At 44.6% G+C, this 143,446-nt stretch overlaps 1 protein-coding gene across 3 annotated transcripts; it reads left to right on the forward strand.

Annotated features, from left to right (window-relative positions):
- Window positions 1-33,640: 33,640 nt before the first annotated feature.
- CCDC85A (coiled-coil domain containing 85A) lies at window positions 33,641-105,596 on the forward strand. Of its 3 annotated transcripts, XM_054630550.2 has the most exons (5): window positions 33,641-34,007; window positions 36,475-37,390; window positions 87,782-87,858; window positions 97,062-97,181; window positions 103,605-105,596. In XM_054630550.2, exons 1-5 carry the CDS (start codon window positions 33,789-33,791, stop codon window positions 103,692-103,694), a joined length of 1,422 nt encoding a protein of 473 aa, XP_054486525.2. In that variant the 5' UTR covers window positions 33,641-33,788; the 3' UTR covers window positions 103,695-105,596. The 3 variants fall into 3 exon arrangements, with proteins under 3 accessions (XP_054486525.2, XP_054486523.1, XP_054486524.1); XM_054630548.2 differs by lacking the exon at window positions 97,062-97,181; XM_054630549.2 differs by lacking the exons at window positions 87,782-87,858; window positions 97,062-97,181.
- Window positions 105,597-143,446: the final 37,850 nt, after the last annotated feature.

Raw genomic sequence — 143,446 nt, forward strand, 5'->3', positions numbered from 1 at the left:
AGGATTTTAGATGCTATCTTTTTATCTTGATTTATGATTTTTCTTCTCAAATTCACCCATCCTAGTCCCTGAGTAACAGCATTGGTTCTGGAAGGGGCACACTCTTTCCAAAAGAAATTTAAAAGTGCTTTAATATATGTTGGGTGAAAGTGCAGTGCAGGAAAAGGCACTGTCTTTTAACAAAGTTTGGTTTTAAGCATGAAATAATCAGGATTTGGATGTTATTAAAATAACATTTTTTGTGAAAAGGAACTGAACTTATAAAAATGAACCAACTCTTCAGCCAGACCTGTTATGAATTGCAAAAGCAGCTGGGAGATTTGGCCGAAAAATCAAGGTTGGGGTTTTTTTCTCCATCAGAGTTTGTAAGATATTTGGAGGGATGTAGCATTTATTTCTTATTTTCTCTGAGACCCAGGCCAGGTCCTGGAAAAACCCATCTGACAGTGAGTTTGTTTGTATATTTTACATTTTTTCCCTAAGTATGCTAGGCTCATTAGCAAACCTTGGAGAAGGCATGCTTTGTTAAAGTGAGTATGGAAAACAAGATACTAAGGGCTCAAATGTGTCTCCAGAATATAAATAAGCACAGCTTCCCTTGGAGCAGACTCTGACCACAGCTATACTGGGAGCCTTGTTCCAGGGAGAGCCATGAATGTGCGTTTGCTTGGAAATGCTGCACCTTCAACAAATTTCCTCACTGTGCTGCCTGAGTTCCTGGCTCTGGGAGGTGCCATCCCTGCAGAGGGGCTGCAGGGCATGCACAGCATCCTGGCTCTGGCTCTGGGATGTGCTAGAGGGGCTGCAGGGCATGCACAGCATCCTGGCTCTGGCCCTGGGATGTGCCAGAGGGGCTGCAGGGCATGCACAGCATCCTGGCTCTGGCTCTGGGAAGTGCTAGAGGGGCTGCAGGGCATGCACAGCATCCTGGCTCTGGCTCTGGGAGGTGCCAGAGGGGCTGCAGGGCATGCACAGCATCCTGGCTCTGGCCCTGGGAGGTGCCAGAGGGGCTGCAGGGCATGCACAGCATCCTGGCTCTGGGATGTGCCAGAGGGGCTGCAGGGCATGCACAGCATCCTGGCTCTGGCTCTGGGATGTGCTAGAGGGGCTGCAGGGCATGCACAGCATCCTGGCTCTGGCTCTGGGAGGTGCCAGAGGGGCTGCAGGGCATGCACAGCATCCTGGCTCTGGCCCTGGGAGGTGCCAGAGGGGCTGCAGGGCATGCACAGCATCCTGGAGGGTAGGGATGGGTCATGGGGTGTTGCACAGGGGCTGTCAGGGCTATGCCAAATCCTGCGGCTCCCTGGCTGCCCCAGGGCACTGGCCAGCAGTGAGCAGGCACTGAATAGTTTGTCACTGCCTGTGGGCTCTCTTCCTGCATCTTTTCTCTTCCTGTGAATCAAGGGAAAACAAAGAATTTGTTTGGTTGTGGTTTTACCTCCAGCCCCCCTGCACCCACCAAGGACGTGGCAGTCACAGCTCAACACCCGGTGCCTTAACTCTGGTTTGCTCCATCCAACACTCATTGTGTAAATATTACAGGATCAGCTCCAGTGTGCTCACCCAAGAGGGCACAGCCCCAAACCATGCTTCAAAAGCTTAAATGAAATAAGAAAAAAATGTCTGTTGCACTGGGTGAAGCAGTCATCTTCAGCTGAGCATCTGAATTTTTATGGTCATTTTTAAATGAAAAGATGGGATTTGAGAAGTTTGTATGTATGAAACATCTGTGGGAGCACTGCTTAACCAGTTGGCACAAGGTGGATGTATCCTCTTTACACATAATTTATACTTCCCTGTTAAGCCAAAGTCATTCTATTCACTGTCATTATCCTAAGCTGGGTCCTTTGATGATCTCATAATTCCAAAATTACAATAGCCAAATAAGCCTTGATTAAAGCAGTCCCTGTTTTCAAGCCAAGCATATGTTAACACTGGAGAATAAAACAGTGGGGCTGCAGTGGTACTAGAGAACTCAGAATATCCTGAATTACTGCTTGAGTTTCCTGAGGCAGGGTGTAAAATTTTACATTTGAAACATGCTCTGGAGCTCAAGTCTCCTCAAAGGACAATATTTATCTGGTTCTTGAGTTTTATACCAGCAGAGTATTTATATAAGCCCAGGCATGAGACCAAGTGACACTTTTTAGATCCCTGAAATGTCTGAGGCTGCTGTGGTACTATGTGGCAAACCCTGTAAAATAATTGTGATGAATCTCTGTTCTGGCTGTAAGTGGTTTTTGCTGTAACCCATCTGTGCTAGCAGAAACATCTTCATCTTCAGAGAATGTTTATTTTTGTCAGGTTCCTCAGCTTTCCCTGCTTCTCTTTATCTGAGATCACCTTTTGGAGCATTGCTCTGGAGATAACAATATTCCATTTATGCTGTTAAAAGGCCACTTAGATGAATGCTAAAAACTCTGCTTTTGGGCAGCAATTTGACATGGTGGGAAATGATGCCTTTTTTGATATTCTCCATACCCTCTGTTTTGTGTGGCAAAACTCCATTTATCTCAGTAGAGCTCCACAGCAGCCTGTTAACCTTGCCCAGCTCGTGCAGTTTCCCCCACAAGGTGCAGTGTCACCTCCCCCGTGCTGCAGCAGTGCATGGTTCTGTCACTTGGTGGGATTTACTAGAGGAGCAATCCTCTTCCAGCTGGAGGAGATGGCAAGGAGGAAAATATTTTCCCATTTGGGCAGGCTTGAGAGCAGCTCTGGAGCAGGGCTGTTAAAGCAGGGCTGTTAACAGTGTCATTTAACAAACTGCAGCAGGAGGACTCTCTGGAGCTCTGGGACCAGCAGAATTTACCTTCCACTTCCCTTTCACATCCTCTCTGGCTGGAGGCAGAGCAGAGGGAAGTGTTTTCAGAGCACAGGGAGCAAATGCTGCTAAGTGAGCAGATAGGAGGAGGAGCAGTGGGCTGGAATATCTGCTCAAGCATTTGGGGAACCCTTGGAGTACTTGATTAAAGCTTCCTGTCGTCAGCAAAGCTCCTGGTGAAGGCACGTGCAGCAAGTCATTCATTACTTCTGGGCTTTGCTGCATCTTTCCCTGGATAACTCCAAACCAGTATTGCTGGGATAAGCAAATTTCCCACTTAGCTGTCAGCTCTGTGTTCAGCTCTGTGACTTACACCACTCCTACCCTTCACCGAGGCACTGGTGGTTTTATTTTCCTACCCAGACAATAAATTAAAAATTCTTACTATCTTTTAATTTGGGTACTGAATTCAGGGAAATTGCCCAAATCTCCAGAGAGGAAGGAGCCTGGATCCCATAGCACTGACTCAGTGCTGAGCAGGACCAGCTCAAGTGACCACAGTGTGTATGATCCATCCTGTGGCCTCAGGGCCACTCTGGAGGGTGGCACAGGGACCCCTGGTCATTCCTCATGTCACTGTGCCCTGCTGAAGAGGCTTCTCATGGAAACCTGCAGGTGAATTCCCTGGCTCTGTTCATTAATGATAGCCCAGGTTTATTTTCTCCTTTGTCTTGTGTCACTAATCAAGCAGTAATTGAATTAGCTGGAAAGAAGGATAAGATAAATTATGAGGATGAATTAACTGTGTGCACCTGAGGTCAGAAGGCTTCTAGAAAATTCAAGGTGAGAATTGGCTGGACTATAAATGAGATTTAGCAGGAGAATACCAAGTTCTCTGGAGAATCAAGATGCAGAAGTGCATATTACAAATCAGCTGTGAAAATCCAGAGGTGTCTCAAACTCTTTGGGCAATCCCTTTCTGTTTTATGATGGGGAAGCAAAGGATTGCACTTACATTCTTTCCAACTGCTGTATTTGATGAAGGGAATTTCCCTGAAATTTATCTTCTCATTCTTGTGTGAATAGACTCTGCCAGAAAGATATTTTCCCTTCTCTATTAATATTAAGGTAGTAAATTGTCTGTCCCTGTGTTAACTCACTGGCCTTCCCTTTTTTCCCCCCTCTGCTTCATCTGTAGTTAAAGTTCATCTTTCATGAAAACCATATGTTGGATTAAAGACAGGTTATTATTTTCATGCATTGTAATAGACTCTATTACCTTCTCCATCACAGCCCATGTAAAAATAATTATTATTCCATGTGTCACTGTGAATAAATTTAGGATTCTTTAGGTCTTCTCTAGCAAGAGCTGATTTCTGACTCACTGGGCTCATTCTATTTTTATGTCAGAATCAGCCAAATGTAAACATCTTAATTTTATAAAAGGCTTTTAAAAATATGAAAAATGCATGTTAAAAATAAATAGAAAATTAGGTAATTCAGGAAAATATTAAGGTAATGGCAGCAAATTATTTAATACATTGAAACCCCTTAAATAAATGTAATTAAGTCGCAATATAAAGAAAAATTCCAGTCTTAAACACTAAAGTAGACAAAGGCAGCAGTTTATACACTTGTATTTGCTCTTTTGAACAAAGGTTGCAATTAGGTGACTTTTATGGGTTTATGAACTTAGCTTTTTGCAGCAAGTTTAATCTGATTATCCTGACTCCATAGCAAGAGCTGCATTCGATCAGTTCACTTGATTGTTAATGTTCTCTTCCCCTCAAACCTCAGCTGTGGCTGTATTAAATAAAAATACAGAAACTGGTATGGTAACCTCACCATCTGCTCTGCAGCTTTGGTTTTTGTTCTGGAGTTGGAGTAGAAATACATCACTGGAAATCGTGGGTTAAGTCGCTGAAATTAGATGGGACCCCTGCAGTCTAATCCATAGGAACCGGCCAATTCTTTAGAGTTTTCTGTGTTTGATTAGTTGTACTGTAATTAAAGAAATTGCCAATAGTCTTCTGTCTGGAAGTGATTAACCCACCAAGTGCTCATACCTATATTCTCTAAGCATCCTCAAATAGTATAAGGCTTCATTCATGTTCCTTAATAAGGAAACAAATGAAAATTGTCTCCAGCCTTAATTCTGTGGCTTGTGTGTGCCAAGCTGTTCTGCCTTGTGCTCATTGATGGCTGTTCAATTGTTTGTGATTATGCTGCATTTTAATTACAGAGCTGAAATGCTATTTGTAGAAATGGAACGTGATTCTCAGCACAGCCATGACCCACGGAGGGAAAGAAATCAGATAAGGATGGGAGCCACCTGAGCAAACAAAACCTGGCACACTGACCCTGCACACTCGAGGGGATGTGGGTGTGATTGCTTGAATTATACCTAAATTTCTCCTGGCCTCTGCAGCATCAGAGTTTTCATTCATTGAGGGACAGAAAGGAACAAAACCTGGGGGGTTTTGTTTATCCCAGCGGGGATAAAGCCCAGCAACCTTTACACATTCTGGGGGAACTCATCTCCTTTTCCCCAGAACAGGGGCAAAAGAAGAAGGGCCAATAAGGCACTTTTGCCTTATCTGTTCTGAGAATATTCCTGGGTGTGTTTCCACACTAAATGAATTTTTGTATCGGCCTGGAGCATGGGCTCTGCCCTGCACAGAGGGAGGGATAGATACCTCCTGTGACATTCCTACATAGATACCTCCTGTGACATTCCTACAGTCTGTCATTTAACTCTTCCTATGCATAAAATGTAGATAAAGCCAAGACAGCCTCTCAAAAACATGCAAATTAATACAACTTCCTTAAAATAGGTAGCATAGTATGTCACAGATTGATAAATAACTAACAGATGACACATAGAAAATTTCAAGAGTTTCTATGAGACCACAAAATAAAAATCACCGTACAAAATTCCTGAATTATAAATTCTGTAGATGAAATTTCTTCTTTTGATTCACTATAAATTGTGTGGTTCTCACAGCAGTTTTCCAGTGCTTCCTTAAAAGGGATTGTTCTCATGGAATATTTTTTTACCTTAAAAATCACTCCAGTTTTCAGTCTGAACTTGTATCCATGTTGTCATTGATGTCTCAGCTGGATCTTGCAGGAGAGAGACCCTGCACTGGGAAAGCTTTGAAGAGAAGCATTTCCTGAGCCAAGGTTTTTTATCTGCAGCATTGCACAGCACAAAAACTTCTGCATAGACCAGTTTAATTTGACAAATAGGGATATAAATGCTATGGGAAGTTTGGATGGACTTTTAATATTAAGGAAGAAACCAGACATGAATCAGGTTCTGGTTTTCACCTGTGCTGAATGCCAAATATTTTTGAACCAAGTGATGCATCTCCTTAATTTTCATGGATTTCAAACAGCTCAGCTCCTCCACAACCCTTTGCTGAGATGCATTTTGGTTGAGTTCATCAGAGTTTGTGTTAGTCTGTAATATGATGTATGTAATGGGATTTTACAGGAAATAGAATTTATGGCTTCATTTCCTGTGCCATGCAAATGGAAGTTCTGTGTAATTCATACAGAAAAATCTGCTTAGGCAGCATTTGGCATTGGCTGCTGCTTGCCCTCAGGCTGGAGAAAGAAGTGAGAGATTGGCAAATTGGACAGGTACATTTGTGTGGGAAATGTCACATTCTGTCCCTCCCCTCAGCACTGCGCTCGCTGAGGGGTCAGTGGGAGCCAGGATCTTGTGGGATCCTGCCAGGTGGACACGAGCATTTTGCATTTGCTGGGCTTTTGAGCAACATGTATTCACTGAGAAATGAGGGGAGCAGGGATGCTGTGGAAATACCCTGACTTTCTGTGGGCTGTGAAGCCGTGGGGGTGTCAAAGCTGGAAATGGGATGGTCTGGTTTGCACCACTGAGCTTCTTCTGTGACCACCCAGTGGCACCTAGTGCCCCCCTTGGGGAGTGGAGAGCAGAAATCAGGGAAGGAGGGAAGTTTCCTGTTGGGTCTGAGGTGGAAAAGGGCAGTTGAGAGATTTTGCCAAAACCTCTCAATTCATGGCAAGGTGGTGGAGGCATTTCTGCCTGGAAATATAAAGTGTAGAAAGGTTGTTAGCTTGTCCCATCTCACACAAAACTGCAGCAAAACGGGAGCCAGGGAAGATCCCCAGCCTCCAAAACAAACTCCTCATCTTTGGTTTGCTCTGTTTTGCCTGCTTTGGTTGAAAATCCTCGGGAGGGAGAAGCTCTCACCATGAATTACACCGTGCTTAGAACAGCCTGTCTTCATCATGGCTGGTACTTCTAGGAATTGCTGCTTTTCCAAGGGAATCCACATCATGGAGAAATAATAATACTCATCCTTACTGAATGTCCTTTCCAACATTGCAGGGACTAAATGGAAATAGAGAATAAAGCTACTTTTCTGGGTCTAAAAATAATTCTTCTGGGTCATGTGGAAAATCATCGTGGAGGTTATTTGTGGGAGTTCAAATGTTCAGTTGTTCTGCTTTCCTTTTTCTAGGAATTGCTGCATGGCTGAGTGTCAGCCTCTAAAATTCTCAAAAAGCTCATGAAAAGAGCTGCTCTGTTTCCTTTGGAAAAACTGGATGGCAGTGGAAGGAGAGAAAAAAAAGTGTTAGAATGTTTCAGCTTTACTGGGATTTGGAAATAGAGTTTAGGATTTACCTGTTTGTGTCACAACTCAAACGGGACAAGAAATTAATTTGGGGATAGAATTAATTATTTTTAATGTATTCCACCTGTAGGACTGCGCAGGGGTGGAATGTCAGTGCAAAATCATGAGGTTTTCCTTGAGAAACAATGCCATTCCTCAAAGGTTGGTAGTGTGCAAGAAAGGAAGCTAATGGAGCACCTTCAAAGTGAACAAACACTTGTTTCTCATTCTAGAGTTGAGAGTTTACTGCTTTTAAGTTATCCTGATGTCACTTTTGAAATTACTGTTAAAACTAAGCCATGAGTTCATTGCATTTATTTTATATTCTTGGTTGTAATGAAATGGAATTGACTTTGCTTCAGTGTGAATTTTTTAAAATAAAATAATATTAAATTAAGGAAGGGTTGTTTGAGATGCTGAACCATGGAGGGGCACAGCCACCAGGGAGAGTCTGGGTGGGCCCTGGGGACAGGGTGAAGTTTGCCTGAAAAAGAGATGGGTTTCCTGAAAGCTGCTGGCAAGGGCAGGATGCTGAGGCAGCAGGACTGCTGACCAGCAATTCCTGCACTCTTAACTGGTTGCCAAAATGTAATAAATTTTTTTTATAGTCAAAGGTTGAAATAGGGAAAAAAAAAAAAAGGAAAGTGAATCAGCGCCTGTCCAGTGTAGAGCAAGTGGTTGCTAAAGCAGTTGTCAAACCACAGGTCATCAGCTCCACAGTTTGCAGTTCTTTCTCTGGGATAAAAGGAAGTCAGAGCTAAAGCAGCAGCAGAGAGGTTCCTTCTGGGTACACCTACACTTTAAAAGGCTACCTTGCTCTTTTTAGCTCATATACCAGCATGTATTTTTAAAAGATAAATGAAATCAATCAAGACAGGAGCTCCTAGCCCTTTGCCCTCTGTAATCTTTTTCCAGCACAAAATGTCTTTTTAAGTCAGGTAGTTATCTCATGCATGGGAATTCCTGTGTCCTGGTAAGAAAGGGAGATGGGACAAAGTTAGCAGGACTCTGAATGGTAGGAAGATATATAGGCCAGTTTTAATTTTCTCCAGCTCTGTCCTGTTTCTTGTGAGTGTCACATGTTAACAGAAGTAGAAAAAAATTGGTTCTGTAGCCTGTATGTTGCATTTTTTGTAATCTGTTTTCATGGAAGAGAAAACTCTGATGTTCCTGTAAAACTTTTTACATCAAATAATGGAAGAAATCAGCTCACCTGTCAACCTGTCAGTGCTTATCTTGTTTCCAGCACAAACTTTTCATCTCATACTCTGCTGTGTGCTGTGCAAGGATGAGGGAGGGGGACACCACAGCACTGCTTGTTTGGAGAAGAACCTGTTGTACAAAAATTGGAGGGATCTTAGCCTCAAACTTTCAAATCTACTTCTTGATATCTGTCAGCTTCAGGAGCACAGCATTAGCTTTTCTGCCTCTTCTGTGTCATGTCAGCAGGCTGAGAAGAGGCTGAAATGAGCTGATTGTCTCACTCTTGAGAAAAATAGAGGCACAGCCAACAAATAACAAGCACAGAAATATGAACAACTGACAAGCTTTGTCTTCTGCCTTAATAAACTTCCTTGGTTCTAAGTTCTAGTCTGCCTAGGTACACATATAGCAACGAGGTTCACAGAGCTGAAAAATGTTTGCACTATGAGATATAACTGCTTATCATGTTATCCAAGCCTGATAACAGATGTGCCACCCTGGGAGCCAGAGGTAAGATCACTTAGTTCTAAGTAAGACTAAATGCTGAAGGGATTTTGGCTTAGTGAAACAGCCATAGGCAGGAAAAAAGTAGGATTTTACCAAAGAAATATGTGGGAGGGGAAAGTTTTACTACTGTCTTTTTTCTTGGCTTCTCAAATATATAGAGGGACTGGAGAATAATTAGTGAGTAATTTGTAGTGAGAATTGGCCGTGTTCTGCTGTGTTAGATGTGTGTGCAGCACTTCTTCCATGTCTTCAGCCAAAGCTTTCTGTGGTGCTGCTGCTGGTGAGGATGCTGAGTCCCAGGTGATGAATATTCACCATTCCAGGCATGGCCTTTGTGAAGCTGCTCCCTGAATTAGGCCCAGTCCTGCTAGAGGAGCCCTGGAAACTCAGGAGACCTCACTTAGGATCTCATCGGGGCCTTGGGCTGACTGCTGGAAATTCTCCTTTCCATGAGCAGTTTAAATCCTGTGGAAAACTCCCACTGACTTTGCAGGGATTATCCATTTGTGGAAAGTTATTTGGAGGGAGGTGCATTCCTTTGTAGGACAGCTGGCAATGGGTCTGGGCACTGCTGAGGTCTCAGTCCTGGCTGTGGATTTTTGTTGGTCCGACTCTGTCCTGTGCCACGTGCAATGGGAATGCACTCTGTGATTACAGCTTGCACTTTCTATTTTAGTCCCATAAAAATAATCATAAAAAAGAAAGCAAGGCTTGAGTGCATAGCTGTTTTCAGATATTAGACCCCTTGGGCTACATCATGTTTGTGTCTTTGTGCAATTCTGCTTGAGAAGCACAAATCCAGCATGACCTGTCCTGTCAGGACCTTTGGGCTCCCAGGTGAGGGAAGTTGCATTATAAATGGAGCAGTGTTTTCATTAATTTTATGAGCATTGTTATTAATTGTGTTCTTTTTCTATTTTAATACCTTATATTTCTATTTCTATTTGTTTTATATTTGATCTCATTCATTGGTGTATTTGCAATAATATTCCAATATTTAATTTGAAGTTAAAGTGAAAAAGTCCTCATGCTAATTCATTTAAAGAACATATTATCTGCTGTCTGCTCAACACATTTCCTGTGATGCTTCAGACAGAGAACCTTGTGCTGCTTTTACGTTTAAGAGTTTGCTAGTGAAAATACACCTCTCCTGAGGTTATTTAAAATCAGGACCTACATTTCTCACCTCCCCCTGTTGTCTCACATACAGAATCCCATCTGATACTGCTGTGCCAGAAAATGTTAGCAGATAAAGTGCAGAGCAGGTCAGGGTATTCCTAATTCAGATTAATGACCCCATTCCGCTGCCTCCTTAGCAGGAAATTAGAAAGTGCTGGGAAGGAGAAAATAGCGATTCATAACGCGGGGCTCTCTGTATTGGCACTTGCACTCATTAAAGCCAAGATATTGTTTTGATATAAAATAATTGAGCCTGACTTATTTATGGGATGTGGCTCATGGAGATTCCTCCAGAAGACTGCTGGCTTAGTGTCTGGATCCTTCTTCCTAAGGGCAAGCTGGCCTTCCCCTGAATTCCTGCTCATATCCTATGAGTTTCTATGCAGAAATCAAATCTTTGCATGGCTGAATGGTCCCAGTTCAGGTGCATTTAACTCCAGTCCAGCATGGAAGTATGGAATGCTCCTTCAGCTAGTAATATCCACACATGTCACACAGACATGGAGTAGGAAGGAGCTCTGTGACATGTCAGGTGAGGCTGGGCAGAGGCCAAGGTGTGTATGAGCTTGGATTTTCAGCTGTCAGCACTGGCACTGGTAATCTGCAGCCTGCTGAAATCCTGTGGCAGGTCTGTTAGGTGTCTCTTTTGACTCTGGTTTGGCTTGTAAGCTTTAGGGACTCTACTCACCAGATACTCCAAGGTGGCCCCGTGCACAGCTCAGTGTTGCCTTGATTGAACACTGAGGTCAGAGGCCAGCAGGAGCCAGAGGTCCCGGCAAACCCACCCCATGCACGGGCCCGCTGAGCTCTCTGCCTCTGTGTCATGAAGACAAATGGCATTTTTTAAAATTCTCCCAATGAACTAACATTCATTTTCTGGTGTCTCTTCCTTCTTTATTGCTTCCTAATGAGCTTCATTCCCATCACCTCTAGCCTCCTGCTTCCCACCCTGCATTTACACCCTTGCGTGGAAGAGAAGCAAATTGAACAAATTAATTAAGTTGGCCTGTCTAATGACATGGTTTTGGTGACTTCTGGGTTTTTGCCTCTTGCTTTTTACAGGAATCTCCTATAAATCTTTAATGGCCACAATTGCTGGGCTTTTTATCTTCATAGTTGGCAAGAACATCACATTTTCTTTGTATGGTGTCTCAGACTTAACTGAGAACACTTCATTCTCTGTCTATATTTATATTTAAATATAGATATATATGTTACATACACATGTATTTTTACTCTTTATTTTTATATTTATAGTAGCCATTCTGCCTCCTTGTTTATTTTTTTAGCAATGGAATTTTCATAAAAGTGCTTTTCAGGAGCTATTTGGAATAACAGCTGTTTCTTAGGAGAGGGGATCTGTGCTCTTACAGTCCACAAAACCTCCTCTTGACCCTGGACTGGTCAGGGTGTATTTTTATTCCTGTTCTTCTCATGCTGCTTTGTTTGCTCTTGGACAAGTCAAGAATGGTTCAGAGTCAAGTGTTAGCTTGATCATTATTTTCTTGCTCTTGCAGATGACACAACTTCTAACACAGCACCACTCTTACCAGATGAAAGTGCCATGGATTCTTTCCAAGGAATATGTGAACAATTTTAAATTCCTCTGCTGACACTGCTTTTACTGAACCTTTCCCCCTTCCAGTCTGCACTGTGTTTTCACTTTGAAGTAATAAATACATACAGGCCTTTGGTATCTGGTTACCTTTCTTCCTTTTTGTTCCACAGCTCATCACTTCATCATACCTGAAAAAAGTGATGCGCCTGTGAAGTGAAGCTTGTACAAAACACTGTTCTGGTGTGAAACAGAGCCTGAAACTTTTGTGGTGGTTCATGTAAGGTCTTACATGTCACTTGTTCAAATCCCAGTGGGACCCTGATTCAGCTGCCAGTGGTGTTACCCTGTAAACTTTACAGGTGTTATGGCACAATGAGAAATATCAATTTTAAACTCATCCTTCTGTGCCATTTAATTCACTGCACATAAGCATGTCCGGGAGGAACAGCACAGAGATTTTGTTCTTGCTTCTTCCATCGCAGAGATTATTGTGCAGTGTTTTGCCATTCTGCAACCAGAATGTGTAGAGATGGATGATAAACAGAGGGAAATGATTATTTTACACACTTGATACATTGTAGTGAGTACAATGGGTTCATTTCAGTCCCTGGGTGTACAGTTGCTAATACAGTCTCAGAAGGAACAAAGGAGATACAGAATGAAACAAAAGCCATCAACTGGGAGTTGTTATGGAAAGAAAGAAATTCTCAAAAATTCTTTCAGCTGCATCCTCTTTCTATCCTTGTGTGTTTTTTATGTGCTCTTGGTGTCTTTATGTGTTCCTACTGCCCCAGTGATAGAAAGGCCATAACAGCTCCCTGTGGGGAACTTAGAATGCCAGAAAGTGCTGCAGAAGACACGAGCTAGGTCAGTGCTGGCACAGTGTTCACCTCTGGAGTCAGACTTGCTACTTGGAAAGCTGCATGTCACTGGTAGGTGTATTTGAGGTTGTTTTCTTTTAGTTTGAGATTCCAGAAAAAAGATTATCTGTTCTGAGAAGAGTGGCAAGGGTGCCCTCATCTCCAGCGAGATTCTGGACAATTTCATTAGTCCTTCTGCACTCAGATTCACTGGCTCCAGCTTTCTTAGTTGAAGGACCCTCTTCCTGTCCGGAATTTCCTACACTCAAGGCAGTAACAATTCAGCTCTTTTGGGAATTTTGTGAGCAGTTTGCACTCAAAAACTGGCACTAGGACTTAATAGAGGGAGCACCCGGCAGTGCTTGCTGAGATGGAGGTTACCTCACAGAATGAAGGTGACATAATTCATTAAAAGCTGCTGTGCAGGAGTAGTGGCCTGGGAATGATTCAGCCTCCTGGTGCCAGCTCTTCCCAGTGCCTCCCAGTCTACAAACAAGGGTGTTTGACCTCACAGAGGTGTAAATTCAGCAAAACCTAGATTTTGTCACCACATACTCACTGACATACCTGTCATGGATCAGGAGGAGCAGTTCCCTCGCTTGTGCCTCAGAATGCTTTGGAAAGGGGCTCTCTAGGTAATGTTATAGTTTTGTAAGGAATAATCCAATCTCTTTAGGTATTTAGGAAGAAGCCAAATAAGGAGGGAGACAAACCAAGATGTGCAAAGGACCAAAAATAGCATGGGGGGTTTTGTCAGTTTCCTTCAGGAAAAGAGGCCCTGACAGCTCTGTGCTCAACATGTCTGACGTTCATTCACTTCATGGGAGCTGGGCCTGCAGAGAATATGTATTTATAGGGATGTGTTCACACGACTTTGCTTTGCACACACTACTGATTTAGATGTCTAATTTAGGAGCACAGGCACTCTCTGTTGTCAGCAGAGCCTAAATGATGGTCTCTGAGTTACCCCCTGAAAGGAGGCACCTTTCTCCAGCGAGTTCAGAGCAACCTGAGGTTCCTAATTTAGGCCCATAAATAAGCCACGTGTGCAGTGTGTGAACCTTGAGTAAACAGCACTCAGGGATGTAGGGCTGGCCCTGGCACTGCTTCCCCCCAGAGGCAGTGAACTCTGGAGATCAGTGTGTGGCTGAAGAGAAAGATCACCTTCCTTCCCTGCTGGATGTAGCCAGGTCCACCAGCCTCAGTGACTCGAGGGCAGACACACACTTGCCTAGGACCATGCCTAAAATACCATTTATTCAGTGAGAGAAAAGGGAACTCCCTGCCCTGGATCCAGCTATGCATTCTCAGCCTCAGGTGGCAGGGGAGGTAGAGGCACAGCCCCTGCAAGCTGCTACGTGCACAACTGGCTAAATGGCTGTTATCCTGAGATGAACAGAGCTGCAAAAATATAAAAAGGGAAGAAAACTCCACCCCAAAGCAACCCCCACCTCTGCAGAAGTGGAGGTTAATAAAGTGAGGACCAGGAGGGGCCTGTGAGCCCCTGGCTCCTCCATCTGCCTCAGCCAAGGGCTTTTCCTGTGACCCCACACAGCTTGTGGAGCTCTTGCTGCTTCTCCACCTCTTTGCAATGAGAATGATTTTATTCACAGAAGGTGATGTCACGAGATTGTTGGGAGGGGATGTGACTCAATGTTTGTATAATGCTTTGAAGATGAAGAGTGCTAAGTATTGTTATTTGAGATGGCAACAAAATAAAACAAAATATGTTCGGTGCAGCTGTTCGAGCCAAATCCATTTTCAGTTAATCTTCCAAGCAGGAATTCAAAATCAAAGTAAAAATCCTTGCCAACTGGAACTTTACAGCTTGATGGGAAAGTTAGAAAGAAATTAGTTGGGTTTTAAATAGTTGTAACTGTATTGTGATGGAGCGTGGAGTGCTCATCTACTCCTAATTGCCAGTCAGTTTGGAACTGGGAATTAAGGCTTGCTCAGGGGAATCTTTTTTTCAGAAAAGGAAAATAGTTGGGCTGTCTTGCATGGCACACTGTATAAACTGTCAGAACTCTGAAAACATGTGCTTTTTTCCACTTTATGCTGCTTTTTTGCAGTAATGCAAACCAGCAGAAGATGTGGAAAGCAATGAAACTGCCAAATGCCACCACAGAGCTCCTTGGGGGGATCGCTGTCCCCTCCCAGACAGCTCAGCCTCTGATCCTGCCCCAAAGGGCTGCTCCAGTAGGGCAGTGGCTCTCCTGGCCCTGGGCAGCCTCTGTCTGGAATAATCTGGGATCAGGTGCTGTGCTGGCCCCTCCACATCTGCTCCTGGTTGCTCATACAGGGGTCCATGACCAGAGGATTTTCCCTTTGGATCAGGGGTGTCAGTATCCACACAGCACTCACAGCGTGAAAGAGCAAATTTGCTCCCCTTTAGCCCCTCTCCCCTCAATTTTGGGAACAGAGAATTTCCTGTGCTGAATCTGACTAATGCTTTAGCGTTCCAGCAGCAGCAGCTGACCTAAGACTCCATTAAGGACAGATGTGCTTCAAAATTGTTTCTACCTCGTGGTTGATGTTTCAAAATATGAGAGCAAAAATCTGCTTCCTGCAGTGTGTCTATAAAAAGGACACAATAACACCTTCACTTCCCAGGAGCAGTGCTGAGCCTGGACTGTTTGCAAAACACGTTCAAGTCCTGGACTTAAATTAGCAAAGCTCAACTATTTTTACCTCCCAAAGACCTGCCCCTTTTAAGGAAATGTACATTTGATTTAGAGGTTTTTCCTGATGTTCAAAGGGGACTTGGACGTGTCTCTCAGCCTCTTGTGTTTGATGGGATTTGTGCATGTGAAGCACCTTCATAAGAGGGTTATTCATTACTTACTTTGAGTGAACTCACTGTTTTCCAGCTAAACCATCCTGTCTGAGTTTTGCTGTCCTGTGCAGAGGTATGCCTTCAGATCCCAGTTTTTGTTTTCTTAATACTTTTGAAGTTACTTGTTCCTAAAATATGACTCTCAGTAAACATTTCAGCGCTTTAATTTGGCTTAAATTTACGCTTGGGTATTAAAGTTCCAAAATAGTTTTATGAGCAAATAAAAATACGATGGCTCTGAGAGCCTTTCTTTTCAATATCTTTTAGTTATGTTAAACTCTGTACTCAAGTAACTGCCTTATAAACAGCTTTATATTGCACTCCATTGCAAGTCATTGGAACAACATTCTGTAATGGGTTGCAAATGGCATAATATTATGTGCCCCAGTTTCTGCAGCCAGAATGAACAAGATCATCGGAAAGGTTGGTGATAAAAGTGGATATAAAAAAGATAACCTTAAATCTAAACCCTCTATATCACAAGTAATAGAACAAAGTTAAAAAAAAAAGCATATATTTTTCTTCTCAAAGTGACATGAGCCAGCTCAATCCTGCTTGCTGAAATGCTTTTTTCTTATCATATTCCAAGTAAAATTTTTATTTCCTTTAAAGCTGTGCTTGCTGTGAGAAAAAATGATTGCATAAATAATTTTTCCTCACCTTTGGAAAGCTGATTCTCTCTGAGAATCAATTAGTTAGCTGATAGAAAAAGCCTGGATCGTATATTCTGGAACACTTAGTGGGCAGAGCAGTGTTGAAACACCCATGGCAAATGTTCCTTACTTGAGGTCTGGCAAAATTAAAAAGTGCAGCAGAGGACTGACATTTTTTCCCCATTCTGCAAATAAACCTGTATAATTAGATGCTTATATTTCTTTTTGAGGTGTAAATCTTTTAGATTTGTATGAACGTTGCCATCAGCTACAAAATGGGAAACAGCAGAAAAGAAGGTCAGTGCTTGTATGGTATTTTGCAAAATCTTGATTGTAAAAAATGTCATCAAGTCACTTAAAGATATGCATATTTTCCAATTATTATCTTGAAAACCTTGATATTTCAAGTGCTTTCTGAAACACATCCAGAAACTTATGTGACCCAGTTCCACATGGTGCAGCCTCTTATGCCCCTCCCAAAAAAAACCCCTCAAACCCACCAACAAAATCCCTTGCCTGAGAAGTTTTGACAGAAAATAAAGCACTGTTAACTGAGGGACGTGTGTGCCTGCTTTGTGCAGGCAGTGTTTTGGGTGTCAGCTGTTTGGTGATCATGCATTTTAATTAAGGAAGGGCACAGTGATGTGTGCACTTTACTTGAGCTTGTTCTCCCTTGTAAGCCTAATGAGTTTATCCAGCCCCACAAGCAAGAACAAGCCTGTCAGGTCCCTTTGCCAGCAAACTCTGGCACAGATCATTGAGCAGAGTGTGAGATGGCATCACTCAAGAGAGGGAATTGTCCTTCCCATAGAAATCCAGCTACTGGTTTTAGTCAAATACAGTACTCTAAGGTGGGGCATGGTTTCCTCCTACCTTTCTGTGAGGAAGGCGATGCACTGGGGGAGAAAGATATTTCCCAGACACATTTCTAGGAACAAATGCTTTTGGAGGTGGCTACATCACTCAAATTCTGGCTTTCTTAGTGCTTATTTTATCAGCTGTTCTCAAGCTTATGGGCTGCAGCTGGATGGACTGTGGTCCTTTTGGGAAATGTGCCTTGGTTTTATTTCCTCACAGTTTGAGAGCTGTAACCATGAGTTACTGCACAGTCACCTTTACGTGCACTACACCGCAGTAAAAGCAAATTGCTCAGGTTTTGGTTTTTATTTTGATTTGATTTGACTTGCACAGACTTTCCTGACTTGTGTGCAAGAGAAGAGAGTGAGGCAGGAAGATCAGGTGGCAGTTTTCACAGGGATGGTCCCAATGGTTAGAGCAGCAGTCGAGGATCAGGATTTCTGTCCTTTCCCTGCCTCAGCCATGGCTCCTGTCACTGAGAGCATTCACCTCCTTTGCTGAGCTCACGTTCAGAAGGATTTCTGTCTGACACAGTGTGACAACATTGACTCGTGATCTGGTGCTGAGGGAATGATGCTAAAGCACGGACTCGGACAGGAATCCTGTTCTGCTCTGATTTACATCTGTCTGTAAGCCATGCCTGAGCTTCCTTCCTCTACCAAACAATACTGTACCCCTGGATTTTTTTAAGGAATTCCTTCAGTGGGTAACCTCAAAGTGGCCAGCGGTACAAAATGTCGTGTGCAAATGTCCATTCACAAGAACGGGGTCTGTGAGGGGAAACCCTGTAAAATGGCAGGAGATTCTGGGGAATCACCCGTGGAAGTGGCTCTTTGTGTGAGTCACAAAAGGCGTGGGCCTTTCTCTGGGGAGGCAAAAGGAAATTTCTCTGCAATCGCTTTCTGTGGTGCCATTGCCTCTTGGCCAGTGCCGGGAGAGGAGGCCGGGGGCTGCAGGCCCAGAGGAATGGGATGCTCCAAAGGCCGTTAAGGAGCACGGCCTGAAGTGAAGCCCCTTTTTTCTGTGGAGATCAATCAGGAGGGAGTCTCGGGCTGCCGGAAGAGTGCTGATGTACATATTTATGTAAGTGTAAAATTTGTGTGTATTTTATACGTGCCGATAACATTGGGGCCGGCGCGCTCAGGCACCACCTGTGTGCGGGCGCCACCTGCCGGCCGCAGGGCCCTTCCGCCTTTTTCCCGCCCTTTTCCCCGCCGCTCTCTGTGGGACACGGGTGAGCCGTGAGGGGATTTGGTTGAGGAGGGAGCCGCCCGGGCAGGCTGCAGGTATTTTGAGCTGTGGGCGATGTCCACATGCCGTGTTACATGTCACTCACATTTATCCCTCCTTATTTTTAAGTTTTTCCAAGGGAGAGCCAAGCTCTGAGCCCCAGAGGAAACATCCTCTGCGCTCTGGTGAGATTCCCCCTCAGTGGAGATGCCCGGTCATCTCTCAGTGTCTCCGGCTGAGTTAATGCCGGCAGGGATTTCTTTCAGGGCACCCTGTTCTCCATTAGCAGTTATTCCCACCCAGGGTTGCCCTCCCAGTGCTCCCAGCCTTGGTCTCTGGTTTGTGGTGCTGAAGTCACACATTTTTCCAGCTCTCTCTGATGGGAGCACACGGCCAGAAAGGGCTGGATGTGCCCTGTGTACCCTGTGGGCACAGCGGGTTGAAGCAGGTATCCCTCAGTCCAGAGGTCTGTGTGCTGGGGATGCATCCAGAGGCTCCTGGAGAGCTGAGCCATCCTCTCAGACCCACACTCACCCCACGGGGTCACTGGCTCCATGTGGCCACATCTATCCAGGTGGCAAAGGCTGAGGAAGAAAAGTCTGGGTCAGCATTTCTTATCACAGGCAGGTACAGAGCAATTTATTTAAGCTGTATTTGACTTACCTGTATAAAACCAGAGAGGAATGTAGCTCTTGGCTCCTCAGTACTATTATGTTTTATTTGATGCTTTATGTCTAATTTCTGCAATTCTAGTGCTCATATTAATTATTTTTGAAAATTTCAGTGAGTAGGTCCAGGGGTTGGATTGTTTGTCTGTTTATCCCCAGGTGATGCTCATGTTCACTAAATAACAAACCCATGCAGTTCACTGAGCTGACTGAAGACACTCCACTGCTGTTTCCCTACTTTCCATGCAGTACTTCTCACGGACAGATGAGGCTGCTATGGAATTGGTTATTTCAGCTGGGGGAGTGATGTTTAGGGGACTGTCCCCTCCCTGCTCGATCCTTGCTGAGGGCTCTGACAAGCCTTGACACAAGCAGTTACTCCTGCCTGGCTTCTCCTAGTTTAGGTCACTGTCAAGTGGAATAACAGAGGGCTTGGAGGCTTTAGGTGCTGCTGAAGGTGACCAGGAGTTTCACAGTGTGACACCTGTGCCAGTGCTCCCCTGTTCTGTGCCAGTGTCACCTCGCAGCCAGGGGCACATCCAAACTTTGGTTTGCATTTAGAGGGCACTGGGCTGCCTTGAGAGCTGCTTCTCCCTTCTGCCAAAACATTCCTGCCTGGACTGCTCCTGCTGTTTTATACCATAACATTAAGCTTGTAGATGTTAAAGCACTGTCAGCTGAAATCCCTGGCTCCACCACTGACTTTCAAATTTGCAGCCTGGCCTTAACCTTAGCACAAGCAAATGCTTATTTAGGTTGTTTTGCAAGTGTATGATTTAATGGCATCACCAAATTTGTGGCTAATCAAGAACTTTCCAGAAGCAAACAATAAATGGCAACAAAGCATATCCTTGAAGTAGATTTTATGTACAAAAACTGAGCATGAGCAATCTCATTTTCAGTAATGAGATTAAAAAAACACAGAATCAGCTTTTAGGATCAAAGATACATCTTGTTCCACACATAACAACACATAGTATGGGTTGATGATGTATAACAAGCAGCACACCTGACACCCCCTCAGTGAAAAGCAGTGTCTCCAGGCAGATTTGGATTTATTAGAGTACCAAAGAGTTCAGTACCAAACTCTTACAAATCCAAAAGAAAATCAGGTTGTATTGTCCCAGGAAAGAGCATCTAGTTAGAGCAGACCCAAACGTTGTTTTTCCCCAAGGGAGCATATTGAATGAACCACATTATTCTCTAGAAAATGGACAAAAACCTTCTTTATTATGAAAACTTTATGCCCTTTCATAAGCATTAATAATGCTGGGGGTGTGTGGGTGGGAGAGCAGGTGGGTAGGAGTGCTGAATGGAAAAGCAAAAAGCAGAGTTATGAGGCTGTAATTTCTTATGAAATATTGCTCCATATGATACCTCTTGGCTTCAGAATATTTTTATAGAAGAGAAATACTTTGCATTTCCTTCAGTCTTCAAGTTTTTGCTGGATTTTGTGACTGCAGTACTTCTGAAAGGCAATGGGGAAGGGATAGCTTAGGAAAGCCTTTATTTATCCAATGATGTACAGTACCAACAGCAGTGGAAATTTCCTTGTGCTCTGGGCCAGTGCCTGAATCTTGTCTAAAATAATCTCCTAGGCTCAGAGCAATATCCCTGTCCAGCTCTCCCAAGCCTCCCAAGATGGGACTCGTTGCTGTTCTTCCCAAAACATTTCCCTGTGCTGTAGAAATTGGGTTTTCCCTCCTTATCCTCCTCAGAGGTCTCAGGGTGATGGTGGCACCCAGGGATGGATTCAGGGGCATTCCTGGGGTGGGCTCCAAGTCAGAGTACCTGGAACCCTTCCATCTTCTCTTTGCTTGGAAAATTCTGTCATTGAATCTGATTCCTACGTTGTGCCTACCAAATGTTTCAGCTTCACAGCTCTGGCTTGTGTGGCAGTAATGGCACTGGAGGTTTTTTCCAGTTCCAACCTGTTTGCCTCACTACTGCTGTTGTAAAATGGTGAAATATTCCCCACAGTTACTAGTAAGGGTTTAGGACTGTCCTGTTCCTGAGAATTCCAATGAGAATTTCCATTCAGGGTTCAGAGAACTTTATTAGCACAGTTCTTCCATTCCACAGGGTCCAGAAACTTTTATGGAGTGTTCAGATTGAAACTTGTCTTCATAGTTGCACAGTTTTTTCATGGCTGAAAGTAAAATCCAATGAGCTGGAAAATTCAGTATATAGACCTCACCAGCCAGCTTCTGTGTAAATTAAAGAAAGACTCCATTTTAAAGAATAATAACATTATAAAAAAATAATTAACACGAGAATGAATATTTGCAGCCCTATTAGTCAGAAGCAGGAGAGGTAATGAGCAAGATTAAAATCAGTGCTGGCCTTTCCTGTTAGAAGTTTATGGGCATTTAATGAATTTAAATGGGAAAAGGAAGCTGATAATTGAATTATTCCTAAGAACTTTATTCAGCAGGGTTTGAGTGATTGCTGTTGGCTTTCACTGCTGTGCTCCCCTTTGTCACCTCAACCTGTGCTCTGGAAGCACTGGATCTATATTCCTTTATGTAATCAGGCAAACATGAGAGGTGTGCTATTGATTGCATTGACTGGGAACATGGGAACAGCACCAAGGGAGGGGAATTGGAGCAGGAACCAGCTGCTCAGAGGTGCTCCAGCCACCTGAGGAGTTGGACAGGAGCAGAGAAGTCATTTGAAAAAGGTAACTTTTTAAAGAGGGGTCAGGCTGGAGAAATGCTTTTGGCCATCCACGTGTGCAACTCAACAGTTGTGTGGGGATGTGTGGGAAAAAGAGATTACTGCAGGAAACTCTGGCTGGGCAGTTTGCACTGGTCCATAAAGGAAGGCAGAGAACAGCAGAGCAAGGCAGGCTCAGCCCACACAACTAGCAGGGAAAATGCTGCAACATGAATTAATTTTCATTAAAAAGGTGCCTGGAACAGCAGGAGGACAAACTGCAAGTCTCTGCAGATGGAAAGGGCAGTGGGAGGAAGGCACCAGCAGGGAAGATGCTGCAAATTGGTGTTTTGGAGAAGAGGCAAATGCATTCACCCTGTCAGCTGTGGGAGGTTTCTGCTCATTGCAGGCTGTGTGTGGTAGCTGATGTGTGTGGGTCCTCGTGGCTTTGGGGGTTGTTAGTTTGGGTTGGTTTAGTACCTGAAAACCCTCAAAAACTGTTGGAAAAAATCTAACAACTGTGAGTTATCCAGACACTGACATCCCTGCAGGCCAGTGGTCTGCAAAGAAACCCAGAAGGAACTTTTCCCTCTCACAAAGGTCAATCCATTTGCCACAAAAACAACAGATGTTGAAAGGAAGTAATTCTAAGCTGTAAGGTTTAAATTGGCAGCAGGGGAAGACAAGTTGCCAAAATGTGTCTTTGTTTTGTGTTTCTGAAAGCCTCAATTCCTCCTAGTGGGAGACTTCCACGTTTGGCCCCTGCACAGATACACTTGCATTTAATTTAATCTGCTGAAGGCTCTGGCTAAAGGAAATGTCCTGTGAGGCAGATCCAGAGCAGTTGGCCCATGGAGAGCTCTGCCCTGCTCTGCTTTTAGCACTTGAGGTGATTTTTGAGGTGCATCAGTGAGAGCTGCACTCACCAGGTGTCTGCTGGGGGTATTTGCCATGTGGGAAGATGCAATGGGATTTGGGATTTGGTCTCTGCAAGTTCCCAAATGAGTGAGCACTCCAGTAGCTGCAGGAACTTCACAGTACCCCTTGTGCATGAGCAAAGCTTAAGGAAAAAGGGATTACAATAACAGGGATCTGTTACTGCTAAATAGCTAAGAAGGCAGAATTTCAGGGACAATAGGAGAGCAGATGTGAGTTCTCAGTGGACAGGACAGCTCTGAAAGTCTAAAATTGCTTTGTAGTAAGTTGTAGAGGATCCTTTCTAATGATTACACACATGTGCAAAGAAGTGAGAAGTGTTTTGTAAATGTAGTGGTCAGATAAGGAGAGTAATTGAAATGTTAATTCTAATCATATGCTATGCTCATGCATTGATTTTTTAATTCATGTTATCCATTAATTAGTTAATGCCTGTAAAGTGCATTGAAGATAGAAAGTGCTAGAAATGACTATGGACTATTGTTACTATCATTCTCCACTAAGTTTAATTAGTTCTTGTACGTTTTCAGTGGATTATTGAGATGTAAACTTGGTGAGGATGATTTCATACTAGAGGCTGTCGCTGGAATCCTGGAGAAGTGAGCAGCTGCAGTGCCCATCCACCCACATCAGGCTGCTGCCTTGTTTATGCACATTGATCCACAAATCCTCCCAGGTCTGTCCTACATTGCATGGATCTCATGGCTCCCATGGCTTCCCTCTGCCCCAAAATGCTCCTTGTGTGGGGCCAGCCTGGCACACGCTCAGCCCAGCCTGCTGATGCTGTTGCTACAGAGGGATGTGTCACAGGGCTGAGCAGTGATTTATGTCCCTGCAAGAGGAGAAACAAGAAGATTATAGCACAAAGATGAGAAGATTTTTAATTTCCCTGTGGGACCAGCACATTTCTGTCACCCTTTGAAGAAGGGGAGTTGTCTTTAAAGCCATAGTATCTTTAAAAGGATCTGGTTGTAGTTTGTTCTCTTTTCTTTTTATGTCTGTAATCATGATGAAACCCTCTGACTTTGTCCTTCATTTTGTCTGAGCTTTGGAAGGTTGTATGGAAAATAACAATTTCTATTCAGCCTTATTTATTTATTTATTTATAAATAGCTGCTTTTGAGGGAAGCATCAACATCTGATCCTCTGGGAAGAAAACCTCTGGGAAGTTTTCCTTTCAATTTGGTCCAGACTGCTTCCCCCACTCCTGTGATAGATCAGGGATATTCTGGGTTTATGTAAAGTTGGAGATGGTTTAGTTCCAGAACCTGTTTTATTTCCAAAAGTAATTTCTCAGCTGCACATCTTCCCGTGTCTGTTTGCAACAGGGCTCTGTGCTCTGCATTTTTTCCAAATGTTTTGATTTTAATGGTTATAAGAACCTCTGTTAAAAAATCTCTGAGCAAAATAAAAAAGGCATCGTAGTGGAAAAAGTAATGCAAACGCATTTGCTCTTTTTTAAAAGGCATTTATCAAAGTTCAATCAGCTGGGATTTTCTGACACATGGCTGACTTGCAAAATTCTCTTTAACATCTTTGCATTTTTGGCAACATAAGGAAGTACCACTTGGATTACTGCAACTATGTGAGGGTTTTAGTTGACAAGAGAAAAAAGCAGGCAATGTGATTTTTTTTTTCCCTAATTATTTTTTTGTTAGCTATTTCCCTCTTCTAATTTTCTTTCTCTCATTTTCTTTATATAAAAGTCATTCTGCTTTTAAAAGGAGATGAGGACCAAGGCTGGTAAGAAGTCATTGAGCAGGTTATGAATCCAGGACTCCTTGCAAATAATGGAAAGCCATGTTTGGAGCCAGTGACTTTTGGGACAAATTCTAAAATATCTAACTGGTCTCTGCTCCATAGCACTGAATTCCCATTAAAAATCAGTGAAGTTTGTTTCTTTTCATGATCATAACTTTCTGTTAGTCAGTTCTGGGGGCTCAGATAGTGGCATCATATCCCCAGTGCTCCAGGGCTGAGCCCAACTGTGCCTGTCCCCAGAGATTAGAAAGTTACAATTTGTTCTGTAGCCTTGAAGAGCATGGGCTGAGTCAGCCCAGGGAATCTCAGTTCTGGGTTAGATCCTCCTTGGTTTCATGTGGTGTGGGGCTGCAGGAGCTTGCTGTGCAAAGATCTTTGTGCACATTGTTTATCTACTGTTACAAACAGAGAAAAGGCTCATCCTCTGAAGGTTGGGGGTTGGGGTTTTTGGCATCTAATATTTCCTTGTTGGAAACTATTGGTTCAACTGCAACATATCCATTTCTTTTCAGAACCACTTGCCCTTGGCATTTTTCATACCTCAGCTGGGACAAAATGTGCAGCAATGAGATTCTCTTTCCTCTCCCTGTGTATTCCAAACATTATGGAGTGTGTCATCCCAAATTGCTGGGAGGTGACTGAGATCAGCAGGATTTTGCTGGCCATTCTCAAGGAATAGTTTGTGCTTTACTTAGATTAAATCTTATTTCTTGGAATTGCTAAGTTGCCCTCTCTCTGTTTTAGCTCTATTTCATTCAGTTTGGAATGTCCACTCTGGTCTGTCATGCCTGTGGCTCTGCAGGCCATACACAAGGGTTTTCCCTACTGATGAATTCAGAAGAGAAAATCCTTAAAAACTCAAACAAGCCCAAGACCCCCTCACTCCAATGCCCAGTTCATGCATCTCCTCTGGAATTGATTAAGTAATAATAGCTCAAAGGAGGATGCTTAGAATAGAAATCCTGATTTGGGTGTTCCTTTTGGTTCTGCTGTTCCTGTTCAGACCAAAGTCTCCAATAATGTGCATATCATTGCAGCACGGTTTTGTAATGATACAGCATCTGATGTGAAGTTAGCACTAGATAGAGTGGTTCACTTACCTAATATATTGAACACAGCCTAATTAAATATTTAATGGATTTTTCCTGCTGAGAGGAATCAGCAGAAAAATTAAGGAGTTTGTTCCTGGAAATGTAAGTTGCAGAGGAAGGTGATCTGTGGGGATTGTTGTTCATTCAATAACCTCATGAGCTGCCTTTGCAGGTACTGGGTACCTTCCTTCTGAGAGGGGCACTCATACATTGATATGGAGATGCATCTCTCAGTGGCCTGAAACCAGAAGAAGAGCTTCAAAGTCTTACTGCATGACATGATGGTAAATGTTCTGTTGATTACTGTTTGATGAACTGACAATAAAGCTGTGCTTTGTTCTTTCTTTAGTTTAACGTCAGTGCAGCTCTGCAGTGAGAAATGCCCACATGTTAAATAGGACACTCAGATTTGACTAATTCTGACTCTTTGCAGGAACCTGAGGTCTAAAGGTGTATCTTGTAAATTCTAGGGGAGCTGTCTTTTTATGGACTAGATTGAGGACAGTCCTCTCCTTTAGGGGTTCCACAGCCCCATCTCCAAGGCATCCCACTGCCTGCCTGGGGGTCTCATTTATTGCAGTGCAAATAAATAAGTGAGGCTCAGCATGGATAATACACTGCAGTTGTTATTCCATTGTCAGAGCTGATAATTAATGAATTCATTAATTTCTGCAGCCACTGGTGTCTGCACAAGGCTGGGGCAAGTGAGCAGTTCATCTATTAGCAGGCAGCTTCCTTCTGCAGTCCTGTGGTTTCCAGCTGATGTGAAGGCATTGACTTTAGATGCAGCTGAGCTTTAATTCCAGCTAAAACTCAGAACTCCTCTAGGCATTGTGATCGTTTTACTGCCATACCCTTAACTCTCCTTTTCTGGGCAGCTTTTCTTGTTTTTCTCATGAAAACCTAATCTGTAGGCAGCAATTACAAAATGGCAAAAGGTGTGTGCTGTGCTGGTCAGGATCTGTGTTCACTGACATTGTGCATGAGCCCACAGGGCTCTGAGCCAGCTCCTTCACCCCTCTTATTGCCCAGCTCCAGCAGAGCCTGTGAGGAGCTGCCAGTGAGCTGGGGACCCAGGGCCTGCTCAGATGTGGGATATAAACCCCAGGAAATATTGCAGTGGCTTCTAAACTGCTGGAGCAGCACAGGGAATGCACTCAATAGGAAGTGCCACGTTCTGTTAGATAAGCTCTGAATGCTTAACTTCACAGCAGCCCAAACATTGGAAGATTTTGTTGTTATTCTGTTGGGTTTTTGTTCTGTTATTTTCCTTTTGTTTGTTTGTTTTTAATTAAAAAGGAACAGGGGAAAAAACCAGCCCAGTTTTAAAGAATAGGGATAAGGATATGGGAATTAGCAGAGCTGCAACTGGTATAAAGGAAATGAATGTTATCACAGCCACATCTGCTGGAGAAGTTGTGTTACTCCTGCTGCCTTTTATTATCTAAAAGTTAAAGCTCTTTTGTCTTGGAGTTCTTTCCTGCAGCAGGAGCTGTGCAGAGCTGTGCAGCCCTCAGATGAAGCCTGGGTTAGGCTGGCAGGGCAGCATTGCAGGTGGAATGAGCTGTTCCTGAGCTGCTGGCCTGGCTCTGGAGCCCAGACAAGGAGGGACATGGTGGGAAGCAGCACTCCAGATGCTGGGGCCTGGCCACTGCCTTTGGGAAGTGCTCAGATGGACTTGGGCTTGCAGTGAGGACATGAGACTGATATGGACTGATGTGCAAATGTCTCCTGTGGGTGTTCCTTGGTCTCCAGTTTTGTACTCAGGGACCAGTGCTTGGCTGGATGAATGGCTTTGGTTGTGTTTTTAAACCAGTCTAGTATTTAAAGTGACTCCAGGGAAATCTTCAAAAGAATCTAATTTTGCTTTCTGTAAATAGGTAATCCTAGTAAAGATGTGAAAACCTTAGGATGGGGAGCTTGGATAATTGGGAAGTCCCTGGAATTGTTTCCCACTGAGCTGCACTGTGGAAGCTGTCAGTGAAGCAGCAAGAGACAGGGAGAAATTGGCTTCTGCAACACACCACTGATGTCTCTGTGACAGAGTAAGTGGTGAATAAGTGAGCAATGATTTCACAACAGAGCCCACCATACTGCAGGCAGAACCTGACATTTTGGGAGATCTGCTGTAAATTACAAAATCCTGCCCTACCAAGGAAGGAGCTGGGTACAAAAGGCCATCACGTAACCATGAGTCAGCCAGAGTGAGAGGACAGGTGGCTGATTTAAATGTTTTTTGCTAAATTAAGATGATTCTAAATGAAAAACAGTGTTACAAACCATTGGAGGTCTGTCCTGTTGCAAATTAGTTTTCCTTAAGCACACATAGCTTTATAAACAATGCAGTGAGTAATCACTTTTTGTAAAAAGGTTTTATTTACAAGTATCAGTAAAGCCTTAATCTCATTCCAGTGCTTACTAAGCATGGCATAAATGCTTAAATCTCTATTGATGCCTTAGAGGAGGACAGAAGGTCTCCATCTTCATGTCTGTAGATACTGTGCCAGTATTTGCCATTCTTTTGGGGCTGGGGAAGCAAAGAATGATGCTGTAGGACATGTACCTTGTCTCACTCCCCACGATATGGGCATGTGCTTTATTCCCATCAACAATAGTGGAAAGAAGCACCTGGCCCCTTATTAACTCACTAATCAAGCATGAACAGGAAGCCAAGTCCAGTGTTTCCCAAATGAAGAATGGGAGCACAATTAAACAACCCCCCAGATGCTCTGGTTATGTGTCTCTGTTGGATCCCAGCCAGAACAAACTGTCAGCTCTGCAGAAAAGTTGCCAAGCCCTCCACGATAAAATCAACGCCATAAAAATGTTATAATTAATCATTTCCCTCGAACATCTATGGATGCCTTTAAGTTATTGTCTCAGGGATGTTTTGTGCTGAGTTGGAAAGGTGCCTGTTGCCATATTTGATGTTTCTCTGAGGATCAGCCATCAGCCCACTTGTTTAACCTTGGGCAGTTCTGAAGCATGTTCATTTCCATGAACCTCACTGAGATGAACAGGCAGCTTCAGGAGCATGGGCCAACACCTGCAGAAGCAATTCCCTGTCAGTTTGAGTGGCAGTACCTTTTCCTCACTCAGGAAAAGGTTTTTTCCTTGCTCACCTCCTGTGAGTAATCCCTGACTTGGGGATCCTGGGTTTGTCCTGGAGGAGGCACACACAAGTCTGCAATTGAAATAAAAGGCAAAGTGCCTACGTGAGACCTTCCAGGAGTTTTCATTCTATTACACATTCCAAGTGGGAGCTGCAAGTCTGGCTGGGCCACAGGCACTGCCTAAGCTTGAGCAGGACATTCTCATTCTCATTCTCATTCTCCTCTCCTCTGGGACATTTTGGTGGCTGCCTGACTCAGGGTGTGTTTAGTCTGCTCCAAATGCAGGCTTCTGGCAGCAGGGATGGACCTGCTCCATCTCCATCCTTGGCCTTGTGTGTTCCTTCCACCTCCCTTGCATCCCACACAGCTTCTGTGAGCCAGGTCAGCGCAGTCATCCATGGGAAACCAGTTATTATTCAGAAGTGGTAGATTTTAACATTATTCTTTCATTGACTCATAAAGCTGATCCATCTTACCTCACACTTGCATGGTTGCTGGACTATAAGGAAGGTGTAGGTGGCAGCAGGAAGAAGTTCACAGAAAACTTTGCTTTGTGAGAATTTCTGAATTTTGAAATATGGAGGTAAACTTCTCAACAACTTCAAGAAGAAAAAGCTTTTTATGCAGTTAGTTTTCTTACAGAATAGATAGAAACTATTTACTACAAGTAATTAAGGGGTTTAAGTTGCAACTTCTGAAGTTTTAAAAACCTCAATGATTAATTCAAGCTGAGCTTCCCCTCTCTCTTCAGACTATTATTTTGAAAACATTTTTTTTTCTAGATTTCTTTTACATTTTCTCCTAGTTGGAAATACATGAACTTTTTTCTCTCTCAAAAGTATTTCTGGGATGAGAAAAGTGCATTTTGCCTGGTTTGATTTGCTCAGAGTTGGCCATTTACTTTCACCTGGGGTCAGCTCAGGAGCAAAGGACAAGGATTCCATCTGTAAAGGCTTTGAATACAAAGGTGCCTGTAGTGAAGGATTTTGTTTGGGACCAGCTTTAGCTAGATGGCATTATCCATAATATCCTTTGTGCAGTGGCAGTGGGCATGCAGTGAGGTAGGAAACACAGTGTGGATGGCCTGGTGTCAGACTATTAACTTTCATATGCACCAACACTCTGAACACTGCTGGAGACTCCATTAGGAGCAGTTGATCTGTATTGCACTGTAAAATGCATTATCTAGTTTATGCTGCACAGAGCCTACAGGAGTGGCAGACAGGGCTGGGAAGTGAATCCTGTGATGGTGGAGGAGCTGGAGGAGGAGTGAACGGATCCTGTGGCCAGGAAGCGCTGGCACAGCTGGCACTGACAGCAGGGATCTGGTTTTTGTGACCAAGGGACCCTCTTTGGGTGTCAAGGACTGTTAGGAAGCGTTGAGGTGGGGTCCACCTGGCCAAATGAGGCAAAGGCATTTTGGCAAAGCTGCTGAGGAGATCTTTAACCTAGGGATGGACAGAGGGGGCTGGTGACAGTGACACCGATGAGGGAATAATGGCCAGACTGGCAGGCAGGAGATGCATGGCTGGGGTGTGCCATGGTGCAGAGACACTCTGTAGGGCCAGGATGGGAAGGTGGGGAAGGGGAACTCTCTCCTTGCTTAGGGATGGGAAGGTGTGGAGCTCTGCCCAGGGAGCAGGGAAGGGACAGGCTGTGCTGGAGAGCAGCTGATGTTGGGGATGCTGTGCTGGGTGTCAGCTACAGACACATGACTGATGGGAACAGCATCTAGAAGCAACTATAACTAAAATTACTTGAACTTTTCATTTTTAAAGCTCTCTCCACTTCCTTCCAATTTGGGAATGACATTTTTCAAGTCTGAACTCCTCTCAAAACTATTTTTGGAAGGTCTGAACAAAAACAGTTTAGCCATCTTTGTGTAAAATGACTGCTAGGCAAGTACTTGGCTATGACATATTTTTGGCAGAGAGCTATTGAACAGCTTTAGGGCCTCACTGGAAATGTCCAAGAGTTTAAAATCATCAGATAATTATTATTGGTTATTATAATCCTTAGAGACTCCACCCAGCAGTCAGGAATTTAAAGCACTGGAGGGTCTGCAGACAGCAATGAAAAGCAAATCCTTGAGGATTTGCCAGAGAAATTTTCCAGCAACAATTCCTTGGTATCTGCATGTCCAGGCATGAGCAGGACACAGCAGTGAAAATGTTACTGAGCTGGCAAAGCATGGGCAGCTCTGGAGCTTTAATTGGCTGTGGATCCACACTGCTGCTGGCATTGGCACCTGGTGTGAAGGAACTGGGGGATGGACAGGGGCTGCAGCAATCCCAGCACTGCAGTCTCCAAACTCATTTGCCCAGACTCTCCATTTCTGGCTGTGTATGAGAATTATTCAGGGGAGTATTGCAAAAATGCAGCTTTGATGTGAAAAGCAGAGTGTTTGTTTTGGGGCAGTTGTTGTTCTCACCACTGAGGTAAAGCCTGGGAGTAGGGAAGTTCTTGGCATTTGGGCTGTCTGAAAGGAAAGTTTTAAACCTAAAGGAGATGGGAGTAATTATGTTGCACTTCCCACTCTGGTTTTGATCCTGTTACACCAGCAAGAGTGAATGTGAAATTAGATGCTCTCCTTATAGAAACGTTCCAGATTAGTTTCACTTGATACACTTTTGCTTTCATTATTAGAGCTACATTTGTCCCAGACCTTTGAAGTTTGAACCACTTCCAGTGTCCATGCTCCATGAATTCCCCCATCTCACTGGGGCTTGTAAAATAACACTGTGCCTCCTGAAGACACAAATGTGGAGGTGCTTTGTGTTTGTGGGGAACACGGTGTCCCCTGGAGCTGTTCCTCTCAGATCTGTGCTTTCCACGGCTCCTCCTGATCAAAGCTGGGAAATGCTGCTTCAGAGAAATATTGGTAACGTTGAGGCAGGTGGATACTCTTCCCTGAAGCTTTTGGATTAAAAAGTTCTTGGACATTTTTCAGTTAACTGTTTATTTCATGGATGGAAATTAATTTGAACTTTTAAAAATCTGACATCATGTGACCTTTCAACTCATACACTGCTGAATTAGAAGAAGAAAAGTCTTTATTTACTGCTGCCAAGCTGTTCTTTTTCAGCTGCATTAAAATGAAATATATTTGGGCATAAAAGATGACAACTCCTTTTCATGGCCTCTTACTGTATTTTTGCTGTGGCTGGTCAGATGCTTTTATCTCAAGCTTTATTCTTTTCAGTGGAAAAAAAAAAAATCAGAGGATTTAAGAGAGTGATAGAGTTTGCAGAGAAAATAAAATTTTCACACAAGACTTGGTGCTGCTCAAGAAATGGGATTTCATGCTGGCAAAACTCTGTGCTTGGTTGGAGCTCTTGTTGACAGTGATGGGCTTTGGGGTTCCTCCTGCAGCCCCCCTCCTGTGGCACAGGTATTCCTTGGAATAGGGGCAGAGGATCCTGAGCAGCAGGCTGAACCTGTGGGGGCAGCTCAAGTGGGATTCCCACTCGATGGAACCAGAGTGTCTGGCATGTGCTTGGGAGGCTGGAGGCACCTGGAAAATGGATCAGCTGAAAGAACATCTCTTCATGGCAGTTGGGAAGGGAAAACATGGAGGACTTGAGTGGGGAAAAGTCCAAGTGTAGCCCACGGTGGATAGGAGCAGGAGAATTTTATTGTGGTCAAGTACAGCTGGCAGTTCAGGGAGAGGATTAGCAGTAAGAACAAAGGAACAGTGTTTGATTTAACCATTTGAGCAGCAACTTTTATACAGGACTAAGAGCAGAAAATAATCCTTGGGCTGGGCCTCTGGCATTGGCAGGGAAATGCCAAGGGAGCTGGCTGGGACAGTGACGTGGGACAGGTTCTGCAGCTGCCTGTGCAGAGCCAGCTACAGCCCTGTGATCTGCCAGTGCTGGCATTAACTACTTCAATTTTCCTCTCAAGAACTAGAAATCTTCTTTAATACTACATAATTCTAAAATTGCAGAACTGGAGGGAGGAAGGGCCCATTAAGTGAGGCAGCCTCCTCTGCCCGCAGGGGGGTTGTTCAGGAGGAACTTTGTGATTGAAAACTAGGGATTCAACCAATTACTCATCTAATAGTTTCAGTTCATCCACCTCTGCCTCTGAGATCTGCCGTCTCATCTTTCTTTGTAAGCAGCATGAATGGATTATCAAGTTTCATTCTCAAATCATCTGCAAGGCAGATTTTATGCAGAGTCTTTGTATCTCTAAGCGAATTGGGGAATGTGAGTCTCTTGCTACACTGCGGTTGAATATTCTTAGGGAAGTTGTATAAGCAGCCCAAGCCTAATTCCTGTGAGGGGTTTAGCTCACGACCTCCAGCCGGAGTAAGGAGCTGCCCCCAGGCTCGGTGCGAGCTGCGCTGAGCCGGGGCGGCGCTGCCCGCCGGTGATGTAATGTGTGTGACCTCCCGCCAGCCGCGCTGCTGGAGGCACCGGCGCCTGCGTTTGTGCCTCCATTCGCGGCGGTCACCGGCCGGGAGGGCCGGGACGCTGCCGCAGGTGTGTCCGTCCCTCGGGTGTGTCCGTCCGTCCGTCCCTCGGGTGTGTCCATCCGTCCCGGCGGCCGCCCCGGGATGGTCCCGGCAGCGCTGGCGGGCATCGGCCGGCAGGGGGCGCCCGCCAGCCGCGCGGGGCCCGCGCCGCCCCCGCCCGCACGTGGCGCGCGCCCCGCTGAAAAGCCGCGAGCGGCCCCGCGCCCGCCACTGGCGCCGGCAGCGCCCGCTCCGCTCCGTCCCTCCCGCTCATCCCCGCTGCTCATCCCCGCTGCTCGTTCCCGCTCCGCCGCTGCCGCCCGGCCCGCTCTGCCCACCGCCATGGTGCGCGGCATCGGCACTTCGCATCCTCCCCTGCATCCCGCAGCCCGGGGGCGGCGGGTACCGTGAGAGCCACCGCGCATCCCTGGCGCTGCGGCGAGGAGCGGGCGCACGCAGCTGGCGCTGACCTGTTGCAAGAGCCGGGCTTGACTCGGGGATCTTTTTGTCTAGGTCTTTTTTCTATTTTTTTTTTTTTTATCTTCTCGACGGGGGAAGTTTGCTCCCCAGCCTGTGGCCCGGCTTCCTCCACACCCTTTCCTCCTCCTTTTCCTCCTTTTTTCCAGAATCCGCTGCCTGGGGCCAGAAGAGGTCTCCCTCGTTCCCCCCGGCCCAGCGCTGGAGCTGGGGGCACCCCGCGGGCTCCGGGCTCGCCCTTTCCCCCGGCGGCGGCGGCGGCGGGGCGGCCCCGGGAGCGCGGGGAGGCTCCGCGAGTGCCCCGGGCTGCCGGGCCGCCACCATGTCCAAAGTGGCGGCGGAAAGTTGCGGAGCAGCCCCGGCCGAGGACTTGTCCAAGGTGTCGGACGAGGAGCTGCTGAAGTGGAGCAAGGAGGAGCTGATCCGCAGCCTCCGCCGCGCCGAGGCCGAGAAGATGAGCGCGATGTTGGACCACAGCAACCTCATCCGCGAGGTGAACCGCCGCCTCCAGCTCCACCTCGGCGAGATCCGCGGCTTGAAGGTAGCGGGGTGGGCAGGGTGGGAGCCCTGAAGTTTGTGCGGTGTCTCCCGCCGGGGATGGTCTGGGAGGAGCCGCTTCCGAGAAAAGTGGATGAGGACAGGGCTGAAAAGCGTTTGATTCCGCTTAATAATCAAAGCGCCCGGCTAAGGGATAGGCAGCTATTCATTCGGCAGGCTGTGGGGCACGGCTGGTTTATGCTCTGCCCCGGTATTCTTTTGGGTAGATAAAAACGCTGAAGTCTTGTCAGCTTTGTGTTAGAGTTCCTTCGTTGTGAGTGAGGTTAAATGATCCTGCCTGAAGTGCACAGAAAGAAGGGTTTCTGTAGCTCACGCTGTTTTCTATCACTATTTTCAGACAGACTTGGTCTGTCAGGCAGGCTGGTAGGCTGCTGGAGAGAGCTGGTCGTTTCCAGGATGCAGAGCAGCCTGTGGCAGGTGATGGCAAACCCTTGGGCTCGGGTTTGGGATGGTCAGAACCAATCCCTAATGTCTGAAAAGACATCTGGTAACGCATCTCTGATCAGACCACTCTTAGTCGTGTGCTCCTGCAGGCTGCAGTCAGAGGCAGACCAAGTCTGTAGTGGCTTATCCACTCTTAATTTCGCTCTCTTGGTGGATGAGAAGCTTAGTCCCTAATGCCTCCTTTCTGCTTCTGAGGACTGGGAAGAAAGTGTTGCTATTTACAGAGCAATACCTTGCTTGTGGATTATAGACCTAGAAAGTTGCCTTTGAGTAGGCAGGACTACAGAGCATTTTCTGGCTTACAGCTTTGAGAATTTTCAGGAAATTCCTTCAGTGAGGTGAGGTTGGAGGGAAGCAGAGAAGAGACAGAGATGCAGTGTGGGCTTTTGAATTATTACAGGAAAGTGCATTAGGAGAGAGTTCTTCACTTGTAGAATGGCTTGAAATGACAGAATTATTGAGAAAATGTCTTTGATAATAGCATGGCATGAAATAAATAGCTCGTGGGGAAGATAGATCCTGCCTCCCAAGTTTTTGTGTTCTGCAAAGGATGTGTGTCCCTTTGGTGGTGTCTGAGGGTAAAAACGACCCACCCATGGTAGCATTGAGTAAAACTGAAGTTCATATTTTAAGTGTAACTTCAGTCACAGCAATAGTAACTTTCTCCCAGTTACGTGCAAAAGTATTTCTGCAGCTTCCAGATAAATGACCAAACACACTTCAGGTGGGTAGGACAGAGTCACAAATTCCTCTCTCAATTCCAAACTCCTTAAGTCTTGTTTGACTTCCTCCTTTTGTTCAGATGCCTCAGCTGGAACTTTCAGAAAGAATCTGGGAGAAGGAGGTTTTTTGAGCCCTGTGTTGGTGTCTGGGAATCTCCCTCCTTTGCTCCAGGAGTAAGAATGCCCAGCTGGATGGGTGTCTGCTGCTTCCTCACTGAGGAATTGTGCACTTCCACAACTTTTTTTATTCCACTGTGGGATCATTACAAGCATCTCTTGCTAGCAGAGGTTTTTAAGGATGCCTTAAAGCCTCATTGAGATTCTTTTCCACTGTCAAGTACAGGTTGAAATTGTTAAAATTCCAAGTTATTTGAGGCAAAAATCAGACAAACACAGGCATTCATGCACCTAAATCCAGTGAAGTTACAAAAGCTTCCTTTCCTTAGGAAACTGTGCTGAAATGGTGTTTCCATACGACTGACTTTTTAACAATTTTGGCTAATCTCTGGCTGTAGTGTTGTACATAAGGAATGGATATGTAGATAATGGGAGAAAGATAAATATGGTCACAAGACCAAAATAGAAGAATAAAATACTGAAAATGCTTTTATTCTGCTGTAGTAATGCCCTGAACATTTTTACTTCAGAGCATTTGCTTCAGACTGTTCTTCACTTAGGGAAGGGCATAGAATCATGTACTTCATTTTGTTAAGGGTGAAAGAAAAATCTGTTTAAGCAGATTATTTCATTTCAGAGGGGTTGAAGTGATAACTGACAAGGCTTTTTATGCCAATCAGAAACAAAATCCAACAAACCCCTCTCTTTAAAAAAATCTCTAAAATATCTTTATATGTGACTATGCTTTAGGGGGTATAAATGTTAATAATTAATAATTTAAGAGAGATTACAATTTGTGATGTACCTTGCACTTTTATTTAGCAATAACTCGCAGGTGAATATTTCTCAGGGGAGCGAGATCATCATGAGAGCACTTACAATCTTTGCTCAATTTGGGAGCTAAATTACTCTGATATTTAGCATGAAAATTAATTAAGCACCTGAAACTTCTCTGCTGTATCAGGGATTAGAAATTAGCTCCAAGCTAAGGGAAGTTTTTGCTGGACAGCAGCTTTGCTTGCTCAAAGCATGGGGCTGTTCCAACGTGCCAAATCTACACATGCAATTATTTATGCCTCACTGGAGTGCTTAAACACGAGTCTGCAGTAACAGTTTAACATCAATTCCTTTAGACAGCCCTCTGCCATGATGATCTTTCTTTTAAAGGACATCAACCAGAAGCTGCAGGAAGATAACCAGGAGCTGAGGGACCTCTGCTGCTTCCTGGATGACGACCGGCAGAAGGGCAAGAGGGTGTCCCGCGAGTGGCAGCGGCTGGGCAGGTACAGCGCCAGCGTCATGCACAAGGAGGTGGCCCTGTACCTGCAGAAGCTGAAAGAGCTGGAAGTGAGGCAGGAAGAAGTGGTTAAGGAGAACCTGGAGCTGAAGGAGTTGTGTGTGTTGCTGGATGAGGAGAAGAGTGGAGGAGCAGGCAGCCGGAGCTCCATCGACAGCCAGATCAGCCTGTGCCAGCTGACTGCCACCAGTGCCTACATCAGAGACGTCGGGGACGGCAGCAGCACCTCCAGCACGGGCAGCACAGACAGCCCAGACCATCACAAACACCACCCAAGCACCAGTCCAGAACACCTGCAGAAACCTCGGGGGGAAGGGAGCCCTGAGCACCAGAAACACAGGAGTATCAGCCCGGAGCACCTGCAGAAGCCCAGGAGTTCTGGCAGTCCTGATCACCACCTGAAAGGGCCGAGCCCTGAGCATCACAAAACCATTGTCAAAGTACCTGAACCACAAAAGCACAGCAGCAGCAGCCCAGAAACTATCCCAAAGCACGTTTTGAGTAGTAGTCCTGAACACTTTCAAAAGCAGAGGCCTGGTGGTAGCCCTGAGCACCAAAAGCACAGCGGTGGCAGCCCAGATCACCTGCAGAAGCACACGCCCAGTGGAAGTACAGAGCACCTGCACAAGGTGAGGGGTACGAGCCCAGAGCATCTCAAACAACACTTTGGAGGGAGCCCAGAGCACCTCAAACACCTCAGCGGAGGCAGCAGAGAAGGGACCCTCAGGAGACAAGTGACAGATGAGCTGTCCCCTCACCACAGGAGTTTGTACAACGGAATGAATGGTGGGTCAATGCTTGCAAAAGCTCCCTTTGAAAATTGCTAAGGTAGTTTTGGTGTTATTCCAGCTATTTCTGCAGCAGGAATGATGTTTGGTGTGAAATGAAAGGCAATGAGTCTGGTGTTACCATTATCCCTGTAGCAGGTGATTTCATTGGAGTACATGTTTGTCCATCCAGCAGGTGTGGGGTGGATTAAAGAAGTAGGGGGAAAATGCATTTTGAATGTTGGTGTAGGGTATCAAGGAGAAGATCTCAGCCCTGACCCTGCTCTGTGGTTGGTAGATGTGAACTGTTTGTCCCTAGGTGCATTTGTGTTTGCGTAAGAGAGGAATTGCATTATGTTTCTTGTCCTGCTTATATCTGAGTCAGCAGAGTGGAGGTGAGTGTCTCCAATTTCTTTCCACCTTCCTAATCTGCTTTGTCTGTAGCTTTAAAGATTTTAAAATTTCCTGTTTATTGATTGAAGGCTTCTTTTATCCTTATCCATAAACTTTGGAAAAGACCCCAGATGAGGAGTAGGCTCAATAGAAATGAATCTGATAGCTCCGTTCAAAGCCTTGAGTTTGCATATTTTTAATCATAACAAATTAAAAATTTAGGAAGATCAAGAAGGGGTTTCTTTGCTGTTCTTATTGCTGCCTTTTAGAGAGGTTTCCAATGAACATGCCTAGTTTTTAAGTGCAGTGTGTCCTGACTGATGGAAATAAATGATTTGTCTTAGGAGAGTCACAATGTAAGTATCTTGTTATTTTGAGAGCTACAAAATTCAACTGCTGTGGAAATCACTCCTTTTAGACTTAGCAGAATTCCTATAGCCTGCTACTTTTTATTTCTTCCATGTGCTTTGGGGTGTTCTCATGAAGGCAATTAGTGTCCTAGTTGAAAACCCTTTTCTCAGACCTTTACACTTAGCTTTGAAATCGAGCTCTGCAGAAAGTGATGATTTTGCCTTAGCAAATTGTCTTGGATGGAGCTCCTGTGTTTCCATGTCACCAGCAGCTGTGAGAAGCTGTGTTGGCATCAGTGGAAGTTGCCCCTTGTTGGATCTGCTTGTGAGATGGGTGCTGTCCCTTCAACCTTTCTCACACTGGGCCAGTGACCTGTTGGGATTAACTTGCACAATGCCTTCAGTTAGCCCCTCTCTGCAGGGCCAGATCCACGTTGTTTTCAGTGAAATGTGTATTTTTGACAGGGCTGACCAGCCCCAACATGGTAAGTGTAGAGACTCCTGTTTCTAAAGACCTGGAAATGATTAAGAAGGTGAGTGTGTGACAAATATGTGAAGATGTGCAGCACAGAAGTTATTCAAGGTGGTCTTACACAACTCCCATTAAATGCTGTATTTTTCTCCATTCAGATTTTTGTGTTTACTATTGACCTTCTGTAAGCAGCACAAAGTATGGAACCAGACTTCCTAAAAATGACTTGTTTCTTGCACCCATGATGTTCATCAGTCCACCACAGTTAATGCAGGAAGGTGATCCAAGGTTTTAAGTATTTATTTTTAAAATTCACTTACAGGGGAAGGAAGATATGGGCTTTCTGCTACCAGCACTGTAGGCTCTCTGTTTGTTTTGGGGATTTTTTCCCCCAAGTCGCCTTGTTAAGAACCGTTTCCCTAACAGTGCAGTGAAAGCAGTTGTTACTTTACTCCTGAGTTGACTGGCATCCATTGTGCAGCATATTTCAGCTGTCAAAAGATTGGACTCAGGCCACAAGGTGCTGGAGAGGGCAGCTGGTGCTCTGGGAGGCTCTTTATTGACTTTAATCAGAGCTTTGCCTGCCCTGTGCTTTATAGAAGCACTTCTACAGAAAAGTCCTCTTTGGTTTGACAACTTCTCTCACCAGAAAGTTGTCAAACTTCTCTTCTTTCATATTTATATAATTTGCTGCAAGTTTGAGGTTTAATTCTGACATCTGTCTGACCTTGATCAAACTTGGTAAGACTCTTGACAGCTCTGCTATGAAGAAAAAGCTTTAAACTTCAGGGAAATACTTGGTCTTCACAGCAAGGCTGGATCCTTCTGGGTATTTTGTGTTCTGATTTTGTCAGCTACTGTAAAGTTGTGGGAAACAGTTAATAAGGAAGTGCTAGAAGAGTTGGTCATTATAAATTGTTATTGTTGTGAAAATAATGTGTAGATCTGAATTTGGATGTTCTGTGTGTACCTGACCCTGCCAGCTGAGTGTAGGCAATAAAAATCCTGATCTTCATGTAAGGAAGGCTGAAATTGTGACAATGGGAGTTAGGAAATGGCCTGGAAAGCTGGCCCTAAATTCTGCTGAGCAATACAAAAGGACAATATTGGGTTGTGATCCCAAAGCCATGCAGTACATACAGTATTATATCTCATTGGTGCAATCCAGTTTGTTTTCAAATTTGGAATATCTCTAGCTGGCAGACGTTTGCACATCTGGGTCATGAGTTCTAAACTTTGTGTAGTTCTTGTGGGCTGTCATGTGAGCAGCAAGAGTGAAGTGCTGCTTGCCCTAAATGATAAACAGCAGAGACAAACATGTTTTGATATTGAAAGGAGTAAAAGAAAATATTTTGACTACGTATCCAGAATTTACCAGAGTCAGTACAAGCCTGTCCCATCTTCCTTGCTCTGAGCTGGGCTCTGGATCATGTCTGAGAGGAGAAGTTATTCCTTTGCATGTCAAACCTCATTCCAAAGGTGCTGTACTCTCTACCTGGAACTGCTGTTCCTGATTGGAAGCGTGTTTAGGAGCAGCCTGGCTATTCCTGGAGAAGCAGGAGCTTCTGGCAGCTCCCATTTGGGTGGATCTGCAGTGCTGTCAGCAGCTGGTGAGCACAGGGAAGGGGTGGATTGCACAGGGGCTGTGGCCTCTCCCAGAGCTGGGGCTGGAGGTGAAGAGGGCTGGGGTGGATCAGAGGCTCTGCAGGTTCCTTACAGAGTGGGGCTGCAGTGTGACATGGCAGTGCCATCAGAAATGTGATGTGTGCAGCTGGAGCTGCTTTGCAGCATGTGGTTATGCATTAATCATTGGCCTTCAGGCATGTTTTCAGCTATGGGGGAACTTACCTCAGCCTCTCGCTCACAGGCACAGCTGGAGGAATAAAGGATGAGGTGATAACATTTCCTTTCATAATTCTTCTCATCTTCTATGCTCAAAGGTTTGATCTTGGTATTTTTTCTTGTATGACATGTCAGCTTTCATTTATAAGATTTATAAGGCTTTAAAAATAACCTCTGCTTCATGGTTCTCCTACATATTTTCCTGAAATGAGTGTCCTTAGACTTTGGAGTGACAGAAAATGGGATGGGAGAGCTAAATTTGGCCTGGTGCCTGTTAATTGAAAACACATGTATTTAATTCTAGAGGTTTTAACCAAATAAAACATGATAACAATCTTTTGCTGTAATCACACCTAAATGTTCTGGTAATGAGAACAGAAGTATTTGGGATAGAAAGACTGCTGAAATTAGATGAGAAAATACCAGCAGTAAAAACATTTTGAGAAGAGAAGAGAGCATTAATAGACCCTAGAAGAACACTTGACAGTTTAGCTCTGACACAGATATCTGGGGTGTAAGTGCCTCTATAAATTGATCTGCTTTCAGCATTTGCAGTCTGAGTGTTGGTTTTTTAATCTAAGTGATTTATTTTCAACTTTCTATTTTAAGAAGTCCTTTGTTTTACTCTGAGCTTTGACTTTTGTGTGAAAGGAAGGTATCCAAAGGCTTTCATGTGTGCTTCTTGCTTCCTGCTGAGGTTATTAATGAAGAGAAGTCAAAGTGCTGACTAACACCTCCTGTACTGCTGGAGGTGTGAGGGCTCTTACAGAACAAATGCAGCATCACCTCTCCTTGAGCAAAGGTGTTTGGAGGCTAAACAGAGACTCAGCATAAATTTTGGACTCTTTCTCTTATAAACTCACCTGTGAGAAGGAATATTAAATTAGAAAACACTGCACTGAGTAAAAAGGGTAAACTGCAGTGTGACTCCAGAGGGGAAAAAACTCCTAACAACGTTGGTGAGTTAACTGATACCCTCTCTGTGCAAACAGCTCCCCTTTGCTGGCTGAAGAGTGGCATGATGTCATGTTTCCATCACTGTTTTCTTACACTTCATGCTTCCTAAAGTTGAAATGCAAATAATCTGCCTGTCATCAATGGCACTGCACACACTCTGTGTGTGATTTGACCTGTCCTGGTGGCACCCAGCACTGCACAGCTGGGAGCCTGGGGCAGCACTCCTTACTTTTCAGAGTGAAACCAGAGGCTACAAGGGTCAGTAGAATTTTTTTTCCTTGTGTCATGTTTATTTCAGGTATTTAATTTAGAAGTGTAGAGCTCTGAAGCTTTGTCAATCAGAGTCTTTCAATTGAGCTCTGTAGGTTTGATGTCAAACTTGTAAATTGGTTCTGGCTGTTACACACTGTAAGAGAACTGGGGCATGAGTTGTGAATATGGATGTGACTACAGCACGCTGCATTTATTACCCAACTCCTTTTTTTGGGAGTGATTTATCATGTTGAAAATGTGTTTTGTAGTATCAAAACAATGAACCTACTAGAGAGCCACGTTGTAGGACTTTTGGGAGAGGTTTACAATTCCATGCCCTTAACTTCCCTGACATAACTGCATTTGATGTGAATGTTTTAGTGTGCAGTGGATCATCCTTCCAGCAAAACTCTGGCTGTGTTACTGGCAGAGTGATGCCTCTCCTTATGGAGAGTGGCCTGGTGTGACCGTGTTCACAGGGGTCCCAGGATGAGGGAAGAGATGAGGATCTGACTCCATGTTTCAGAAGGCTGATTTATTATTTTATGATATATATTTATTAAAAGAAAATTATATACTAAAACTATACTAAAAGAATAGAAGAAAGGATTTAATCGGAAGGCTGGCTAAGAATAGAAAGAGAAAAGAATGATAACAAAGGTTTGTGTCTTGGACAGAGTGTCCGAGCCAGCTGACTGTGATTGGCCATTAATTATAAACAAGCACATGAGACCAATCCCAGATGCACCTGTTGCATTCCACAGCAGCAGATAACCATTGCTTACAGTTTGTTCCTGAGGCCTCTCAGCTTCTCAGGAGGACAAATCCTAAGGAAAGGATTCTTCAGAAAATATCATGGCTACAGCCTGGTTCCACAGGTTGTCTGCATGTTCAGCACTGATTCCTGCCCAGCTCAGAGGCTGATCCCAGGTGCTGGGGGCAGGCCTTGCTCTTGGGTGCTGTGGCACTGCTGGCTGCAGTGGGATGTGCAGGGAGACTGAGAACACCCCAGCACCTTCTGGGAAATCACTGCTCCCAAGTTTTATTGGCTTTTCCTTTCTCCCAGGAGGCTCTGTTTTGCACTGAGGACTTAATGCTGATTCAGCTGTTCTTGGATGGAACAGAACAGAGCCATTCCCTTTAAGCCATGTCCAGTGTACCTGGTCTCTCTGGGAGCAGGGTCCCTGTCAGCCCATGAAGTGGGAGGGGGTCGGTGCTGGCAGGGATTTGGGAGCCAAGCCCCGTGCGGTGACTCCCTGCAGCCCCGGGAGCAGTGCCCGTCTCTCCCGAGCGGGACGGAGGGGAGGAGCGGCGCTGGCTCCGTGACTGGGGACGTGTGGCCATGTCTCGTGTCTGGAGTGTCCCCTGGCACGTCCCTGGCCCCGGGGCTCCGGGAGGGAAGGGCGGCTGATCCATCCCAGCGTGTCCCCACAAACACCCTGCGAGCCAGCCCTGCTCCCACCCCCTGACTGTGGTAGTCGTACACCTGGCGTGGAGCTGGCAATTAATCTTTCTTCTGTTTTCTTTATTTCGCTGGGCATTTCTGAGAAACAATGTCTTTTCTGAGTGGTGAGTGGGAGTTTGTTTTGGTGCATACAGGAAACAGCAGAGCAGATTATTTCTTTTTCATGGTGATTGGGTCAAGGTCTGAGCCACTTGCCTTTACCTCAGAGAGCTTGGCAGGAGTTTGCACGGCTGTTGGTGTTGTCTGCCTGAAATAAGTGGGCACGTCTGTGTGTTATTCTATTCTTTTAGTGCCAGAATGGCAAATTCTCACATTAAAGCCTTGTCTGAGTCCTTGCATAGAGAGAGTACCCTTAACCTGAGCTCAGGACCTCGTGTATCAGTTCTTCACACAGCTTTTGGAGTTAGTGTTGTGAGTTTAGAACAGTCAAATATGGGTTTAGAAATATTAGCGATTAAATTGTAAAATTCTCTGAACTATGGCACTTCAAATACAGTCAGTATATTACAGTAATTTTTGGTGAGTGCTGCTTGTTTAAAACATTCAGCCTTGTAGTGTATATTATGCTTTCCAGTCAGAATGTCCTGTCCCTTCTGTTCACCTATTTAATGTTTTTTATTTATTTATTTTTAAGCTTTCTTATGAAGTGAACAGTGGAGAGTTGTGCAGGGCTTGGAGCTGAATGGGTTAAGAGTTAGGGAGGAGCGTGGCAGGCAGGGTAGTGTGGGGTTCACATTTTGTACTGCCACACGCACAAAGGGCAGGGATGTTGACAGGAGTAAGGGACAGCAAGGCATTCCAAATTACAGGGTATTTAATGAGCTATAATAAAGCCTTGTGTACATAAGAAAATGACTGGCAATGAAAATTCATTGGCTTCTGAGCTAGTAAGTTATGTCTTAATTAGTAAACTGAAGCACAGCTTATCTTGGGTCATATTGTCATGGGCAGAGATATATAGTTACTGAGGGAGCACTGAGAATTATCTTCAAGTCATGATCTTGATGTAAATCTTGTCTGCCTGGGCTTCTTCACTGGTTCAAGGGTGGTCTCTGTGAGGAGAATCAGCAAGGACTGAAACACAGCTTTGAATTTTCTCATTGCAGAAAGCAGTACAATAATTGTTTGAGAGGGAATGAGTTATACTAGTGTAACATGGGGGGTGAAGGGCATCAACTAAAATTGCCTTTAGAAAAACAAGCAGTAATGATATTACTCTGTGCTTATTTTGTGGACTTGGACATTTATTTTTTAAGTGTTTTTAATTCTGCAAGGCACACAGAGGAGGGCCAGGATTGTAATCTGTGTCCATGAGCATTTGGTATGCAGCATAGAAGTGTGTGCAAATTTATTGATTGTGAATGGGAAAGCTGCTATCTTGAGCTAGGCTGTCTTAAAAGATGAACAGTTCTGTGAAGGCTGTGAATAACAAATAGTCTTAGTGCTACTCCTCATTTCTGCTATAAAATTTTGGGCATATTTGCATTGTTTCTGTAACATTCATGGGGAGTGAAGAAGGCAGCAGCTCTGGACCTGTGTAGCTCAGCAAGGACATGCTTCTTCTACCCTTTATTTTTTATTTGCATGATTCTGTGGAGTTTACTGGTTTGTAAAAGTCCATATAATAAATGGAGTGGGTATTTGGACCAGTGAAACAGCAGTTCAAGCATTGTCAAGAGTAAAAGATGTGTCAGAGCTGAAAAAGCACAGTGAGCCATGTGGCAGCCACGATATGGAATGTCTCCTAAAGGTCTCCAATTTGGTACTTCCTCAAGGTTGCATAAATTATTCCAGGGCCTTTATGCCTGTAATATTAAACACCTCTAATCTGATCAGTAGTGAGATAGCTCCTCCAAATGTGTCACCTCAAAACTCACTGGATTTCTTTCAGTGCATCTCTCTAAGCTCCTGTGAGCTGTGAAAATTTGCCTTGATCAACAGTGGAGCCTGTACCTGTGACTTGGATTCAAAGGAAAATATCAGTGCTTTCTACCAAGGGTGCAAGGCTGATTCATCACTCTGTGATAAGCTCCCATTTAGGCCAAGTGCAGCTAAGCCTGGAGAAAAGCATTGATTCCTGGCCCACATCCCCTCCTGGCTCCTGAGCCTGTCTTTGGTTTACAATGAACAAACTTTAATGATGTTCAAAATCCATCTGATGACTTTTGTGGTCAGCAAACATTGCTGAGGACATTAAGATGAGCCTCTAAAAATCGTGTTGGATTATGAGAAACAAAAAGAACATTCCACTGGAGGCAGATGAATATATCAAGCACAACCACATGACTGCTGTGAGGCAGAACCTGCAAATTGACTCAGATCCTTCCAAGGATTTGAGCACTTCACTCCTTGCACTGAAATGGGATGCCCAGACAGGACATGCTGTTTAAATATCCCTGCTCATGCAGTGCCCTGAATGAAGTCACTTGTCTGTCACTGTCATCCACCTTGTTTGTTCGGGTCCATTTTAGAAATTTATATAACCTGAAGTTAAATTTTGAATTTTAGGTTTTTGCAGTGTCACTAAGTCGAAAAAGAAAACATGAAAAGAAATCATTCCAGCAACGATTTTTTCCTAATCAGATCTCCAACCACTGAGACCAAAGGCTCTTCAGTGTAGATAGCAAATCTGTCTCCTCCAGGTACAGCTGCTGAGAACTCTTTGATTCATTCCTGTTGTTGGAACTTGATGCCTGGCCTGTCCTCCAGCCCATACTGCTGAAGGCTACATTGTGACCACTTCTAACCACAGCATGTGCACAGATTTTGGAGAAAAGATCCTGAGTTTTTATTAAAACAAATCCTATTTTCAGTGTGAAGACATTGGGATTTTATGTGTTTTAGTTTCTCCATGAACCATAATCAAATGCTAAAGTTTTTTTCACTTTTGGGTGGACTAGAATGTTCTGTTCAGCCTGGATTGCTGCATTGGCCAAGAGCATGGAAGTGACTGATCAGACTGTCTTGGAAGCACACATCCCAGAGTTTTGTGCTGTCAAGCCACTCCATCATCCTGGATTTGTCAAGAATGAGTTGAGCAGTGTTGATGCCTTGTATTGATTGCAGTATTGCAAGTACAGTCAGTTGTATCCATGGAATCCTGAAAAGGTGGCTGGGGACCTCCAAAAGGAGATATAGCACAAAAGGACTTGCATGAGCCACTTTCTACAGCAATGCAAATTCCAGTGTATTTACTTATCAGCTGCCACCTGAAATGTGTCCTTCAGGCACTGGAGTCAGTTTCCTGAGCAACATATTCTATGCCAGCTTTCCTGTTTCGTGGTGTTTTTTATTTTATTCATTTTTCTTAACTAAGAAAACCTGACAGTTGATTCCAGTGTCACTTTGGAAAATGGATATTTGAAGGATTGCTGAAGAATGTTTGAATGAGAAACAATTTCTATTGGTGTTGAGAGCAAAATACTGCTGAATTTATCACTGTAAAGATCTATAGTTTGAATGTAGCAAACCTTGGCTGTATCTGCTTTGTGCTCAGTAGAGCTGCACTTGGCACATGTATTTTTAAGTCAGTTGATGTTAGATATTAATCCTGCATGTCACTTAAGGATTTTTGAGTATTCCTTGTCCTTGTTGCAGGGAAAACATGATCTTGACTGCAAAGATGCAGTCAGGTGCTGCTTGTTCTCAAATTTAACACTTTAGGTACTTTTAATACCTTCCCAGTTTTGTTAGATTTTGATTTATTTGTTTATGCAGTGCTGCTCAGAAACCCATAATGATGCACAGGAAGCAAAGAGGCTCTGGAAAATCTTGGGCAACAATCTGTTGTGAAAGATACAAGCTACTAGAAGGTTTTTACTCTCTGGAATGAGAAAAATCCAGATAGAATTTGCATTTTGTTTATTAGGAAATGCTGCTCCCCAGGGAAGCAGGAGCACTTTCACACCAGACACTGAGGCACTCTGGTCTGTGGCTTTGCTCATCAGGTGTCAGGAGAGTTGGCTGCTGCCTGAGCCAGCTGCTTGATTTGCATCTCAGCTCATGGAACTGCTGCTATGGGGCCCAAGTGCCAAATTTGTGTCCCATCGTGTCTGTACAAGCACAGTGGGAAGGGTTCCTCAGGAGAGTTTCTTCACTGCTCCACAAGTCCCATCAGCAGAGCACAGTCTCAGGTCAGCCACACCCAGAGACATCTGTTGTAAACATAGAGATAAAAACCACAGATTTCTCTGTTTAATGGTGTAGATCAGAAGTGGCTCTTTGCCTTGCAGATGGCAGGTACAGTTCTGTTTCTGAGCACCAACCCTTCAGGATTCAACTTCTAACTGCTCAGCTCAGGCCTGTGGAGAACCAGGGGTGGATGAGATTGTAGACCTTGGCTTGGCATGGTGCTGGTTTGTCACCTGTGCATCTGTCCATGCCCAGCTCCATCTGTGTTTATTCTCCATGCCTGGAGAATGGCTCTGAATTGCTCTGATAGCCTCTAGCCCAGCTGATTGCTTTGCTGACTGTGGGGAGTTGTGTGATTCTGGGGAGAGCTCATCAGACATGGGGGTAATCAGACCTTGCACCCCTTTTTGCTCTGGTTTTGTGAACTTGTGTTTTTATGTATGTGTTGTGCAGAAAACTTCTCCCTCTGAACACAAAGCCAAATGCTGAAAAACCCAAACCCAAGTGTATGTCAGATCTGAAAGGTAGCAAAAGAAATATTCAGTGACATCTCTTTTCATGGATTCACAGCTTATTCTGAGTTGGAAGAGACCCACAAAGATCATTGAGTCCAACTCTTTAGCAAATGGCCTGTGTGGAGATTGGACCCACAGCCCTGGTGTTAGGTGCTGAATTCACCATCAGAGGGAAAGACTGAAAATAACATAGTAACGTACAGGCCAACAGATTAACAACATTGATGCCTCTTCTGGAAATGGCCTTTGCAGTATGTCTGTCCTTTTCAGGCCCAAAATTCTGCTCTGGTTCATGCTGCAGAAGCTTTCTGAATTCCATGGAGTCCTGTGAGCATCTGAAAGGTCCAGAGCAAGTCTGTGGCTCCAGAGGTGGGCTGGAGTACCCAGGGCAGAGGAGGACATTGCTGTTTTCCTTTGCTCCCTTGCTTGCTGAGCAAAGCCAGTGGCAATTCCTGTCCTTGCTCCAACTTTGAAACTGGAGTTTGAGCCTGCAGAGGGTCTGGGAGCAGTGTTGTGTGAGTGAGGAGAGACAGCAGCTCTGCCCAGAGAGCTTGGCAGGATGAACTCACAGAGTGGGGCCCTGCAGAGCTCCTGTGTGTGGGCTGGGACAGCAGTGATGTGTGGAACATTGATTTACCTGTGAGAACGCTCCCCTGGTGGCAGCCCAGTCAGAAAAAATGTCTTTATGGAGGTGAGACCTTGATGTGTATAAAGAGCTGTGGGTTATCCTGAGGAAATGCTTACACCTGTCAGTAGGGCCTGGTTCTGCTTGCAGCTCTTATCCATACTTCTGGAAACAATTTACCAACCACAGAAATATTGTCATCATCACCTGTGTGTTAAGAACCATGAGCTAAACAAAAGACAAGACAGGATTAATCAGCCACCAATTAGTGCAGGTTTCCTGAGGTTTTGCTGCTGATTATGCCATTGCATCATGTCAGTTTTCTAACAGCTTTATTCTTAGATTAGTCTGTTCTCAGCATGGTGTAAAAACTGGGGCTGAAGTTACTCACATGCCTAGAAAACACCTTTATGAGCAATCAGCTCGAGACAAACATTTTCAATGTGTTTCCTTTCAAAATCAACTTTTAAGGCAATGCTTCCTTCCTGAATTTCCTGAACTGGGCTAGTGGGAAGCAAAGCTATTTTTAATTCTCTTTTGTGTGTGCAGCATTCCTGTTAGAAGCCATTAATCTACCTTTTGCATTTACAGGGCTGCTTAAAGATGTCCTGGCACACGAAGTGATTTACAATGGATCCCCACCTGAAGGGCTGTGATAGCTTTAGTGGAGGAAGCTCTGTTTTCTGTCCTGTTCCTCATGGCCTGTTTTTACTGGCACAGAGTAGTTGTGTAGCTGTAGTTGTCTTGATTTGGGAAATGAAGGCATGGGCAGCTCTCTGCTGTGGATTTCAGGCTGCTAACTGGTAAAATCCAGAGGAGCATTTGTCTTCCATCAGAATAAAATTTGAGAATGAATATTCTTGAGCTTAAAAAAAGAGAGAACACAGTATTTTGGCAAGATGGTCATCTGGCCCTCAGCATCCATCCACAGTGTGGCATATTGTGAGTGTGCCAGGGAGGGGGAAGTAGTGCTTAGCAGAAATAAATCTGCACGGCGAGGCTCAGGCTGAACATCTGTGCCTTTGGCAGATGTGGAAGGGAGGAGCTCAGGGTTTGGAGCTGTTCTGGCTGCCTGCCGGCAGACTCTGCTCTGGCAGGTAGGTGGCTGCTGCTCTCTGTCAAACTCTGCGGGCTGAAATGTTTGCCTAAAGTCCTGCGGAGCCGGGGCTGCCTTCAAGGGAGCGCTGGGGAAAGGTTCTCCCTGCTGCCAAAAGCTGGAGCTCTCTGTGCGAGGTCACTGCGGCAGGGGCACTTCAGGAAGGGTTTGGCCCTGCTCAGGGGTCGGGGCCGCCTCCGGAGCTCCCCGGTGCTGGGGAGCCGGGGTTTGCCATGCCGGAGTGACAGCCCGGACATTCCCGGTCTGGTAGCTGGGGTGTGACATCCCGGGGTGACAGCCCGGACATTCCCGGTGCTGGGGAGCCGGGGTTTGCCATCCCGGGGTGACAGCCCGGACATTCCCGGTGCTGGGGAGCCGGGGTTTGTCATCCCGGGGTGACAGCCCGGACATTCCCGGTGCTGGGGAGCCGGGGTTTGCCATCCCGGGGTGACAGCCCGGACATTCCCGACCCGGGAGCCGGGGTTTGCCATGCCGGGGTGACAGCCCGGACATTCCCGACCCGGGAGCCGGGGTTTGCCATCCCGGGATGACAGCCCGGACATTCCCGGCCAGGGGGATGTGCTGACAGGACACAGCACCGATCCTGCTCGGGAGCACAAAGCTCCTGCAGTTCCAGCAGCCTCCTGCTGTGCAGACAGCCAGTCCTTCCTAAATGGCCCCTCTCAGCCAAAATGTGCTCTGAGTGTAGGCCAAGGTTTCAGACCTGGGCAGAGATTAAAGAGACATTAATACTGCTACTATTCTCCTCTGCAATTGAATTTGAATTGCAATTCAATTAGAAACACCAGGTTGTGTGTCCTGAGCATGATTTAGCAACCTGTTAGTCTTTTAATTGCTCTGATTGTTTGGTACTTGAAATAAGTGTGTATTTTTAAAATCTCGTGGCAGTAACTTTTGGAAAAAAGTCATTGCTTTTCATTTTGCAGGCGTTTTGTCTTTCATGCTGAAGTACAGGAACATATGGTGCTACTTCTGAGGTAGCACTTGTTTAAATATCTTTCCTTGTAAAATTTTCTGCAGAGCCGTATAATTTTCTCCTGTAAAAATATTCCTACTGTGTTTAACTGGTTTTATAGCTACTTAATGGGATTATCATGTTTTTATAATTGCAAGCGTTTCATGGATGTGGGTCAAGAAATTAAACTCTGAACCCTGAATAAGACAAATGAGCAGTAAGCAGTTAGAAATTCAAAGAGAGTAGTAAGAAATAATGATAATAGTATAAAGTAAATAAAATAGTTTATCAAAACACATCCCAGGTACTTTGAAAGGGTCAAAGCAGTCATTTTATTTTTAAGCTGAGCTCTTGGCAGTGAGTAGACATGGAATGCTCTGATAGAGTGTCCAGAATCCCCACATGGAAACCAGTTACATCTCTGTTTGTGTTCAGTCTGGTGAACAGGCTTCCCAAGTCATGGTGTTCCTTCTGCCTGAGCCATGGGAAGCTTGAGTCAGGAGCATGTATTAAAAAATGTAAACCAGCAGCACATTCATCTATACACAATGAAGGGAGACTGGAAATGTTCCTGAGTGTGACACAGCCAGGAGAGTCAGAGGAGTGGAATAACTGGAATATTCTGTATATTTTTTGTCTACATTGCTAGACACTTACCCAGCATGAGAGATGATTAGTGAGAGGCTAATTGGCCTGTTAAACAAACATATTTAGAAATGTATAAGGATCCATATCTCAGGAATGATGCAAATCTGCAACCCTTCTCACACAGCAGTGGGAAATGCACTCCAGGGGCAGTGTGCCAGGCTCCCTCTGCTGCCTTGGGCATGCTGGGCTGAGGTTGGAGCTCTTCACTAACCAGGCACCTTAGAGAAAGCTGCAGGGATGAAACATCTCCAGGAGAGGAGCAGCTGGCCCACTCTTGCCTGGGGGGCAGAGCTCTCTCCCCCTACGGGATCCCGGATGGAGCAGCAAACACACAATTGCTGGAAGTGGAAAGGCAGGAGTAGGAAGGACTGCACAGGATCTCCCTTCTCCTGCAGCTGGGCTCAGGGCTGATTGCCATCTCCGGGGAAACATCACTCCCATGTGGAGGTGGCTTTTGGAGCTGCAATGAGAGCAGACTGTGTTTGGTGCTGGAGGTTTGGAGTCGCACCCTGCTGAGTGCAGACAATAGAGTTGCTCAGAAAATGGATTCTGAGGAGTATTTTGAGAAGAAGAAAGTGGATGAGGTCAGACAGATTCAGACTTATGTCTAACAGTGCATAGGTTGTAAAGTGAAGGACTGAAAAAACCAAAAATGTCAGAAGGACTCTGGGCAAGGGGAAATGTCATAATCCAGTTACTTAGAGTTGGATTAAGTTGAATTTGCCCTGTTTTTGAACAGTGTTCCTGCTTCCTGAAAATGGAGCTGTGGGAGAGCAGAATTAGGGTACAGCATAACCAAAGCTCCAACATTTCCAAGTTTGAAATGGTAGGAAAAGCTGTAGGTAATGACCACTTATATGTCACTTGTTTGTGTGTGCTGAATGCAACGACTGAAGGGTTTTGCCAATGGCTGTAGTTTTTCAGTCAGTCACAGGTATCAGCTTGGTCTCCTGCCCACCTCATTCTGCTGGCAGGTGGAAACCAGGACATTTGTCACAGTGCCAGCCATGGCCAGTGACCATCGTGGTGCTGCTGGTCCTCACCAGCTCCCAGGGGCTGCTCAGGGTTTCTGTCTCCGTTGCACCTCTGAGCCCCCCTTGGCTTTTGGTGTTTGAGCACCTGGAGGAGCTCCTGCCAGTCTTTCCTCATGACTGTGAACGGGGTTTTGGCAATCCTGGCAGCTGACAGTCTACAAAAGTGAATTTCTTTTTGTCTGGCCTCTCCTCGTCTCCCAGAGTTCTCTGTGAAGCAGGATTCTTCCCCTGTGTGCTGGAAGGCAGAAATCTCTCATTATGGAGTATTTAATTTTTCAAATGACTGCTGCCACTGGATCAGTCAATAGTCTGTGTTAGTTGAACTCTGCTGCTGAATCTGAGCTTTCCTATTAAAAAAGGAGAAAGCAAAATATTTTTTTCCTATCCGCTTTTGCTAAATGAATCTTAATGATTTGTGCAAGTCGTTACTACGAGTCCTTTGATTATTATTGCTGGTGGAAAAGCAATTACATTGGAAAATCAACTAGAAGTCAATTGTGAGATTAAAACCTACAGTTCTAGATCTTTTCCTTGATTTATTTTTGATAGTGGGTGATTTATTATTGAGAGTGAGGAATCTAGGAATTCTTCCTTGTTAATCCCTGCCTAGCAGCTGTTTGAAGCTTATGGCACTAAAAAGTTCCTGTAGGTGCTTTGGGGCTTGGAAAAAAATCCCAGGTGAAGTGAATGTGTAAGAATCTGATGGTTCATTTGATATGTGGCCATACAGGGTAGCAGCTCATTTAGGGGACCACTTCTCTCATTTTAATTCAACTAGAAAATGCTCACTCAGCTGCACAAATAGGACTATCCATCTGTACACCTATTATGGGATCAGATTAATTAAGGTAAAAGCAGTGAATTAACTTCAGTTTCAAAGGCTGCCATGAATTGCTCAGTAATAATTTAATCCTATCTTCCACAAGTAGAAGGCACCTTATAGCTAACATGTTAAACTACAAATTTCTGATCCAACATGAGTTTTGAGGGTTTTTTATTTTGTTTTCAGAATTGTCAAGGAACTTAGCTAAATAGCCTTACAAAGGTAGAAAGTTTGAAAGCTTTATTTAATAATTTTTAATGCTTAGTTTTAGCCTTAGGACTATATCTAACTATAAGCTGAGCTACCTTCAATCTTTCCATTTGTCTAAATGGTAATTCTGATAAATAGAACATGAATCAAAGGTACTGTGGGATGGAAAGCTTTTCTGGAAGGTTACTCAGAAAATAGGTTTTAATTGCACAGGTTAATATGAAACTGCCTTTTGGTTTGCAGACAGAAAATGATCACATGCATTTGCCTGGGAACACCCATCCATCCATCCATCCATCCATCCATCCATCCATCCATCCATCCATCCATCCATCCATCCATCCATCCATCCATCCATCCCTCCCTCCCTCCCTCCCTCCCTCCCTCCCTCCCTCCCTCCCTCTGCCAGGGTGTTTGTGAACAGTCAAAACGTTGACCAGGGAGGGGTTTTGTATTTCCAATTTCACTGTAAGGTAATAAGTGCTTTTCAGGGAAATCCAGAGCTGTGGGCTGCATTTGTTCACAGCCAGCACACCCCATTCCCTCCATGCTCCTGGACAGGTTCCAGCTTGGATGTGAAGCTCTTGGTGGGAAATTCCAAGTCTGTACCCAAGGGACAGGCAGTGCAGGAAGGTGCAGTGGGAGTGACACAGAGCTTGTTCTGGAGCTGTACAAATAAGCTCAATATTCAGATGCACAATCTCTCTGAGATGCCACAATAAGGGAGAAAATAGAATTAATACAAGTGTTGCCAATCCATTACTGTGCTGAGGGCAGGAAATCAGCCCTGCTCTATGCCACAAAGGGATTTTTATGGAAGTCTGGGAGCCTTCCTTGCTGGGCACCAGGCTCTGTCTGGTGCTTCAAAGAATTGTGTGTGACTTGCACTCAGGCTGTGTGACAATCTGGGATTGCATTTCTGGAGATTGGAATTGGGTTTTGCCTGCTTCTTTTTGACATCTCTCTGGTGACAGCTGAGGGCCAGCAGTGTTTGCTGAAGAGATAATGGTAGGCTGATGGCTCTTCTCCTTGAGGAAATGCAGATTTTACTCACTGATAATTTAAAATTACAATTACTGTGTGATCTTGGGTGTGGTTTGGAGCTTTTTCCTCTTAAGCCAAGGAATTTCTTAAAGCATTTCACTGGAAAATGGAACTAGATGGAGAAACATGGTGGTGGTTAAATTGTGGAGAGGGTGAAGCACAGGATTGTGGAACCTTTGGATGAAGCTGTGCTGTGTTGCAATTACTCCTGTGGGCATCACAGGAACAAACATGGTGCAGTGGTAAGCCCAGAATCTTGAGGGTAAATAATTTATTGAATGGATCCTAACATGAGAAGTTCTGGTGTTTAAATATTTTGAATGAAAAGAGCATCATTTGCTTTTTCAGTCACTCCCTTCACTAAAGTTGTAAAACAGAAAAATCCACGTACACTTACAGCCAAGGTTATTTCTTACACATGCAGGAGAGAGATTTGAAGTGGAATCAAGGAAATACTGAACTAGGATTGTTGAGCCTGTTCTCCTGCCAGGAGTGCAGTCCTTGAAGCAGGAATAAGAATTAGGATTGCCAGGAGCAACAACTGACCTTTCAACACTTGGGGTGCTGGAAGCTGGCAGATCACAGGGGCAGTTCCAAAGCAGAGTTCCCAGCCTGTTCAACCCCATTTGGATGAAAAATGGGATGTCAGAAGGAGAGAGGACATTTATCTTGCTGCAAAGAACCATTCACACAATGGTTATCTTGATTTTATTTTCACAGGAACATATGTTTCATGTTTAATTGTCAACACCTTCCTGAAGTCTCTACTTCCCACCATAACTGAAGTATGAAAAATCAGTGGGAATGCAGTGAAGGAAACAAGTGGGGTTGGAATAAAACCTTGGCACAGTTGGCCACATGTAGAACATCTTTTAGAGCATTAACAGGGGTGAAAAAGTGTGGCCAGTAAACCACAGGGGGAAGGGACAGAGAGATTTGGCTTTAATTTCATTTTTAGTGGGAAGAAGAAATGAATTTGAATGAGAAATTGATCATCCACAGTTGGATCCTCTTGCAGAAATATTGCCATTGATTTCTGGAGGAATGGGATGTGCCACCTTGTTTGCCTGTGACTGTGCTTTCCTCTTGGTACAGAGTAATTCACTGACACTCCAAAAAGCCCCAACCCAAACAAAAACCACCACAAATAAACAAAATCTACTTCACTGCATGGAGACTAAATTAGCTTTTAGCTCTCTAATATGATTGTTATGGAGCCATGGAGGCTGAGGAAAGATTCTGAAATTTTGCTGCTTGGACTAACTCTACACTGTTCAGTAGTGGCAATGGTTAATTCATTTTCTAAAGATCATGTAGATACATGAGGCTGAAACTTTGTGATTTATTTTGAGCTCTGAGGAATATAATGTGAAAGCCTATTCAGGTTTTACTGGCTGGCCAGAGACTGCAGTCAGTTTAATGAGACACAGCTAAATTTACCATGATAAAGTGCTGCTTCGTGCACAAAATAGATGTTGTGGTCCTGTGCTGGTGATTGATGATTTATTACCTTCAAAACTGTTGAACCAATGTGCAGAATTAATTTTGAGTGGATTATTCATTGTTTTATCCCTTGGAATCTTGTATGATTGATAAACAATTTAAAAGGAAAAAAAACCCAAACTCAAAAATTAACTATGAGAGATTTTTAGGTTGTGCATTTCAGAACACCCCCCTTTTCCCCTGAGATGTTTTACAAACCTAATGTAGCACCAGTTTTGTGCTGCAGAAGATGTTTATAGCTCACTTTATTTGGCTCCTTATCAAATTCCAGGTTTTCCTCTGTAAAGCTCTCAAGGGATTGAGTGAAGCTGCAGTGTATGGATGATCCCTCTGTGCATGGTCCTTCATCCCTGGGCTGATCCCAGCTGACAGCCCTCAGTTTGGAGCCCCAGGCACTGGGAGATGCCCACAGCAGGGGAATTTTCAGCTCCCAGTCTGGCAGCTGCTTTAACCCTTTAACTTCTGGGGAGAAAAACCTGCTCAGGCAGAGGATTCAGAAAACTGAGAGGAGAATCCGGCCAGCAGGAGATGGAGAGGGGAGAGGTGTGTTAGAGGCAAGGAAAAGGATTAAATGTGCTGTGGTTGTCTCCCTGTGACAGGCACAACATGACACAGAGTTTTGGGGTTTCTTGTGATTTATCTTTCTAAAGAGAAATCTATCTGACTCATCAAGCAAGCCTTGGCTCTGCCTCTTGCACTGTGGGGATTTGAAAAAACCCGTGCTGCTCCCCCAGTGGGTTCCTTACACTCAGGACTCTGTAAAAATAGACATTCCTGTTCTGGTCTGTCCTGGAGGTCTCATTTTGGCCATGTTGGGTCTATAAGCTGAGCTCTGCTGAGTCCTGCTGGAGCAGAGAGCAGCTCAGCTCAGCAGTGTCAGCCTCCAGGGCTGCTCTGTCTGCTGCTGCAACCATCAGCTGTGCTTCCCAAATCCAGGGACTTAGGCAACACAGGATATGTGCTCTGACAGGCTCCAGAGCAGCTAAAGGTTGGACTCAGGTGGAATTTTGTGGGTCCTTAAGCAGTTTTGGTCCTTGCCCTGCAGAACTGAGGTGAGCCCATGACTTTGCTTTGGGAGAAGTTGTTTCATAATCCTCCTTTAGGCTCAGGCTCCTGTGCAGGTTTAGGGGTGACACAAGGGCTCGGCAGTGTCTTAGCTGACAAAAGCAAAGGCTCTGTGTTTCATTTAATCCTTTATTTATTTAAAAGGAAAGAAGCTGTAGTTTTGCTAGCAAGGCTCTTCTCAGCACCTGAAAGCTGAGCAGGGTCAGTCTGGATCATTACCTGGATTTTTAACCTCTGGAAAGCACACAGGTGAGCTTGTGGTAGAAAAACCATTATCTTTGAGTCAGTCATAAATGCTGAGAGGGTAAAGGTTGAAATATTAAACTGAGATTCTTTCTACTTGCTCTTTGAAATACCAAGAGCTTGAAAGTTTTTCCAAGGCTCTCTGCAAACATTGGTGGTGGAATGATCATTCACTTTTTGTCAGGAGCTGCTGTGCAGTGCTGCCCTGTGCTCCAAGCAAACACAGCCCTGTATCCCCCTCTCCTTCAAGTCCTGAGGCTGATTTGTGTTCTCTTCTCTCATCACATCACCTATTTATTCTCTTTATCACAACCTCTTTACATCCTCTCTTTGGCCCCTTGTGCCTGCCACTCTGCTGGTGGTTTGGTAGATAAAATAGATTTACTATCATCAACAATGCCTGCTGAGGGTGGGCATGGTGCAGGACTATGTCAAGAAGAATCATTCCATGCTGGAGAAAAACCTCTGTTCTCTGACCTGTTTTCTCTCTTGGAAATTCTGTTTCCCTTATGCTTCCCTACACATCTTCAGAAATTTCAATGCTAAAGAACTTTATGATCTGTAAGTCAGTTTTTTGGCCTTAATCTTTGAGTAAATAAGTATCAGGTGACTGTGCTGCTCATACTTGGAGCTGCTCACAGCTCCTCTCTCCATTACAGACACCAAGCCCTGCAGTGCAACAATCCAGGGAATATTCTGTTTGGTAAAAATCAATCATCATATTCTTTCTACATCTCTCTGTTTTGTTATCTGTCACCTTGAATTCATCAGAATGATCCATGTTTGGGTTTTCATCCCTAAATCTGGCCAGGCTGTCTGACAAACAACTGTGGCCATGAGACAGTTTCCTTAAAGGGCTGTTGGCACTCAGTCTTCACCCCTGGAAAAATGGTGAAAAATGAAAGATGTGGGAGACATGGGATTGTTTTCAAGGACTAAGCTTTATGCTCAAGGTAGAAAAGTGCTTTCAAATTACTGATGTCTGGAATGTGGAATCATCAAACTTCTGCTATGGAAAAATCTTTTGGTATTGGAGAAATATATCTGAGGTCAAAAATAGTTTTGTCTCCCTCAGCAGCCAAACATCCAAACCTCTTGTGTTCTTTGTAGCTCTTTGAAATGATCCTCATGTGGCTGGACTGGTGCTGGGTGCTCCTCCCTGGGCGGGACAGAGCAGACCTGCCCAAACTGAGCCCTGTTTGCTGTTCCTCTGCAAGAGGTTTCCCACATTTCCTCGAGGTGTTCTGCCTTATTCCAGCTGCTCAAGGCATGAACTTTCAGCATGAACTTTCCCACATCTCCTCGAGGTGTTCTGCCTTATTCCAGCTGCTCAAGGCATGAACTTTCAGCACTTCTGAGCCTTGGCTTTGCTTGCAGTGGTAAAACACATTTTACAGATTTCTTTTGTAAATGCTGCTTCAGTTTCTTTTCTATCTCTGTGGTGTGCTCCTCATTTTCCTTCCAACAGAAATAAGAAACCTTTCTATTATTATTATGAATAATGGGGGAAATCAGTATAGTTCTGAATCTCATTTTAAGTTTAAAATCCCTTATGGATGCTGTCAGAAGAGACACCACAGTTTGTTCCTCTCCTTGAGACAGGAGCCCATGTCTATCAAAGTCTTGATGGGTGATGATCAAGCTTCTCTTGCTCAGGAATGTGAGATGTGGCTGATTGAGCAGTTGGCAGGCTGGGCTTCATTTTTATATCAGAGAGATGCTGTGTGGTTCAGTGCTGGTAGTGTCCCTTCCCTGGATAGGTTCCTCAAGGTAGGAAAAAGGGTAAAACAGCCTTTGACCAAGAACAGTATATGCATCAAAAATGCTGCTTTTTGGAATAAAATTAATTAATAGAATTAAAACTCCTAAAAAGCTGAGTGTTGTCAACAAGGAATGAGAGGTGATCTTGAAACAGGATAAAACTTTGGGATAGAAAACACTGAAGGGTTCATAGCCTAGTCTAGCAAGGAAAGGAGGTTGACTGTACTTCCTAAAGCCACAGGCATCATTCCAGCTTCTGCTTCTGGAAATTCTGATGACTGGAGCTTTGTGGTCTTGATTAAATCTTGACAAAGTTCTCTCTCTGATTCTGATACACTTGCAGAAGCTTTATCCTTGTGTCCCAGGGCAGAATTTGGATTTGATGCCTCCCTAAGGATAAATTACACTTGATATTAGATGCCCACTTTGCACTGCATGCTTCAGTTTAGCTTTTCCTGGTTGAAAGGCAAAAAAAAAGCAAAAAAAAAAAAGTAGAGAAGGAATGAATGTCTTATATTGGGAATCCAGAACAAATCTGAACCAACTCCATGAGTGTGTGAAGTTGTAGTCCCTCTGTACCTGCTGTGGTGGAAGGTTTGGTTTTAATCCAGAGGGAACAGAAATGAAACTCTTGAACATGAATGAAACAAACCCCCCAAATGTTTGCCTGACTAATGAGCAAGGCAATTTGTTTAATGGTGTGATTTCTTTCTTATTTTTTTAAAATGTTCTTTTCCTTAGAGAAAGCAAACTGAAATCCTTCCCCCAGCTGAGGTTTTGCAGGTGGGCAGTGTCAGCAGGAATGAGAAGTCTCTGAAGGACAGGAGGATGGGGAAAAGGGCACTGGATGGTTTCTAGGCAGTATTCCTTACACTTAATGCCATCAGTGGTTAAAACAATAAGCAGGTTTGGTGTCAAGTTTTGGAGATGTTGTACCAGAGCCAAGAAAAGGGGAGAAAGGCAGGAAGCCCTGGAATGTGCTGAGGGTGTTTTGTGTCTGGTAGGACACATAAATAGCAACTGTTTCAAAGGGAAAGTAGAGGTTGCAGAACAGCAGAGCCCTGAATTGCTGTCAGGGCTGCTTTGGGTTGTGCTGAGTGTGCAGACCCTGGATTCTGTCAGAGCAGGGGAGGAGAGCTCTGCTCAGGAGGTGCCTCAGCTTTTTGCTTTTCTATTTTTCAGATTCTATTCTGCTTTAGTGTGTAAGTCTAGGTTGCATATTAGGGGATGGTGAGCTCTCTCCACAGAATAGGGAGGCAAAACAATTCCTTCTCTAGCTGGGGACCCAAGGACAGCTGATCAAGATCTCAGGCCCAAGAGCAGAAACAACAGCAGAATGAAGAGAGAAAACAAGAATGATGGGACTTCATAACCCAAAGCTGTAATTAGACAATTAACTGCAATATGCTAATGGACTAAAACTTATAAAAGTGAGACCCCATGACCTGTCGTCCATAGTGTGGCCATTTGGGATTGTGCTGCCCAAGGATCTATTTGAGGCTTCCTAAAAAATCCCTACTTTATTCTTTAGCTCCATCCAGTCTCTACTCTAGGCCAGCCTTCACAAGGCATTGAGGAGTCCTGTCCTCCTTGCAGGGGTGGGCTGGGGCTCCCTCGGCTTGCCTAAGCAGCATCTTGATGAAATCAAGGAAAACTGAATCTGTTCAAAGTTTTGAAGTGGAAAGGAAATAATAATGATGCTTTTCTTGAGGCCAGTCCTTTTTTCAGCCATTTCTTCACTTCTGTCCTCAGTAAGAGTGGGGTCTGACTGCAGGAGCTGGTTTAATCTGATTTAGTAACAGCTGGAATACAGAGATTTTTTTTTGTTTAGCTGTTTATGCATCTTAATACATCTTGTTCCTTTCACTTTTCTTTTTTCTCCCCAAAAGAGTTTTAATGAATGCAAAGACACTGTAATGAGGAGGGAAGAAAATGACTCCTGACCACAGAGCTGTAGAAATGAAATCCCTCCTTTCTTTTTCCTTCTCTCTTGTTCGAGAAGGACCTTGTGAATGTGACTCCATGCAACCAGCCCCCTGCAGCCACAGGGGATGGGAAATGGCTTGTGTGGGTGTTCCAAATCACCAGATAAAAGAAGAAAAATGGAACAGATGAGATGCCAAACCCTTAACTAATTTAAGGTGGCATAATGCAAAGGGCTTCTGACTGATGGAGAATTTGGCTTTGTTTTCAGATCTTCAAGGCATTTCATACATGACATCAAATAATGACAGCTCCTCTGAAAGCTGCAAAGATTTGGATAGTGGCCACCCCAGTGATGCAGAAGTTTTTCTTTTCCATCTTCTTTCCATACCCTGACTTTACTGCTTAATAAAACAGTCCATTTTACCTGGTAAGCTCAGCCAGTGTATTTCATGTAATTCATGATGTGGATTTGGCTAAAGCTGTGCTCTACACAGTGGATCTGGTTACCAGGTGCAGCAGAACTTCAAAAATGAGATTAATTAAACTCTGGAGGGAGTTTTCTGGGTCTGACCATTCAGCTTTGGGGTTCCAAGTGAAGGAATTCAAGCTCCATACCATACTTCATGGGTTCTTTTATTTAGAAGTAAACAGCTCAGCTGGGATCTCTTAGCCTGGTATGAAATTCCAGCTTGATGGTTTTCTGATAAATAGTCTGTCTCCTGGCCTTTGCTGGAGCTCTGGGAAGAAATGCAAGCTGCATGTAAAGCTGCAAGCAGATTAAGCTGTATTTCACTTTTATAGGGATTTTTAGCAGCAGATATTTTTATTGTGCTCAGACATTAACCCCGCTAATTTTCCCTTTTGTTCCTTAAAGGCTTAAAACTAAAGCTTATCAAAAGACAACAGATTTTTCAATATTTCCTGGGAAGGTAAAGTCCCATGAAGAAGCAGCAATTAAAAAAGGATATCCATCATTTTACATCTGGTGGGCTGGGTATGTTGCTTTTGTTTGAGCCTCTCTGTCAGCTGCAGCTTGGGCTCTGGTAGGGGTCTGGGTGGGTAGAGCAGTTTTGTGTCAACTTTAAACAGGTGAGGGTGTGATGCACATGGGGTTAAACACCTCTGACTTACAAGAGCATCTTTATTGCTCTGCATTTGATTTGTACCTGAAAATATGTCTAACAGGTATGTATAAACCCTGTACTGGTTTATACCAGCAACTGTACTACATATATATGTATAACAGGTTTATTGTATAAACCCTGGCTGTGAGGTGGTCCTGAGTTTGGAATAATTTCATTAAAGAAAAAGAAGCAAATACCTTCATATCTATGTAGATTAAATCTCTTTTCCTCTAATTTCATCACAGTGCATTTTGCTCTTCACTAAGTGCAGGAGCAGGTCCCCAGCCCTGTTCCCTGGGCTCTTGCTGAACCACTGTGAGAGCGACCAGGGCAATAAATGCCTCCAAGTTCCCCCAGAAAGTGATTTTTGCTGTCAACAAGTATTGAAGTATTGACCTTGCAGAGGAGTGGGAGCTGCTGGTCCCTCACTGCTGAGTGCTGCTGCTGTTGTCTCCTGTGGGCTGCACCGGGGGAGCCCTGGCATTTCAGCTGGGCAGGAATCCTGCTCCTCACCTGGAGTGTGCCATCAGAAACCCAGGTATTTATAGCAGTGCACCCTGTGGAAAGTGCTGCTGTTGTATTTGGGACACTTCAGTTCTATATTTAGCTCTGTTACCTCCAGTGAAAGCCTCACATTCTGCCTGTTCATTTTCCTTAGCTTGCTCACAGCTCATGCCACATGTCACTTCTTTTTGCCTCTAGACAACTACTGCCATATGTCTGTGGGTTCCAAACCAAGGAGAATGAAAGAACTTTCAGGCAAGTGATGAGATTAAATTGACACAGTGCAGGACTGGAGCTGAAAGTGTTAGACTGCTGCTATGCTCTCTCAAATGCCCTTTTAGCAGCTAAGAAAATCTGCCTTAAAAAATGGTTGGGACATGAGAAGAGGGTGACGCTTAAAAGTGAACAAAGGGAGCATCCGCAGAATTCATAACCAAGGTGTGAGTGAGATCAGGAAGAAAGCCCCAGGTAAAGCAGTGATTGACCAGAGGTTTCTCCCAGAGGAGCTCTCAAATATTTATTCTTCTGTCACTATTTTAGCAAAAGATTCAAATGTCTCTGGGAGTAAAACCACACTCTAGATGGTGTTTGCTTTAGAAGTGAGTCATGCCTGGGAAAATAAACTTACTCAAGATGCATCCCAAAGCAAAACAAACTTATTTGAGATCAACTTACTTGAATATCATAAATTAGTCCAATTCCACTAGAATTTGATATCAGTTAACCTAAATACAAATGTATGTGTTTTGTATGAGCTTCATTGCTAATAATAAGTGAAGCTCTGGTCATCTCCTCCTTGGGGACAAAAAAAGAATTAATTGGTCAGGGATAACTGGAAAAGACTTTAATCTCTGAGGAGAGACAGGGAGGAAAGTGAAAATATATAAACATTGAGTAACTGTAAAAGACAGATAGAAGCTTCATTTTACTTCTAGAAGATATTGGAGAAGCTCTATGAAATGCAGTATCAGGAAATTCAAAAGCAATAAAAGAAATGATATTGTTTGAACATATAAATAAAATTTGATACTTAGAAGCAATTAATAACAACAAAAGGACTGAGATGTGGCTGTTAAGAACCCCTGAGTGACGGGGCAGACTCGCTGCAGCTCAGCATGCCAACTCCTGTGTGCTCCAACATCAACTTGGGTGGACCATTTAAAAGCTGTCTTTGCCCTTTCATACTGAAGCTTCCTTTCATTCTCAAGTCCTACCCTGTGACAGTGGTCACAGGCATCTTAGGATGAGGGAAGAGACATAGAATTTGACTCCATATTTCAGAAGGCTTGATTTATTATTTTAAGAAATATATTACATTAAAACTACACTAAAAGAATAGAAGGAAAAGTTTCATCAGAAGGCTGGCTAAGCTAAGAATAGAAAGGAAAGAATGATAACAAAGGCAGCTGCCTCAGACTCTCTGTCCGAGCCAGCTGGGCTGTGATTGGCCATTAATTAGAAACAACCACATGAGACCAATCACAGACCCACCTGTTGCATTCCACAGCAGCAGATAATCATTGGTTACATTTTGTTCCTGAGGCCTCCCAGCTTCTCAGGAAGAAAAAATCCCAATTAAAGGATTTTCATAAAAAGATATCTGTGACACTACCCCATCAATTGTTGGTAATTTTTTAATAGATCAGACACAGAGCTGTGCTTGTTTGGAGGGGATCCCTCTGTGCAGAGCCTGCCTGCATTTGCAGTGCAGCTACAGGTTGTGTGCCTGGTTTGGCTTGTGCTCCTGTGAGCTCACCCTGAGGATGCTGTGATTTTAAACACTCTGCCTTATTATAGGTATAATTAAGGGAATTTGTAGAAATTTGCAGGTAGAAGTTTGTTTGGGCTGGATGTGCAGATGTAACACCACACAGATTGCATTCTAAAGATACACACACACCTCTGGCAGAATGGGGCTGAGCAGGCAGGGAAGAGGTTGGGCAGAAATAAAATATGAAGCAAGGGAGGAGCCATCCAGCAGTGCCTGTGAATGAGAGCAAAGGCATTCCTTCCTACAAATGCACCAGCATCAAGAGCAAAGAGCCACAGGACTGTGGAGTCTTATCTCTTTTTTTGTTAGGGTTGGGATTAAATGTGTGAGATGGTATTTCTTGTTTGGACTTAGATGTTTAATTCTATTCAAACTACAAACTCATAATCTTAGCTCTACCATTTAATTTTGGAAGTCTTCTTTATGGCCTCTGATCAAATGCAATGTTTTCTTGGGGGTCAGTGCCTGTCAGCACAGAAATCTGAAATTCTCAGTAACCAGGGTTCTAACACAGGACCAGAAAGGAAGCGGTGCAGGATGTACAACCCCATCTATTTTTACACTCACTTATTTTCCACTCCCCTACCTGCTTACCAGCCTTAATTTGTTTTATCTAAGTGAATAGATTGAAAGGAAAAATTAAATTAAAAGGGACCAAGTCAACAATTTTGCCTTGCAGCTTCCTGCAGGGTATGGATTTGGGTCATTTGAAGGAATTTAAATTCTTGACTAGAAGCAGGTGAAAGGTTGGTGTTTTGTCTGTCATTTTGCTGGAAGTGTAATAAACCCCAGGTAACAGGCAAGGATGTTATTGCTTTCAGGTTGATAAAGCCTGCATGGGAAGTGCTGCTCAATTCTTTTAAATTACACAACTGCCAAATGACAAACAAACTCTGTGGAACACAAGGAGTTCTTATGAATTTTATCTCTTTCATTTTGCCATGCTCAATATCCTACCCTTTATTAAAGCACCTGAGGGATGGACAGTGAGAATGGAGAAATCTCTTGCTGTTCCCAGGTGTGGTATTTTCAGAGTCTCCCTTCGTGAAGAGGAAAGATGAATCTGACTCCATGTTCTTAGAAGGCTAATTAATTATTTTATGTACTTATATTATATTAAAGAATGCTATACTAAAGAATAGAGGAAGGATACAGACAGAAGGCTAAAAGATAATAATGAAAAACCTGTGACTTTTTTCCAGAGTCCTGACACAGCTGGACTGTGATTGGTCATTAAGTCAAAACAATTCCCATGAAACCAATCAAACAATGGCCAGTTGGTAAACAATGTCCAAACCACACTCCAAAGCAGCAAAACACAGGAGAAGCAAATCAGATGATAATTATTGTTTTCATTTTTCTCTGAGGCTTCCCAGGGGAAGGAATCCTGGTGAAGGGATTTTTCAGAAAACATGACAGTGACACCCAGGGGCCTCCTCCACCTTTCATTTATTGGACTCCTTGTTTTCACCAAAATTGCTGTGTCTCATGTAGGAATGGTGTCCTGCTGCCAGACACACACACCTGCAGGGAGGGGAGGTGCCATGTGGCATTCACATTCTCTGAACAAATTCCTTTGCTCAGGATTTTTCTCCTGGGAAGCTGAAAGGCAGAGAGAAGCCTCAGAGAAAAGGAAAACAATTCTTATCTCATTTGCTTCTCCTGTGTTGTGCTCATGTGGAATGTGTTTGGAGACTGTTTACCCTCAGGTGATTGTTTCATTGGATTCTGGTGTGAGTTGTTTTCACTCTTTGGCCAAATGGGGCCAAGCTGTGTCAGGACTCTGGAAAGAGTCAGGAGTTTTCATTGTTATCTTTTTAGCATTCAGTATGTAGCTTTCCTGTATTCTTTAGTATACTATTCTTTAGTATAATATAGTATCATAAAGTAATAGATTAGCCTTCTGAGAACATGCAGTCAGATGCATCATTCCTGCCTTGCTCAGGGCATCCCAGCAAATACAATAGTGGCACTTCCCCAGTGATGGGGACATGCAGACCATGCCCCCTTTGGTGTCTTGTGAGGGATATGAAAACCATCTCTGAAGCACTGGAAGCTTTCCTGCTTTGTGCCTCTTCCTCCTGGATGTGGGATAAATCCCATCTTGAGACCTCACCACGGAGCAAAGCCGTGAGCAGCACTTTGGAATGGATTCTAGGTCACAGGGGTTTTTTAAATTTTATTTTATTTTACTTCTTAGGATACAAATTTAGAAACTCATTAAAGCTTTGTCCTTATGGATTAGACATACTTAAAACAATGGCAGGATTTTCTCCAAAGGATATGATGGAATTTGTTGATAAGATTAAGGACAGGCGAATGGTGTCACCCAAAGCCCACAGGAGTTACTGAGAAGTTCACTGATAAAGGATTTGGATCTGGCCTCCAGAATTTTGCAGGTGAAAAGAAAAAAAAAAAAAAGAAAAAAGGCTACTTATTTTCCTTCTTGGATAAGGAATAATTCATTGCTACTTCCTAATAGAAACCATGGGCATTGATTTTCCATGGATTTATGTGTGGTGGTTTACAAGACTAATTTTTACAAATGGTTTCTGTTGGCAGATGTAAGCAGCCTCCTGCTGCACTGGCTGAACAACTGCCGTTAAGCAAATGGTTGTCATTAGCAGGTACTTTTTTAAGCTTCATTTTGTTTAAGCATTTTTTTAAATCCAAATATCTGTAGAATTGCAAAATGGGGGGAAAAAATCCATATCTAGCTCAAATTGCTGAGAAATCTTTGGGAAATTTAGGAAATTTATAAAGCATCTTAAAAAGATGGACACAGCTGTACAGTGTTGACTGTGTAATTCTAAATATAATTCTAAATCCTATTAATTCTAAATACAATTTCATGAAAAGGAAGCTCAGGGAGAAATAGAAATGCATGGGATAAATGGATTTCTTAAATACCTAGACATTCCACATGGAACTTACCTGCCCTGAATTTTTAATTCAGTGATAGATCTCTCTTTTCAGCAGTTTCTTTTTAGAGCAACACCTTTAGCCAAGGGAATGTGAAAATTATAATCTCAAAGTTCTATTTCTGGAGGTTTCTAACTCAACATTGAACCATTTATTCTGAGGGGGGAGCTGCTGTGTGAGGTCTCTGGTGTCCTGGCTGGCAAGTTGGGCTGTTCCCTTACCTGCAATTTGGCTTGTGGGATTTGCACCCAAATACCTAAATTGGCAAAAGCCTCTCTGCATTTTAAGAGCCCCTGATTTACCTGATACCTGTAGGAGTTATTTTAGTAACAATTATTTACTAGAGATCTGTAAGTGTTACCTTTACCTTGAGGACACCAAAGTTCCGTGGAATTGCAGCTGCTGATTTCAGCTCTTGGAAGTGCTGGAAGGGATTTTTGGTTTTTGGGCTCTGTCTCCCTGGGTGTACCTAAACCTCTGGGTGCTGAGGATGATGTGCTAGGGATGGGATGGAAGATGCTTCTGAAACAAACTGGGATCTATTGAACATGTTGGGTTTGTCCTGAGAACTGTGATCCATGGCTAAACCTTTGCTCTTTTGATGCCAGCTCTGAATGTGCATTCAGCCACTGTTCTAGACTCTTATGAAAGTAAAAATTACTTCCTGCAAGTGCTTTATTACACTTTAAGGGATTTAAAACATGTACATGGTGCTATTTTCATGGCACATTGTTTATTTAAGGTACCTATTAATATCTCCTTAAATATTCATGTAATTTAAATTGGACGTGCTACTGCCACAAGACAGATCCTTCTTCTTTGAGAAACATTGTACTGTTGTGTATTATACCTCAGGGCAAGGTTAGGAATCAGTCATTCTGCATTGTACCTGGAGTTAAGGAACAGAAGAGTCATGCATTTAAGAAACAGAGAACTCATGGATCTCAATTAACTCTTGCTCCTTTTGCTTTTCACATCTGTCATAGCTTTGATGTGAAATACCTGCAAACTGCACAAAATTTTGCTTGATGTAAACTTGAAGAATTTTTTTGAGTGTTTTCAGTTTTTCTAGGCTTATTTTGTTTCAGTGAGGTTTTGCATCTCTATACAATTAAGGGCTTTGAAAAGTCTTGAGTCTTCATCTGACTCTTGTGAAATCAAGGGAGATTTTTCTTTATGGCTTCAACGGGAACAAAGCTGGCACTTGGCTGCCTTTGAAAATCAGACCCATAACTTAATAAACAACAAATGACTGTCAGCATTTACAGTGGATGTCAGCATTTGCAGTGGCTGTAAGCAGCATTTACACCATAAATATCCCATTAGGTTAATCCTGACAGAAGTGGAAGGGTTCTGTTAGCCAAGCCCAGGCTGTCCAGGTCTGGCTGGATGCAGGGAGCTCCTTCCTAGGGAGTTTGTCCTTGGAGTGTGGTCACTGTGTATTGCAGTGTGAGGCAGGCCCTGTGCTCAATGGGGCTGGCTCTGGAGGAGGGAAAGAGCGATGGAGAGCTGCTGTGATTTCCCAGCTTCAGCCCAAGAGCAGCTCCCATGTTTGCTGATGCAGTGACAATGAGTGTTCTGCTCTTGGGAACATCTCCTGTCCCTTCTGCCAGGCTGGGCAGAGTTCCTCTTATGGTGCCTGGAGCAATTATTAATGCAGCACTTGTGTGAAAATGCAGCAGTTGTGTGAAAATGCAAATAAGTGTACCTATTTTGTACGGTATCTAGATAAATACTGGAGCAAAAATCAGATTATTGTGCTTTCCCTGGGCTGAAGTGGGAGGAACCACAGAGAAAGCAGTGGCTGTGCTGCAGCAGAGCTGCCCTGTGACATTCTCCTGTGCTGGGGAATTCCCTTCTCAGCCTTCTCTCTACCCAGGGAGCCCAGATCAGTGCATCTAAAGAGCACAGTTGGGATCTGGCCCCCTGAGTTCCACCCAAATCCTGCTCAAGGTGTCTAAATCTGTTTCAAATCTACCTTGAACCCAGAGCCACTGTGGTGGCCACTTGTTTGTCCCTCTTCAGAGCCATCACTAACTGCTCCAAGGGTGCATGTGCCAGCTCCAGACCTTTGGGAAGAGCTGTGCCTCTGCTCTGTTCCCATTTGCCAGAGGTCCAGGGGCTGTTTGCAGATTGTTCCCAACTTGGGGACAGCTGTGACCAAATTCTCACAGCATCCATCATTTCAGGCACTGACTTCACAGCAGCTTTTTTGTGTTGGCTTTGCATTTTTCTAAAAGGGAAGCTAGAAAGGTTTTATGATTTTCTGACACAAGCCAGAGAGAGAATAAAGAATACAAAGCTTTTCCTGCATTTTTAGGGAAAATTGCTTCCCTTCACACCTGCTTGCATTGACTAATTCAAGTAAATAAATCAAGACCAAATTTTCACTCATCCCCTGCATATTAATCATCTTATCCATGCAGCTTCCTGTTGTGGCTCTTTAGGATGGGGACCTTGCTTGAGCTGGTTTATTAGGGAAAATAAATGTCATGGTCATTCACATCATAATGCTCATTACATTGGTGACACTATCAGAATTAGAAGCCTTTAAAAGAAAATGCCACGAGTACTCACTTCCCCTGGAGCTAAATGAGTGAGTGAATAATGTCTGAGATGAACAGAGTAATTAGACATTTTCTCTCTGGAGATGGGACAGACTCCAGGAATAAATATGGGCAATTCCCATTTTGAAAGGAGCATTTGGAAGGGTTACAATTTGTTCCTGTAACAAAACAGGCCCGTTAGGAACAAAAATGTGGGGGACAATTGCTGAAAATACCCGTGGAAAGAAACAACCCTCGAGTCCCTGGCTGGCTGCAAAGGGGATGCAGAGCAGCAGTCAAAATGCCAGAAATACCAGTGACATGTCAGACAAATAACAGAGGTGACAAGCCACCTGATGGCCAAGGACAGCCCCTTCCCCTGCTGGATTAATAACATGCAAGATGGTTCTGTGTGAATTCTAACCCCTTGAAAAAGGTTCTAAATGGCACCCTGAAATTGGACTTTTTCACTCCTTCCACACTTGTCCCCTCACCTTTCTTTGCGACAGGATCTAACTTCATTGGAATGTTATTTTTTGGGGGGGAAATCATTATTTTAAAAATTTATTTTGCTTAAATAAATCTTAATGTTAAATCTTCATTCCTATGGCCTTGACCTGGCTGCCTTTTTCAAAGCATATTTCTCTTCTGTGGGTCTTCCAGCTGCAAAAATATACAATGAGAATATCTGCCCCAGGGTCAAAGTGATGCTTCTGAGTGTGAAGTTTAACAATGTGCATATTTATCCAGCTGATAAATATGTCAGATGTAAGACATGTGTTTGACAAGGAGAGAGGAGCAAAATTTTAAGGACATGGAGGCAGATTTCCACTCTTACTGCTGTCTGTGGGCTTTCAGGTGTTTTTGTTGGCACCTCTCTAGGTGCTCAAGGTAATAGTTTATGTTCATGGGTGATATGAAGATGTAAGGAAGTTAATTACTTAGTTAATAATTCCCAGTCTTAGAAATGATCAGGCAACGAGAGTAATGAGAATGGGAGAAAATCTGAAGAGAATTTCAATAAACCCAGAGTAAAAACTGCAGAAGGACTTGGGAGTTTGCTAATTGATTGTCTTCATGGAGGGAGAAATCATGTTTAAAATTGTCCATGCATCATTTGTTCTAATGTAATAACCAAAAACTATATAAAAGTAATTTTATTGGGGGGCAAAAAGTAATTAACCTGTCCTGTTACAATGAAACAGATTTTTTTCTAGAGAGAATTCTGCTGGGGACAGCAATCCTACCTTTGATTATGTGCTATTGCATTATGCAAACTGCAATTCAGTCATATTCATCTTTCATCTAACAGATTTTCAATTTAGTGGGGTATGAGCTAACTGAGCTTAAATTTGGTATGAGGCTCCTTAAAGGTGACATTTCAAATAAACATATTTTTTCTGGAGTGCTTTCACAGAGGAGCTTTAACAAATGAATGGCAGATATGAAATAATCTCAGAGTCCAGAAATACAACTTGGATGTTTTGAGTAACAGCATCCTTAATTTCTCTTCCACTTGATTAACTTTTGTGTTGTGGCTCCCAGGAGCAGGAGGAGTTAATTCAGTGTGAAGTGACTCACTGCCTGTGCTCTGGGACTCTGAGCTCTGGGTGAGAAGGGTTTAAGGTCTCTCCAAGTCTGGAGCAGCAGCTGAGAGGCAATTCCTGGTGAAAACTGGGAACTGCCCAGTGAGCTGGGCCCTGACTCCCAGCAGGATGAACAGATACACCAGTCCATAACATCCATTGCAGGCTGCTGGAGAGGGAAGGGAAATGTCCTGGGAGAGCTGGCCCAGCCCTGCTCTGAGGCTCTGAACCTCGCAGTGTTTACAGCTGGCTGGGTCCCAGGGAGAGGCCACACTAAATCTTGTTCTGGTCCCTGCTCTGGGGACTTCAATTGGCTGATTTTCTATTGGATTTCAATGAAAACTCTGGAAGGAGGGAGCCTGGCCTCCCCTGGGGCTTGGTGACCCCCAGGTTACAGCAGCAGTGGCACAGAGAGCAGGGGATGCAGCTGAACCTCTGCCAGCTGCCCCATAAGTGAATGTGGGCATTTTTATGGATTGGAATTAAGAGAGAGTTTTTTTGGGAGTTTTTTATTTTTTAAATTTTTGTGGTTTTAGAGGCGTATTTATGTTTTTAGTGGTTATATTAGGTGTTAATATTTAAATTTGAGTATTGATTGGTTTGATTATAACTTTTTTAAAATTTTATTTTTTTATTAAACTAGGATATTTTATATTTTGTTTTTGAGAGTATATATTTTAAAAATCATTATTTAAATAATAATACAAAATATAATTATTATTATTATTGTTATTATTGTTATTATTATTAACAACAACAATACAGATATCCACACTATCTAAATATCCTATTTCCACCTCCCTCAGCCCAGGAGTCCCAGAGCAGCTCACTCAGCCCTGTGCTGTGTCCCCACAACTTAGAGGGGAAGATATGTGGGACATGGCATGGATACTGAAAAAAATAAATCTTTGCCAAAGTGAAAGCCATCAAAAAGCACAGCATGCCATCAAGTGCAGGGACATGGACCAAAGCTTGCCCATTGCATCCCCATTGAAATCACAAGATTTTGGTTCCCTGAGGAAACGAAATCTTGCAGAACAGAAAAGAAAGCGTTACAAACACTCTGGGAGGGAGATATGATCAAATGAAATGCAATTGAAAAAAAACCCCAAAAAACCCAGAAAATTGGGAGATTTAGTGTTTAGATTTAGACTACAAGAAAGTGGTCTGGGAGAAAATGAGGTGCAGTGCAAAGGGCCAAAACTAACCTGACAGATGTTGTAAAAGCAGGGGAAAAAATCGAGGAGGAAGACACAACTTGGAGGGGAGGATATGTGGGACATGGCCACGGTGCCAAGGCAGTGGCTCACTCAGATATGCATCAGCAAGGGGAAGTGGAATTTAAACTGCTTTTCATTTGTGCTGAGACGTGAGCTGGGAGCTGTGAAGCAGCACCGTTCAATGAAATCCTCTGTGACCGTGTTCGCAGGGGTCTGAGGATGAGGGAAGAGACGAGGATCTGACTCCATGGTTCAGAAGGCTGATTTATTATTTTATGATATATATTATATTAAAACTATACTAAAAGAATAGAAGAAAGGATTTCAGCAGAAGGTTGGCTAAGAATAGAAAAAGAATGATAACAAAGGTTTGTGTCTTGGACAGAGAGTCAGAGCCAGCTGGGCTGTGATTGGCCATTAATTAGAAACAACCACATCAGACCAATCCCAGATGCACCTGTTGCATTCCACAGCAGCAGATAACCATTGGTTACAGTTTGTTCCTGAGGCCTCTCAGCTTCTCAGGAGGAAAAATCTTAAGGAAAGGATTTTTCATAAAAGGTGTCTGTGACAATCCCCTGTCCTTAATAGACTGGGAGGGGGTGCTCAACATGGAGGGCAAAGTAAGTGCTGGATCTGATTGGATTAGTGGCAAATTTAATCTAGGGGATGACTCTGCTGATTCAACAGTGTACTTTTTTTCTAGGATCAAAGTGACTTTGGCTCGACATGTGATCTGCTCAGTACCCTGAATGAACTGTAGGCTGGATGGGTTGGATTTGGTATTTCAGCAGGGAAAGGAATTTAATTTGCAATGTACAGAGAAGTTGCAATGTACAGAATGGGAAATTATCTTTTTACAGCATGGGAAAGCTTTTTTGTGATTCAGAATTTCCTCAGATATGCTCCCCAAGCAGCAAATAATAACTCACAAAGATGTTTCCCCAGAATATCAGCAGTTACTACAGATTTTGTGAAAACTTGTGGTTTCCATTATCTTTTTCAAGCCTGAATCCAAAGGACAAATATCCTTTTTCCTGTAAAGAGGTTTATCTGACTCAGCAGATTTGATGGAATGTTCTTACAACAGGAAGATGAAAGACTATGTAAATAGGTTAAGCATGGGCTGAATTTTAGTGGGAAAAGCCTCTTGAGACTTCAGAAGCACTTTAAAAATTGATACTCAAATCACAAGTGTCCTGCATTAGTCCTGGGTCAGTGTGTTAAATATTGAAGAGTGAAGTGTCTCTGATTAAAGACTAGGAAAACTGATTTGGATCTTAAAGTAATTCATGTCTACAATGGGATGTCCTGTTCCTAGGATATCCCTGTGACACAGGGAGGTCTGAACACCTGGGAGTTATGAACTGAGACAGCTATTGTTGCAAGGAAAGAGCTTTCAACAAAAACTATTTTCAATTAATTTTAATATTTTTATTTTGTGGTTCTGAAATGTGCTCTGTTGCTCCAACTCAGACTGTTCTGTGGTTCTGTGGAAGAAGCTGGTTTGGTGGCCCCAGCAGTGGATGTTGTTTGGGCTTTGGCAAGAACAAGGAGAACAGAGTAGGAATTGACAGGACACAGTGAACAATTACACTGAGACAAAATTGGCACTGCCAACATTTACCGTGTCCAGTGGTAAATGGTTGATGCTCAAGGGATTGTAGACTTTGGATGTAATGGATGGCAAGAAAAAACCACAAATTCTTTACAGGGAACTCCTTACTGCCACATAAGAAACACTGTGTTTATGTTTAAAATGAGGCAGTAAAGATAAGGTTATTTTCTGAAAATAAGATTGCTGATAGTTACTCACTTCCTCTGATTTTACTTTCCCAAACAGGTCTGCATTCCTCTGACTTCCACCAGGAGAGATTTGTCTCACTTGTTAGTTTAAACTGAGGTCATGTTTCCTTTCTTTGACTCTGCCACCCCGACTTCCCCTTCCAAAAACTTCAAATCCAGGTGTGAGTCTATCCCTCAACCTTTCTCTTACTAAAAGTCCCAGTCCTTTAGAGAGCTGACCCTTTAATCTCATATTCTAAGACAGAGCAGTAACTTGTGTGTTCATGCTTAACTCGAAGAGAAGGATTTTTGTCAAAACATAAAATGTCCTCAGTAAGGACAGTAATCAGCAAGCAAATCTGGAAGTTGACACAAGGCTTGATGGCTTTTAAATAAAGCTCCTGATGTTTAGGTGGAAATGATGTCTCATTAAAGTGTTGGCCAGGCAGCTCTCAGTCCTTTTACTTAGGAACTTCACCAAAAAGTTGGATGAGAAGGTGGCTGCCACAGTCATGCACCTGGGTGAGCCTGGTTTGATTCTGTTGTTGCTTCTCCTCTTTCTCTGATGATGGGATGCATCCCTTGGAGTCAGAGTTCCTGGGAGGGTGGGAATAACCCTTCAGGGCATCCTTGGATCACTGACTAAGGGGAGGACTTCTCTAAAATCAGGAAAAGCCCTTTTTTCACCTCGTGTGTTCTGCAGTGGGAGCACTTTTCCTGCTGTCCTGCCCAGTGTAAATTGTCCCTGGGTGCTGACTGTGGAGCCAGGCCAGGTCAGGTCAGCGTGGAACAAATCCTCTCAGCAAAACTCAGCCAGCTGTGTCAGCTGCCTCTGCAAGCATTCCCTCACCAAAAAGTGAGAATGAAACCTGGGAGTATCATCTTTGAACAAGGAGGTGTGGGAGCAGGAGGAGACTGAGGTGGGAAATCTCACTACAGCTTCCTGGGATATGGGCTAGAGATGTGTTCAATGCCTTTTCTGCCTTCTGACAAAAAAAGGTACAACCAAACCAACCCAAAGCTCTACAAACAAAGCAAATGGAGCAGTTCCCATTGCTTCTCACTCCACTTGCTGCCCAAGTGCTTTTTGGCTGATGAGGAATGGTGGGACTTGCCACTGCTGGAAGAGTTCAGTTCCCACCAGAGCTGGAACCTGAGTGCCCAAGAAAGGGTTATTTCAGCTGTGCCAGAAAGTTCCCTTTTCCTTGGGAAGAGCAGGCTGAGTAGGGAAGTGTGGAGCTCTCAGGGGCTGCTCTGCCAGAGGAAAGGTTCCTTGTTTTTCAAGGAACCTCCTTGAAATGTGTTTATTCTATGGGAAAAGTGGCTTACAATTTCCCTGAGCTGCTGGCACCTTTCCAGACAGGCATTGTTTTGTGTGCCAGCTCTTCCTGGGGTCAGGGTGTTGTAATTGCTGCTCTGGGAAGAATGGGAGGAGAGGAGATTCCTTTTAGTCTCCAGCCCTGTGCTCTGTTTTTCTCTCAGTCTTCCTTAGGACTGGAAGCTTTGTGGGCTTTGAAGCTGAGGGCAGATCCCTGTACCCTTAGTGAGGCCAGGATTGCTTGTTACCTTCCAGGAAATACCAGGGGGTGCTGGGGGTCATATTTGTGTAAGATTTTGGGATGTTAACAGCTGTAATGTGGCCAATCTTGGAGCCACAAAGGCAATTCCATACCCTTGTAGAGCAGGTGGATTCAGGAAACACCAGGAGATTTTCTGTGGTTTTTATCTGGGGTGGATGGGTGTCCTTTTTGTGCTCAGCATGCTGTAAAAGAAGTCACAGAGGGGAATTGATCCAGATTTTCTCCTGCAGGTAATTGATACAGGTTTCCATAGGTGAGCATGAAAGCAGTGTTGTTTTAAGGAATGGCAAAAATAGTGCACATGGATTGGAACTGGGTGTCAGACTCACAAAACCCAGGAAATATATAATCCTCCTGCAGTAATTTATTGCTACAGATCTTATGTTCATGTCCTAAGTCACACAAAAAACCTCATTCATAAATTTAATTTTGGTCCAACTGTTTCTGCCAAGATTTTCTTTACAGGAAAAAGCCCACAGATTTCTTTCAACCATATCCACTTCCAGCAGTGAAAAGGAAACCAGGCATTCCTGGAATTATTATCAAAATTCCTTTGTCTCCACAGGGCAGGAAGCCAGACTGCTTTGTTTTAATAGCATTTTTCTAGCCTTAAACCTCCAAGGCTGTCTATATGTCTCAATTTTCTCCAGAAATTTTGGGATGCTGTCTGCATTTTGTTACAGCAGCTGCCCTGACAGCTCATTTATACACTGATTTTACCTCCCTTGCCCACAGCACTACAGTATCTGAGCTGATCCCTCTGCAATGAAGCAGTAGGAAGGCTGCTCTGCTTGTGTCTCTAACATGACTTGCTGTGGTCATACATATGTCATATAATGGGATTTGGAATCCCCTTTCCCCCCCAACTGTTTTACTTGGAGTTTTCCTGCAGTTTGTAGTTACAGTCACATCTGTATTTTGTGCCCAGAACCCTGGCAATAATTCTTTTTGTCGTCATTCTAAAAAATCTCAGGAGATTCAGTGCTACTGTGCAGCTGCTGGTAGAGAAAAATGTCAGGGTTTTTTTTTAGTTTTCTAGATTTTTTTTCTATTTCACAACATTACTATATTTTAGTTTAATTAGTAGTATTAATCAGAGATGATAAATGAGACAGTACCACCTGCTTGGCAAATGCTCACCTGTCTCTTGTTGCTTTTTGTCTGCTGATGGGGCAAATTCTTCCTCCTTGTAACCCTATAAAAGAAACTTTCAGAGTGGCCAGAATGAAATCCTGGTAATTTGATGGCAGGTAGTTCATGGGGGAAAACCCTCCCCTCACATGCCCATGTCCACACAAACACATGCACTTGATTTTTGAGTCTGACTCCTCTTTCAGTGTGTGCTGAGTGGCCCAGGAGGGGCAGGAAAGGGCCCTGAGGAGCTCCCTGAGCCAGGGCCATGGATTAGTCACGGGCTGCTCCGTGTAAACCTCAGCCAGAAGGACACAACCACTTCCAGCCGCCTGTGGAACCAACAGCCCTGCTCAATTATTTGTGTGTTTGGGGAGAGGAAATGCGTAAATTGCTTTCCCATTAGTGAATAACCAGGAAATAAACAGAGGAGACCTTGTTTAAAGTGTTTGTTTTGTTCTGATGGTGGAGATAAGCAGCTGGGAGAGCTCTCAAGTTGGGCTGCTCTGCCTGAGTCATCCCAGCTTTGTCTGAAGGCCCTCCTGCTGAACACAGCACTGTAATGGGTGAACACATACTGCAAATGGATGCAGGTGATTTAGAAACTTGAGGAATTCTTGCAACTGCTGATTTGCCATTTTCAGGTTCTAGAGCACTTCCTGCATTTGGCTGATTTCATCCCTGTTGGATGAAATGGTGCTTGGAACACAAAAGGAGAAGGTGCTGGGGCAGCCAACAGCAATGGCATCAATTCCTGTGCTTGAGGGGGACATGGATTTGGGAATGTCTGTGCTGGGTGGCTGATTTGGATGGACAGACAACCACAGGGGTGGACAGACCATTCCATGGAAGGCAATTGAAGTCCTTTAGTTAGGACTGCATGGAGAGGTAGTTGAGTCTTGGAAGTGTATTAGAGTGAAAGTGCTTTCTTCACCTCTTTGGTCAGGTATTGTATTTGTGGGGATGAAGGAAGGAATGCTGAATCTGACTCCATGTTCTTAGAAGGCTAATTTATTATTTTATGATACTATATTATATTAAAGAATAGTATACTAAACTATACCAAAGAATACAGAAAGGATACTTACAGAAAGCTAAAAAGATAATAATGAAAAACTTGTGACTCTTTCCAGAGCCTCGACACAGCTTGACCCTGATTGGCCAATAAGTCAAAACAATTCACATGAAACCAATGAAAGAACCACCTGTGGGTAAACAAGCCCCAAACCACATTCCAAAGCAGCAAAACACAGGAGAAGTAAATGAGATAATTATTGTTTTCCTTTTTCCCTGAGGCTTCTCAGGAGAAGAATCCTGGGCAAAGGGATTTTTCCAGAAAATATGACTGTGACAGTCAGAAGATGCTCACAATGTTTAAAGCCCAAGGATCAGCTTCACCAACACTAGGGAGAAGTCCCATCAGTGAAGGAGCTGCCACATCTGCTGTGCTGTGATCTGTGGGATTTGCCATGTCTGGGAGTAAATAATTATAAATCATTAATCCAACAGCTTTATAGCAGGTGAATGTGCCTAGTACAGCTCTCAGTAATACGTGCTGTGCTGAGGTTGCTTTTAAATTATGAGTGCTTTAATCAGCATCATGTTAGTATAACAGCAGTGTATGTTGATTGCAGTGAGATAACATTGAAAAGCACTGAGAAACCATGAAGTTGTTAATGTGGAACATTTGGCTTCCTCTGAAGCCCTGAAAAACATGGGTTCCCCTCTCACAAGTGTTGTTCTGCATCAGTCCATGGTGTGGGTTTGTAGCTGTGCACTTTCACCAGATAAAGCACAGTCTGATTAGTTCCCAGGCCCAGCTGCAACAACGTAGGATGCAGCCACAGGAATCTCAGGAAGGGAGCAAAGGCAACAAGACAGGGAAAAATGTGGGTATAGGACAGAAAGAATCTCATCATGTGGATAGGAAAATATGTAAAAGGTGCCTAAACCCCATCCCTGGGAGAGCTTGGAAGCCTAAATGTGGCAGGGTTTGGTTTGCAGCACCTGAGTTCCCTCTGCCCTGGCTGCTGGGAGTCTCTCTGGAATAATCCCATAATCCCAGCATCATATCAGGAGCACAGAGATAATGATCAGACATGCAGATCTTCAGAAATTAGGGAAATAATGAGCTGAAACTGAGGCAGTATCCTCTGTTGGGTGATGTCTGGTCTGCTCTGGAATCTTTCTGCCCCTAAGGGGGATGTTTGGGCTGTCAGCAACATGCAGGAGACATCTGCAGAGTTTTCCTAAGTGCTGAAGTAGCTGAGTGCTGGTTTCAGCCCGAGCTGGACACAGATTCCTGATCCCTGAGGTCCCTCTTGGGGCTTCCCCTCCCAGGGATTTTGTCTGGAGACATGGATGCTCCAGCTGTGGAGGGAGCAGCCCAGGAGAGGTGGGTCCCTAGAGAGCAACATGCTTGCACTGATAGATTTTAAATACCTTGTCATTTGATTATTTCTTTCTGTTATCCCTTCCCCAGTCATTCCAAAAGAGTCTCACAGAGGAGATGGAGACTGCACCGAGAGCCTTTCCCTCTGCTATTGTGTAGCTGCCAGCTGAAATGGATAGAGCTAATTTTTCCTTGGAATTAGGTTCTGTGCTGAGATTGCTGGTGCAGTAATTTTACAAAATGCTCATCTTTCCTGCTTTAAATGTGCCCAGCTCAGGAGGGACAGGCAGGTGTTACTGTACCATGGCTCTTTAATGGGCTCTGGAAGCAAGAGGGTGGTTTCAGTCCCCAGGACATATTTAATCTTGTAACATCTTTTACTGCATTTAATAGCCTGTCCTACATCTTAATCACTCAGTGTAGAGAAATTAATCCAAGCCCTCCTTTTGTCCTGATAATTTTAAATCTCCACTGAGTTTGCCCAGGTTGGCCTGTCCTCCTCTGGCAGTTCCCCAGCTGCTGCCCTTTCCTGCTCATGAGAATGCTCCCCACTGCTCTCACAGAGCTGGATCATTGTACACATCTTGCTGCTTTTTCCCTTGGATGTTTACTGGGTTTGTAGTTTTTCCTGCTGTGTTTTACAGGAGGCTTTGGATGCTGTGTGCACAGCACAGTTCATGCAGGATGCTCCTGTTGCAGGCAATGAAGCATCAGCAGGATCAGAAGTGAGGCAAGGAGCTGAAAACAGAGTCGAGAGGGTGGCCCTGCTGCCCCTCTTGCTTTCCTGGCACTGCCTGCTGCCCAACATCTCTTGGAGCCCTTCTCCCTCCTTCAAATTTACCCCACATACACCCAGAACAGGGACTGTTGTGGGCTGGCTGTTCCTCCACATGTTCATGTGGCTATTGATCTTTGTTGTGATTTTTGGCATCTCTTTTGTAGTTGTAGCAACAAAATGTTCAATGGTTCAATGGTTTCAGTAATGAGAGAGCTTCTATTTCTGTACTCTCAGGAACATTGTTTGAATTTGGGATTGAGTCACACAAACAGTTCCCATAAAAGAGGAGTTTACAGGTTGGATAACTGCCTCCTAACAAGGCACTAGATGAGCATAAAAATGATTGAGAGCTTTGGTCTGATTCACAATTCCTGGAGATGTGGTTTTCAGGTTTGGCCTAAGCTGCGGTTTGCCAGGTGGAAGCCAATGTACTATTAACTTGAGATTGCTGTACCAATAGTAAAATTCTCACCTAAACTATCTTTTCTAAACTATGTCTCTTCAACATCTGATGATTGGAGCTTGTGAAACACAATTTTATGGGCTAAGAAAAGTGGCTGTGAGCATCTGGGGAGAATTGTGGGGATTGTGAGTGACGTTTAGTGCATGTATTTGGTGTCTCAGTCAGTTTGACCCTCTGGTTTTTGTACAAATCTTGCTGTTGCTGGGAAGATTTTTATTTTCATTTATAGTATTTTTTCATTTTATCCTGTAACTGTTCATTTTACAGAGGCTTAGCAAAACTGGAAAAAGCTGGAGATGGCTCTGTGGGTACAGTGGGTTCTCAGTGGTCACAGGTTTGGAAGGGACCCAGGGCCCTTTCAGCAAGGGACACTTAGAAGATGCAATGACACTGGTGTGAGGTCGAGATTCCTGTGTGATATCAGCTGGAAAGCTGGAAGAGGCAAGCCTGAGAATAGCCTGGCTTGGGGAAGGAAGGAGATGAGGGCACTGGGTTGGAGAGATGGATGAATGCTTCATCTCCCTTCCCTAAGCAAAGCTGTTCCCAGCTGGTGCCTTTTCCACCTTTCCATTGGGTTCCATGCAGGAGCCTGCTGAACACCCACCCCCCTTTCCTTCTGCTGTGTTCCAGGCCAGGGGCTGTGCCTGCTTTGGGGACATTCCTGATGAGCCCAGGAGAGTGTGGTGGCACAGGGACAAACCTGAGTAAATGGAACCAATAAAGATTTTACCCATCATAAACCCACAGCAGTCAATAGCAAAACAAGCTGACAGCCAGTGGGAAAGGCTTCAGCAACAGCATAATGGGTTTGATTTTCTCTGTTTCCATCAATACTGTGCCAAATGCATTTAGCACAGGCTGGAGGGGAGCTAACACAGTATCAAACAGGCCAGCAAGGAAAGCCTTGCTGTTGTCACCTCTAGCACCAAAAAACCTCAAACAAAGCAAGGTTAGTGTTTCAGCAGCCCATTAGTGGGACAGTGTTATCCAGCTGTTAGTAAGAGCATTGCCTCAGCTGACATCTGAGATCATTTTTAGGTGATCCTATAGTTGAATCCTTTATTCTCCATGCAAGGTTTTTAAACCTTTTTTTAAGCTTTTTTTTTGAGTTTATTTTTTTCCAGGTGAATTCAACTGGAAATTTTGTTGCACCTAAAGCTAAATGTGCAACAAAACCTCCTAAGCCTAAATCAGTAATGTTCTTAAGTGGAAGCCAATGTTACATTTCTGGTAAGTGGTGTCACAGGCAGCATTTGGGTGACCTGGGACATTCCTTGGCGATCTGGGGAAGAAGGAAAGCCTTGGAGAGCTCCACCACAGGGGTGTGTGTGCACAGCCAGCCCAGACCTGCTCACTAAACTGCCTGATCCACAGTGGCACCTAAATCCAGGCAAATGCAAACACCTTGGAGTCTGAGTCAGACCCCATCACTGAATTGGTAAAGGCATGGCAAGGGCTGCCTCAAATAAGGAGAGTATGCTTTCTTCTAAGAAATAGTTAATCTGTGATTAAAAGCTGCTGCACCTGAGAAAACACATAGTTTTTGTGTGAAATCTGAATAAAATTCTCTGATTGCAGAGATAAGGTAATTAGCACCTGTCTGTGTGTAATGTGTGCTGAAAAGGGGAAACATGGCACACGATGCCTGAGAAGTGTCAGGGCTGCCACTGCATCCTGGATATTTGAACCAGCATGTGCCAGCTTTTCCCTTTTCTAGGATTCAGTTTTGACACACTTGGTGAACTAGCTCAGCTTAGTTAATGATATTTTTAATTACTGAGAGAAGTCAAGAATTGCTGGATCCATAATCAGGAGGAATCTGAGCTTGTGGACAGAGAATTTCAGACAACAGCAAGACTGAGAAATGCAAACCCTGTCTTAGTGCCATGGTGCTCACTGTCCCAAAACTTCCTGAGAATATGTGCCTTTGTCATAAATAGCTCCTAAACATTCTGGTGAGCTTAATAAAACTCTGCCTTGGGCAGATGTCTGTCTTTCTTTCTACATGGTAGCACTAATCCCAGCATTGCTGCATTGTGGGGGAATTTGGCTGCACAAGGAACTCTCCAGCACTTCTCCAGTCAGGGATGTTATGTAAGATGTACAGCCCTAATAGAAAATCATAGGAGACAGGGCTAAAAATGACCTTGGGAGGTCTTCTGATCCTGCCCTGGGGAGGTGGACACTGCCAGCACTGAGTGCAAGGGGTGTGAATTGCTGAGAGTGTAAATCCAGCAGTGCCATTTTATTTTCTTATATCCGAACAAGGTAGCTGAAAGGGGATGGATTGCAGTGATAGCTTGTCTCAGTCATGAATATTAATATTGAAGCAATTAAATCAGATGACTAGGAATTCTAGGACAGGGAGATGGTTTGCATGTCATTGAATCTGCTCCCCAGTTAGCAGAGAAACCCTTTCCTAAATGTGTGGAGCTGCCAGGCAGTTACAGGAGGGTTTAGAGCACCCCTTGCACAACCTTGGTTTTCATCTCCCATTTAATGAAAGATTATTTAGTTGTCACTGCAGTGTGCTGGGTGTGGATTTGAATGACCAAAATCTGATTTGATGTGCAATTATTAAATTCCTGCCAGCACAGTACAGGAGTCTCAAAGGTATTTTCCAACCTAGTTAATTCTGTGATTCTGGAAGAGCAGCATAACAAATGGAGTTTGTTGAAGTTGGATGTACCTCAGCCAAACTCTTGTTGCCACACATCAAAGTATCCCTGAACCCAACATGCTGAATCCTTTGCCCAGGTAGATTGTTGGAATGAGTTTCCCTCATTTATACCCTGAGTGTTTAAAAATGTGCCTTGAGAAGTGGCTCCCAAGGATTCTGGATGCCTCCTTTAGGAGGTGAGTACCAAAGCAGGAAGTGCTGCTGGTAACAGAACCCAGGGGAATTTTGCATTATCACCAAGTCATGACTTTCCATTTTCTGGCCATGAGGATGTGAGGACTGCTTCAGAGCAGCCTTCTGTCCAGCTCTTGGCTCTCCCTTTCTGTCTTTCCCTCAAGTATTCCCCTGTTGGATAAAATCCCTTCCACCTGCCATACTGAGCTTGTTACTCCAGCTCCTATGAACAAGCAGAAAAGTTGATTGAACCTCTGGGTTTTTGTCTTCTGTGGGATTCTCCTTTTCTAGGGATCTAATAAGTGTGTAGAGGATCTCAGACTTTAAAATGTTCTCCAGTGCAGTCCCACAGCTGCCTGTGAGTTGTAAGCCTCAAAACCAAACAAACTAAAAAATCAAAACAAACCCAGAAAGAAAAAGGAAAATATCAGAATTTAACATGACATCCTCCCCATTCCGAAACAGCAGAGGATAATCTGGCTTAAAGAATATTATGAATTCCTTGCTAGACTGAGACCAGGCACAGTCATATAAAAATGGATAAATCCAATGCACAAATATGCCTTTGGCAGCAATGTAAGTGTCTGATAAAATTTGACATAACCCCAAAATATCTCCTTGCTTCAAGAGTGTGGATGTCAAAAGAAAAGGAGATCAGCTCTGTAAATATTGATGTTCTCTTACAACATGTTAGAGTGACAGATGTGGAGAGAGGGTGAATTGTCACTGAATTTCCCTAAGAGCAAGATATTTCTGTGTCTCTAATAATTCAGAAATAGTTTTATTTCAGCCCTGGAATGAAGCACCACCTCGATCGAGTTCTCAGAGATGTTAAGAGCACAGGAAGCTCAAGGAGGGGAGCTCATTTGGTAGTAACCTATTCCTGAGAATGGGAATTTTTCCAAATTATTCCATCCTTAGCAATGCCTCACAAAGGGAGATGGGAAGGAATGGAAATCTTGTAACCAAGGGGCCCACAGGGGTCAAATCTGGCAGTAATGACATGAGCCAGTGACTGACCTGTTTGCACAGGATGTTCCAGAGCACAAGAGATGGATCATACAGGTCTTCTCATAAACTCTTTGAGTGCAGCTTTTGTTTGGTTGGTCTTTTTAAAGTTTGGTGACTGTTTCACTTTCACTGTGTTTTCAATTTCTCTGTCTGCTATGTCCTTAGCTGACTTTTCTGCTCATTTTTCCTCTAAGCTCATACCATCCCAGCATAAATATATTAACAGATCCTGAAATATATATGTGTCTAGTCTGTGTGTCAAGAAGACTCACATACATTAGGATTTGCTTGCTCAAGCCTTTGGTAGATGACCTAATTTTCCCTTTTAATCAGATTACAAGAGGAGATTTAAATAACTGTTTCACACTTTAGGAGGGTTAGGAGACCCAGAGATTCCAGACCAAATCCTCAGCTGGCATTGGGAAGTTGAGAACTGAGGCAGAGTTGTGTGATTTGAAGAAGCAGGGATCTCTGCTCTGGACTCCCAACAGAGAAGTGAAGGAATAAAATAGTAAGAGGCAGATGTTGCCAAGAGGTGTGTGTTATCTTGTTATCTGAGGAGATAAGGAATGCTCAGCCAGGAAATCACAGAAGGCCTGGTGTGACCGTATTCACAGGGGTCCCAGGATGAGGGAAGAGATGAGGATCTGACTCCATGTTTCAGAAGGCTGATTTATTATTTTATGATATATATTATATTAAAACTATACTAAAAGAATAGAAGGAAGGATTTCAGCAGAAGGCTGGCTAAGAATAGAAAAGGAATGATAACAAAGGCTTGTGACTGACTGAGACAGTCCGAGCCAGCTGACTGTGACTGGCCATTAATTAGAAACAACCACATGAGACCAATCCCAGATGCACCTGTTGCATTCCACAGCAGCAGATAATTATTGTTTACATTTTGTTCTTGAGGCTTCTCAGGAGAAAAAAATCCTAAGGAAAGAATTTTTCATAAAATGTGTCTGTGACAGCCTGGAGCTGAAGAGAATCCAGAGGGGAGCTCACAGGGAGGGAACTGGTGGGCACAGCTGGGCAGTTGGACTGGAGCATGAAGTCCAAGCCCACACTGACACAGCAGTGAACCTGTAACCAAGGAATTTAGAGCTCCTGGTCCAGCCCTCTGACATAATGAGTGCTAAGGAGCCATCTCATATGGAAAACAGCAGAGGGGAGGGTTGGGATGCGCTGGGGGCTGTTGCCTGTGCTAATGTGATGTGAGGGAGCTCCTGCAGCCCTTCCCAGGAGTGCCTGTGCTGGGAAGGAGCTGATTTGGTGGGAGGGTCCCTGTCGTTGGCAGTTAATTGAATGAGCTGTTCATCTCCTAAGTGCTCATCTGAGCCGGGCTCAGCGCTCTCCAGAGATGCACCCATCACTAACTATGAAAATCCTCAGGCAGCCGAGCCTGCAGAACCTCAGATTACCTCTTCCTCTTTTATTGCACAAGGCTATTTTTAATCCAGTGCCTGGCTGGGCATTAATCATCTTTGACAAATTACTGTTTGTTGTCTTCATGTTGTGTAAATTCCCATGCATATTTTAGCCTATTGCAGCCTTGTAAGAGCAGTAAGTGACACCTTATTTCCCTTATTTTATGGGCAGGCTGCATTAGTGTTGAGCTATCAGAGGAAATTCATGCCCAAATTCATCTGTCAATTTAAACCAGTGAACAGCTGTGCTGTCAATGCAGCTTTGAAGGGCTGTATCAGGCATCAGCAATGCCCCAATACCCATGGATTCCATACCATCAATCATCAATTTTGCTAATTACATGGCAATGTGAGTACAAATGTGTGATGGGAATTGACATCTCAGAGGAATTTGAATGGCTCTCAGAGTCAGGAATGAGTACATGCAGAATTCCACCTACACCCAAAGAGGTGCAGGAGTCACAGCAGTTTTTCTGCACCTTTTTTCTTTTTTTTCTTACACTTGAGTGCTGCATTCCTAGACATGTGTCCCTCTTAGATCCAGGACTTTGAGAGCAGCACTTCTAAGTGACCCAGGAAATGTCTGATGGTAAAGCTCGTGGGGGCTTTTAGTGCCGGATCAGGGATCTCCTCTTCTTATGTCAGGTTCTTGGGAGCAGACTGGGACTGCCTCACGTTCTTCACAAGGCACCAAATGTTGCCCTTGTGGAGGTCAGTGAGTGCCTGGTGAGCAGAGCAAGCAGGGTTTGCTCTCTGTGCAGTCCTGAGGGCAGAGCAGGGCACTGGGAGCGTGTCCCTAGGGCAGAGGAGGACACGCTGTGAGCTGCTCTGTGCCCTGGCTGGTCCTGCTGTCAACCAGCTGGGGACCTCCCAGGCCCTGGGGACACGCAGCTGCTTCCAGCCCAGCCCCAGCTGTGGCAGCACGGCCTGGTGGGGCTGGGGTGGAGCCCAGGAGCTGCTGTGCTGCTGGGGAGGCTGCGTGTGCCCCAGAGCCCTACGAGGGTGTGAGGGGTGCCCCTGACCCAGCGGCCTGCACAGCACCCTCTGCTCTCCCTGGGCTCTGCAGTGCTGACCTGGTGGGATAGTGCATTATCCATGTAGGATAGTGCATTATTATCCATGCGGGATGGTGCATTGTCCATGTGGGACGGTGCATTATCCATGTGGGATAGTGCATTATTCCATGTGGGATGATGCATTATCCATGTAGGACAGTGCATTGTCCATGTGGGATAGTGCATTATCCATGTGATAGTGCATTACCCATGTGGGATGGTGCATTATCCATGTGGAGCATTTCCAGGTGGGGATGGGTTGGAAAACTGTGTTGTCTTTCTGTGAGATTCCTTGGTAGAGTAAAAGCAGGGTAACTCTGACAAAGGCAAGAAAATGACGAGAAGGACACCATCTTATCAGAAGGCTAATTAATTACTTTATTATTCTATATTATATTACACTGAATCTGCCAAGCACTCAACTCAACTGCCCAGAATCTCGTGACAGTCCCAACACACACACACACATGGATTCAATTGGTCAGTGGATCAAAGCACTCACACCAGAATCCAGTTACCAATTCCCTTCAGGTAAACAATCTTCCACAATGCTTTCCACTTGTGAACAACAAGAGGAGCAGCAATTGAGATAAGAATTGTTTTTTCTTTCTCTGAGGTTCAGAGAAAGTGAATCCTAGAAATAGCCTTGGGAAGTTGTGCCTTGCTTTTCTCTGTGAAGAGAAATGCAGCTATACCTTGGGTCTGAGAAAGGACCACCTTAAAGTGCAGAGTCACAAGCAGCAAGGAATTGATCAGTTCCAGGGTCAGTGGTGTTTGCTCTGCCCTGGCAGGAGCAGAGTGGGATGTTCCATGGATATTTGAGAGAGGCAGTCTGCTGTGAGTACAAGTGAGAGTGTGGCACAGGCTCTGGCGAACACAAGCAGATCTCTGTGGGTAATACGAGTTTTTTTCTGTTTGATTTTTTAGAATCAACCTTGTCCTATGTTAGGCAGCTGGAGGCCAGAGTAAGACAGCTGGAGGAGGAAAATCGGATGCTGCCCCAGGTGGGTGCCAGCCCCGCGGGAGTGCCGGGCTGCAGAGGGACCAGCAGCCCTGTCCTTCCTGCCTTCCAACACTCACACACCCAGAGGCTCCCACATCTGTTTGCTCATCCTGCTGTGTTCCACTAGGGGGTTCATTTAAGGCTCTGACAATGCTTTCATTAATTATTTTTCTTTTGCAGGCTTTGATACTTTGTTAAGAAAAAATTTCCTGGAAACGGCTACTTCTAATTAATTAATTAATTAATGGGTTGGGAATCACAGGGAACTGACCCTTTGCATTCTGCTTTTATTCCAAGAGGTTCTTGTTAAAATATCAACTACTTTTTATAGTTAACAAAAATATTTTGCTCTGAAACACAAACATTATAAGTGATAATTGGGTTATATTATTTTTAATGCTTGAAGGACTATATTAGCTACATTAATGCAAGGCTGAAACGCAATTGAATAAATAACCAAATATGGTCTTAAAGGTTTTCCTAACATGTTTCTAAGAACGAAAAACTTAAAAGTCTGGTACAAATGAATCAAAGACACTTGTAATCCTGATATATGCACATACTTACTAGAATGTATTTCTATTATATTTCATTAAATAATCCTTAGGAAAATCCATCAGGTCTTCAAATGAAGTTGCCCACTGGAAAAGAAGTTGGATTTTGTTTAAATTGAACACTGGTCTTTGGTCTGACGAAGAAAAGTATATTTTGTTGGACTTAGTGCCATTGTTTGACTGTAAAATCCAAGGTAACAGTGATGTAGTAAGAAGTAAAATGCACTGGCTCAGATTTATTGCCCTTTTTCCTGAGGCAGATTTTAGGTAAAGTGTGGTGGATTTTCCCCTCACCTTTCATGTGACAGTTGGAAGGGCCTCTACAGCTGTTTGCTTGGTGACCTTGGGCACTTTTCTTCTCTCTACCCTAATTTTTGGATCTGGAAAAGAAGGACAGCAAGAAATGCCTGCTCACTAACATGTAAACCGTTTTCAGTAGGAAAGACAAAGGTTGATCCTCAGTGATAACGAATATTATTTTCTTTTCAATAATGGTTTTCAGGGCAAATGTTAACAAACCCACCCAAAAATACTGTGTGGTTTGTCTTGGGTCTGGAACAGCACTGGGACATAAATTGTGCAGAACATTCTTCATGGGCCAAATCTTTAGAAGTGTCTGTGTGTTTAATGTTTGATTTGTCTGGGTTTGAGGTGCTGAGGCAGAACCCACAAAAAGCATTCCCAAATCTGACCAAAGCCTGGAATACCCACCCTGTGTGCATTGGGTTCAGTGAAAATATCTTGGCAGGGGTGCCAAACCAGAGAAAATTCCCTGTAAAAACAGCCTGGCACCTAAGCCTGAAGCTGTTGTAAAAATATTGAAACAAAATATGCTGAGGGTAGGGGTTTAAAAGGGAAGAGTGAGGCAAGCAAGCCTGGAAGCTATTTTTGTTTTCAAATAGCCAGGTCAGTTTGTCTTATGTGTGGTTTTGTTGGCACAAGGATCTGTGGTAGAGTTCTGAAAAATCTCCTCCTATCTCTGGTTACTTCATTCTGAGTCTTAATGAGTGGCAAGAGTTCACATTTCCTGGCATATTTTACTCTTCCTCCTGGTTGAAGTCATGGCTTTGGGGAGAGGAAGGAAGTGTAGACACCGAGCTGATTCTAACTTTGCTCTCATCACCTCGGTGTTACATTTGCCCGAGTTTGTTTTGGGGGTTTGTTATTCCTGTGGGTCCCACCTAGAACGTGCTCACCTCAGTGTGATCAGGCCCTGTCACAAAGACAAGGATGCAGGATGGAAATGCATAAACTCGTGGCACTAGTTTGATCCCATTTAATGGGAGGAATGGGAGTTTGTTGGGCATGAAGCCAAGCCAAGTGCTTTTGACAAATAAACTGAAAATCTACAACAAGCTCAGCAACTGATAAAGGTTTTTGGCACAGCCCTAACTCATTTACAGTGTCCTGCCTTAAAATTTCAGGACTGCCTCCATGAGAGATGCTTTTTGGATAGTCCCTCTCTGATGGGGTGCTGGAGCACTGGGAGGGTTTGGGAATTGCAGGATTGCACTTAGGAGAGAAGTGAGAACTCACAGCCATGAGTGTGACACCTCTGCTGTCTCTGCTGAAGAGCCCTGGCCTTGTCTCAGGCTTTATTCTCTCCTCCTGCCACACTTTTCTTCTTTTTCCTCTCTGCTTTCAATATCCTTTCTTCTCCCCCTTTTCTGCTTATGTGCCACTGACAGAAATGCACTGACACATTTGTCGACACCTCTCCAGACAAATCATTCTGTTCCTCTGTCACTTAGATGTGGTTCTTTTCCAATTTCTTTTGCTTTGCTTGTCTTCCTCCATATGTATTAGTTTTCTTTTCAAAACCCCACAGACCTCTAATGTAAAGGTTTTATTAATATTTAGTGGCAAGGGCATTTCCAAAGCAAATGGTTTTAAGTGCTGCCACCACTGTTCAAACGGAATCTGAGTTTCAGCTCACTCTGCTGTACCAAAGGGCTGCTTTGTCAGGGGAATTGCAGTACCACCACTGAGTCAACATTTTAGTTTGGTCAGGTAATAGGAAAGGTATAAAAATGGGAATATTCACTTAAGCCTGTTAATGGCTCTTGCTGTGCTGCACAGTGGTTGAGAAGGTGGCTCAGAGCATAGGAGGGGATTTCAGAGTTACAGAGAGTTGTAAGTTGCAGGTTTGGTGAGAGCTGTTCTTTCGCTGTTGTTGTTCTGTTTTCCTTCTCTCCAACAATAAGATATGATCCAGACCCTTTCAGTTTCTGGCCACAAACAGGACTTTTGAGCAAGAAAGCAGATACTTCCCAAGATTTATGGCACACAGCTGGCTCTTCTGTTGGGAATGCCAGCCTGTGCTGAGGGGTGAGCAGCTTGCCCTGGTGCTCCTCAAACACTGCTGTGGGCAAGGCTGTGTGCCAGAAGGGCCTGGGGGCTGCAGGGCTTGGGCAAGAACGTTTCTGCTTTGCTGGGTGGAGTTCAGGCCAGAGCAGTTCCCTGTGGGCTGGGGCAGGAGCAGCACATGGGCTCTGGCAGTGCCTTCTGCTGACTCAAAGCACACCTGGAACTTCAGCACCACTGGGATCAGGCTGTGCAGCTGCCATGGAAAAGGGAAAATGCAGCATCAGCAGTGCTCTAACCACCTACAGCGTGCTGAGCCTGGCTGGAGGCCAGGTGCCCACCAAAGCTGCTCCATCACTCCCTTCCTCAACTGGGCAGGGGGAGCAAACACAGCAGAAGCCTCATGGGTTGAGATAAGGACAGGAACAGGTCACTCCCCTGTTACTGTCATGGGCAGAACAGACTTGGCCTGGAGAGTTTAATTCATTACCACTCTAATCAGAGCAGGATAATGAGGAATAGAAACTAAATCTTAAAACACTTTCCCCTCAGCCCTCCCTTCTTCCCTGGCTCAGCTTTACTCCTGATTTTCTCTGTCTCCTCCCCATCAGCAGTGCAGGGTGGATAGGGCATTTTTTCTTCCTTAAATGTGTATCTCATGTGCACTGAGCTGCAGGGCTGGGAACTGGGAAGCCATCCCGAAGGCCTCCCCATTACTAAAACCCTATATCTTCCCCTACCACTAAAATCACACCAGGACATAACACCTATGCTGCTGCAATGAAGATGCTCAGAGATAATCAATAAAACATGAAGGGATCAAAGATTGGATTTGGATCCCAGCTGCAGCTCCCTGGGCTGTGACAGCCCTGTTATGTCAGGAGTAACTTCAGAGGCCTGGAAAGAGGAATGTCCTTCCAGGCTTGCTGTGGTGCATGACTGCTCCCTGTGCCTTATGCTGGGGGAAGCCAGAGAGCAGGGCCTGGCATCCACATGTCAATTAGCTGAAGATATCCCTGAGTTTTTGTTGGGATGGTATTTCAGGGCTGATCAGCTCAGCTGAAAAGCTCTGGCAATGTGGACATCTGTCATACAATGACAGTGAATGCATTTGCAAAAGACAAACTTGGCAAGTCACCCAATTTAAATTGCTTCACTTCGTATTTGTTTCACGGGAGGAGGAGGAGGAGACTTTTCCCCTTCCAGCTCTTTGTCCTTGTAATTCAGCTTTCCCTTTCAGTGAAGGGGAGGGTGCTGCAGACAAAGTGGGGCTGGAGCTGGGCTGCAGGGAGTGAGCTCCTGGCTCCCTCAGCACAGGAGCAGGAGCCAGTGCTGGGCTGGGCTGAACTGGAGCCCTTTGCTCTCTCTCACTTGGGTTCTGCTGCCTCTGTTTCCTCACTCTTGCCTTTCCAAGGTTTCTGGTCCTTTTCCATCTCTTTTTGCTGTATTTCTTTCACTTGCACTGTCCTTCAGGCCCTTTTTTGGGGGATTTGCATCTTTGTTAATCCATTCCAGTCCTGGTCTGTTAAACTGGAAAATGGCAGGCGTGACTTTTAGGCACACATTAGTTTATTTTTACCTCTTCCAACATTTCCATGTCCTTCTTTCTTCCTCCTTCCATTAGATTATCACATTTAATTTCAACCCATTTCCAAATCTTTCCAAAACCTTTCACTGAGGTCTGTGTTTTTTATTTTCCCTTTTCATGATATTTTTAAATTATAAATCTAATTAGAAGATGGGAACTGTTTGATTAGTGTTTGTCTCCTCCCTTCCTTAGCATGTAGAATAGGGAATCCTTCAACCAAAATGTAATTAAAAGCCATTGAACAAACTGATGTCTCCTAATCAAATATTTGCTGAAAGAAAGTGAATCAAGAGCATCCACCCACCCAGTTCCTTCATGTGCTCCCATCCCCAGTGTAAATTAACTGGCCATTAATAAAGGGCTCCAGTTGCCAGTGCTGAGGTTCTGGGCAGAGCCTTTATCTCAGGCTGTCCATTGTGCTTGACAGGGGAGGGCTGGAAGACAAGAGCTCATGAGCTTCAAGCTACCAAGACACAAATTCAAGAAAAACTTGGTGTACAGAGAGTTGCAGCTCTCAGAGGACAGATAGTGCTTTTTTCCAGTTATAACTCAAAAGGCCTGGAATTACTTTGTCCTCAGGATTTTCTAGCAGACTCTACAGAATCTTCTAGACTTTACAGGTGTGGCCTCCAAGGTTTGGAACTGCCACAGCCCAGAATGTTTTTCTCTTGCCTGTTCATTATCAAAGGAGGTTTCTGAAGGGCCTGCTGGAAATGGCTGTTTCTGAGGGGGTGAAGCCAGCAATGGTTTTGGCCACTCCAAAATCTGAGTGTGCCTCCAAGCACAAACTGTGAGAGTGTGTGGATTTTGGCAGCAGGTTCCTGCTGAGGTCTTTGAGGACAGGTGAAAAACTGCAGCATTTGAAGATTATGTATTTTAATTGACAGGAATGTTCCCTGAAAAAAAGTCACTGTTTTCTTTAGTGTGTTATTAATGCAGCAGAGCAACATGCTGCAGTTATTGCTTCCTGGTTTTCCTTTCTCCTGCCTGTTTGAAACAAGCTGACAAACACAGTCTGTGTTTGCTTTGAGCTGTACAGGGAAATTGAGGGCTGGAGAAATCAGGAAAAAAAGCTTTGAAAATCAGGTAGTAATTGACCTGGTGTGGCAGCTCCCCAGCAGGAAGGATCTGTTCCCAGTAAACCACTTGCCTGTGGAATAAGAGGCTGCTGCACAATGAGGTAGGGCTTGGATGGTGAGTGCACAGAGCAGTGCCCAGCAGGCAGGAAACTCCTGCTCTCTTGGAAGCTTTGATGAGGTGGCTGTGAGTGTCCTTGGGGCAGCCATGGACTCCTTTTCCCTTCCTGCTTCTCCCTGCGTGCCAGGCACCTCTGCAGGGGCTGGCACATGGACTGAGCTGGACACTGGGCTGGGCACTACAGTGGCTTTCATTCACGACTGTCCTTTTCAACAATACAGATTGAGAAAATGAAGCTTTCCACTGACTTATGTAGAAAGGCTTATGATTAATTCTCTCCATCACAAAATCCCCTGTTTTACACAGGGGGCTTTATTCTGACCCTGGCCAGGGTACAGTGCAGGGTTTGTGGGAAAATGGCCTGAGTAGTAACATTTTGCAGTTAGTGTGAGTGAAATGCTAAATTTCCATTCATCTGGGCTTTTTGTTAGGTGATATTACAGGGCTGAGTCAGATTTCCTGTTCTTTCAATTCACTAGAGTCACGTTTTGGCATTAGATATTTTGTAGATTTACTTCTAACAGCAAATGGATCTGTGCATTCAGGGATCCTGATCCTTATGGGAAGCCATACACAGGATGTGGTGTGGGTTTTACCTGCTCTCTGCAGTGGGATGACCTGCACACAGATCCCTGCAGGCTCAGGAGAGGCACAAGGGCTGGCCAGGGCCTGTAGGGAAGGCTGGTTTTGTGGAATGAGCAAAAAAGTCAATTATTTCTCAGGTGCTGATGTTGTACAGCACTGTTTGTTCACAATTACTCCAGATTTTTAAAGTTTATAGAGCTTTCAGCTCTACAGAGCTATGACTTCATCCCTCCTGTCTGATTTGGATCCACTTTCACAGTTTGCTACTGGATAAGAAATGGAAAGATCTGTCACAGGGATTGTGCTTCCAGTGGCTCCGTGCAGGTACTGAGTGCAGCTAGGGAGGAGGAGGAGGAGGAGGAGGAGGAAGGGAGCAGATTTCTCTTCCCATCCTCAAGGTCCTGCTCAGGATCCAGTACTCAGGGCTGGGCAGTGACAGGGCTCAGTGCAAGGACACCAAGGGCAGGTTTTGGTGGAGGGTTAAATGTGTCCATACTCCCCCTGGGAGGCAGCAGCTGTACCAGAGGCTCTGCAGACCTCAGGTCCTTGTCCCCCAAAGTGCCTTTTCCTCCTGCTTTGCTTCCCTGCCTCAGGAACTCCCAAAAGCAGTGCTGGAGTGCTCCAGCTCACAGGGCCATGCTCAGGCTGGGCATCCCCAAAACCCCTGGAAAAAGCTTCCTCCAAGGGAGGCAGAAGCTTTGCTGCCTCAGTAGAGTGGCCTCACCTGAAATGAGAAATCCCTGAGCTGGGGAAGGGCCTTCAGGGCTGCAAAATCTGCCTCACTTTTTGAAGAAAACTTTGGTCTCTTATCAAGGACAGAGGGAGGAAGGAGAAGGATGTCCACAGGGGAAATACTAATTTTCAATCTCCTACCAACATGTGCTGGCTGCTTGAAGCATTGTGTTCACAAGTTTCTCTTTCTCATGAAAGGAGACAAAAACGTGCTACATATGGCAGGGAAGAGGCTGTGGAATACAACTGCCTGGAGGAAGGCTTGAACTCTGAGAGCAGCACCACTTGCAGGAGCTTTGGGTTTTATTGTGTTCAGGAGGCTTTACATGTGTAGTCTGTACTCATTTTCTCTGCATTTTAATGGCAATATTTCTATTTTCAATTCAAAACTGACCAAAATCTTTGCTGCCTCTGGAGTTAGTAAAGAAACAGAATATTTTACTGGTAAAAGCTCCAAAGCTGACAGACTGAATTTATCCTAACCCAATCTGCTTTAGTGCCCCTTTTCCTTCAACTTTCATTTCCTTTCTCAAAGTATAGCATTAAGTCTGGCCAGTCACTAACAGATCTATAAATCCTTCCCAAAGCAAGTCCTAAAACCCCTCCATACCTCACAGCAAACTGCTCCAGGTCCCTCCAGGGGAGGATTGCAGGATGCTGCCCTGCACAGCCCTGAGTGTGTGCTGCTGCTGTCAGCCTGGTTATCCCATCCATTAGTGCCCACTCTAATGGGTTACATGGATCCTGTGCTTGGCAGGAGGACAAGTTTGTCTAGGAAATGAAGTTTCAGATTCAGGCTTAATGTACCTTTTCTATGGCTTTAGCATATGCAGCATTCTGAGGTTTGGTGTTTTTTAAAGGTATTTAAATTTTTTAGGGTTTTTTTAAAAATATGTGAGGTCCAGTCCAGATGACTGTGGGGATTGAGTTGGTGTGTTGGGTGGCTGTGAGGGTTCTCTCTGCCCCTTGGCACTGCTCTGAGCCTGCTCTATGGCTTACAGTGACCTTGGCATATCCCAGGAGCATCAGGAACTTGCTTTGGACTGGGTTACTTTCCAATGAATTCCAGACTGGATCTGTCAAGTTCAGCCTCGTGTCTTTGCTCTGTGCCCTTTTTCTCCCACACCCCCCTTCATCTTTTCCTATTGTTTAGATTAGAGACCCCCCCCAAGCTCTGCCCTGTGCTGTGTGCTTGCTCAGCAGGGCAAATGACTGCACAGGAGGCACCGATCCTCATCAGAGGCTCTTTCCACTGTCATTATTTTTCCTTCAGAATGCATTTCCCACACATTCCAGCAGGAATTACTGCTACATTATTTCTTAATGTTTCCTATGGTGTTTGTTACTCTGGAAGGGAGGAAATTTCCATCCCCCGGTCTGAACCGTTTTGCTTCTTTGTAGTTCTCAATTTATTTTTTTTTTTTGCCCAAAGCTGTGTGTGAGGAATGAAAGGGAAGGGCAGGGCGGGCTGGGAGCAGTTCGGGAGCGGGGCTGGGGCGGGCCCTGCGGCTGCAGCGCTCCCACCGCTGCCCACGGATGCTGCAGGGGTATTTTTAGCACTCCTCCAGAGCTGCCTGCTTGCTCAGGTTACCTCACTCCGGGAGATGCTTTACATCCTGCAAAGTTGGAGCTGACTGGGCTGGAAGAGTTTAGGTAGCTTGCATTTTTTAGCAGTGTCCTGAAGAGCCCTTCCAGGTGTCCACTGGGAGGACAAAGCCTCCGAGGTTGCCACTGCTGGGGACAAGCTGACATCTCTCAGGGCAAGGGGACCTTGCCTGGAGGAGCTGGAGGCAGGGAAGGAGGGAGCTGGCAGCCTGGAGCTCCTGACTCCTTCCCAGGACAGCTCGTGTTGCAAACCTCGCAGCAACGTTCCAAAATATGATTTCTGTTGAAGGAACAACCTCCAGAATTACAGAGATAAAATTAGACTTTCTAAAAACCTTACACTGAGGTTGAAATTATCTCTCTAAACTTTGTAGCACTTCTGTGAGGCGATGTACACACATAGGAAATTTTGTTACTATGTCCTGATTTCCCACGGAGACGCCCTCGGGGTGACACTGAGCAGTGCCACCCAGGCTGCCTCAATGGCCCTCGGTTGTGGCACAGAAAGAGGGGGCTTTGGAGTAACACACACCTTCAGCACTTCTCAGCCTTTTGCAAAAGAGCAATAAATGACTGACATCTGTTTTAATCAGTGACCAAGCCTTTTGTGTATTAAAGAGTGTTTAATTTTTTGCGAAGGATGCCCTTAGGATGCCAGGAGGGGCGGAGGGGAGTCACTGCTCTGCAAACGAGCCAGCCAACGTCCCTGGACATGGCTCAGCCTCTCAGCAGTCTGACTCAGTGGTAAATGCTCTGAAGGTAACGCTGCTCCTCTGGTACAGTCCATGCAAAACGTCCTGTGTGTCCCTCAACACGTGTGTATTGTCCTGGCAACATCCCCGTGGGCACCACCGGGATGTTGCTGTCATCAGTGGGGTTGTTTTTGTTCGTCACTCATTGCATCTGTGGACTGTGTGTTTCCTGGGCAGGGTCCAGCCCTCTCAGCCATGTTGGTTCCAGCTGTAGCTGCTCTCCATGTTACATTTGTAGTTTTTCTTTGAGGCTGGAAGTGGTGTTTTGCTGAATAAAGAAGTCTTTCATTGTTTCATGTTTGTGCTCCAGTGGAATACAAGGGATTCCTGTAACCTGTGCAGAGAGAAAGACTTTAATGCAGAGATAAAGCCAAGGCACACAGTATATTTGTGTTAAAAATAGCAAAGACCACAAGTCCAAGGTCAGTGTTGAAACTCCCTTGGGAACAGATGTGTTTTACCCTGAAGTCAGGGCTGGATTGCAAAGGCCTGTGTGGCATTGATACAGAGCAGTTGACACAAGTGATCAGAGGGGTAAAGTTTCAAGTTCTCCCTTCTGTCAGCAGTAAAACTGTTGCAATTAAAGAAACTTAGAAAGTGTTACAAGATGTCCAAGGTTTTTGGGGCGACCTGAGACAACGAGTGACTGAGCTCACTGTCCCACTGCAGCACAGGCACCAGTGGTGTTTGTGTTCCTCTGGAGGGAGAGCTGAGCAGAGTGAGGACTGTGTATTCCTCTCTCCCAGTGCTGGCTCAGTCGTGGTTGTTTGGGGCTTTGGGCACCTCTTTTCTCCTGTGCTTCACTCATTTCTAACCTGTTCTAGGTTCATTGGGTGTTATTCCCCACCTACACAGGTGTTGCAGGGACATACTTGGATGGGGAGGTTTGCCCTCTTTCTGGAAGGGACTTCTGCAGACATTTGCTTTGGTTTTGAGCTCAGCAGTGCTGTTGACTTACCTGGACATCCAAGTCCCTGCACAGAGTGATTTGATTGTGCCCCTCGGGCCAAGTTCTGCACAGGGTGATTGTGCCCCTCAGGCCAGGCTTCACCTCAGTGGAGCCTGAGGAAATGGGTTTATGCAAGTGAACCGAGCACAGATTACAGCAATCAGATCCCTTCCTGAAACACAACCCCATATCAGATCCCTTCCTGTAACACAGCCCTGGTCAGATCCCTTCCTGTAACACAGCCCCTGATCAGATCCCTTCCTGTAACACAAACCCCGGACAGATCCCTTCCTGTAACACAAACCCCTGGTCACATCCCTTCCTGTAACACAGCCCCTGATCAGATCCCTTCCTGTAACACAACCCTGGGACAGATCCCTTCCTGTAACACAGCCCCTGATCAGATCCCTTCCTGTAACACAACCCCTGATCAGATCCCTTCCTGTAACACAGCCCCGGTCAGATCCCTTCGTGTAACACAACCCCGGACAGATCCCTTTCTGTAACACAAACCCTGGTCAGATCCCTTCCTGTAACACAACCCCTGATCAGATCCCTTCCTGTGACACAAACCAAATCAGATCCCTTCCTGTAACACAACCCCTGATCAGATCCCTTCCTGTAACACAAACCCCTGATCAGATCCCTTCTTGTAACACAACCCTGATCAGATCCCTTCCTGTAACACAGCCCTGATCAGATCCCTTCCTGTAACACAACCCCAATCAGATCCCTTCCTGTAACACAACCCCTGGTCAGATCCCTTTGTGTAACACAAACTCTGATCAGATCCCTTCCTGTAACACAGCCCTGATCAGATCCCTTCCTGTAACACAACCCCAATCAGATCCCTTCCTGTAACACAACCCCAATCAGATCCCTTCCTGTAACACAACCCTGGGACAGATCCCTTCCTGTAACACAGCCCCTGATCAGATCCCTTCCTGTAACACAGCCCCTGGTCAGATCCCTTCCTGTAACACAGCCCTGATCAGATCCCTTCCTGTAACACAACCCCTGATCAGATCCCTTCCTGTAACACAGCCCCTGGTCAGATCCCTTCCTGTAACACAACCCTGGTCAGATCCCTTCCTGTAACACAAACCCCGGACAGATCCCTTCCTGTAACACAGCCCCGGGCACGGCAGCGCTCCCCTGCAGCCACCTCGCCTGTTTTGCTGGCATCCCGAGGGGAGAGGCAGCGGGGGATGCTCCAGGAGTGCACCATTCTCACCCTTGTGAAACGTTCCCAGCTCCAAGGAGTGCCTGGTTCAGAGTGCTCCAGGTCCTCTCTGCACCTTCCATGTATTTCACCTGCTGCTGCCGAGAAAATAAAGCTATGCTGGGTAATTTTGTTGAGAGATCATGTGTCATTATGGAAAAAAGCCTTTTGTAGTTCTCTTAAAGTCCCCCTTGGCAAAGGCTCTTCCCTGAAGAGAGCATTTAACAAGGTGCTTTTGACAACCTGTAATAACAGCTGGTCTGTGTAAGTGAAATATTGGAACAACAGCTGATGCTTTGCTTGCTGAAATGGGTTGATAAGAAGTACACAGAGTTTAGTTCAATATGATGTGAAAGCTGAGCTGGAAGTTCACTAGGAGGTAGTGCAGCAATTGATATAAATGAAGTGTTGTATCCAAATGGAGAGTGAGCTGTCAGCCCACAGACTGCCTGACTTCCCTATCCCCAGTCAGGGAGCAGACCCTGCTGTTTCCCAGGGGGGACACATGGGTTTGGTCCCTCCTTTCTGGAGAATGAACACTCTGCAGGATCAGGTGCAGGAGGAAGAACCAGCCAGCACCAGGAGCCTGTTTTTCCATGCTAATTTGGCAACTTGGAATTCCTGCAGCAAAGAAATAGTCTGTGTTATAAAATCTCATTCTTAGTGCAACCCACTTGTGCACAGCAAGAAACCTAAAGAGTAGGAATGTGTTTTAAAGGGGCATTTCCATTAGAAAACAGAGGAGGGAGTTGTTAAAATACTGCTGTGGTCTTCCTGGCTTTGAAAAAAATGAAAAAAATATTTAAACAATTGCCTGGACTCTCCTTCTGGTGGAGGAAGTGGGGAACAGGAGCAGAGCTTTGGCATGCAGCTGGTTGGCCAAGGCTCTTCCATGACCTGCTGGAAGAAGAAGTTGCCACGTGTGTGTCTCCATGCCTGGGCCACTTGTATCTGACCAAACTGCCTGTGGTGCTCCCCACAGATTTGCTTTGCACTGAGACAGCTGGGGAAAAGTGCAGGGTAAGTTTAAGGTGTTAAATTTTATATTCCATATTGAGCCTGGAAACACCTGAAGATGCAGAGTAATCTTTGTTTAAATGCTGACAGTACGCCCTTGAAGATTTTATATGGAAATTAAGTTAATTACTGTTTCTGTAATGCAGTTACTGTTTCATTAGGAACATTGTAGTGTTAACATGTGGGTTAATATTGATCAGAAAAATCTATGTGTATAATATATCTGGGATAAAGTAGTGTATGACTCAGCTGACCTGAATTTATCCTTCATAAGAATAAAACTTGGCAAGTGTGATGAAGCCTGACAGCCTCAGTTTCCCCACCTGAGCAATGGCCCTTTTATATTTTTCTGCCTGTGATATTCCTTCACAATTTATGGCTAAAACCCCAGTTTGTAAGTTATACATATTTAATAGTAATCCATAAAAATTCATGTGATGTAAGTAATGCCACTTCCAAAATGCTCAATTTGACATTATCACTTCCTTTGTGTAAATCTCAAATATACACTTGTATCCCACCTTGTCCCTTTGTTCCCCAGCCATTCAAATCTCTGCTGCTGGCATTGAAATGCTCCCTTTTTCTCTGACTCTTATAATCTGTGCCTGATTTGACTATTGATATATTATTATACTTTTTAAATAGTTGGTTATTTCCTTTCTGGTTTTGTCTTCTCTTACACCCACCCAGCCTACATTAAAAGCACAGGAGATTTGTGATGAACTAATTATAATGTTTCTTTTCTTTTGCATTCTCCTTGCAGTTCCTGCCAGGCTGTAACTCAGTGTTTAGCTGCAGTCTGATGCACTGTGGGTGTTTCACAGGAAACATTTGCCATGGCATCCTTTTGCCTGTGAAAACAGTGGAACGATGACAAGTTTCACTTTGAGCTCCAGAATTTTGATGTGTGGTGTTGACTGGTACCAAAATGCAATCTGGTACCAAAATATTGCAAAATGCAAATATGGATGTGTAATTCATGCTGTAGGAATTTTGTGCTGTATATGATAGTGCTGCTATTTTATTAAGATAACAGAGGTGGGAATTCTCTCCTCAGGATGTGCAAATGGAATTGGTGCCTCCTCATCAGCAATGGATTTGGGAATGGTTTTGCTTTGCATTTATAAGCTTGTAGTGCCTTTTGAGAATGTAGCCACATGTGGCAGCAGGTTTGGAGGTAGTTCATGGGATATTAGAGAGCATGGGGGTAATTCCAAAGCACAGGAATCTGGAGGGGTGTTATTCCTGATTTTTCTCAGGTTACTGGGAATTTTTGTTCATAATTCACTTGGGAAGGGAGGCCAAGGGAAGGTGGGATACACCAGTTGGGATTTGGGGTGTAGCTGGGCAGGAGGGCTCAGGAAGCTGAGAATTCCAGGGGTATTTCCTGCTGCTCATGGAGTCCCCCAGGGCTGGAATGCTGCTGCAGATGTACTGGCTCTCCCCTGCAGTTGGGTGCAGGTTCCTGTCTGGCTTCCAGGGGCATTCCTGTATCCTGACACTCTGCTGTGTTGGAAGTAAGCTGGAAAGGAAACTCCATGGCTGCATCATGAGCCTCACAGCTGTCCTTTAGCTGAGCTTTCTGCTGAAATTTGGAATTATTTTGAGGGACATTTTGATCCCAACTTTTCACTTATGCTTAGGACTTGGGCTCTCTTGTATGGGTTTGTCCTTTCCCAGCAATCAGGGGTCACTCATTCAGCTGGGACAAGGGACTGTGGGAAGAGTCACCCCCTGGTTTATTACTGTGTCAGCATTAGCTGCTTGGTAAATATTGTCTTAATTTTTATTGAGAAGAAAAATTGTTGAAAGTCATGGGTAGAGGCAATGTGCCTTCTCACAAAAGCTGTCCAGGAGATCTTCCTCTTTGCTTGTATTAAGTTAGGAAAATCAGGAACCAGAGGTTGGAAAGAATAGTCAGATCCAGCCTGGCTGTACCACAGACACCCCATTTGGGAGGTGTCACTGAACCCCCATTTTTCATGCTCACATGTTTTTTATGATGGTGACTTGGGATTTCTGGCTGCAAGATTTTGTCATATGGCAAGTTTGCAGGGTTTGGGTCATGCCCACCCATTGGAATTAAAAACAGTTCCCTTTAAAGACTTGACTTTGTTAGGCCCTGTAGCTTTAGCACTGTAGCCATGTTGCTTCCAGTCTAAAATATTTCTGGTTTTCATGCTTACACTCAGGTTTTCTTCAGCAAAGGCTCAGAGAAACTGGGTTATTTTCCCATCTCTTGCACAGAATCACAGTAGGACCTTGGGTTTGTTCTGCCTTTTTCCATCAGCTACAGGAACTACCTTTTCAGGATGTCAGCTTCCCAGGATCCAGCTCCTTTGTTTTTATTCAGTGCCAGCTAATGCACAGTCTGTTCACTGCTGGACTTTAGGCACTGGTAAAATACAAATAATGAATGACGACAATGGAAAACAGCTTTTACCTTTCTTGACAGTCTTATTGCTGTTGTCCTGGAGATTAGTGGGTGATTTAGTAGCAGTTACAAAAAAATAACCTGAAATTGTGATCCAATTGATAGGAATCACCATTCTTGTCTCTAGTGGTCCCTGAGAGGCCTGGGGACATGCCACAAGCTACTGTTCTTGTGCTCCTATTCCATCAACCTTTCTATAAATCATTATAAAATACTTCCCTAAGTGTTGGGGGTTATCACTTCTCTGCCTTTTTAATTCCAGCATTGTAACATGGGTGTTAAGCAAAGTGTAGCACAGTTCCTCTGACCTCAAGGAAGAGCTAGTGGAGTAACCATTTGTAATGCCTTGCTTGATTTTAAGAGAACAAGTAAACCTTTGGAAATAGAGAACTGCTCTGTGGTTTTTAAACTGGTGACGTTTAGACACCTCTGGATGGATCTTTGTGCTTCTCAATCACATCCTGCAAGAGATGTGGTTGGGGAAATTGTTGGACAGAGTTTCTGTTGAGGTCTGCAAACACCCTCAGTCTTGTGTGTGGAGCGTAAAGTATCCCAGTGATGCACGTGCCAGTTCATGTGTCCCTGTTCTTAGTCATTTTTACCTGGCAGCATGTGCTTTCTGTGTTCAGAAGCAATGTTGTGTCCCTTGAGACAGTCTCTGCTCCTGTTGTGTGTCCCTGCCCTGTGTCCCAGCTGTGCTGCATGGTGTGTGTGCCGAGCTGTGGCATTCCAGATGCATGTCCATAAGAACACCGGTGCTCCTTAGCAGGGAATAATAACTGAGCTCTCTTTCCATCCCTCCCTCTAGGTTGTGTGGAGGAAACTTGGAGATGCTGCAGGGTCGTGCCCTGGAATTAGACAGCACCTGTCAGGAAATCAGTACAAAGGACCCATGTAAGAGGCCCTGAGCACATCCTCTCTCTGAAGAGCACAGCCTGAACCGCCCAGGAGAGGGGAAGCACCGCCTGTGTCCGCCGCAATCCCCAGCTGACCACGGGGGTCTGCACTGCAAGAGACTGCTGGAAAGGGGGGACATTCTGCACAGGGGCCTGCCAGGGAGCTGTGTGGCAGTGTCCCCCAATCCTGCTGTTCCAATAGCCCAGCTAACGAAGCTCTGCGCCCTCACTGCAACACTCCACCCTTAGAAGCACTGAGGTATTGCCATCCTAACCAAAAGATATTTGGGATTCTGCAGGCGTAACGCGAAATAAGTTTTATTTTGGTTAGTTACAGTGAATCTCTGATAGGTCTGAACAAGTTTTCCACTGGAGTTAAGAGAGTTTTTTCAGCAGACTGGAGAGACACTGATAAACTGTGCCTTTGGTCTCCGCAGGTTTGAGGAAGTCGCTTCTTAGTAACTCACACTTCAGTCTGTAAAGGATCCGTTAATGGTGCTTAGGCAATTTCCAGGTGATTTTTTTGCTTTGGTAGAATACCTGCCTTTGGAGGTGCTAAAAGACCATAAAGTCCTAACCAGCCGGTAGTGTAGCATAACTACAGTACTTGTAGTGATCCACAATTTCTTTCTAAATGAAAGTCAAGATAGCTTTCTTTTCGATTCACTTTGATGCACATCTTCTGAAGAGGTGTAAGGTGTTTAATGAACGGCCCTTTAATGAACAGAATACTTAGGCATCATTATTACAGGTCTCAAGTCAGGATTTCCATTAGAATTTATTTTTGAAATTATATTCCAATTGTCAGGATGCTAATTTCTACTGTTTAATTTAGAGACATGCTGGTTTGTTTAACAAGAGCCTACAAGGATCTAAAAGATTGCACTGCATTATGAAAAAAAGCTTTTCTTGCCACTGTAGCGTTCTTTCCAAGAAAAAGGTTTTATTATCCTCAGAGCATGCCTTTCATTATTACGAGGCAGAAAGCTCTTGTTCAGATTGCCTGAGATTTGACCAGACGGCGCCCTAGATGTGCTTAGTTTATTTTTATCTCTGTGTATGATCCTAGTTGTGTGTATTGAATTACAACGATAGATATTTTGTGTATATCTTAAAGCAATGATAGTTTCATGTATGAATGTGCAACAGGCTTGTGACTGAATGCTGTTGCTTAACTTTTTACCATAGCTGAGTATCAAAAAGACTAATAAAAATTAATTAAAAATAATAGGAATGCAACAATTCCTGGGTTTCTGGTTTGTTCTTGGTTACTGAGATTTGAGCCAAAGTCAGAACCTCTGTTTTTCTGAGCTTGGACTGTATCCGTGGGCTATTTGCAGTGAAATGTAGCTCTGTTGCTGTACAATCTTTTGTTATATAGGAGTATGATGTAAATCTGCTATCTGTCTTCAGAAAAAGCGTGTTCATTTGCAGCAGTAATTCTGTTGGTTTCTGTTGTTATTTTCACTTGGTACCATTCAATGTAAGGCCTCTGATCCAGCATTGCTTTCTTGGGAAATCTCCCTTTCACTGCTTCTCCTTGAGTTGGAAGTGCAGGATCCAGCCTTCTGTTTTGAACCATTGCCCTCCTGCGTGGTTTCTGATATAACTCCCAGCCCAGCCAGCTATCTGTTCTCTTCCCAGGTTGTTTTCTCCCCTATATTGTTTGCAGAGTTCAATTTCAATTGTTGTATTCCTATCTCTGTATGTATGAACAGCTGTATCACCTGTACTTGTGCCTGCACTCTGGGTGTGCAGGGGCCAAGTGAGGGACACTGGTCTTTTGACACTACACTTGTGTAAATTTTGATACTGTATTAAAACTATTTTTTTACAGTTCTGCATACGATGGGGTATCAAGTATTGTGTTCATCTTAGCAATGGTAATAAATTATAGAATCCCACCTTTGTTTTCTCTCCTTTACTGACTGAAGCTCTGAGCTGCTTGGGCTTACAGGCAGGAGCCATTGAACATGCTTGGTTGAGAAATTAGCAGCACACTGTGCGTTTTTCTTCATTTTCTTGCCAGGTGTCTTTAAAAAATCCCAGCAATGTGAAGTTGCTTCCCTGTTTTCTGCTAAACAAGGAATAGCTGTGGGTAATTGTGCACAGGTGCAACTCATTCATTCCTCAGCTGTGCTGTGTTTGCAGCCCCAGGACAGTTGGGCTGCTTCTTTCTTCCTGCCCTCCTCACAGAGCAGTTTTGGGGTGCAGACAGGAGAATGTGGAGCTCCTGGAGTTTTCTTATTCAGGTAAGGAGTGCTGGAGGGGTTGGCAGTGTCTTGTAGTGTGTTGGTGGCCTTGTGTGTCACCACATCCCTGTCCCAGCATGGGTTCGTGTGGGCCAGGGGAAAGGGCTGGCTCTTAGTGCAGTGCTGAGAGCTTTCACTGAATTTTCTGGAGGAAAGAGATACTTAGTACAATCAATATCTTTGAGCTAATAAATCCCATGGGAACTCCTTCAAGTGCACCTTCCTAAGAGGAGAAAGTGGGCAGTGTGTGGAGAAGAGGGTCAGGGCTCTTGGGAGAGTCTGTAGCCTGCTGAAATGCCTCTGTGCTAATGAATAAAAATTGCTGTAGTACTTGGGGACCTTCAGCTCCTCTGTCTTGCTCCCTGCCCCTGTGCTTAAGCCCTTTTCAGTGAAATGCAACTGTGCCAAGCCTCGTGGACTCTTTGTGTGGTTGTTTTTAGCAGAGTTCTGCTCTGGTTGGAGATGATGTTACAGGGCCTTTCCCAGGATCTGAGCTGAGCCTGAATGAATTATAAATTCATTGTGCAAGTGAATTTTAAATAGCACTTGTGTAGTGGATGTATGGAGTGGATTTTACCTTCTGTACTGCAGGAAAGCTGCTTTGCTGAAGGGTTAGAAGGTAAAGAATGGCACTTTGTTTTCAGCAAGTGACTGGTTTCAGTAGAGCCTGTTCCCCAAAGGCTGCAGTTGATGGACATGTTTATGAACGTGGCATGAAGCCAGAGTGCCCTTTGTAATGTTTTGAGCAGAGCTAACCCAAACAGCCTCTGTGGCCTGGGGACAGTGCCTGGCCCAGTGCTCCTTTGTGCTACCCAAACCTCTCAAACACCAAATGCCCCCCAGGCTCTCTGTGTTGCCTTCCCAACAAATACCAGCCATGGAGGGCACTGGTTTGTTTAATTCCCCAAATGTTTTTGAAGTAAGTCCCAGGGTGGTGTGAATTTTTTATATTGATCTCACCACTTTGATACAGAAGAAAATGGCTCAGCCATTTTTTTTCTCCCCACTTTTAAGTGGAAAAAAAGTCTTGATGAGACTGTCTTTTATTTTGAGCAGAATGGGCCAGCAAATGCAGCTGCTGGGTATGGAATGCCAAAATCTCTGTCTGTCTCCACACTTGTGTTTTCCAGGCTCAGGTGAAGCAGTCATGAGTGTCCCCAAACCAACACCAAACTGCAGCTCTGGTCATCCAAGGTCCCCAAGGTAAGAACAGCTGACTTGAGAGCAGCTCTGCCTGGACTGAGTAAATAGAGGCTCTGCATTAATTAATCAAGCAGCAAACCAGGGATTTGATGGGCTGGTTTGTGGTTATGAGACTTTCTAGTACATGCAGGAGAGGATTGTGAGGTGGTGTTTGCCAGAGCTGGCAACTCAGGTCTGATGTGTGCAATACTGGGAGTGAGGGGGAAGGGGAACTGCCAAAGGAGGAATGAGGAAATCATCTTGCTTGGACTCACTCTTCTCTTAAAGAAAAAGCTCCTTCCCTTCCTGCTTGGTGGCTCCAGACTCCTCCTGTTTGGTTGTTGTTTTTTTTTAATCCATAGTATGGTTGAGATTTTCAGTGTGTGGAAGGTCAGAGGAGGGGAAGGCTTAGCAAGACTATGTGGGATTGGTAAGGGTCAAGCAACACAGAGATGGTAGTGTGAAGGAAAATGAACTTTTGAATACTCTTACATAAATAAAAATGACTGTTTTAAAAGCTTAAGATAACAGACCAGAGACAGAAACCTTACTTGAATCTTCCTTAACTGTGGAAGCTCAGACCGTTCCATGTGAGTAATTCTAAAATTGAGTGGCATGTTTGGGGCCCTTTTCCAAGGAGCTTGGGAAGTGCCTGCTGTGACACAGGGAGGCCCATCCTGGCTCAGGCCAGTGTGCTGAGCCCTGCTAAACCACAGCTTCACTCACAGCTTAAGTGCAAAGGTCAGAGTGAAAGGAAAATGTTCTCTTGGGTTTGGAGGTGGCCTTTCCAAATAAGATCCGATTTGTTGTCAGAGCGGTGGGATTGGCCTGAACATCAATCAGTGGTGTGGGGCTGTGGAGCTGCTCTGTTTTCACAGGCATTAGACTTCATAAGAGAGGAAATACACAATCTAAAAATGCAGTTTTTTCCTCCCCCTGCTGAAGGGGAAGTTTTCACAGACTGCTGCATGCTCCCATTCAGGAAGGCCCAGAGCCCACCCTACCCAACCTTGAGAATCCCAGGAAAAGCACACACCATGAAAGACGGGAATGTTTCCATGGGAACTGTTCCTCTACTCCTGCTAATAAAACAGACCTATAACACCAGTGACAACAGGTCCCAGTTTCTGCACCAAACTACAAACAGTGAATGCTACAAAGGAGCTGGTAAAGAGCAGAAGTGTAAATCAACAGAAGTGCTAAATTAGCTACATGAATGCCTCTCTGTGAGAAAGCACAAGCAGATAAACAAAGCCCTTGGGGAAAAAAAGATCATTTTAATTACAGCACATCCAGCCAACATAAACCCCATGGATTGTGTGAAATCAGGTTTGTTCCTCTGATCCACAGCAGGAAACCCTGTAGCAGATCAAATGTGTTCAGGGAGGCTGTCCTGCTAATTGCTGCTCCTAGCTGAGCCAAAGCAAACTATTTAGACAAAGGAGAGAATTCACTTTTTATTTAGAATTAATTATGAAATAGCATGTCTTGATGGGCTTCACAATCACACTACATTTCCTGGGGAAAAAAAAAGTAGTTTTAATCCTGTGAAATAATTGGAGAATTAACCCATTGCTTCAGGCTGGAGCCCCAACATGTGCATACAATTAGGTGCAAGATGAGTGATGTCATGAATAAGGCCTTTTCTTCAATCACAACAAATTATGAAACTCAATTTAAAGCCTTCCTTACAAGCATTCTTGTATGTTCAGATGTTAAAACTCCTGGGGTTTTTTTTTTTTGTTTTTTTTTTTGTTTTTTTTTTTTTTGTTTTGTTTTTGGTTTGTTGTGTTTTGTTTTTTTTTTCCTTTCTGGCATGATTTTCACACTTCCTTTTGTTTATTTTGAAGCCCGTTGTGGCCATTTTATAGCATCTCTTTCGCTTCTCACTAGAGATTTCAGAGTTTTGCCCTGAGCATTTTGGGGGTTCAAGAAGTTGTGTTGGTACCCTGACAGAATGGAAAGTGCAGGAATATCCTTGCAGAGCATCCATAATCCATATGTGCTTATGTAAAGTAATAACTTTACTGTGTCCAGGAAAATGTTTCTGCAAGTGCTGATGGCAAACTGAGCTGGATGGGAAGGCAGGTATGTGCCAGCAGAGAGCAATGAATGTGCTGCTCTAAAGGCACTTCGGAGGCATTTTCAGGTGTAAAAATGATCAGTTGGTTAAACAAAAAGCAAATAAATGAAAAATAGGCAACTTGAAGCTTTCCCAGCTGCTTCCCTCAGCTCTTTTGAAGCTGCCTTCTCTTTTCTTAGAGGATAGTTCCATGTGACAGCCGGCTTGACTTTTCCCCTGCTAATATCCCTACGTTAGCAGGAAAAAGGAACAATGGAGAGAAGAGGCAGCCGGTGATCAGTGCCCAGACTGGCGCTGATAAGTTTTTATCTTGGATCTTGATTAATTAATTGACGCTGAGGTCTCAGTCGGAAGTGTGCTCGCCTGGTTGAGGAAAATACTGAGGTCTTGGTCCTGCTGTGTCCCAGGATTCACTTGCTGGGATCGGGGCAGGGGTTGTTGGGGTGTTTCTGTCCCTGGAGCTGGTGTTTGCAGTGGGCTTTTTCACATGGTGCAGCCGGGACGGCGGGAACCGGCAGGAGCAGCACCTTCCTCACACAGCCCTTCAGAGCCTCACGTCCCCTCACAATTCCCATCTCACCTCACGGCTCTCCCCTCTCTCCCCTCACGGCCCCATTTTTCCCTCATAACTACCCCCCGTCTCCTCACAGCCCCATTTTCCCCTCAGCGGCCTCATTTCCCCATAACTCCCCTCTCTCTCACTTCACAACTCCTCTCTCTTCCCTCACAGCCCCATCTCCCCTCACAACTCCCCTCACAGCCCTATCTCTGCCATTTTCCTCACAGCCCCATTCTCCCCTCACAGTACCATTCTCCCCTCCTAGCTCCTCTCTCTCTCTCCTCATGGCTCCATTCTCTCCTCACAGCCCCATCTCTGCCATCTCCCCTCACAACTCTCTCCCCTTGTAGCTTTCTCTCTCCTCACAGCTCAATTTTTCCCTCATGGCCCTGTTCTCCCCTCACAACTCCCCTCTCTCCCCTCACAGCCCCGTCTCCACCATCTCCCCTCACAACTCCCCTCTCTCTCCCCTCATGAACCCCATTCTCCCCTCACAGCCCCACCTCTGCCATCTTCCCTCACAGCCCTTCTCCCCTCATAACTCTTCTTTCTTTCTCCTCACAGCTCAATTTTTCCCTCATGACCCCATTCTCCCCTCACAACTCCCCTCTCTCCCCTCACAGCCCCATCTCCACCACCTCCCCTCACAGCTCCCTTCACAGCCGCATCTCCGCCATTTTCCCTCACAGTCCTATCTTTGCCATCTCCCCTCACACCTTCCCTCACAGTACCATTCTCCCCTCCTAGCTCCTCTCTCTCTCTCTCCTCACAGCTCAATCTTTCCCTCGTGCCCCCATTCTCCCCTCACAACTCTCCTCTCTCCCCTCACAGCCCCGTCTCCGCCATCTTCCCTCACGGCTCCATTCTCTCCTCACAGGACCGGGCCTTCATCTCCAGCACAGGTACTTGCTGTAAATACAGAAAATACTGATCTGGGAGAGTCTGGATGGGGAAAAAGGAGAAAAAAAGAAGGTGGAATTTGGAGATTTACAGTCCTTTGTGTCATAGAGGGAGGGAATTTTTCATGGGCTGGGTGGAATCCACATAAATAAATTTTGCCTCCGCCTATGCCTGTGGGTAACTCAGGAGCTGTTGATGTCATAGATTGAGGAAAAATTTCTGAATGCATGTTATAAAAAATGGGTTCTAAGTCATATTTGCTGCATTTTAGTTTTCTGTCATCATACAAAATATGTAAACAGTCCATAATTGCAAGAGTGATTGCAAGAGGGAAAGATGTTTAGTCTAATTACCCCATGCTATTCATTTGGTTGGGGAGAAAATTTTAGGCAGACATTTTTATTTCCTTCCCTAGGAGTAATTAAATATGCTCCCAGAAAGGTTTTGGGCTAAACTGTCTATTAACCACAATTTTAGTTCCTATTTTGCATATTACTAGCCTCAGAATTCCAGTGGCCTGAACAAGAGGAGCTGAAATTGTATCAATTAAGGGATAGTATTAGAAGAGAGCTGTGTAACCAAAGTTACCCTCTGCTCAGATGTGTCCTGTGAGTTTTCATTCTTTTCAGATACATAAAGATGTCCAAAGGGCAGCAAAAATGACTGTAGTGCTGAACTATAACTGCACACAAACCCAAGTCTTTATTCTGTTTCCAATTACTTGAGTGATCCTTATAATATTCCAACCCACCAGAAAATTAATGCTGGTTTACCAGATATTCAATTTTAAAAAAGGACAAAATCCCTTCACATTTCTATTGCTGCTTTACACAGGCAGTCCTGTTAACTGGGATTTCATGGGAAGAAATGACTGGAAAATTACCTCAAAACAATGCAATTTCTATTCTTGTTTTGGTGTGTCTGTTGCGATTGCCTGAGGAGTGGGTAAATTACAGGGGAATTGTCACAGGCAGTGATTAAAAAGGATTAAAATCAATTTCACCTTGTAAGTTGGTAAAGAGGGGTAACTCTGTATGCGGTGTGTGGAGCCTGGGCCTGAGAAGCAGGCTTATTTTATTTGGTCTTAGCTTAATGTTTATGTGGTGTTATTTGCTGTGGTACTACTAGAAGGCATCTGGGAATGCTTGGTGGCCTTTGCTTGGGAACATGGCTCAGAAAACTCCTCCTGTTTGAACTCTGCTCCTGAGGGAAGGTCCCTCCAATCTGCTGCTGGCTTTGGCCCTTCAATCCTTCAAATGATTTCAGAAAAGAAAGGTAGATCCCAAACAGCCTCATTTAACACCATTTTTGTTCACACATTTTCCCTCAACTTTAAACCTTCCAACAGGTGTCTGTTTGGGTTTTTTTGTTTACATCAGTGTGAAATATTTATTGATGTGAAGAAATGCCTTCATCTCTTTGAGAGACAGGTTTGCTTTGCACATGTTCCTGCTGTGCACGGGAACATTTGCTGCTGATTAGAGGGGTACAGCTCTGTTTGCAAAGCAAAGTGCTTGCATGAGCAGATTTCTCCCCTTTGCCTTCTGGTTTCTCTTCCCAACTGGAGTTTTCCAGGTGCAAAATGGTCTTCACTCAGAGAAAAGACCATCTGGGTTTTGTCAATGCTCAAAGAGGAATAAAACTTAGCAGCTGAGAGCTGAATTCAGTTCCTCTCCTTTCCTGCCTTGGGTCTGGAGTTGGTTTTGTGGCTGTGCCAGGCAAGCTGGCAGAGGCTGCTGGGCCTTGTGAAGTCATGCTGGGCTGTGGCTGGAGCAGCTCCCTGCTCCTTTTATCTCGTAGGAGTGTGTTTGTTTTGTGTAGGAATGTCAGAGAAACAGCTTTTCTCCTGCAGACAGTGACAATAAACATTGCATTTTGTGATGCTTTAGCTCCAAGTCCAGCATTCCACTTCCCAGCCTCTGCTGTCAGCATGGTGCAAAGCAAAGATGTGGATGAGGGAGAGAAATAATGCACAAAGGAGAATTCTCTGAATTCCTTTGCTGTAGTGGGTGCTGTGAACCTCCCTGGGATGTGTTGCAGGGGTGGTTTGGATCACTTTGTATTTGTGTCTCCCTCCTGGCCATGGAGCTCCTGGCAACCAAAAGAGGTTTCCCATTTGTTGGCAGAGGAATGAGTAATTGCTCAAGTGTAACACCTCAGTAGTGGCATCTGTGTGGTATTTTTGGGGTCCCCCATCGTTGGGAGGAAAGATGAATCTGACTCCATGTTCTTAGAAGGCTAATTTATTATTTTATGTACTTATATTATATTAAAGAATGCTATACTAAAGAATAGAGAAAGGATACAGACAGAAGGCTAAAAGATAATAATGAAAACCTCTTGACCCTCCCCAGAGCCCAACACAGCTGGACTATGATTGGTCATTTAGTCAAAACAATTCACATGAAACCAATCAAACAATGGCCAGTTGGTAAACAATCTCCAAACCACATTCCAAAGCAGCAAAACACAGGAGAAGCGACTCAGATAATTATTGTTTTCATTTTTCTCTGAGGCTTCTCAGCTTCCCAGGAGAAGGAATCCTGGTGAAGGGATTTTTCAGAAAATGTGACTGTAACACATCTGGGAGGTTTTGGTCTGTCATGTGGAGTACCAATACAAAAATGTTTTCTGTGCTTTTGCCATGTCCAATTGCTTGCCTGGTGAATGGGGGAGCTGCGTTTTTGGGCTGTAAATGTGGCCTGGGTCTCTGAGCCCCTGGTGCCGAGCAGGAGCGCTCCCTCTGAGGGGGGCAGGACTGTCACAGCCGCCCTCGGCACAACCGTGAGTATCCATTGCCAAAGGAGCCGAGCGGTGTTTCCAGCAGGAGAAGCAAGGAGGCCCCAGCCTGTCTGCCCATGGTAGGTGACAAAGTTCCTCAGCTACTGCTATGTGTGTGTGTATATATATATATATATGTTTTAATTTTCAAGAATGCTGATTCTTATCTGGTGGTTTGTACAATATATCACTTGTTTGTGTAAATAGATTTTTACCTACTCCAAGAGTTACCCTGGCAAAGGGCTTAATAAATTGTAGGAGACAGGAATGAAGAGGAAAGCGTAACCTTTAACCGGAACATAAAGAAATAATGGAAGTGGAATTTTTTTTTGTTTTCATCTGTAATGAATGTACAGTATTTTTCTCCATTACTAGCTGTTGGCTTGGAGGTGAAAATATAGAGGCTGGTGAGGCAAGGCCATAGAAATGAGGAAATACTAGTACATAAACCCATTTGCACTAAAATATTACACTTGTCTAGAAGATAAGTAACACTGTGTGTTAGTAGTGGTAGCTGAGTGATGGTTTGCTATCAGATCTCATAATTTATCCCATGCAGAGTGTTGCCTGTGGAGTAAGAGCTTGATAGATCCTCTCAGCCATCCTGGTGTAGCAGGAATCAAGGTTTTGTGTTTCACTCTTAACTCAGTGGATCAAGAAAGAGAAGCCAGAAAACAGATTTGATCATTAATTTGCTGGGTGTGCACGTTATTGCTGCAAATCTGTATGGCTTAGTCCACCTGAGGATTGTGTGGTCTCCAAGTGACTAACAACATGTGCCTGCTTACCCCAGGGGAGCTGGTATGTTCAAAAGATTAGTATTTGAAGAATTTTCGAGAGTCCCTCCTTGAGGCCTGTAGGGTGGGCAGCTCAGCCACATCTGAGATGGGTGTTCAAAGAAGGTGGGCCCAGGGTTTCAGTTTTATTGTCTGTGCTCTCTCTTTTCTCTAAGTGGTTTGTGTCAGCGTGCTTTGAGCTGAAAGGAATGTTGCTGTACGTGTTGCAGGTTTTTAAAAGTGAGTTTGATGCTGTTGTAGGGCAAGAGATCCCTGACTAGTGGGGTCAGCCTTCAGTCAGTGCTGCGTGGCCATTTAGAGCTGATGGTGCAGCCACAGGTTGTTAAACAATTTTAAGCAGGCCTATCTTCAAAGCTTGTAAAACTAACATTTAATGAAGTGAAACACAGATCAATTGTAAATTTTGTGCAGCAGCTCAGCTGTATTGATTGCAAGGTTCAAAGACTTTCAGTATGGCCCTATTAAACACCTATAATGTTAGGGTTGAAATGATACTTGGCAAATGCTAACAAGGTTGAAAATAATTCCTGCTTTCCAATAATCTGCTGCTTCCCGGTCAGCAGGGAGGGGTGGGAGCTCTTTGGTCACATAGCACTTGTTCCTGGGTCAGTCTGGGCTGGAAGCAAAGGGAGCTCTGTGCTGGAGCAGCAGCAAGGGCAGCACTGCAGAGCTGCCGGTGTGGGAGCTCTCCCTCAGCACTCCCACTGTGCAACTCTTGTCTGCCTTTGCCGATGGGATTTTGGTTGTTCCACTGAACAGGGCTAAACCTGGCCCAAGAGTGACAGCCAGGGAGCGGTTTGGCCCCTCCATGCCTGGGCTGCTGTGGGTGGATGTGCACGGCGGCCCCGGGCACGGGGCTGCGTCTGCCACAGCGGCTGCTTGGCAGAGCAGCTGGGAGTGTAATTTAGCTGTGCTTGGCTTTGGCACGCTGAGAGCTGGATCCTGGCTCCAGCCCGGTCCCCTGCTGAGAGGTCTGTAATTTGTAACCACTCAAGGATGCCGGCGGCTTTTCCTCTGCTCCGTGGATTCGTGCCAGACTCTGCAGGCTCGGCTGAGCCGTGCCCCCTCCTGCCTGGCGGCGGGATGGGAATGGGAAGATGTATGATCAAGCAGGCAGTACGGCAAAAAGAAAATCAATACGGATCAACTGAAAGGTTTTAATCCTGCTTGTAATAACTCCTTATCTCTCCATGCCCCATATTCATTACAGTGTGGTGTCACTGAACGCTGCTCACTTGCAAATCAGAATGTCCCCTTGCCATGTAGTGACTATAAATGTGTGCACCCACCCACCAGGAGTGCACCCTTGCTGTGAGAATGGGGGGAGTGCATGGAAACAAACCCAGGCAGCTCCCAGGGCGAGTCCAGCAAGGCTGGGCCTTAGGGAGAGAACAATCTGGGTGCTGTGTTTGACCCTGGCAGCTCCTGCTCCGGGTCAGCTGCCATCCCACACTTCACACCTGGGGAGGAAGGGCTGTTCCTCTGTAAAACAGCAGCTCCCTCTCCTGCATATATTCTGACTACAGCAATTAGAAACATAGCAGCACACCGGGGAACTGCTAAATATAGAATGGCCTGAAGGGATGAGCTAATGTTTCCTGGATTTTTTTGGAGTGATTCCCCACCCCTACCTGAGAATTTAAAGGTCAGGAGACCAAACTACCTCAGAAAGAGGAAAAGGGATCCCTACTGCTGCCACTGTGGTATAAATAATAGGTGTAAGGAAATTCCATTGGGAAATAAAAGACCATTAACTCAAAATGAGATTTTGCCAGCCTGTGGTGGATAAAGCTCCTGGCAGTTCTGGGCTAAGGAGGAGGAAGCAATGCTGAACTAAGGGAGTGTGTGGAAGCTTGAGCAGAGCAGGATGTTGGTCCTGCACTGGACCTCTGAGAAGGGAGGCTTTGCTGAGGCCCAGCCCGGACCTGGCTGGGCCCACAGTGCTGTGGGACATCCCAGCTCCTCCACAAGAAATCCTGCCTTTAGGAAATTCTTTCCCTTTAGGAAATGCACAAAGAGCGAGCGCTTTCATTCCTGGATGTCTTCATTCAGAAAGAGCTGTTGTCACTGCTGCAATACACAAACTTTCCTTGTGCATAATATATTATTTATTTAATGAAGGCTGAATGAAAGAGCTCCCTCGCTCCCCGTCTGTGGTGTGCAAATGTCTAGGGAGGGTTTGGTGCTTGCTTCAGCAGCTCATGCTCCTAAAGACTTGACATCTTGTTTCTATTGCCTAAGTAGATACATGCTATTTCCGGGAGCTGGGGAGGGCTTTTATGACAGTGTTCACACACAGTTTCACTTTAGCGTAGGAGAGGGCACAGTGTTTTGCCTACTCAAAGTACCTGACACTGACAAGAGGAAGAAAATTTCATTAAATAAAAAAGGGGTCAGCACTGCACAGGCTGATTATTTATAAATAGCGCCACCAGTCAATACCTGATGGTTTATTGGACTTAATGAAACTTCTGTAGCCAAATGTGTATTTTAAGAAGGCGTTTGACCTTGGGCATCTCTCCTGCTGAGGGGATGCTGTCTGCTGTGTCAGTGGTTCAGAATCAATAACCTCCAGCACTGTCCTGTTGAGAGCTCGTGTACTTAAGGGTGATATTGTAAAATGTGACAATATTCTGCTGACGAATGACTTGATACCCATATCCCTGTGGGGAAGGGTGGGCAGGGTTATGTGATGACTCTAAAAATGTGTTGATAATGAATGAAGAAAAATTCTGCTGGGGATGCCACTTTATCCATTTAGCACTTGGAGCTGCTGCCCTTGTGTCAGCCTTTACTAACGCTGTCTGTGGGGGTCTGAGTGAGGCCTGTTTGCTGTTGTGATTCACAAATATCATGAGATATTTTTTAGGGCTCTGGAATTAAAACTTTGCTATTCTCCTGCTTTTAATTATGGTAGCAAGGTGATAGCCCTATATGCAGAAATTGTGCTTGTCCTGAACACAAAAATCAGTGCCCAAGTATCACTTTAAGGGCTGGCTGGATCTTTTAGGCTGTTGTCTATAGATAGTTTAGGGATGAACATCAGGAAGGGAGAAGAGCTGCCTGATCCCAGAGTAAATGGTGATAAACTGGCCATGGCTGCATTTGTTGTATCAGTTGGAAGAGAATCTCAAGCTAGAAAAATTGTCTGCCTGTAAAGGCCAAAGCAAAAAGTTGAAGTTCCTTTTAGGTAAGAGAGTTAATTCACAAAAGGGGGATGTACATTGGTGGACTGATGGGTTTGTTGCCTTGCAAAGGGCTTTTAAAAACATTTAAGGTTCCAGCCTGAGATACTGCACATAGAGGAGGTTCCATGCACAGCATGAGTTGGAGGTTGTTGCCTCTACTTAACGGACCGGGCTGAACTTGGATTTTCTGGGTTCCTGTGTTTGGAACAGGGGTGTAGATCAAAGTTGAGGTACTCTATTTATTATGAAATACATACTGGGACATGTGTAGCCTTTCACCAGGACAATACTTTAATATTTCCCTGGAAACATCCCTAGCATGGCTCCAAACCTCTGGCTGTGGAAACATTCATGTGTCTCCTGCTTGATGCAGGCTGACAGGAAGAGAAGCAATAAATGCAAGTGTACACATAGAGGTGTAATTGCAATTTTCCAAAATAACTTTTTTAATAATATCTTTTAAATACTTTATGTATCAAAGAGCTCAGCGGGTCTCTTCTTAATATACGGTGTGATTAATTCAAATGAGAAAAAACAGTCATGCAGACAGGCTTTTCAGCTAATGAACAGGATGCATAGAATATGCTCTGCCTCACTAAGGTATTACTGTCTTCTGACATTTTTGGAAACTCCCATGGAATTTATTTTACATTAGCTGCTGGTAGTGCTGATGGAGTGGGTGAATTATTGCCTCTTTGTCTTGAGACTTGAGCTAATCCTCTGTGCAGATTTTTGGAAGTTTCTTTTGCACAGTTTTGAGTTAGGCACATTACTAAGGGAATTGCCCACAGGAAGGGTTATCGCAGCAGCACAGGAAGAAGAGACAGACCACTGTGGGTTAAGGCAGTGGACTTGTACATCCTATTTTCTGTGCTACTAAGAGTTAGAAGCTGTTGCCTGTTTTAGTCCCTTGTTCATTATCTGTGTAACGTTTTTTAAATATGTTCTGAGCCTTGCCCAATGGGGCTGGCTGCCAAACCTGAATGGATCTCAATGGCACCTTCTAGATGGGAAATGAAAGGGACTTTGTGATGATCAGTAGCTGCTTTCTGGCAGAGGCTGGGGGTGTCTCCAAACAGAGCCTCCCAGAACACTGCCTGTGGGTGAAACGCTGTGTGCTTTGGTCTCTCAAAGCAAAATGTTCCTGAATGAAGGGGAATCAAGCCTCCTTAACATATGCTTTAAGTAATCTCTTGGCAAATATGGTTCTAGTACAGAATGAGTCTTTCCCAGGACTTGGGTATGGGGTCAGAACAAATGTCCCTCATCTCTTTCAGACATTTGAGATGAGTAAATGCATTGCTGTGCTGAAATTACAGTTTGCAGGCTAAACTTAACATATGTAAAACCTCAACTTCCTCCCCAGCCTGAACAATGAATGTTTTTGGGAAAATATCTTAAGGGAAATTCCCTTAATAAAGCCTGGTTGATGGTTTTCTTCAGTGAGCTTTGATGTTGTTTGAATGTGTGTCTGTCCTGGACAATGTGCAGAGCATCTCTCAGTATTGTCTACCTGAAATATCAGTAAACTCATCCAGCAGGGAGTTCTTCATTTCCCTTGCTCAATCAAAAGGCAGATTTTGCTCTCTAGCTTCTGAAGTCATCTTATTACAAAGAGATTTTCTGCTCTGAAAGAAAACAGGCAGAAGAAAACAGAAGAGGAGTTGCTAAAGAGATAAATGACAGGCTCAGCCTTAAACCGTGAACTTGCAATTTATTTGCAGCAAATGTTCAGGGAGCACTAAGACAGGACATCTGTTTCAAGTTATTCCCAAAGCAACCTGCTTATTCAGCTGCAGACATCCCCACCTGCTCCTCTAATGAGCTCGGATCTCACAATATTCCGTGTTCCTTCCTTTGAACCTGGGAAGAGCTGTCTGAAGCAGGGGAGCACTTCCTAAAATTCAGCATAGAGAGAACCCTCTGCATATGTGCTGTTGGAGTCTCCCTGACTCCCACACTCCTGGAGCTGTGATGGCTGAATGAAGCATTAGTGTACATGCTCCTAATGTAGGATGTTGTGTGTGAAACGGGAGCAGATTTGGGGCTGGTGAGGGGTTTGGGATCTGGCTTTGAAGACAGAATTTTTCAGTGTGATCCTTTTCTAATGCACTGCTGCCATTTGACATTTACCATTGACTGCTTATGCAAACTAAGGGGTAGCAGAAAGATACTGATTTCTATTTTTTTTCCCTCCCTGTACTTTAATTTTACAAAGTAAATACCAGGAAGAGCTGCTTTGCAGGTGCTTTTTAGCACAGTGAGCATAACGCTTGGGGAATGCAGCTGGAGCCCTTGGCCAAGGCTGCAGAGTCACTGTGTTTCAAATGCATATGACTTCGGTGGCAGCTCTGGACTAAGGGCTCACAGCCTGCAGAGGTGCCCTCAGCAGTGGGAAAAGTGCTCCAAAATGGTGCAGTCAGGGAACTTTCTTTGGGAGGAAGGGAATGCCCTTGGAACTTTACAGAAGGGACAGAGCCTGCTCTGAGTCCCCTGCTCTGAAGGTGTCCATGGCAGTGTGGAGCCTGCCTTGCTTTGGAGGCTGGGGATTGACAGTGGTGTTCATTGTACCTGAACCATTGTGACCTGTACAGAGCACAGTAAATGGGGCAGCAGGTGAGACCAACAATGGCTTTTGTAGGCTCCCAGGGAAAGATTCCTGCTTGGGCAGAAGTGTCCCTGGGAGCCTGGCTCTGTGTCCTTCCTTATGCCATGCTATTTTTGGCTTTCCCTGCAGTCAGATACACATTGTCAGACACAGATCCCCTCTTTCAAGAGGGATCTTTGGTGTCTGTTTTGTGCTAAACGTTGTCATTAATGAGCCATTTACTTGGTGTGATGCCTCTTGCCTTGTATCAGCCACTGTTTCCTGGGCTGGTCTTGGCAGGAGAGGACAGGTCTCTGATGGATTCCCAGGAGGGCTCTGGGAAGGGCCCTTTAGGATGGGAGCACCAGTGAAGAAAAAGGAGTGAAAAACTGTGTTGTGCTGGCACCTGCCAGGAAATATTCTCAAATAATTTAGACAGCTTGATAGATTCAGTGCACCAAAGCTTCCAGCTGCCTTTCCAGCAGCAGATGATGTGTTCTGCCCTAAAGCCATGGCAATGGATACGTGTGGGGAGCAGTATCCAGAGCCCTAAGCCAGGAGGCTCTGGAGCACGTGACTGGATTCAGGCACAGGGTGAGGCAGCCCAGTGGAGTTGAGGGAGCTGCTTTGCTGTTCTCTGTACAGTCTGGTAGTGTAAAGGTGAGTTAGGTGTGAACTGGGAGATGGGATGGGAGGATCCAACAGCGATGGTGTTGTCTGTGGTCACAGACCAGAAAGGGAATTTCTGGAACTATGGAAATGGCTGCTCAGTGCCATCCCAAATATCAATGCCTATGGAGGAGACAGATTTACTCTCCTGATCAAATAATCTTCCTGCTTTTGCCATCCTGAGCAAAGACCCTTGTTCTCTGTTGGTTTTTCATTTCCCACTAATTTTTCAGAGGATCAGGGTAAATATCAACAGTGCTTTTTGATGCCAACAAAATCCTGGATGTGAGCCTGGGATGTGCCATGGTACAGGGGGCAACCAGTTCAGGGTGTGATGGCTGCTTTAGCAGGACTTCTTTAGCAGCTTTATTTGTGTCTCTGCTCCCCTGTCAGGAGCTCTGGGTCACACTAGTGAGCCCCTGCCACGTGCCAAAAGCAAGTGGCAGCGAGGCCATGAGCTGTGTGATGCAGAGGATTTTTAGAAAGCTCCTACATTGATGCTGGGTTGAAAGAGTCTGTGGGATTCTCTGTAACAGGAAATTGTGTCTGCATGTTGGACCTGACTGGATGAAGCCTTGTGGCAGTGGCAGATTGAAGGATGTGTGAAAAAAAAAAAAATCTGCAAAAAGCAACTAAAAATTGCATAGAATGGAAGGGGATCTGGAAGTGTTTGAGTGCACCAAGGGAATGATCTTTATCATAGCAGTGATAGTCAGGTCCTCTCTGCTGCTGCCTCCCAGGAGCAGCAGATCCAGAGGACAGAGCTGTGACTTTCTCTGTTGGAGTGAGCAGGAGCAAATTGCCCCTTTCTCCACAAGGAAAAAACAACTGGCAGTGGTGTTTGCCTGTTGCACAGAGCTCAGCACTTGGATTGTCTCGAACTGCAGGCTTTCCATTTGTAAAAAAGCATCTCATGGTCATCAGTTTTATTGGGTTGGGCCAGCTGCCAGGTAAAAAGCTGGATAACACAGTATTGGCATGGTGCTCCACAGGTCCAGACATGCTCCATTTCCAGTAGCTTTTGGAGTCTTTAGTGACTTGTATTGCACAGTTATTGCATATCCTGAATCTGTGGAGGCAGTACAGTACATATCCAAGTGCCCTTTGCAATGCCCAGTATTAAAATTTATGGTATTTAAGTTGCTATATGGGTAGAATCAAGTTTAATGATTTTCTCTTTGTAAATTGGGTGGATTTTTCCTATTTTTGGCAGTTAGGCTTGCTGGGGCAGAAAAATAGATGAGAGCATGGAATTACAACAGGCTGTAAACTCAGTTTGGCACCAACTATATATAATTATACTTTAGAAATGACAATAATAGCTGAAAACTATGGCATGATAGAAAAAAAGTGACTCTTCCCTGGAAAAATGCCTTTGCTATTTGTAGCCAATTTGACATGCTTAGTAACTTAGTTCTACGGTGATTTCTGTAAAAGGTACTGTAGCTCACAAGGTGGCATTTAGCACATTAAATGGAGTAAAGAGGACAGTGGCCCCTCAGAGGGCACTCAGGGCTCTGATAACTCTTCACTGGGACCGTGAGGGGTAGGAAGCTGTTAGAAAGATTCTGCACACCATCAAAACTCACCCCTTTCTTCCCAGACAAGGCCAAAGCACAAACACCTGCCTGGAACCTGGGACTGGGCCTTTGACCAGGGACTGGGACATGCTGCAAGGGGACATCCTTAGGGAACCACTGATCCCTGCTGTGTGTGCAGCTCTTCCAGACCAGACCTTTTGCAGACCCATTACAGTGCCCGGTGCCCTGCATCTCCCAGTGCCCCCAGTACCTCCCAGCCAGCATCCAGTACCCACCAGCCAGGCGTGGCAGATGCCAGTAACAGACACGCTGTAAAATTCTGTCCCCTTTAAAACAATTGATGAACTCTGGTGATATCTTTACCATTATCTCTACCAGGGAATAGATTTGTCTCCATCTAAGTCCTCCTTTATGAACAGCAGAGTTCTTGATACCTCAGCAGGTATCAGCTTTGTTTAAGCACTGTGGTAACTGACTGTAAGGGGCTGATTTTATTCCTGAAATATTCATGTTAATAGCAATAACTTTTGAGAAACCTATTAAAAGTCTGCAATGCTAACAAAGGTCATGTGCACCGTTTAGTTAGTTAGTACTAACTAACAACCAAGTTAGTAACTTTTGATGGGTACATTAAATGATGCTGTCATCCCTGGGCAGATCACAGAATCAAAACAGGTTCCTATTTCATTCAGAGTGTAACACCTGCAATGAAATGCTCTTCTGGCTAAAACAGGTGTTTCCAACAGAGGGAAGGTTTGCTGTTTAAACTGCATCCAGCCAAGACTGTGGGTGTCTGCCAATGGACAGCAGCCCATAATCTATATATAAATTAAACAAAACCCCTTCATGACAAGAATATTATTAAAGCTGCAAAGTCAGATGCTCTGAGGTGGTTGAAGAAATGACAGCATCAAAGTTTCCTGGGTGACCTCAGTTTGTCCTCTCCTCTGGTTGTGCACATGCATAATGATGCAGTTTGTAATTATACAGCCAGAAGTTACTCCTTTAAAATGCCATATCCCCATATGAAATGCCCTTGCTCCTGGGGCTGTGCAGTGCTGGGGCCTTGGCTCTGGACTGTTGTCACCTAAACCAAAAAGGTGACTTATGGAACAACACCACATTTATGCCCTGGAGGAGAGCATGTCGGGCTGTTGTCCTGTGGGTTCTGCTGGATTTTCAGCATCCTGTTCAAGGCAGCGTTGCCACACTGTGGATGAGGTGTGAGAGAGGGGCTCCACACCTGCACAGCAGCTGTCAGAAATGGCCTGTGGGCTTTGCATACAGCACTGTAAGGAAAAATTATGCTGGAAATCTTTGAGGAGTTTCTCCTGGTGTTCTGGAGCTCTGTGTCTGGGAGCACATGTGTGTCTGGTGGGGTTTCAAGCTCGTTTGGAAATAGAGTTTGTACTTTGTGAGGCAATGTATTTCCCAGGGAATTTGGAGCATCGTTCTGGCAAGAACAAAGAGGACAAGTTTCTCCTGTCTTCTGCTCCAGCATTTTGAACTTCTTTCTGCATACTTCAGATCCTAGATACATAAAAGATTATTTTAAAAAACATTTACAGCATCACATTTATATTGTGATGATTCTTGCACAAACAGTGATATTTGCAACTTTCAGAATGAACTAATGGGGTGTGATTTCATACCTCCTCTGACAGACTTAGCAGCACTGCAGCCACAGTGTCTGATGGTGGCTGCAGATCTCACCAGCCACCCCAGCAGATCCATCCCTCCCCGATCTGCTGCTTTTGTGCCCAGATCCCTGGCAAGGATGGAGAGCTCTCAGCATGGCTGCAAGGAGCTCAGCCTCCACATCTGAGTGTGTGTAAGGGGACATGTCTGCCACCTGAGGTACCTCAGCTGGCTCCAGCCTGCTCCTGAGCTCTTGGCTGTGCTAAGCCTCTGCCAGCAGTGCCTTTCATTTCCAAGTAAATGAAACTGGGACTGGTCTAAGTCAGTCTGCTGTGCTTCAGCCAGAGCTTCCAGCTGTGCTGAGGGCATGAGATCAGCTAGAGATCAAGGCTGTGCTGTGTCCTCAGCTTATCTTTTCTGCCTGAATTGTCTCCCTTTTTGTTCTGTGTCCTCTCTTCTCCCTGTCAGATGTGAGGGCTGACTTTGTAACTCTGTCTGTGCTGCTGGGGGCAGGGGGTGTCTCAGCAGCTCCTGCTTGTGCAGGACCCGCCTGCCTGTGACACAGGGACCCGTGTCTGCAAGGGCTTTGTGATCTCTGTGAAATCAGAGTACAATATGCATATTGAAACGTGAGAGGACAACCCAGGCACTGAAAATGAACAGCAAATCAGCTTCTCTATATCAACTCTTCATCTGCTCTGACTCTCACATTGCCTGTGCACAGTTGTCTCTTGTTTTGAATTTATTTGTTGTATTGTCAACAAAAGGGGAAAAGCCCTCAGTTTTATTCAGCATGGGATTTTTTATAGAGGTGTTGGAGATGATAGATCAGTTTTAAATTTCTAGAACTAATGTGTAGATTTACACATGAAAAGTTCAATTGTTTTCTTTTTAAATAGAAGGTTTTGTTTAATACTTGAGTTTACTCTTGCTTCAGAAGGCAGAGGAAATCCTGGTACAAGGCCAGAGACAGGGAGTCATAACAGAAGTTAAACTGAAATTAGACATGAAAGAATTTTTTTAAAAATCTTTTGTCTCTGGAGCCTGAGAGAATGATGTGAAGGCACCACAAAAGGGGAAATTCAGCCTCATTGGAAAACATTTTATTCCTCTGAGACAGAAGGGAAAGTCTGAGCAGAAATATTTTTAAGAGTGTCAGTCTGTCTCTCTCTGATCCGACTGTGCAAACCCAGCACTTCTGGTGTGGGAGTTACTCTGCAGTTGTAAGCCTCTGGCAACTGTTGGCCCAAATATCAGCAGACACTCCATCAAACCCCTTGAACACATAGGGGGAAAAAGAGAAATTTATTTACAAGTTTATTCCTTGAATAGTCCGCATACAACAAATTTAGCAAGGTTACATCCTGGCATAAGAAGTTTGCAAAAACTTTGAATTTTTGAAGTTTGCAGAAATGGAGCAAAAATGTGAGGGTTTGCAGATCAAAGTGAGTGGCACTCACCTTCTGGGTCTGCTCTCTCTGGAGCTTTTCCTCAGCTCTTCGTGGGGCTGTGTGAATTATCCTTCAAATGAGCTTCTGTAAAGGAAATATTCCCAGAGGCAGGATCAAGCTGCTAAAGGTTGTTCAAAGGAAAAATAGCAGCGGTTTTATTTACAGAGACAAAGCTTAGCCCATGAGGTGTGTAGCATCAGCCTGCCTTTATCCCTGTGGTCACAGCTGGGAGCAGGGATGTGCAGCAGGATGGGAAAGGACTTGGGCTGGTGTCAGGGAGAGCTGTGTTCACACGGTGTTTGCTGTTATTCCCTTTGGGTGTGCTCACAGGGGGCTGTAATCTTGTAAGCCTCTGTTTCAGAAAGGAATCCAAAATATGGAAGAACATGCCTAAATTGCTGAGATCTGAAAACTCATGTGGAGCTTGCTTTTCCAAACTCCAGTGTTGTCAAACTCTGCAGAAAAGTGCTATAAATGTGGTGTAAGTGAAAGCCACATCAGACTCGTGGTGTAAAGCCTGCTTGAGGTAGGTGTCTCAAAGACAATGAATATATGCAAGCCACACTTGCTGCTAAGGAACATCCTTATATCCTTGGGCAGAAGTTTATCACCTTCCTAAGCTCTTAAAGTTGATTCTTTTTTTCCTGGCTTGAGCTGGTGACTGAATCTCATATGCTTGCAGAGGACCAGCTTGCTCTCATCTCGTTGGCATTCTGGTTTGCCACTTGCAATTAAATCTAAATGTTTCTACGTGCCTTTCCCAAATGCAATGAGCTTCCCGGTGACAGGGATCCAACTTCCCACTGTGCTCACTTCGTCTGACCTTCGGAGCGTGGAAGGTTGCGATGCACCAGCCTGCAGGGACCGGCACGATGTCTCTTAATTGTGCTCTGTAATCAGCGGCTCGTTTGCAGCCCTCTGCAGTGACACAGCTTTGTCCTCCAGCTGAGGGCACCACGGGAGGCCACTCTGCAGGCAAAGGCACAAAGGAAGATCAAGTGATGCTGGGAGGCTCCTTGGAGCTGTGAGAGGGACCTCGGCATGTGTTTTATGGTGTATTGATTGGGAAAGGAAGCATAAAATGCTGCCTAAACCCACGTTCTCTTGGGAAGCTTCCATTGCCCAAGGCAAAATGGGACCCAAAGGGCTGGGATCCTAAAAAGTATCAACTCCCTTAAAAAGATGTGTGTGTGTGTGACCTTGGATTAATCCAAAGTCAGGAGAAATAGGTCCCACCCAGTGTTTTGTGGGAGTTTGCAGGCTCATAGGAAGGAACCTGTGATACACCCCACAATAAACTGCTGGGTGAAACAGGGGAAGCCTTCATTGCATCCTCAGGGGTGAAGGAGTTGCAAAGGTTTTCCACTTCTCCAAAAAAAGGAAGAGGGAAGGACCTGAACTGTGGCTTTGCTTTGGATTAGTAAAAGTCTGTGTATAAGCTCTGTATAGAAACGCAGGCACTTGAGAGTTTTGCGCAAACATCTTTTACCCAAGCAGCAGTAAAAATGGGCTTTTGAAGAAATGGCAGCCACTGGGGTCAGTCCAGGAGAGATGTGACTTTGCTTCTTCAAGGTGTCCATGGTTCAGGTGCTGCTCTGCCTGGAGAGCTGAAAATGTAAGGGCAGAAATGGCAAAATAACCCCAACATTGAACCACATAGAACCAAAGAGCCGTTTGCTCAGAAATTGGTTGAACGAGACACTCTGTGACCATGCAAGCACATTTTGGGAAGGCTGAAGCAGATAAAGTCAGTGCTGAAGCTGCCTCAGCCTTGTGCAGGAGGTGAGGCTACAGTGCAGGATGGCCGAGTCCTTCCTGGAGTATCTACCTTCCAGAATCCTTTCTGGAGCATTAACCTTTCTCACATACAGCAATCATTCCCTGCTTTGATGGATTCTCCTGAAATATAATCTGCATAAATAGAGCTGCTGCAACCCTGTCTGGATTGAAACACATGATATTGCAGGATGGAAAGAAATAGCTGTGTTTTTCTTCAAGGCAAAATTTCTTATGTTCTTGACAGCTTTTGAAAAAAAACCAAACGTGATGTATGTGGAGTGAAAGTCTTTGATGGGGAAGTGAAATAAAAATGAATTATAGCTCAGTTGTTTCACTTTTTAAAGGTAAGGTCTTAAATTTCTAAAGTGGCCATCCAGATGCTAAAAGGCATAACTTTTACAATTTATTACAGCCCATTTTCCCCTTTATGTCCTATAAAATACTGTAGATGTTCTTGACCATACACCTCTGTCATAGCATGTGAGACATCCCTGAAATGTATTCATTCCCTCCAGCCAGGGAGCCACAGGGCTGTGCTTGCTTTAGCCTGTTTTACTGGTCCCTGTAAGGAGCAGGAGTTGGAATGAGCTTTAAAAACCTGAAGGACAGTGATGCCAAACCAACAAAATGGTGAAAAGGTCATGTACTCCATGTTCTCTGCATGGAGTGGGCTCTAGAGCAGGCCAGGCCTCCTGTGGGCTGTGCCTGACCAGGAGAGCAGGTCTGTGCTGCAAATGCAGTTTTTGTACTTTGTATCCTTTACTGCGGGCAAACTGCGCCTTGATCTTGTAGAGACTGAGCCTTACGAACACAAGGAGGGCAAGTGCAAATAAAGAAGAGCCAGGAGTGCTTCTCTGCCTGGGAGGGAGGAGGAGGGGGAGCAGAGAAACCAGACTGAGAGTGGCTGCTCCCCTGAGGCCCCTGACTCCAGACCGTGGGGTTTCAGGGCAGGGACAAGATTTCTCCTGGGATTATATCGAGCCACAGCTGATCTGATGGGCACGGGGAGGGCTTGGCTGGGTACCCCAGGGCTGTTTGTTGTGTGCTGCAGAGCAGATGGGCTCTGCAGGAGGTGCAGGTTTCAGAGCTGGCATGGTTCCAGCCCAGACAGGGTTTGGCAGCTGCCAGTGTTTGTTGTACACGTGGTGAAAAGTGATGAGAAGGAGGGGATTCTGTGCATGTCCTGGTCACACCAGGGGTACCTTGCTGTGCTTTTGGTACTTTGGCTGTACATGCATGGCCTTGCATTTCAGGGGAATCAAATCTGACTGAATTGCCCCCAAAGTGCTGCAAGGATGTCAGTGGCTGGGCAGAGCTCAGCACAGGCTGCACTGGGACATCAGTGGTACCACAGAGACCTCAGAAAAAGCTTTTACAACCTCAGGGCTTTTACATGTGATAAATCAGTAATTTCTTACCTACAACAAGGGAAAGCAGCGTGCTATAGAAAATACTGATGTTCAATTTACATTTAGGCATCTCCATATTATATGGATATTTAACATTTGTATTTATTAACCAGACATTCTGGTTTATGTTAAATGCTTTAAACATACAGTGAACACGTTATACAGCTAATATAATAAATATATAGCATACAGTGAACACATCATATAGCTAATAAAATATAGCTAATATAATTAACTATATGATGTGTTTACTGTATGCTATATATTTAGCATTTTTTCTTACAATAAGATATTAGCTATATTTAGTTTATTACACTTTACCTTATTAACGTGAGTTTTAATTAAGCCTAGGAAAAATGCTGTCTCCTGTAACAGTTTGGTAGAGAAGTAGGTTCCAGTAGTAAATGCATTTAACCTCTTTAGGGAAAAGGGGAAAAAAGGTGTTTTATGCTAGAATACATACATGCAATGTGGTGAACATTAAGAACAACATCTTCTAGGAAAATCCAATGTTAGGTTAGAAATTGAACAATCACATTGTTCCTAAATAAATTGATCCTGCATATCACGATCATGGCCTTAACTGGACATGAGGCTGACTTGTAGTGGGTTAGTTCCATACTTCAGATTGAATGTATAGACATTTTAATGGGGTATTTCTAGAGGGTATCTGGGATAAGTCACTAACAGGCAAAAAAAGGAGGTTTCCCAAATTGTCACTATTTTTACTGGTGTACATAGGAATACCTCTGCCAAGACATTATGGTAGATGGCCCATGTCTAAAGACTTTTCAATGCAATGGGAATTTTTCCATTGCTTTCTCTGGCATTTGATTCAGAGTCCCTGAAATTTGGCTGAGAAGCCTCACTAAAGCTGTACAAAAGCTGTTTATTGCCATTGCTGCTTAAGCAAACCAACCTGACATGGAGTATAACGTGATTCTGGAGGTTTAGTTGGGTTAAAAATGTATTTTTTGGTGTGTGTTCACAGGTTGCTCCCTCTTGGCCTGTGGATTTCTGCCAGAGTTTATTTATTGTCCTTGTCTGGAAATCAGGAATTGGGTGGGTACATCTGTCCTTTCCCTGGCAGGCTGCTCTGGGTGGCTCAGGGTAGCAGCGGATTCAGACGCTCTCTCAACTACCTCCAACTCTACTGAACTAAAACACCTGGTCTTGAATGGGGAATGTTTGCAGTGTGAATTACTGTAGGAGCACATTTGGAAGGCTCTGAAGAAAGTCTTGGGTGTGCTCATTTTTGTCATTGCTGCAATCTTTGCAGAGATGTAACACCCAGTCAAATGATGTGGGATCACTTCTGAAAAACTCTCTGTGTGACAGTGTTCACAGGGGTTCTTGGATGGGGGGAGAGACGAGAATGTTGACTCCATGTTCAGAAGGCTTGATTTATTATTTTATGATATATATATTAAATTATAACTATACTAAAAAGAAATAGAAGGAAAGGTTTCCTCTCAGAAGGACAGCTAGGAATAGAATGGAATGCATGACAAAGATCTGTGTCTGGGACAGAGAGAGAGCCAGCTCTGCCGTGAGTGGTCACTAAATCCAAACATCCACACGAGACCAATCCCAGATGCACCTGTTGCATTCCACAGCAGCAGAAAACCATTGTTTACATTTTGTCTCTGAGGCCTCTCAGCTTCTCAGAAGGAAAAATCCTAAAGAAAAGGATTTTCACAAAACATGTCTGCGACACTCTCTGTTTTCACATCTTCTAAACAAATTCTTTTTCTGTATCAGGTCAAGCACAAATGCTATGAAAAATGTGATTTATTGGTAAAATAGTGATTTTTTTTTTCTGAGAAAAGTTCAACAAAAAAAATGACAAAACATCTTTCCCATCTATTTCCCGAGAAGTACAAACCCTGTCTTGAGATATTGTTCTTTTCTTCCATGCTTGGAGACAATAGAGAGCCTGATTTCTTCTCCTGAGAAGAGTAATAGATTTTCTTCTTTTAGACTTGGACTGGTATTTGAAATGCTCTTGGGGTGCTTGCCTTCACTTATCTTCTGTTTCTTATCTCCTGGGCCTGCCACTAAGTCACTAGAAGGGTTTTTTGTGTGTTGTGAAGGGATTTTTTCATTCCTTTTCATGTTATATGATGTCTTTATCATTTATATCCAGGGGAGTAACAGGGCAGTTCTAAGAGCACAAGGCTGTGTTGCTTGGGAATCTCAGCTCTGCACACATTTGCCACACCTTTGATTTGTAGGTAGAGACTTTTAAATCTATTTTAGGGTGTTTCTTTTGCAATAGGTGCAGAATGGCTGTCACCATGAAACCCAACTCTTGTGCTAGGGTTTGTGGAAACATGAGCCAAGAATAAATATATTTTACTGCTTATGGGTAGGGCTCTGTTCCAATTTTGTGTGCTGTGCTCTGATCAAACTGCTGAAGGCAGCCTGTGTGAGAGTGCAGATGTACTGACACCCTGCCTAAATTAACATGTCCTCACTTTTTCTGGGTCTGGGGTTTTTTGGGTAAATACTGTGCTTGTTTGTGAGCTACAATTGGTTTTGGTCAGTTACATTGATGGAGGGATGGATGTTGGCTCCTTGGAGAAGGATCCATGGCCCTCCCTGACTCAGCTGCATTAATTTACAAAAAGTTCTCCCTCCCTGAGCAAAAGGAGAGTGTCAGACATGACTCTCCCAGAACCACAGTAAGGAGTGTCCAGATGGGTGTGAGGAATGGGATAAAACCTGGCTCACAGCCTGGGAGAGCTGCACAGCAAGGATATAGCCAAAATGTCCCTCTGGCTTTCCTGACACTCTCCTGGCCCTTCCTGCTCTCTCCCCTTGTTGTCCTTTCTCATCTTTCCTTTCCAACTCTTTATTGCTTTAGTAATACTGAAAGGATCTCCTGCTCATGCTGCCAGACAGGCAGCTTGTAATAACAGAGGCACAGAACCAGCACAAGAGATTTCCTGGTTTGACTAGGATTTGTGTGCAGGAAATCTCCTCCTGAGCCCGTGCGAGTGCTGAGGAACTTTGCAGCCCAGCCAAACCCCAACCAGGGTAAAAGCAGCAGTCAGTGTCTCCCATAGCTGTTCCACTGAAGGCAGCAGCTTTTGGGTGAGCACTCAGCCCCTTCACCCTCTGTGGGCCCTGGCTGCCATCCAGGGCAGCAGCCAACGTGGGACCAGCGTTCCCTGACTTGCAGCCTCTGGAAGTTTTCTTGTTCTCTGCCTTCATCTGATGAGCTGGGTGTGGAGCAGGGGATCTGTGGATACTGCACTGCAAAGGGAAATGATTCCAGGAGGTGCTTGGGGAGAGGCTGAGGAGTCTTCCATGGCATTTCCAAAGCAGAGCTGCTCCTGAGCTTACGAGCACTGAGCCCTCTTAATTCCAAGAGGCTGCTCGATGGCCACTCGGGAGATAAGGGAAGATTAAACAGAAGAGCATAAGTGCTTGAAGATGAATCCTTAATACCTGTGATGAAAAGGAGGCTGGATTAAGTGAGAGTTACACCTCTGTGAGCTTCATTTCAGAGCAGGGATAGCTGCTCTCACCCTCAGCTTCCCTCAGCTGCCACTGGAAATCAGCTGGTTCAGCCTGGAGAAAAGTTCAAGCCATTCTGGCATTAAGCTAAAATCTCTTCTGGAGGTTTACACTTTAAAAACAATAGTTGTGTAAGGGACTGAGTGGAATATTGATTGAGACTCTCAGGATCTGGTGGCAAAAGGATTGTTTGAAGGGTGGCATGAGTTTTGTAAACACAAAAGGGATGAAAACGATGAATCAGAGCAATGTTCTGTCAAATAATTGCCTTTGTTAAAAGATACTCCTTCCTCTAGAAAGCCTCTTACAGAGAGCTAAAGAGAAGCAGTAAAGTGTGAGCAATAGTCCTGGTTCTTCTGCTGCACTTTGATAAATAAGGACAGACCTTGCTGAAATACCTGTGCATTTCGGCTCCTACAGCTGGCAGGAAGGGCAGCCCTGGACAGGAGGATTCTCTCTTTCTTTGGGCTGGACTCCATCTTGGCTCCAGGCTTGTCCATGGGGATTTCACCTGCAGAAGGCATGCTGTGGGCAGGGCTGTATGCCAGTGCTACTGCAGTGGTGGGAGGGTTTATAAGAAAGCCAAGAGGATAGCTGGGGTTCTGTCCTCTTGGAAAGCCCTCACAGGAACAAGAAAGTAAATGTACAGGAGCTCTTGACTCATGCTGCAGCTGCCCCAGGTGTATCAGCTGGTGCTGGGTGCCCTGGAAGGCAGCAGATGATTGATGTATGAGGGAAGGGCACAGAAATGGCTCTTACTAGAGTTCCCATGTTCCAGTAAAAGCTGGCTTGTCCTGGGCAATTAATTCAGCTATAAATAAGAAACCTAGCTGGGTTCCATGATCAAGGCCCTGGCTGAGTGATGGATTTGAATACACACAGGAACTTCATGCAATCATGTGATTGGGATGTCTCCACCCTAAGCTGCAGCCATCTCACTGTCTGGGGAGCTGGGTGGTGTTCAAGTCACACCAAAGAGCTGTCTGGGCCAGGACATGGAAAACCTGCTGTTTAAGGACAGTCCAGACAATGCAGCACGCTGCTGTCACATGAAGATCTGGAGTGTGTGTTGTCACTGTTCCCAACCTGCTTCTCCCACTGTAGCATTCCCAAAAGTAAAACTGAACATTGAACAAAGAGGTGGCCTCTTCTCTTCCCCCTTTCCAAGGATATTTGCTGTTTATTAAATGGGATCTGACCTTGACCTTGCCTGTTTGCACTGCTGCAGCCGATGGACACTGAGCCTTGAACCAAAGGCTTTGTTGGCAGATCTGCCACTAGAGGAAGCCTGGTGCAGCTTTGCCCATGTCCTGACTGCCATACTTGAGCCTGTCTCTTAAAGTTTACCTGGGAAGATTGAAGAGTGTTTTGGTGTGGCCCTTTCCAGCAAAACCATTCTGTGTTGCTCCTGGAAAGCCAATTGCCTTGACAAAGCTTTTGGAAGGAAAGAGGAGCTCAAGCTCACAACTTTGAAGGGAGTAATGCTGATGTATTTATTTCTAATGTTTTTGTTGCAGCTCAACCATTTTAGGACAAAAAAAAAAAATTTCCACCTTTGTCTGGATTTTGTCATTCTCTGAGAGCTCTGAGGTAATAGAACACCCCTGAAATGCGCCTGCAGCCATCACTGTGGGGCCTGTTTCAATACACACTTGTGCCTGAGTGGGTGTCAGTGCCCTTGCCCTGGCATTGCCTTCCCTGCAATCCTCACTGAAGTGCCAGGGATGGCATCACTGAGCAGAATGTTGGCATTGTCTGTGCTGATTTCCTTGCATTGTGGTGCTTTAGGCCTGGCAGCAACTGGCACATTATCAACCCTTGTAAACCAGGAGATTCCAAAGGGAGGGGACCAGGCACGTCCCACCTGAGGGAGATTCTGCCAATTGCACCACTCTGTGCAGGCTTCCCACAGGTCTCCACATCATCAAGTGCTTTAAGATGGCATCAGTGGTCCAAACCCACAAGAGCCAGGGATTTTGGACTTTGTGATGAAGCTCAGGTTTGTAAAACTCATGGCAGCCCCTCAGTAGCCCTGTCTGTCCTCCACACAGAGCTCCTGGGGAAGTCTGTTGGAAGTTGGAGCAGTTGGCACAGCCCAGTGCAGGGGATGGACTCTGTGCTGCACAAGAGCTGTCTTTGATGTCTCCCGCTGGTTGCTGTTGTGCCTGCTGCTGCTGTCAGGGAGAAGTGCAGTGCAGTCAGCTGAAGACACTGATCTGATTATGGTGACAGACTATGAAAATAAACCTTTCTCTAAGAGCAGAGTTTTGACAGCTTTTTCAAGTGCATTCACAAAGCTTGGGATATTATACTTAATTTTCTTACTGCTCAAAGTGAAAGGTTGCATGCACTAGACACACATAGATATGTGAAATTAAATGCATTATGAAAACAATAATTTTCAGCCAAATGTTTACCTCTTAGAAGCTTGTTGAATTTCTGGCTGTTTTGGGCCTGCCTGAGATGGAGTTAATTTTCCCTACAGTGCTGAGCTTTGTCTTGGGAGCTAAAAGGTGTTGCTCAGACCCCAGTGCTCTGAGCAGTGCCTGGAGGTGGGAGAGAGCGTGGGACACAGCCAGAACAACAGACTCAAGCTGACCAAAGGGATCTCCCATTCCATGTGACATCAGCAGCAAAAGCTGGGAAAGAGTAGGAGAAGGGGAGGCATCCATCATTATATTGTTTGTCTTCTGGAGCAATCCCTATGCATCCTGAAGTCCTACAGCCTGGGAGATGGCTGGGCATTGCCTGCTGATGGAAAGAAGAGAATAAATATTTTGTTTTCCTTTGCTTCTGTAAACTGCCTTTCTCTGGATCCATGGGACTTTTCCCATCTGATTTTCTCCCTACCCTGCCCTGCTGGGGCGAGTGATGGAGCAGCCTGTGGGGATGTGGCCTCCAACCAGGGTCACCCTAACACATAAAGGGACTTGTCCCCTTACCTGACACTGGGATCAGCTTTGCAAAGGGAGCTCAATGACCTGAGCCTGGAAGTAAGGGAGCCTGATTGCTCATGGATTGTTACCTCACAATTGATTGGGCTGTGGCAGAGCCTTTCCTGCAGGACAGAGATGAGTAGGGCAAGAGCTTTTTAAGAAAGTCAGTTTGCAGGCACTAAAGAAAGGAAAAATTACTAATTATATATGCAATCAGTTCTGCTGGTGAGACAGTGATGAGCTTTCTACAGAATTGTCTGCGGAAATATCTTTGTCTTTTTTTGGAAACAAAAACTCTTGGAGAATACTTTGGGGAAAGAAAGGTCACGATGTTTGAGAGGCAAAAAAGAAAAACACAGTACAGTGATTTTTTTTTTCCCCCTACAAACCTCAGATCTGCAGTGCCTGGGCTCCATACTTCTGTCAGCAATTTTCTTTTTCCTCCTGTTTTTGCAAAAGAATTTTAGTATGAGTTTTGTCGTGACTTGTGAGGCACAGGAATTGCCTTGATTTCCCCCAGCCCATACTGTACCTGTGCCCTGCCCTTCTGGCACAGCCCCTCTCTGTGTTGTCCCTTAATAACATCTTGAATAATGAGCTTTTTTTCAGGGACGCTGGTGGGAATGGGTTGGGTTGGGTTGGGTTGGCTCCTGCCAGCGAACCCAGAGCCATCAGCTGGGACAGCCATGGAATTCCCTAATGAGGTGTCAGCTGTGCTAAACTGCACCCTGAGCTTGGAAGATTATCTGGTAAGAGGCCATTATCCAGCAGAAAATAAAGAACATGTATTTGTATTCATATTTAATAATGAACCACAAACTGCATCAGTCAAACATGGATTCCCTGTTGAACGGTCAGCAGGTACTGGGCAGGGTGTGTAAGGGGGTCTCTGTACCCGGGTGCCATCATCTGCTGGCACAATTTCTTGCCAAGGAAGTGATCTTTGAAAATAAACCCCAGCTCTCTGCTGGGATCTGTGTCTGAAGGGCAGTGGCAGAGGGGTGCTGCTTATCCCTGACCTGCTGGATTGTATCACTGCTATTTCTCAGCATAAATGCTCTCCCTTTGCAAGTGAGAAGAGGATGTCTCAAAGAAATCTCTGCAGAGCGCTGCCCTGCGCTCCCAGTGGAGCAGGGTTAGCAGCACTCCTGTCTCCAGCTGTGAGGAGTGCAAATGGGCTCTGCCAAGCCTTCCACAGCTCTGCCAGTTTTGTCTCACAGTTCAGTTCATTATTTTTTTTTTAGGATTTGTTACAGAGCATTTCTATTTTAAAGCAAACCAGTGCCATGAGTCTTGCATTTAAATAAATGTGTGTGCTTGGGTGATGCAAGCAGTACAGTAGAAAAGTAAGATTAGAGGTGATTTGGGTTAATTCTCTAGTCAGTGGGAGGGCAGAGTCAACTCCCTCCACACACAGGCTGGGAGAGAATCTGAACTGGTCATTGCTTTGGGGCACTATGTAACAGGGAAAAAAACCAAAAAAAAAGGTGTATTTTGTATGTGGTTGTGTCCCAGTCAGTGTGATGGGCTTGGGGAAGTGGTGCTTGTTTTTTTAGCTCCTCTTCCTTCTTGAATGCACTACATTTGTAATGCCTCTTGCTCTGACAGGTAAAATCTCTGGCACTTTGCTGCTTTTATTTAAACATTTTTTTCTTAGAGAAATATTGGAATTGTGCTGTATTGAGAGTATCCAAGTCTGTTACCATTGGGAACCGCCTTGTTAACAACTGAACAGTTAAATCTTTCCCTTCTATGGTTGAAAGATCTTCATTCCTCACTATTCCTAATTATTCCTCTCCTCAGTACCTGCCATGGGCAAACATGTAAATTTGATGGGATAGGGAATCAGCTTGGCTCATAAATAGAAAAGCTGAAAATTTTGTGTCTGTATGAGACTGGATTTAGTGGCAGCATCCTGGGGAGCTGATGCACTAAATTCCCATGAACAAAGCATGGCCAGCACTCGTGCAAGGGTCCCTAATCCTCCCTGGCCATGCCCAATGCCACTTTTGAGGGACTTGCTGGAGTTCAGGAGCAGCCACGTCACTGAGGTTGATTACTGTGTTTCACCTGGAGCACTCTGAAATGTCCCTGGCAAGGCACAATCTGAGGGATTGCATTTGCACTCACTGAGGGAAATATTAGAGCTTACAGGAAGCAGTAGGGAGTTGAGGTATTATATACTTTATCACTTTTTTAAGCCTGTAACATAAACAATGATGGGTTGTTCTTATCTGAGTGCTTCCAAACAAGGTTTTGATCCCACCCAGCACATTGCTGCTCCAGCTGAGGGCATAGGAAATCAAAGATAAAATGCTGAGATTAAATGACCTTCCCCTCCTTTCTCCCTACAGGTGATTTACATTTAAGCCCAGATGCAAACCTAGATTTCACAGCTGGTTTTCTTAGTGTAGACTAAACCAAAATCTTGGATCCAAAGCTTGTCAGTGTTCAAAGTAAATGATATCATAGTTTATTCTCCTTTCTGGCAGAGGTGGAGAGAAATTCTCAGGCAGACATCTGTGTACAGTGAAGAAAGCTCCATGGAAATGCTGCTGTTCACTGGAACGTTTATTTATTTGTGCAAGTCCTGGAAATCTAGATGAAAGACAGGGAAGACAGAGGGATTGTCCTAATGAAATTGGCAACAATAATCATAATGAAACCAAAACTGTTTAGGTTTGAAACAGAATCTTTTAGATTTGAGCAAAGCTTGGCATTGTTGGTTCTCTCCCTTTCTGACAGTGCAGATGTGTTTCTGCTAAACCATTACATGTTTAGCATTGACTTCCATTAAAAACACACTAAGACTGTGGGAAGGGTTTTGTCACAGCAGCGAATCCCTAAGAAGAGCTGTGTGTGACATATCAGGACAAAATGGTTATTTCCATGTTTAAGCAGTGTCAGCACGAGGCACACAACCCCTTTGGAAATGGGAAAAACTGGGGATTGCTACAAAGCTCCTTCATCACCCGTCTTTGGTGCTGCTGAGCAAAGGATTGTGCTGCAGGGAGGATCTTGCTGGAGCTGCTCCCTAGCCAGGGCAAGGAATAGTTGATGGCCATTGCATGAAAGGAATGCCATAATCAGCTCCCACAGCCTGTATGGGAGGGCTGGTGTGGAATATGTCCCTAAACCAGAAATGTGCCATCTCTGCTGTTAGGAAAAGTGCTGGTTTTCTTATGCTTCCCTTCCTCAGAACTCAGGAGAAATCATAAGAGCTGCCCGGACAAAGGCAGAAATGGGGATATTTTGAGTGGAAAACTTTTGACTTCAGATTTTATTTCCTCCACTGCTGTTGAGGGTACACAATAAATCTTCCCTGGTTATTTTCACTTGAGGCAATGATGCTCCAGAGTGATGTGTTAAAGCTTACCCTGGTGAAACAAATATCCTCTATTTTTTATTAGCCCGCTAATTTTCACAGATTTCTAGAACTGTTTAGGAACTGAGGAACAGCTGGATGATGGAAAGGGATATAACCAACCCCCCAAGCACAGAACCTTCAAAATATCTCTGGTGAAGAAGCAGACAGACAGACAGACAGACCAATGCATTTCTATCAGAGAGGTGAGACCTCTCACAGCTGACCCTTCATCAGCTGCCACTGGTGCAGCATTGCTGTGCTGGGCCACATCCAGAAGTTTTGTAGGTGACCAGGGTGGCACCTGGTGTCCTCTAGTCCAGATTGGAGATTTTTGCTCCGAGCTCTTTGAGCAGAAAGGAGATGAAATATGGTTTCTTTTTGCTCAGAGGGGCCCAAAGGTCCTGGAGGAAAATCAATTTGCTTGACAGACTTGGCAAGCAGAGCTCTCAGCTGGTGGCTGGCCTCTCTCCAAGCTCTCCCCCGTCCAGGGACAGGCAGGATAATTGAGCAGAGCTTGTTGCAGCAGAGCAGGATAACCTATTCCTGCATGTCCAAGGGACTGAGGAGTTCAGTGCATAAGCACTTGGGAGAACAAATCCCTTTGCTGCTGGCTCTTCCTGCCTGTGGGGACAAGGAATGTGTTTGACCCTGTCCTGTGGAGGCACCACTTCAAAGTCACTTTGAAAGGGGGCAGTGGAAAGCACTGGGATGGTCCAAAATGTCCAAACATTGATTTCTCTCCAAAGTGCCCAAGATTTCCCTTCAGTCTGTGGCTATACTGTGACTGATTTGTTTTATCAACAGCTAGCTGATTTTTCCATTTTTCCTCAGTGTTTTTTTTCCTTACTGCTTTAACTTTTTAACCTTCTTATCACCTCTAGTTGTGTGTGTTTTGGGTACTTTTAGATGAAATTTCAACACTGCTCTTTTTCAAGAGAAAGCATTGCTGTTACTTGAGCAGCCTGGCAGACATGCTGCTGTTACTGGTGTAACACAACAGTGATGGAACAATGTGACTCTCCTTGAACCCTCCTCTGTTTTTACTGCCACTGTGTGTCTTGGGATTTAAGGATCTGTGAAAACCTTCCCTGTGTGCAGTCTCTGGAGGAGTCAGTGTGTGCTAGCACAGGTTGCCCTGATCTGGTGGACAGATGAGTTTTGCAGCTCTCTCCAATCCCGGTTAGTGATTGTGATAGGAAAACCAAAAAGGAGGAGAAAGGGGCTTTTCTCCTTCTGCAGCTGCCCCATGTCAGCCCTGCCTTCATCTCTTTGAACACCTTGTGCTGTCACAGGAACGTGTTGCAAGAAGCACATTTGTTGTAGGAATGTGCCTGGTGGTGTTGGCAATGAATCCTGTGGTTTATGTTGAGTTTGTAGGATGGAGGGTGCTTTAAATTCATCACCCTTTCATTAAGTTTGTTCAGTGGGGCTTTCATTCACCGCTGTCTGTGGGACCCAAATAAATGAGAATCCTGGAATATCAAAGGAAGGGTAAGCACAAGCATTACACATTTCCTTGTTTAGCAGAGAAATGATAAAACCATTCTGAGTGTATGGGATTACAATTACACAATGAAAACGTTAAGTCCTGAATGTCCAGCCTCATTTCTAACCTGCATTTAGAGGAATCTTGTCGTTGTCCTGCTTGGGAGAGTGAAACACCTGGAAATTCCTGCTGTGAGGGCTCCCAGCTGTGCAGCTCAGTGAGGGGGACAGCTCTTGGGAGGGGTAGAGCAGGCTCTGGCATTGCACATTTAACGGCTCTTGTTGGGTTCCTCAAAGTCAGGAGTGATTTAGCAGAGCTAATTCTGCCCTGAGGAAGAGAAAGGAGTAACTGACCTGGGAGGATTATTTCCCACTCTCTTCTTGATACTGTTCCTGTTTCAATGCTCTGGGACCCAAACCTGTGCAGCCTTTTGCATCTCAGAGTCAGCCTGACTGAAGGTTACTGAATGGAAAACAAGTTCATCCAAGAGTATGGCAGATGAGTTTGCAGAAGATGCTGAAGTGTTACTTGACACCATTAACTTGTGCTTTTAATCATAAGAAATGTACCTGAGAAACTTGATGGCATCCTCCTCTTCCCTGGTAAAAAATGGCATTAGAACATGTAAGTAAAATAACTTCATCCCTTATGCCCCCTGTCTGTCACAAGTGCAATGGGGTAACAGATTCACAACTCAATATTTCCTTTAGAGCCTCCCTTCTCTTCCCACGGGCAGCCACGTGTCCCCCTGTCCCTGTAGTACATGGAAGGACAGCCCTTAGCTGCCACCTCTCCACTTCTACCAGAGCTGTGCCAATTAAAGAGACTTTTCTGTATTTATTATGGAAGAGTAACTTACACCCAGTGACATTTCTGCTGGCTGCTGTTAAAATCCTTCCCACTCTAAAGTCAGCAGCTTCATCTCAGTGACAAACAGAACTGCTGCTGAAGAAAATGTCGTCTCCTGAAGTGTTGAATGTAAAATTATTTAACAGTAAATAATACAGCCTGCAAAGTTATGCTGGGAAAATGGACTAAAAGGAGAAATCACATTTAATGCTCTTTGGGTTTCTACTCTTTGCAGTTACAGGAATTGATCATGCACAGTTAGTGAGAAGGGTAAGAAAACTCAAGGGAGACAAACACCAACACATCTCAGGAACAAAACCCACAAAGGTTTCAGAAAAATGTTCTTTCCTTTCCTTTCTAGTTGTTCTGCTTATTATTTGTTGTTGTTTTGGGGCTCGTTTTTTTTAAAGAAACAATGCATTTCTTTTATCTTCCCCTCTTTCTTCCTTTTCATCTTCTTTCTTAAATGTCTCATTAGTTTCTGCTGTGCAGTTGTGCAAGATGAAATGTTGTCAGGCTGTGCTGATGAATACCTCTCTGCAAGCCTTACATAATCCATGCCAGCCCCAAATCAGGTTAGTGCAGAAATAGAGCTTTGCACCTTTGAACTGCCAATCCTGCAGCAAGAAGCAGCCGCTGGCATCGAGTGCCAGGCCAGGCTGTGCCAGCACAGTCAGGAAGACATTGCACTAAGTTTGGGACACAGATATGAGGAGCTGCAGCCACTTCTCCCATGTCCTTTGGAAGTCCTCTACCAATTTATTAACTTGGAATTAGGTGCCCTTTTTCCATGGTGAAAGGTGGAAAATTTCAGTATTTCCCAGACCATACTCAATAATGACATTAATTTTTCTAGTTCTCCACTTAACTCATGGTTTTTCCTGGCTAACTCTGGGGCATAGCAGGGAGACTTCTGTGTAATTCCATTACTGCCAAGGGCAGATTATCAGCTGCACATTTGAGTGGGGGACACAGAATCAGAAGGGACCCCCAAGGATCATGGAGCTCCAACTCCTGGGCTGGACAGTTGCATTGCAGCAGTGTAGGTGCAGGTTAGGCAGACTCTATTGAGGTTATCATCCTTTGTGCTCCATGCAGGAGCAGCTATGGCAGTCTGTGCATCCAAAGCCATCCAGGGAATGGACTTTTACAAGAAAGGCTGACAGGGCTGCACTTTGATATTTCTTGGTTAGTCAAGAAAATGTTTGCTGGTTTCACAGCATCCCTAGGGAATCCCTCAAAACCAGACAGGGTGCTCATTATTTTTCACTAGGCATGACCACTGTTCTGTTTTAAGGCAATTTATTATTTCCATGTTTGCTGTCAGAGAAGGCTTTGTTTTGTCTTATTTTAAACCTCCTTGAAATCTGTGCATAAACATTCACCTGTTGCTCCCTGGCAGGTAAATAAGAATTGAGCCTTTTGTATGCTATGGGAATAAGATGGAAATGTGCACTGAGGATGCAAGCAAACAAAATAGGATTATTGGTTGATCTCTTGAAAAATGTATGTGCATTTCTCCTGGACCTACTGTGAAATAAGAAATCTGAATAAATGAGCATCCCTGAATCTCTGCCCTCTGCTACTTACCTTAGATATTTGGCTCCTCATATGTTAGGGCAGCAGCAGCAAAATGCATTAGAAAACAAAAGTACAAGTGAGGGCTGCAAGAAATGAAAAACTCTTGGAGGTGGTGTAATCTGCAAAGAAAAATGTGTTGGAGTAAATGGTCCTCTCCCAAAATGGGAGTGTGGCTGCAAACAAGGAATCAGAAAATGAGGAAAGTGCTTCTCGAAGGAGTATTCCAGGAAATCATATGCTACAACTTTCTTGCAGGCCAAGCACTAATTTAATCACAGAGATAAAATGTGTCCTATTTCTCTACAGGACATGGGAAAATTACTGGCTCCTTTTTTCCAGGTTAAGTGCATGTGCATGGGTCATATCTTATTTTCCAGATGCTTCCTGCAAGCAGAATGCTTGGACCTGCTGCATGGTAGAGGCCTGAGGATGGTTCAGGGAAAGGGCCATGCTCAGTGTGGAGGCAGAGGAGGCCTTGGGGGCTGCCTTGGTGGAGGCCTGGATTTCCAAATATTTCAGCTTTCCTTGCTCTGTCACATGCCAAGTGCTAGAGCAAAGGGACCTGCTTTTCTCTTCCCCATTTCTCTGTGTTTGCTGCCTCTCCCTGGAGAATTATTGGGTAACAAATACATAGACACACACACACAGATTCTCATTACATGAAGAAGGACTAAGCAACTGTACATTATTGACTTTAGTGGTTCCCAAATGTACATCCTGTATTCCTTTTGGATCCGGGGGAATCCAGCTCTGGATGTGAGCTTTGCCTGCAGGTCTTCTCCAACATGCAGGAGCCTTTCAATCAGAGCTGCCCTCAGTGCAGGTTATAATGTGATGCTTCTGGCCTGCTCCAGGTACTTTTACTGCAATAAAAACCACAGGTCCTGGTTAATGATGTCCCTGTCAGCTCCTTAGTGCAGGAAGTGCAAGGGGGATGATGGACACCGTTGGGATGCTCAGAAGTTAAACACCAATGTTCTGTATTTAAAGGTCAGGAATGAGGGAGGAGACAGGACCAGAGGGAGAGTGAATGTGGCTGATCCCTTAGTGCTGAGGGAGGGTAATGTTCCTCAGGGAGGGTAAATGGGCTAGAGGGAAATCCAGCCACTTGAAAAGGAAGTTTCAAATAGAAGGACTGCTGAAAGCTGAGCAAGGAAAGGCAGAGCAGGGTCCTGGTCCTGCATCCCACATTAGGGG

This window comes from Agelaius phoeniceus, chromosome 3, assembly GCF_051311805.1.
Source record: "Agelaius phoeniceus isolate bAgePho1 chromosome 3, bAgePho1.hap1, whole genome shotgun sequence".
Lineage (NCBI taxonomy): Eukaryota > Metazoa > Chordata > Aves > Passeriformes > Icteridae > Agelaius > Agelaius phoeniceus.

Bases quoted from the DNA above. Each gene is read 5' to 3' on its own strand.
- CCDC85A (XM_054630550.2), top strand. From the start codon at position 33,789: ATGTCCAAAGTGGCGGCGGAAAGTTGCGGAGCAGCCCCGGCCGAGGAC. The intron at 34,008-36,474 runs GTAGCGGGGTGG...TTTCTTTTAAAG, and splicing joins GCGAGATCCGCGGCTTGAAG to GACATCAACCAGAAGCTGCA. The intron at 87,859-97,061 runs GTGGGTGCCAGC...TTTTTTGCGAAG, and splicing joins AAAATCGGATGCTGCCCCAG to GATGCCCTTAGGATGCCAGG.